At 39.0% G+C, this 106,182-nt stretch overlaps 2 protein-coding genes across 4 annotated transcripts; one reads left to right on the plus strand and one right to left on the minus strand.

Moving 5' to 3' along the window:
* Positions 1 to 4,556: 4,556 nt before the first annotated feature.
* On the plus strand, positions 4,557 to 11,874 carry LOC117297822 (zinc finger protein 665-like). Of its 2 annotated transcripts, none has more exons than XM_033780971.1 (3): positions 4,557 to 4,650; positions 7,602 to 9,261; positions 10,485 to 11,874. In XM_033780971.1, exon 2 carries the CDS (start codon positions 7,704 to 7,706, stop codon positions 9,237 to 9,239), a length of 1,536 nt encoding a protein of 511 aa, XP_033636862.1. In that variant the 5' UTR covers positions 4,557 to 4,650; positions 7,602 to 7,703; the 3' UTR covers positions 9,240 to 9,261; positions 10,485 to 11,874. The 2 variants fall into 2 exon arrangements, with proteins under 2 accessions (XP_033636862.1, XP_033636863.1); XM_033780972.1 differs by lacking the exon at positions 4,557 to 4,650 and adding an exon at positions 6,327 to 6,423.
* Positions 11,875 to 24,075: 12,201 nt separating this feature from the next.
* LOC117297309 (microtubule-associated serine/threonine-protein kinase 3-like) lies at positions 24,076 to 69,992 on the minus strand. Of its 2 annotated transcripts, none has more exons than XM_033780269.1 (21): positions 69,589 to 69,992; positions 63,726 to 64,031; positions 52,943 to 52,971; positions 50,781 to 50,854; positions 49,830 to 49,978; positions 48,736 to 48,905; positions 40,952 to 41,063; positions 40,158 to 40,334; positions 38,415 to 38,513; positions 37,103 to 37,330; positions 36,638 to 36,723; positions 35,087 to 35,261; positions 34,063 to 34,154; positions 33,144 to 33,224; positions 32,653 to 32,723; positions 31,865 to 32,092; positions 30,679 to 30,903; positions 29,767 to 30,055; positions 28,970 to 29,331; positions 28,378 to 28,601; positions 24,076 to 27,073 (listed from the first exon to the last, which is right to left on the minus strand). In XM_033780269.1, the coding sequence occupies exons 1-21, from the start codon at positions 69,646 to 69,648 to the stop codon at positions 25,742 to 25,744; spliced, it is 4,569 nt and encodes a 1,522-aa protein (XP_033636160.1). In that variant the 5' UTR covers positions 69,649 to 69,992; the 3' UTR covers positions 24,076 to 25,741. The 2 variants fall into 2 exon arrangements, with proteins under 2 accessions (XP_033636160.1, XP_033636161.1); XM_033780270.1 differs by having other exon boundaries at positions 25,742 to 27,073; positions 28,976 to 29,331.
* Positions 69,993 to 106,182: the final 36,190 nt, after the last annotated feature.

Genomic DNA, 106,182 nt, shown 5'->3' on the forward strand with positions numbered 1-106,182 from the left:
AACATCTTCTGCTTTGGAAAGCTCTAAGATGTCCCCAAAACTACTCTTTGTTAAATAGTTGTTTTTAAGTTGCTGCCCCGCCCTTCGATATCGTGCCTTAAAAAAACATAAGGCTTACCGCAATTTTGTTTGTAGGATTAATTTTCATTCTATAATTTGTTGTTTTCTTATTCTTTGTAGGGTTTAGAGAATACTTTTTTTTTTTCAAGTTTGTATAAAAAAGCAATGCAAGTCACTGCTGAAATTGGACAATGCAAAATAATGAACGAAAACTTATAAATACTTGTATATATAATATGAGAAGTGTTAAGTGGTCATTTTTGTGTTTTCACTCTCAAAAATTGCGTATAGGTGAATATGCAATATGTTCCTTCATGTAGGGTATATACTTTTGTAAATATTATAAAGATACAAAGAAATTAACCACTCTCCTTTGGTCTTAAAGACAAAATGTTGTGTTTCCAAACTGACCCAAAAAGCTGTCAAAAATCAAGAGTCCGGATATGTATGTTTTTTTCTTCTTCAGAATTCCATAAGGAATAAGTTGGAACACAAAATCAAGTTCGCTTCATATTTTAAAATATTGCATGTGCACATGTTCAGCATGCATGCATCAAACTAATTTTATAATATTAGCCAGAGGAAAATGTAAACCTTCTCACTGGAAACACAACTTTTACTTTACTTGGCCTTGGGGCTGTGTGGGAAAACACATGTTACTTTTATATAAAATCTTGGACAATCTCTTCCACTGACAATACTTCACCTTTTCCTACCAAGTCTATGTATGGTCCCGTGTTAATATGAAACTTAAATAGAAAAGATGAACAAATTCTAACCATAATCAGCTGAGCTATTGAATCTCTTTCAGACAGTCTATTATAAAAAGAAAAACTACACATTTTTACAACTGCTAAAAAAGCATTGAGGCATCTACTTGCTAAAATTTACTGTCAATCAGTTTTTGAAATCAATGGTTCAACTAAATCCCCAAAAATAGCCATCATATAGATTTTGATTGGTCAATGTAATGTGACGAACAGAAGGTTTACCATTGATTGGTCAAAAGACTGTTAACAATGCTTTTCAAACTTTTTATTGATCTGCCATATTATATTGATGCTATGAGATCTTGCACCTGATTGATCGATCTGTTACTATAATTTTTCTACTTTGATAAACTAACAGTCACAATAACTTTGATCAATTCAAACCATACCATTGTTTTTGTGCTTGAGAAGCACATGCATTTTGCATTTAAAGACACTGGACACAAGACCAGTCTTCTTACTTGGTGTATCTCAACATGTACATAAAATAACAAACCTGTGAAAATTTGAGCTCGATTGATCTTCAGAGTTGCGAGATAACTATGAAAGAAAAAAACACCATTGTCACACGAAGTTGTGTGCTTTCAGATGCTTGATTTTGAGACCTCAAATTCTAAATCTGAGGTCTCAAAATCAAATTCGTGGAAAATTACTTCTTTCTCAAAAACTTTGTCACTTCAGAGGGAGATGTTTCTCACAGTGTTTTATACTATCAACCTCTCCCCATTACTTGTTACCGAGTAAGGTTTTATGCTGATAATTATTTTGAGTAATTACCAAGTGTCCACTGCCTTTAATAAGTACAGAAATGAGTGTACTCTTTGAATCGTTCCAAAATTTCTCACCATTACTAAATACAAAGCTCTTAAGTCAAATCTTGATTAACCTGCTGATTAATAAATGTCCGTAATACATGTATGTCTGCTTTCATTGGTGCTGCAGTGGTTATAAGAATTGTAATGTTTTGGAGGCCTAACTTTCAGGGTGTTTGGTTATAAATAGTTAGCTATAAGTCTGTCGGTTTTTTTTTTAAATAACTTATCAGAATGCCTTTTCATAAATATATGGGTGTACAGTAATGCATATTATTACATTATCAATGTGGAATATACTATTACGCTGAAATGCCCTTACCATAAAAAAAAAATTGAACTGGAAACACTAAACAAATTTGGACAAAATAAAGTGTTGCTTTGAGAACACTGAAAGCATAGTGTTTTGTTAGGAAAACTGGAAGTGTTCCATACTTTGGGAACACTTTAAGGGTTTCTTAAGTGTTCCTTAAGTCACATTTGAACACTCCCCTGTGATGAACGAGACAGCATTCACTGAGATGTATGTCTTTGTTTCTCTAACAGAGAGTTGGTACTCCTAGTTGTAAAGATGTTCCCTTTTGTTCCGGCATTTTGCGACATTAACACCATGTAAACAGGTATTCATTCAGAACTTTAATTTATTCCCTTGGTTGAGAGTTTCTGTAAATGAGTAGGTTTGTTTATTCTCAAACCATTCATCTTTAACAAGTATGTTTTGTTTTAAACTCTTTATCTTCCCCTTCCCCCCCCCCCCCCCCCCCCCCCGAAATCTTGAGGCATATCCTCATTGCTCAATTGTGCCTTTTTTGTTTTTAAAATCATTTTATTATTTTGATTTGAATTCGCATTTTCTTTGCATAAATATACCTTGAATTTGGTTGTGAATAGTGTGAATTCTTAGTGTGAATTCCTGCGCTGATTTGGTTAACAGTGTGTTGGATTTGTTTGTTTTTTCATGTAGCTTTAAAGAATACAAATAATAACTATTTATTTGTTAATAACCAGACGTTGGTTAAAGGAGTTCGCCTTTTGCAAAACTCTTTTAAGTTTCTAAATCAGAGACCTTCTTCGTCTTCTGAATAATAGGCAGTCATTGTACATACATATATAATAAACTTATTAGTTAATGGCAATATTTTTCAACATTGTTTTCTTTTTTCCTTGTTTTTTTGTGTTAAAAGTGGAAGAGAAATCAGGTTATTGTAGAGTCATGTTGATGCTTAAGATTTCTAAACAAAGGCTATGCTTCTATATGCTTAATTGTGACCTCAATTGTGACCTCAAGGTCATTATAATCTCGTGGGGTCATCACCATGACCTCAGTTGCCAACATGACCTCAACATGAGAGCATCTTCATGGTTAATTCTTTCTATAGAAATTGTTCACATGATCTCGAGATTCATCAATATTCAAATTTATTCGCGACTTTCTGTCGAGAAGGTGCATCACTCAAAACTGAAATTTATAAATAACCAAGCTATCATTTAGCTATCAAGAATACAGAAATAGCATGATTATTTCTAGCTGACAACTTTTACAGTTGGACATTTTGTCGATTGGTTGTGACAGTGTGTAAAAAAAAAATGCATCTGCTGTAAAAAAATTACTTCATTTGTTCAAGAGCTTTTAGGCCCCTGCATAAATGCCCTATTTCATTTGCTGTTTGTTGTGGTCGTAAAATGAGAACATCTTTGAAGAAAATACACCCCAAAATTCTGCACCATCTCTTGTAAATATGCTTATAATTATAGGCCCTTTCAGCCCTAGATTCAGCTCAGGCTAGATTGTCGTGACTGTTTGGACATTTTTAGCATGCTTTGCACAAACGTGCTCAGGGCTTCAGACGGCCTGAAGCTGAATCCAAAGCTGTGGTTTCGAAAGGGGCCATAGACTTTTTCAAACTGGCGCCATCTTGGATCAGGTTCCTTGTGCACCATAGCAGTCATAGGTACTGTTTCTATGCACAAAACAGGGGCCAGACTGATTTATCTTTGAGCCTCAGTTTTGTCATTGGTCGTAACAAAGATGGTTTTACATTGATTTATGTCTGTTAAAAATAATTTTGATAGGGGGTGGGGGTTACCTCTTATCCAAGCCTATTTTGTAAATAATAAAACATTGAATCATATCATTTAAAATATTTGGAAATGGCTTGGATTGCACTTTGTTTTGTCCTTGTTGTCTGATGATACAGATTGTGATGTCTTTAAACAGTGTAATTTCTTTCAGCAATTTTCTAAAATAAAATCGTAGAGAGAATTGTTTATCGATTATAAATACTTGTTAACCGTAATGGTGGCATTTTTAAAATCTGTTTTGTTTTCTTTCTTTTTTAAAGATCGATTGTAGACAATTGGAAAGAACTTTGTAAACAAGTCATTCTTAGCAAATTAAACGGATTGATACTAGTATTCTGGACATTTTAATGAAGAATAAAAGTGTTTTGCCGTTGATAACAAAATTGTGTGCGTGTTAATAATTTAGTAACAGTTGTCATGTGTTTAATTGTTGCTCACAGTCATTTGATGTCGATAACAAACATTTAGACGTTTTTGATAGACTATAATAATATGACAGAAAAGTCAAATGTTAAAAAAATTGATTTTGTTTTGAAATTGTTGCTTTGAAGGTCCCGTACAAAAGTTTCCCAAAGAGTCGACTAAGATTTTCCAGAAGTGGCCTGTGCAAAATGAAAATGTCCTTTCCTTTCCCTCGGGTCCCCAAAATATGGGGAACTTTAACCCCCCCCCCCCCCGACTCACCCGGCCCCCCCCCCCCCCCAATCCCAAAAAAATGCAAGTTGCCCCCACCAAAAAGGACAGTAGTAACCCCACCCATCCCCGACTTACTAAACCTAAACAGAGGGGGCGGGTGGGGGAGGGGGTTTCAGAAGGAGTTTGTATTCGATGATGATGCACATGCTGCATGCTGCACGACGGCGGTTCAAAAGCAGTCTCCTATCAAATTTACATCTACCTAGAAATAGAATTGTACTGTAGGAAAGGTATGTTGTTGTTTTGCTTTTTTGGTGGACAAATGGACAAAATTAAGTGTGCATTTGTCACAGTAGTCGGTTTTAGGCAAGATTTGTCAAATGGCATTTCGTCTACGGTCTTCTTGTAAGTCAAAACAAGAATGGTCCTATCCTGATTCCTGGTGTCATGTTGTTTTCAGGGTTACAGTTACACACCTACTTACTTATCCTTATTTGGTTTCTATCAAATTTGTTTACAATTAAACTCTTTCACTTCATGGTGTGTTGAAATTTTTAAAGTTTTGGTTTTACGTTGCGAGAGACAGTCCGACAGTGCTTATAATTATATGCATGCACGACATTGGTTGGAGCAACGTCATATGTTTTCACACCTTTCATTCGTTGGTATTTTATTGAATATTCCAAAGCTAGTATGGCGTGCAAAATAAATCAAAAATATTATTCAATTACTACTTAACAAATTTAACTACTATATTAGAATCCAGAGATATCATAATCATAAGGCATGAAAGTAAAACACCCCAGCCCCCTTCTTGAAGCACACACACTTCATAACAATCCGTTTCCCCCATTTCAGACCAGTAATGTTTGGTTTCAGGAGATAAGAAACCAATCTATGATATTTTCTCTTTAATGTAGACTTAATTATACGCTTATCAGAATTTATTACAGTATGCAGTTAATAAAACAAAAATTTGTTGTCATTTTCACTAAAAATATTTTAATTTTTTGCCCACATTGGCACACCATAGAATCCCAAATAGTAACCACCTCACGTGAGTAAACTGCATAGCTTCTGTCACCGGTGCAGCTTGCACAATATCGCGGTAAACAGGAATCAAAGTTGGGGTTCGAAAACATATGAGGGTCGATAATGTATGACGCTACAATATATCATGGATGGAATACCTCCATTCTTTAAGTTATATTACTTACTTGTCTTACGATTGATATGAGAAATTGTTTAGGCTTATGCCTTAATTTGTAATCCTATCATTGATTCCGTCCAATATGCATCAAGCTCTTTCTTGAATGTTGACACTGTTTTGGCATTTACTACTTTGTCTTGTGTGGGAGACTTTTCCAAAAGAAGTTCCTTCTTGCTGACCCAATGTTTTTGTTGAGAGTCAGCTTGTATCCTCCTCTTACCAGTTTTCAAGGTATTATTCCTTTTTCTTTGAATTGGGAAAAAAATAATGACGCGATATATCAACCGATGCACTAATAATTATCTTCATTTGTTTATATTAAGTATGCAGACATAAATTATGGTTGAATTTTTCACACCACACACTGATAATTTTTATTGATAACGATTTATATGTAATAAAACAAAATTGTGTGGGGGTGACTCTGCCTACCCCTTTTGTGACGTCAATCGAGGCAGACTTTGCCTCGATCGAACATCGAACACACGTACTGTAACACTGAACACACGTACCGTACTGCAAGTACATTCAAGTCCTAGTCGTGAGTTTGTACGTTTCAAAAAAGTTTTTTTCTTGCATTTTTCTGGCAATGTCGACCAGGTGTATTGCTGCTGGATGCAGCAAAACCACTAAAGATGGGGTCAGTTTGCAAGTCTTTTCCAGCGCTGTGCAGCAAACACTTCGAGCCGTCCTACTTCTAGAATCCGGAATACACTACACATTTTGACACGATAAGAAAAGTTCTTTTCTAAAAGATGACGCCATCCCAACATTTTTTCAGGCTTGTGGGGAAGTCGAAGAAGGTATCTGAAAGACATCTAAAGGAGCGTTTACCTAACATGAAAAGAATCAGGTATTGTTTCAACTTTGAGGGCATGTTTTTAGCTTGTGCCAATGTCACTATGTTGTGTTGGCATTGCATGCGATTCATTTTCTCGATTGACATCACGAACAGCGCCCTCTCTGGTCGGGCTTATTTTCAAATTTGTAAATAACATGGAAACTTTTTTTGTAAAACCTTAGTTAATTGTTTATCGGACTGTTTACATTGCGCACAGAGAGGTAAAAGGTTTGCCACGATTTTAGGGACACCTATAAAACAGGACCTTGATACAATGAGAGTGGCCCCTTGTATTGGTGTTTCTAGCTGTACTAAAGAATTTCTTGCTACCGACTTTCTCCAATCCCTTGCGCAGCTTAAAGGAGATTCTTTTTTTCTCGAAATTTTGACATTATCGGTCAGACCGATAAATGTCAAAACTTCAAAAAGGAATCTAGCGCCCCAGTCACTGAGTCTATTATGGAGGTAGAAATGAGTATACTACATAGGGGTAGCGGTCACTTCGGCACCTTGCAAACTCGGCACCTGCAAACTCGGCACCTTGCAAACTCGGCACCTTTCAACCTCGGCACCTTGCAAACTCGGCACATGTGCAAATACAAACTCGGCACCCAGTTGAAAAAGTTAGATTTTCACACTGCGTGGTGCCTCATTTTTATGTTAAATTTATTTAAGACCCCAGTCCCATAAAAGGCTTGATCCTGTTATAATAAGTTATTATTAATAACATCACAAATAGCAGGACAGTTCTTTTCAGAACTGAGAAGTCTCCCGAACCCCATGACATCTGCTCCGCGGTAGTAGAATAAAGCAAGACAGTTCTCTAAAGAACAAACTCTACCTGGCAAATAGACACACACATGGTGTTACCGCAAACCAAATATACAATCACAAATATTGTTGCAATATAATTATTAGGCGAAATTTGTCAAAGAAATTTTTCACAGAGATCATTTTCTGAACTACCCAAAAATGTGGAATAAGTTTACTGTACAAATTAGAGAAATGCCAGCTCACTCACTTCATTTTAAAGGCCACCATTTCCAGCAGACTTACTAAACCATTGTCCCTCAGTACCTTACCAGCAAGTTTTGACACTACTATGTATCTAAACGACTTTTGATTGATTGATAGATTTTCAAAGCCTACTATTGTCATAGAAATAATGTTTTTTTCTTCTTTATCTGCAGATACATTTGTAAGTGATGTAACACTGATCTTCGAAGTCATCAACTACTATGAACTTCAGACACTGATGTAAATTTGATCATTCTCCACTCACACTTTTGAAAATGAATTGCAAGAAGAAGCGATTTGAATTTGTTGGTGACAATTGTAATCAGTCTTTCTCTAATAAACACAAACTGAGAAGGCATCAAAGAGTTCACACTGGAAAGAGACCACTTGTTTGTGACATTTGTGGGAAATCATTTTCTCAAAAAGGCAATCTAAGTACTTACTCCAGAGTTCACACTGGTAAGAAACCTATTGTTTGTGACATTTGTGGAGATTTTTTCGGGGAGAAAAATAATTTAACTCAACATCAGCGTGTCAACACTGGAGGGAAACCATTTGTTTGTGACATTTGTGGAAAAGCTTTTGCCCATAGTAAAATGCTATCCAACCATCATACAATCCACACTATGGAGAGACCTTTTGTTTGTGACATATGCGGAGATTCTTTCAGACGGAAAACTCATTTAAGTCAACATCAGCGTGTCCATACTGGAGAGAAACCATTTGTTTGTGACATTTGTGGAGATTCTTTCAGGCAAAAAATAAACTTAAATTGGCATCATAGAATCCACACTGGAGAGAAACCGTTTGTTTGTAACATTTGTGGAGATTGGTTCAGACACAAATCTAGTTTAACTCAACATCAGCGTGTCCACACTGGAGAGAAACCATTCATTTGTGACATTTGTGGAAAAGCTTTTGCCCACAGACAAACGCTATCCAACCATCATAGAATCCACATTGGAGAGACACCATTTGTTTGTAAAATATGTGGACAGGCATTCTCTCGAAAAGGAAGTCTAAGTCAACACTCGACAGTTCACTCTGGAGGAGAGAAACAATTCTTGTGTGACATTTGTGGAAAAGCTTTTGCCCTTAAAAAAACGCTATCCAACCATCATAGAATCCACACTGGAGAGAAACCATTTGTTTGTGACATTTGCGGAGATTCTTTTAGACAGAAAACTGCTTTAACTCAACATCAGCGTGTCCACTCTAGAGAGAAACTGTTTGTTTGTGACATTAGTGGAGATTCTTTCGGGCAGACAAATAATTTAACTCAACATCAGCGTGTCCACACTGGAGAGAAACCATTCATTTGTGACATTTGTGGACAGGCATTTTCTCAAAAAGGATATCTAAGTAAACACGCTACAGTTCACACTGGAAAGAAACCTTTTGTTTGTGACATTTGTGGAAAAGCTTTTGCCCATAAAAGGACCCTATCACTCCACCATAGAATCCACACTGGAGATAAAACATTCATTTGTGGTATTTGTGGACAGGCTTTTTCTCAAAAAGGAAATCTAAGTAAACACTCGACAGTTCACACTGGAGAGAAACCATTCGTTTGTGACATTTGTGGAAAACCTTTTGCCACAAAAAAATACCTATCCAGCCACCAGAGAATCCACACTGGAGAGAAACCATTCGTTTGTGACATTTGTGGAAAACCTTTTGCCACAAAAAAATACCTATCCAGCCACCAGAGAATCCACACTGGAGAGAAACCATTCGTTTGTGACATTTGTGGAAAACCTTTTGCCACAAAAAAATACCTATCCAGCCACCATAGAATCCACACTGGATAAACCATTCGTTTGTGACTTTGTGGTAAGCATACTTTGTTAAAAAGCATTTCACAACCATTAACTTAAATCTTAAACATAGGCTACTGTCCACTTTTGAGAAAATCTATTTATTTGTGCTTTTTCACTTGAAGCCACTTTTGCCAAACACAAGAAACCATTTGTTTGTGACATTTCAGGGAAAGCATTCTCATAATAGCATCACCTTGATGTTGGGTTCACATTGGAGAGAAACTTTATGTATTTAATTACCTGTTGTACTCAACTCATCCAGTCGAACCTCATACACGAGCTTACCGAACGCCAGCTTCCCCCAGCATTCACACACCAATGCATCTTGGGACACTTAACTATAATTGCTTCTCTCCACCCAGGGGTAAATGGGTACCTGCGAGGGCAGAGATGGTTCTTGTGATTGATTTAGCCGAGTAGCGCATATTAATGTTGCACAAGGCTGTATACTCCCCACTAGGGAGCTGAGATGGTTTAAGGAGTGATTTAAGGCCCAGTGACCAGGGGTAATAATGTGAAGCGCTTTGGGACGCCCTCCGGGTGTGAAAAGCGCTATATAAAAACGGGTTATTATTATTATTATTATTAGCTGACTTGGAACTGCTTTCATTGTGTTCACTACCCACAAAACTGTCCATTGATTCATTAAAAGATAATAATTCTCAAGATAATATATATATAAAATAAATATTCTCAAGATGGACTAAAACCATTCAACTGTCTCAGCATCTTGACAGCAAATGTTAAGTACTTTTAAAAGAACACATTGCCTTGGATCGGTCGAGTTGGTCTTTGAAAATCGTTCTGAAACCGTTTTTTGTAAAATGTATATGGTTAGAAAGATATTGTAAAAGTAGAATGCAATGATCTACACAAATATGCCTTGAAATTGCGTGGTTTTCTTTTTACCCTGTCGGCTAACATGGTCGGCCTTTTATGGCAGTCAAAATTTTGACTCCCATAAATGGCCGACCGTGATAGTTCGCAACGTAAAAGGATAACCGTGTAATTTCGAGTGATACTTGTGTGGATCATTATATTCTACTTTTAAAACATCTTTCTAACCATCTATGCATTTCATAATAAACGGTTTCAAACTCTTTTAATAGACCAACTTGTCCGATCCAAGGTAACGTGTTCCTTTAAATTACCTTTTTTCAATAAGTTTTGATTTTAAAATCATACTACATGTATTGTCATATTTTATTGATCATGTTTTTTCTTCTTAATGTGCAGTGACATAAGTGACCTTTGAAGTCATCATTCCTGTGTATTTAACATCTTGTGGAAAAGTCTTTTCACAATCTGTTAGCCTGACTACTAACCGTCAGCGTGCCATAATGGAGAGAAACCAAAATTTGTTTGTGATATCTTTGGAAAAGCATTTTTGTATAAATCGTCATTGACATGCCATCAGCGTACGTGCATACTGGAGATAATTCATCGTTTATGATTAACTGTGATTAACTTGTCACTGAAATGACATAAGTGTGTGTCCACATTGACAAATCACAAGGGTTTAGACTTGCATCTTTGTTGAAATTAGGCTAAAATCACAAAAAACAAAACAAACATACATGTAGCATTGTGTATAAATTGTTCCCTATACCTGTAATGTGCACAGGCCATGACTTTTCAAATGTTGCCATGTGTTTCTCACCAAATCTTGCTCTTAAGTGTGCCTGGTGTACTTGCAAAAATGTTTGCAAGTCTTTAGCCCTAGGTACTTGTCACAATTTGTCTGAAAATGTGTATTTATTGGGCAGCCTTGTGTACACATGTACTTCTCAAATTTTGATAATGTGTACATGGCTTTCTATATAGGCCCTCCTATAGCCTTGTGTACAATGTGTACAATAGCCTTGTACAGTTTGCCTGTAACTGTGAACCTGAAAATGTGTGCAAGTCTGTAGCCTTTGTCAAACTTTGCCTGAAAATGTGTAAAGGCTATAATAGCCTTGTGTACTTAAAATTAATGTATTTTGCCTGAAAATGTGTACATGAAAACATATGCAAGTCTATAGCTTTGTGTACAAGGCCATGTACTTGTCAAATTTTGCCTGCAAATGTGTGCGAGCTGATAGCCTTGGGTACTTGTCGAGTTTTGCCTGAAAATGTGTCAGGCTAACCGCCTTGTGTCAAATTTTGCTTGAAGTTGTGTGTACATGTATAATGCTATAGCCTTAATGTGTACTTTTCGAATTTTGCGAGAAAAAGGGGGCAAGTCTATAATCTTTGGTACTTTTCAAATTTTTTGTGTACTTGTTGAAATGTGCTTATGTATATATGGCTGTATAGCCTTGGGTACTTGTCAAATTTTGCTTGAAAATTTGTGCAAGTCTATAACCTTTGGTACTTTTACAATTTTGCCTGAAAATGTGTGCAATCTATAGTAAGCCTTGTGTATTTTTCGAATTGTGCTGGTAAAGTGCAAGTCTATTGCCTTGTGTACTAGTCAAATTTTGCCTGAAAATGTGTGCAAGTCTATATATAGCCTTTGGTACTTTCAAACTTTGATTGAAAATGTGTATAAGGCTATACGCCTTGTGTACTTGTTGAATTGTGCTTGTAAATGTGTGCAAGTCTATAGCCGTTGGTACTTGTCGAATTTTGCCTGAAAATATGTGTATGAGGCTATAGCCTTGTGTACTTGTCAAATTTTGCTTGAAATTGTGTGCAAGTCTATAGTTTTGCCTGAAAATGTGGGTAAGTGTCAAATTTTGCCAGAAAATATGTATATAGCCTTGTGTACTTGTACAAATTTTGATTGAAAATGTGTGCAAGTCTACAGCCTTAGTTACTTTTCAAGTTTTGCCTGAAAATGTGGATAAGGCTATATATAGCCTTGTGTACTTTTCAAATTTTGTTTGAAAATATGTGCTAGTCTAAAACCTTTGGTACTTGTCGAACTTTGCCTAAAAATTTGTATTATTAGGCTATGTGTGCAAGTGTATAGCCTTTTTGGCCTTGTGTACTTTTTGCCTGAAAATCTGTGCAAGTCTATAGCCTTTGATACTTGTCAAATTTTGATTGAAAATGTGTGCAAGTCTGTAGCCTTGGGTACTTGTCAAATTTTGCCTGAAAATGTGTGCAGATCTAAAGCCTTCATGGTACTTTTCAAATTTTGCCTTGAAATGTGGATAAGGCTATATATAGCCTTGTGTACTTTACAAATTTTGCTTGAAAATGTGTACATGTCTATAACGTTTGGTACTTTTCAAATTTTGCCTGAAAATGTGGATAAAGCTATATATAGCCTTGTGTACTATACAAATTTTGCTTGAAAATGTGTACATTGTCTATACTGTTTGGTACTTTTCAAACTTTGCTTGAAAATGTGTGTGCTTGTCAAATTTTGCCTGAAAATTTGTATAGGGCTATAGCCTTGGGTAAGTGTCAAATTGTGCTAGAAAATATGTATAAAAGGCTTGTGTACTTGTTGAATTTTGCTTGAAAATTTGTATAAGCCTTGTGTACTTTTCAAATTTTGATTGAAAATGTGTGCAAGTCTGCAGCCTTGGGTACTTTTCTTCGAAAATCTGTGCAAGTCTATAGCCTTTGATACTTGTCAAATTTTGATTGAAAATGTGTGCAAGTCTATAGCCTTTGGTACTTTTCAAATTTTGCCTGAAAATGTGGATAAGGCTATATATATAGCCTTGTGTGCTTTTCGAATTTTGCTTGAAAATGTGTGCAAGTCGCCTTGTGTACTTGTCAAATTTTGCATGAAAATGTGTATATAAAGCTATGGGCGAATAGTGAAATTTTGGTGTTCGGTTACCGCTGGCCATTGTTTCAACTCTTTACGGAGGTGAGCATAGTTAAATACTTAATTAAATTTATGCTGTTTTATGCTGTCTTAAAGCCATTATACCCTTTCGGTACAGGAAAAAAAAAAGTTCACAGATTTACAAATAATTTACAGGGTTTACAGAAGGTAATGGTGAAAGACTTCTCTTGAAATATTGTTCCATGAAATGCTTTACTTTTTGAGAAAACATTAAAACAATATAAATTCTCGTTAGCGAGAATTACGGATTTATTTTAAACACATGTCATGACACGGCAAATTTTGCCTGAAAATGTGTATTTAAGGCTATAATCCTTGTGTACTTGTCAATTTATTGTCTGAAATTTGTGCAAGTCTATAGCATTGGGTTCTTGTCAAATTTTTCTTGAAAATATGGATAAGGCTACATATAGCTTTGTGTACTTTTCGAATTTTGCGTGAAAAAACGCGCGGAAACAAGTATGGGTTTTCCCGTTATTTTCTCCCGACTCCAATGACCGATTGAACCTAAATTCTCACAGGTTTGTTATTTTATATATTAGTAAGTTGTGATACACGAAGTGTGGGACTTGGACATTACTGTTTACCGAAAGTGTATACTATTCATTGGTAATTGTCAAAGACTAGCCTCCACAGTTGGTGTATCTAAACATATGCATAAAATAACTATCCTGTGAAAATTTGAGCTCAATCAATCGAAGTTGCGACTTCTACTTCTACTTGTACTCGGCAGGGTCCATAAGACACGACGTAAAGCCGAGGTAATAATGAAAGAAAAAAACACCCTTGTCACACGTTCTGCTGAAGGAGTCTTACGATTAGGTCTTGGGCGTCGTCTTATTATTAGAGAATATCCGGTTACTTGGTTGTAATTACAGGACTATCTGGTTTATAAATAGGTATCCGGTTAAGAAAAAAAGGCATTCGCAGTTACGGATAGGAAAACCTATTCGCCATTAACCGGATATTCGAATAATTCGCCCAGGCCTATTAAATTATAAGAGTTAGCTGGTCTCTACTCTTTCAGCGGGAAACCAGCCAAGGATTGCAATACATGTTGAATGAGAGTTAGCTGGTCTCTAGTCTTACAGCGGGAAACCAGCCAAAGACTGCAATACATGTTAAATGAGAGTTAGCTGGTCTCTACTCTTACAGCGGGAAACCAGCCGAAGATAGCAATACATATTGAATGAGAATTAGCTGGTCTCTACTCTTACAGCGGGAAACCAGCCAAGGATTGCAACACATGTTGAATGAGAGTTAGCTGGTCTCTAGTCTTACAGGGGCAAACCAGCCAAAGACTGCAATACATGTTAAATGAGAGTTAGCTGGTCTCTACTCTTACAGCGGGAAACCATCCAAGGATTGCGATACATGCATGAATGAGAGTTAGCTGGTCTCTACTCTTACAGCGGGAAACCAGCCGAAGATAGCAATACATATTGAATGAGAGTTAGCTGGTCTCTACTCTTACAGCCGGAAACCATCCAAGGATGCGATACATGTTGAATGAGAGTTAGCTGGTCTCTACTCTTACAGCGGGAAACCAGCCGAAGATAGCAATACATATTGAATGAGAATTAGCTGGTCTCTACTCTTACAGCGGGAAACCAGCCAAGGATTGCAATACATATTGAATGAGAGTTAGTTTATCTCTACTCTTACAGCGGAAAACCAGCCGCGGATTGCAATACATATTGAATGAGAGTTAGTTTATCTCCAATATACTCTTACAGCTGGAAACCAGCCGCGGATTGCAATATTATTAAAGAATAAATAGGTATCCGGTTAAGAAAAAAAGGCATTCGCAGTTACGGATAGGAAAACCTATTCGCCATTAACCGGATATTCGAATAATTCGCCCAGGCCCTATTATATTATAAGAGTTAGCTGGTCTCTACTCTTACAGCGGGAAACCATCCAAGGATTGTGATACATGTTGAATGAGAGTTAGCTGGTCTCTACTCTTACAGCGGGAAACCAGCCGAAGATAGCAATACATATTGAATGAGAATTAGCTGGTCTCTACTCTTACAGCGGGACACCAGCCAAGGATTGCAATACATATTGAATGAGAGTTAGTTTATCCACAGCGGGAAACCAGCCGCGGATTGCAACACGGGGCAAATAGTGAAATTTTTGTATTCGGTTACCGCTGGCCAACTATCCGAAATTAACCGGATATTCGAATAATTCGCCCAGGCCTATTAAATTATAAGAGTTAGCTGTTCTCTTCTCTTTCAGCGGGAAACCAGCCAAGGATTGCAATACATGTTGAATGAGAGTTAGCTGGTCTCTAGGCTTACAGCGGGAAACCAGCCAAAGACTGCAATACATGTTAAATGAGAGTTAGCTGGTCTCTACTCTTACAGCGGGAAACCATCCAAGGATTGCGATACATGTTGAATGAGAGTTAGCTGGTCTCTACTCTTACAGCGGGAAACCAGCCAAAGACTGCAATACATGTTAAATGAGAGTTAGCTGGTCTCTACTCTTACAGCGGGAAACCATCCAAGGATTGCGATACATGCATGAATGAGAGTTAGCTGGTCTCTTCTCTTACAGCGGGAAACCAGCCGAAGATAGCAATACATATTGAATGAGAGTTAGCTGGTCTCTACTCTTACAGCCGGAAACCATCCAAGGATGCGATACATGTTGAATGAGAGTTAGCTGGTCTCTACTCTTACAGCGGGAAACCAGCCGAAGATAGCAATACATATTGAATGAGAATTAGCTGGTCTCTACTCTTACAGCGGGAAACCAGCCAAGGATTGCAATACATATTGAATGAGAGTTAGTTTATCTCTACTCTTACAGCGGAAAACCAGCCGCGGATTGCAATACATATTGAATGAGAGTTAGTTTATCTCCAATATACTCTTACAGCTGGAAACCAGCCGCGGATTGCAATATTATTAAAGAATAAATAGGTATCCGGTTAAGAAAAAAAGGCATTCGCAGTTACGATAGGAAAACCTATTCGCCATTAACCGGATATTCGAATAATTCGCCCAGGCCCTATTATATTATAAGAGTTAGCTGGTCTCTACTCTTACAGCGGGAAACCATCCAAGGATTGTGATACATGTTGAATGAGAGTTAGCTGGTCTCTACTCTTACAGCGGGAAACCAGCCGAAGATAGCAATACATATTGAATGAGAATTAGCTGGTCTCTACTCTTACAGCGGGAAACCAGCCAAGGATTGCAATACATATTGAATGAGAGTTAGTTTATCCACAGCGGGAAACCAGCCGCGGATTGCAACACGGGGCAAATAGTGAAATTTTTGTATTCGGTTACCGCTGGCCAACTATCCGAAATTAACCGGATATTCGAATAATTCGCCCAGGCCTATTAAATTATAAGAGTTAGCTGTTCTCTTCTCTTTCAGCGGGAAACCAGCCAAGGATTGCAATACATGTTGAATGAGAGTTAGCTGGTCTCTAGGCTTACAGCGGGAAACCAGCCAAAGACTGCAATACATGTTAAATGAGAGTTAGCTGGTCTCTACTCTTACAGCGGGAAACCATCCAAGGATTGCGATACATGTTGAATGAGAGTTAGCTGGTCTCTACTCTTACAGCGGGAAACCAGCCAAAGACTGCAATACATGTTAAATGAGAGTTAGCTGGTCTCTACTCTTACAGCGGGAAACCATCCAAGGATTGCGATACATGCATGAATGAGAGTTAGCTGGTCTCTACTCTTACAGCGGGAAACCAGCCGAAGATAGCAATACATATTGAATGAGAGTTAGCTGGTCTCTACTCTTACAGCCGGAAACCATCCAAGGATGCGATACATGTTGAATGAGAGTTAGCTGGTCTCTACTCTTACAGCGGGAAACCAGCCGAAGATAGCAATACATATTGAATGAGAATTAGCTGGTCTCTACTCTTACAGCGGGAAACCAGCCAAGGATTGCAATACATATTGAATGAGAGTTAGTTTATCTCTACTCTTACAGCGGAAAACCAGCCGCGGATTGCAATACATATTGAATGAGAGTTAGTTTATCTCCAATATACTCTTACAGCTGGAAACCAGCCGCGGATTGCAATATTATTAAAGAATAAATAGGTATCCGGTTAAGAAAAAAAGGCATTCGCAGTTACGGATAGGAAAACCTATTCGCCATTAACCGGATATTCGAATAATTCGCCCAGGCCCTATTATATTATAAGAGTTAGCTGGTCTCTACTCTTACAGCGGGAAACCATCCAAGGATTGTGATACATGTTGAATGAGAGTTAGCTGGTCTCTACTCTTACAGCGGGAAACCAGCCGAAGATAGCAATACATATTGAATGAGAATTAGCTGGTCTCTACTCTTACAGCGGGAAACCAGCCAAGGATTGCAATACATATTGAATGAGAGTTAGTTTATCCACAGCGGGAAACCAGCCGCGGATTGCAACACGGGGCAAATAGTGAAATTTTTGTATTCGGTTACCGCTGGCCAACTATCCGAAATTAACCGGATATTCGAATAATTCGCCCAGGCCTATTAAATTATAAGAGTTTAGCTGTTCTCTTCTCTTTCAGCGGGAAACCAGCCAAGGATTGCAATACATGTTGAATGAGAGTTAGCTGGTCTCTAGGCTTACAGCGGGAAACCAGCCAAAGACTGCAATACATGTTAAATGAGAGTTAGCTGGTCTCTACTCTTACAGCGGGAAACCATCCAAGGATTGCGATACATGTTGAATGAGAGTTAGCTGGTCTCTACTCTTACAGCGGGAAACCAGCCAAAGACTGCAATACATGTTAAATGAGAGTTAGCTGGTCTCTACTCTTACAGCGGGAAACCATCCAAGGATTGCGATACATGCATGAATGAGAGTTAGCTGGTCTCTACTCTTACAGCGGGAAACCAGCCGAAGATAGCAATACATATTGAATGAGAGTTAGCTGGTCTCTACTCTTACAGCCGGAAACCATCCAAGGATGCGATACATGTTGAATGAGAGTTAGCTGGTCTCTACTCTTACAGCGGGAAACCAGCCGAAGATAGCAATACATATTGAATGAGAATTAGCTGGTCTCTACTCTTACAGCGGGAAACCAGCCAAGGATTGCAATACATATTGAATGAGAGTTAGTTTATCTCTACTCTTACAGCGGAAAACCAGCCGCGGATTGCAATACATATTGAATGAGAGTTAGTTTATCTCCAATATACTCTTACAGCTGGAAACCAGCCGCGGATTGCAATATTATTAAAGAATAAATAGGTATCCGGTTAAGAAAAAAAGGCATTCGCAGTTACGGATAGGAAAACCTATTCGCCATTAACCGGATATTCGAATAATTCGCCCAGGCCCTATTATATTATAAGAGTTAGCTGGTCTGTACTCTTACAGCGGGAAACCATCCAAGGATTGTGATACATGTTGAATGAGAGTTAACTGGTCTCTACTCTTACAGCGGGAAACCAGCCGAAGATAGCAATACATATTGAATGAGAATTAGCTGGTCTCTACTCTTACAGCGGGAAACCAGCCAAGGATTGCAATACATATTGAATGAGAGTTAGTTTATCCACAGCGGGAAACCAGCCGCGGATTGCAACACGGGGCAAATAGTGAAATTTTTGTATTCGGTTACCGCTGGCCAACTATCCGAAATTAACCGGATATTCGAATAATTCGCCCAGGCCTATTAAATTATAAGAGTTTAGCTGTTCTCTTCTCTTTCAGCGGGAAACCAGCCAAGGATTGCAATACATGTTGAATGAGAGTTAGCTGGTCTCTAGGCTTACAGCGGGAAACCAGCCAAAGACTGCAATACATGTTAAATGAGAGTTAGCTGGTCTCTACTCTTACAGCGGGAAACCATCCAAGGATTGCGATACATGTTGAATGAGAGTTAGCTGGTATCTACTCTTACAGCGGGAAACCAGCCGAAGATAGCAATACATATTGAATGAGAATTAGCTGGTCTCTACTCTTACAGCGGGAAACCAGCCAAGGATTGCAATACATGCATGAATGAGAGTTAGTTTATCCACAACGGGAAACCAGCCGCGGATTGCAACACGGGGCAAATAGTGAAATTTTTATATTCGGTTACCGCTGGCCAACTATCCGAAATTAACCGGATATTCGAATAGTTTTTTTCGCCGATAAAATGTGGTTTTTTTTGCCGCTAGAGAGCGCTGTTTGTTTGTAATGAGGTCTTATGGGTGGATTGATTAGTTTTATACAGTGTCACTCGGTTCATTCCATTGATCTCCATTATACTTATAAATTGTGATAAAAATCAGGAAAAAAAAAACACACACACACAATGAAAGACTACCAAACAATACTAAACTTCGCCATAATAACAACATATGCTTTTATTATTATTATTTCACAGTTAAGTACAAAATACTTAACCTCCAGATTTGCACGCATCTCCTACTTAGCCCCCCCCCCCCCCACATTTCTCATTACCCCTTTAGTATTATTTACATTATTTTATTCACTTCATAAAAACCTCATTAGAGTAATTAACCTGCTGCTTAGTTTCCAGTAAACTGCAAGTAAGAATAAACACAAAAGCTGCAATGATTATTAATATTACTAAGTGCATCATTATATGTATCTAACACAGGGGTTAGGGCACCTTGAACCAATGGGGTTGGGGCACCTTCCATAAGGTAACCTCAAACCACAGGGGTTTGGGCACCTTCCAAAAAGTACCCTCAAACCACAGGGTTAGGGTACCTTGCAAAAGGTGCCCTTAAACCAATGGGGTTGGGGCACCTTCCACAAGGTAACCTCAGACCACAGGGTTGGTTGGGGCACCTTGCAAAAGGTGCCCTCAAACCACAGCACAGGGTTTAGGGCACCTTGCAAAAGGTGCCCTCAAACCACAGGGTTTGGGGCACCTTGCAAAAGGTGCCCTCAAATCACAGGGCTTGGGACACCTTCCAAAAGGCAATCACTCTACCTGAAATGATTATTGTGCACATCTGTTGCTTCCAAAAAACTTCCCAAACCTGATTACAAAATTCAGAATAAAAAAATATAAAATTAACAACTCGCAAACAATCAGAATAGTGCAGGTTATTTTTTTTCCCCATTATTTTGTTGTAGGGAAAGCTAACACGCAAAGAAGAAAGACACTCTACATTTGGCATCAAAGAATAATGATATTACTAAGGCCACCATTTTAGGGATTGTATACCTTTGGTAATTTGAACCCACAGTTTGTTTCAATACTATACATGTAGTATAAATATACATGTAGTATAAATATACCATATAACTAAGCTGTAAAAATGCCATTTAGAAGGTTTAGTAGTGTGTTTTTTATATTGGCAAAAACTGGAGTGATTATGTCCATGCAAAAAGAAAAATCAGCAGTTGGAATACATAATCTGAGAAACGTTACAGTCAGGACAGCTTCTCAGATTCAAATTTTGGGGGACAAAAAATGATATCTTTTTCCATAACTGCAGTACTTTGAAGTGAAACGCTTCTAATGCTTTATACCATGTAAGTTGTGTTCCATCTTATCAAGCAAGTTTTGATTGCCATTGTTTTGTCAGAGTTAAATACCAATTGTATACAGACCCTTAACCAAGTACAGCAACCAGAAGTCCTATGCATTAACAGTGAATGCAGTGCGATAAACCTGGTTCACATACATAAGTACGCTTAGCAGATGTAGGATACCAACCAAAATTGCTATAATGTTAACTGTTCCTATGACTGTTTGTGTGCTTTACATCCTTGCCAAGCGAATAAAACTATAGAGCACAATTTTCAGGGACTTAATAGGCGTTACCAGGGACCAGTAGTGCTGTGTGCGCCATTAAGTATCATGCAAACATTTTTACAAATTTACTGTTATACATTGGCAGAGGGGCAGTGAATATTATTCATAAATATGCATGTTTTATCAGCTGATTCTTGGCTCTGATTGGTAAACGAAAGAATTTATCATGCAGAATAACGCAACATGTATATGATTGCATATTCATATATACATAAATAAGATTATGAATATGCAAGTTATCTTCAAATCCTAAATCCGATTGGTTAGAGATTCATTATACAGAATAAAGTGCTTGTAGCATAAGGTCTGACTTATGACCCTGACTGATAACAATATAAATATGTTTGGTTCCATTGGTTCCAAGCAAGGTTAAAAGGTCACAGAGAAAAGTCTTAACCAAACACAAATGTACATAGATGTGTACGAATGGCAGGGCCAGATTAATAAAATGTTTACGCAAACCTTTGTCACCACCAATAACATGTACAAATCGCGGACATAATTTTAAGACATGCATTACACAGCAGCCATTTTGTCTAGTTCCTAAAAGGCCATGGTAAATACAACTATGATTTGCACCATCACATCATAAGCACCAGCCTTCTTTCAACGTAGACTTCAAAAAGGGTCAGCAGAAGTACAAATTATTATTTCTATTATAAGTAGACACCAAATAATCAAAAATTGTTTGTCCTTTCCTTTTTGCTAAATACCCCATATTTCATATTGTTTTGAAAAAGGAAACGTAAATCAAATTAGTACAAGTGACTACAAATTGTTTGTACTTTTTCAATTGTTTATACCACATCCACAAAAATTAGCCATTTCAGAAGTCTGAATATTATTTCACTGAATCGATCATCCTCTTTCAATATGATTAAGATATTTTATTAAGAAATATAACTTTTCTTCCTTTAAATTTTCAAATTATTCCTGTGTGACAAAAAATATTCCATGAAACCCAGGAATTTTCCCTTGAACTGCCTCGTACAACTACCAGGGCCCAATGCCATAAAGCATGTAAGCACAGAAATTTGCTTAGCACAGAAAAGAATTACTTATAACTCTCTGCTTAACAGCTTTCTGAAATTTTGCCCAGACTGTTGTGAAAAAAATTGTACTATAGACTTGCGAGTTGAATCCACAATAAGTAAAAAATGCAAACCAACAGGAACGTGTTGAAGGCATAGAAATAGAACATGAAGAATGCTGTGCGTCAAGTTATTGCGTATCTGCTTTGAAGACAATTCATGCGGCATGCAGCTACATGAGCAAGTTTAAGTGCGTTTCACGGTTATCGACTGGTGGACTATTTTACTCAAAACCCAGACTGGTCAACCATTGACCATAGTGTTTGTATGTAATCATATGTCATGTGTGTACATATGAACAGATGCGAGGTCAAAGGTCCATCAGGCAGGATCCTGCCAGGTACTCGAGGCTGGTGTCTGGCGTTACTCAGAAGCCTGGAAGTGTGAAATCAGAGTGTGAAATCCGCAAGGATAAAGACAGGTACCTGCTACCCAGATCAAGTGATTCCATTGGGTACAACGATGTCATTGGATAATTGTACACTGACGTCCGCCATAGAATTTGACGGTGTACGTATCTATAAGTGAAATGAATGTAGATTAAAACTGAATATACACGCCGGCTGGACGGCCGGTTTCTGGCTTTGGTCAGAAGCCTTGAAGTGTGACGTCAAATGTTCAGACTAATGTTCAGGCTACTTCACAGACCAAGGCTAACAATAGAGGGCGCATGCACAAGCAGATGCATATGACAACTAGGCGCAGCTTTATCCATGTTCTATTTCCATACTTAAATGACATTTTCTCCCAACTCAAATAAAATATCACTGCATGATCACCTCAAACCATTCACACCTTCCAAATAGTACATAAACATAACCACCTCAATGGGAGACTTTCTGGGACGATAGAGGGCAGCAGACTTACCGGGTAAATCCATTGTTCTCAGAATTATGCGTATGTTCAGAACTACGTAAACAATGGAAATTTACCCGGTATGTCTGCTGCCGCCTAGCGTTGGAAAGTCTCCTATTATTTTAGTTCAATATAAAAACTATCACATCTGAATCGTGCTTTCCTCAAACCATTTTAAATAATTAATGAAAATACTTTAAAGTTGTGCTGGTGATTCTTAAACAATAGACATCTTACTATAGTCAAGTACTTATTAAATATTTGAACTATGTACAATTTGTTTATACACAAACATCTATACCCTGGTAAATTGTCTAAAGTTTTTTTAATGAGCAAATGACCTACATAAAAATGTCAAAGATTTATGTCCCTTCTGGTTTTTCTTTCCACTTGTTTGGTTCTCACGAATGATCATAATTATCTAGTTTTCCATAGGAGTACAATGACATGAATTTCCTGATAATATCCACCAGAACCTAAGCACTGGACCAGATATATTTCAAAAGACACAAAGCATTTCTTTCGGTTTTTTAAAAATTAATTTGTTCAACTACTAGGAGGACGAGGTGTGCAAATCAAAAGTTGTATTCAATCTTCCAAAGAATGGCTTTTTGCAGATTGCGCCACATCACCTTGTAACAACCCTTACAAGGTGACATAGAAATGGGTCTCATAATTCAAACAAAGCTCTCCATACATGCGATAATAACAAAGTGGGCAATTTGGCACGCTTCTTTGAGGTGAACAAGCACTGTATTAAGAATCCTATTTACTGTTATTATTAGGGGAAAAAACAACTAAACAGCAGGCATGTTTTTATCTCTAATATCATAATTGATGTCACTTATTTTTGACTTCACTTTTTGTAAACTGAATATTTGTTGTCTTTGAACTTGTTGTTTGGTATTTTTAGTAAAACCAAAATGAAATGAAATAAAAAAAAAGAGACTTGTGCATTTGTTGGGTTTGCAGGTCCAATGTAACAATTACTAAGGTCTGGCTGGTGGCCCAGTGGGTATTTTAAGCTCAAAGTACAAGCTACAGAAAGAGAAAAATCATTCATCTTGGAAACTTACTTTTTAAACCCAACGACGAGAGCAAGAATGGGACTGATAGTAAAACCTCATGAGCACAACGGTGAGGTAGGGCCTGATGGAACCCAATTTCATACACCTGCTCAGGCAGGAAATAATTATATGTATTGCCTCACGATTAACTGCTTAGCAGAAATGAGCAGTATGTCACTCGCAATGTGAGAACGATAACGATCATGACGCAAAGAGAACGCGTTATATTGGTTGAATTGCTCCACGCACAATATGCACACGCTCATTCAACCAATAGAATGCATTCTCTTGGCGTCGTTATCGTTACCGCTGCAGTGGGACCGGGCCTCAAAGGCCGAGATTATAGTCCGTCGCGCGATGGTCGGGCGTCGGAAATCTCGACGCGTGATCATAAAAAGACACGGTTTTTAGGCCTCAGTCTTAGGATTGCGCGCAAGATTTCTGTCGCGCGACCATCGCGCGACCGACTATAAACCAGCCTTTAGACTGTAGCTATGCATTTTTGATATTTCTTAGGACTAGTCCTAATGTTTTTGATATTTCTTAGGACTAGTCCTAAGTTAGTTCTAAGTTAGGACTAGTCCTAACTCTTTGTGAAGTCGACCCATGGTATAGTAATTACATGTTTATTTCTTTGACTTGTTTATTTCATTTTTCATATCTTTTTAATCTTATCTGAGCGGGAAAATTTCATCAACACTAATTCACAAATTCTTTGGGTTTTCCTTGAAACCAAAACTGTCTTTTCAAATAAAGTTAATCTGAGGTCCATATTTTGAAGCAATTTTGTTTTTTTAGAGAAGAAGCGTTTACTGTTAAAATATTACACCTTGAATCTTAAAGCTCCAATAACTCATTTTAAAATTTCCATTTCTGGTTGACACAGTATGTACAGGCAGTGGACATGACGCTATTTACAATAACATTTAACAATAATAATACAGATAGGAATGTATTAATAGGATTAAATACTCTGAGAATAAATTGCCACTTGGTTTTCATTTCAATAAACTTGCTTAAAAGTTTCCCCCGAAAAAGAAACAGACACACACAAATGGTTTTTGACCCCGTAAATCAAGAACTTCCCTTTGTTCTTTTGACTTCCATTGTTAGGATTCAAAAGTGCAACACGAATGTTCTCGTACTATAAAACACCAGGGCTCGATTTCACAAAGCAATAAAACCCATCATAAGACAAATTGTCAGTATCACCATAGTGATTTGTATTGTGACATCACACTAAACTAAGAGCAACTTAGTTAACATTAATCTTAGCTCTTTGAGAAATCGACCCACAGGGCTCGATTTCACTTCACAAGCACTAAGATGCATCATTAGTTGTCAGTATCGCCATAGTGATTTGTATTGTGACATCACACTAAACTAAGAGCAACTTTGATTGATTTGCAGTTGAGATAAATCTTAGCTCTTTGTGAAATCGTCCCCTGAATCCCTTTTGTCAACCCTTTTGTCAACCCTTTTATAAAGACCATTCTTTTGTGTACAATCATCACAAAATTCCCGGACATTGGTAATATTCTTCATTTCTTCAATTCAATTTTGTCAGCTGCTTGTGGCAGCTATGGTCTCCAAAGGGTGAAAGTCCACAGTTTCAGACCAAAGCACAAATAAAATCTCTATTAGTGTAGTGTAGTGCCGATAACAACAACAGATTTATTTCATATACACAGGGCTTAAGTCTTTGAGACTAAAAAGAAAAGGAAAGCAATTTCTTGTTAAAACCCTTTTTACAGTTTCTTTGTGATCTCCAAAATGTTGTTTTAAAGGTAAATATATTTACAAAGCAAAACAATGGTGAAGGCTTCAAGTGAAAGTCACTCTAACAAAACTTTTTAGTGTGCGTAGATTTTCAAATGCGGCTTTTTAATTAATTCATTAGCTTTGAGTAACTTTCTATTTATTTCCCCTTAGAGAATAATTTGATAGAATCTTTACCTTTTTTGTCCTGTTTGGATTTTTCCGATTTGCTTTTTTCTGATTTGCTTTTTTCTTGTTTCCCTTTATCCGTCTTGGATCTCTCCCAGCTTCCGTCTTCCGTTTTGCTCCTTTCGGATTTGAACTTCTCTTGCTTTGATTTCGCCCTTTCTGAAGGAGGAACGTCGTCAGATTTAGTTTTCGATCTTTCCAGCTTTGATTTCTCCGTTTTGAACTTTTCAGGTTTTGACGTTTCCACAACTGGTGGCTCAGTGCTCTTGTTTTTGTCATGTTTCACAGTTTCCTCTGACTTGGGTTTATCTTCCACAATGTCTGGGATGGGGACACAGTCTGTTCCAGAGTCTGCTCGAGTACGGGGTTGGACAGCAAAGAAGTCGACAGTTGTTTTCTCATGTTCTGGCGACAGCGCTCGTCGCAGAAGCGGCGAAGGTGGAGTGTCAAGATTCCACGATCGCATGAACTTCTTCGTCTTGACTTTCATCGGAGCTGAGAGAGTTGGGCTGGCGAGGGCATGAGCTTGGTAGGTTTGGGTGGTATTGGAGCTGCCTGGTGAATGTCCCATGTTAGTGACGATTGTAAGAGGACTTGGACTTCGCACCGGAGACGTAGGTATAGGAGAGGAACTTGGGGTTCTTGCAAGAGGGGAAAGCGGTATGTGACCGACAGACTTCCGTCTATGCCCACTGCTTCGGAAGGCGCGGGGGAGCTTATGAGCTAGACCTGAAAGCGAGCTTGGTCGGGATGAAGAGTATGAGGCAGACATAGAGGCTGGGGAGTTGGGACAGCTTGATCCTGAGGAGCTACTCTGAGAAAGAGTTACCGGGGAACTCACCGAAGCCTCAAGGGGTGCATGGAATATAGGTGGAGATCGTGGTGACTTCAATATCGTTGGTGACCTTGGTGATGTCTCCGCAGAAGGTGGGGATCTATATGTCACCAAACTATTGCGGTTTCCTGATGTCACTAGGGGCGACACCTGATCCACAGAATTCCTCTTCAGACTCGGCCGTCGATAAACAGAGCTTCGTCTCTTCTTATCAATCGTGTCCCTTCTCTTTGTTTTCTTTCGCCGTCGGGCCATCTTGCTAGTCGCCAGGTTGTGTCGTCGGCTGCCTGCCTTAATGGTGGTATTCTCCAAGGGCACCACGCGGAGGATAACTTGATTCTCGTCACTCAGCATCAGCTCAATGATGTCACGATGAATCATTCCCTCTACAGGCATATTGTTGATGTGAGTGATAAGATCCATGGGTCTTAGCCCTGCCTCGTACGCCGGACTCTGTTTCTCAACATTCTGTGACAGCGAAAATGAAAATTGGAATGAATACTCTGTGCAGTTGTTTCATTTTGGATTTGATTGACTTGGTACCCAACTCAGTCTTAGCATGAGTCAAGACAACTGGGTGTTGACCTAAAATTGAGCATTCTTAACAAATTTTGGAAAGCTATTGATTGGAACAGAGTAAAAGAGGGTAACAGATTATAAGCAGAACTTTATTCCCTAAAAATATGTTATGCTTAGGTGCAGTTACTGTTTACTTTTTAACAATAGACCGATCTGCCCCATTGCGTGTTGACCAATCACAATGCAACGAAGGTCGACACTCAGGTCCGACATGCGCGCGCGTATGCTTTGCGCGCGCGGCACACTTGTGCAGAAAGGCATTGGAGAGCCCACGTGTTCTTGCTCACACGTGCGTCGTGGGAGGAGCCTACTGGATCGGTCTATTGGTGAATGCAAAACCAAAGACAGTATTTCTCTTTAGTTCTCTGAGCGAACTGTCAGTAACCCAAACCCTTCAAAATCCTCTTCATGAAGTTGTTTGATTGCAGAGGATTGAGGACTGTCGGGCCAAATAACAACGGCACTCCGGACTAACGACACCACTTTTGCTCAAAATACCTACATATCAGACAAACATTCAACCATTTGGCTTTCACGCTATCACCGCATCTACGCACCAGACCACAGTAGTACAGACAGTACGCACAAATAAACATATTGCTTGGCTTTGACGTGTACGCGTGCGTACAGAAGTGAATTTAGACATAATATCTGAAATCCGGGTACTCAGCTTCTATTTTTCACATTAGTGCATAGAATTACTTTCCACGTTGCTTGGCATACTAGTCACAAATCACTAATCAAGTCCAAACATGGTGTGAAATGACATAAGAGGTTCAGGGTTTATGGTAATTGGGCCTAATGAGAATGATGAATGACCTTTATGTCATTGTGTGTTGGGAAGAAGGGCTCAAGGCTCTATGCCCTTCTTCCAGGTGCACAAAGTAGCTTTCTCCAGTAACAAAAGACTGTTGCAATAAAATGGGGCAATAATGTAATGACTTTGTTGCTAGAATTACCCTAAAGACAACTGTTTCGATTCCCAAGGAATTTAATCTTCTGACAATGTCTTATGAATGGCAGAAAACTGATCAAACTTTCAGTCGATTTCTTGAAATGCAACTTTGCACATTACTTAATTACTCTTTCTCCGGTAACCTTTGTTATGTCCTTCTTCCACAAACACACTGTTTATAAATAAAATCGAAGCATGTTTCAAATTTGACAAATAAAAAACCTGACAAATCACTCACCGAGACCAAGTGGTGTATGGTGTACACATTGCTCTCTCCAAGATAAACCCTGATCGCTCGCATCTGAAAGCCATATCTACGCCGTCTTGGGAACTTCTTAATGACGATGGGGGGCTTGAGGGGACCAGTGGCTGGAGAGAAGTCTCTAGAGGGGGAACCATCTCTGGAGCTGGTGCTGGACTCACCCGGGGAGTTGAGAGGGGATGGTACATGGAGCTCATCGCCTGGATAGAAGACAAAGATAAATTTTCTTAATTTTTTAAATCTAAATAGCAACTTAAAGGCACTGAAACAAAATTTTAGGATAAAAACTTACTTGTAAATGAGCAAAGGAGAGCTTTTGGTACTACATTGTGAGAAACAGTTCCCTCTGAAGTAACATGGTTTTTGAGAAAGAGGTAATTTTCACTCAAATTACATAATACCAGTTTATTAGACACCCGAAAGCTCACAAATTCATGCAACAAGGGTTTGTTTTCTTTGAATTACGAGACCTACTCCTTTTACATAGCACCATGTAATGGTTTTACAAGGTGCTTTGCAAGGGGTCTTGTGAGCATAAGTGCTAAAGGATTAAGAGGGTGACACATACATGTACCTGTAGGGATAATGAGAGACAATGTCCCCGACGATGCAGACTTGATAACTGGTCGAGATTGCGCCTGGTCAACACTCGTCAAACTCCCCTGGCTCCCTGAGCTACTGTTACCATCTTTAGACAACCCCGGCGAGGTCTGCGGATCGCTTAACTGCTGGTCGTTGGAGGACGACACACCAGATGATGGACTGTCCTCTTCTAGCGAGATGGAGAACCGAGGGAGGACGTCTTTCAGGCCTGGTTTACGGGAGAGGCGCCGACGTGTACGAGGCGAGTAGTCTGGTGTCAGCTCGTTAGCTGTGTGTGCGTGTAAGGAGTCCATGATGATTGGGTCACCACACCGATGGCTGTGCCGCCTGTTAGAAAAGCAAGTTATACTCAGAAAATTACAAATTCATTCTTCTATTGAATAGTAATTTTACAATTTCTCAACTGATGTCTGCATGATAACATAAGGTCAGCATGCAGCAAAATTTTAGGCAGAGAGGTGTCTGGGTGTCTTATGGAGACCCTGATTTACTGTAATCATTTACATGTACATGTATTGTAAGTGAACAATTTGGGCATCCAGATTTTAAACAAAAGCCTTTCACCAAATCTTTGCTAAAACCTCGGCATTTAGTCAGTGCCATTCATTCAACATCCACAAATCATAAAACAGCACTAATAAGTAGTTTCTGATATAGCTCTTTTCAAATCTCAAAGCGTCTCAAAGCACTCATTATTTTTCACTACAGGTACACACAAGGGAAAAGTTTTAGTAATGTCATCTGAAGTCTTTTTTGCCTCACCTTACAACAGTTGCATGATCAGAGGATTTCTCACTCTTGCTGCGGATCTTAACCGTTGGCTGCCCGCCGTCTTTATCCTGGAGTTGATTAGGCGTCGCCCCAAAGTTCGGAATGGGCATCGGGGCGCTTAGAGACCTCTCTCTCCGTTCAGAATCATCAGAGGATTGTGAGACACTGCTGCAGGATCGATTGTAGCGTGGGGAGAAAGTCGTGAAGTTACCAATCTCAAGGATGTCTTCATCGTCATCATCGTCTGAATCTAGCTCGTGGTTGTAGCGATCGGAGCGAGCTGGAGATGAGAAATGGGATGATTAGTAAAAAAAAATTATTTAGATAGTTTAAACTTCATTTCAAGGAGTTGTTTGTCTTTTAGATTAGAAATGGTTGAATTGTGGTTTGGAATCTTGATAAAAAAGACTTGAATCTAATATCAGATCTCAAAAGACAGCCAAGCTCTTCAAACTTGACAGTGTGCCAGGCCAATTTTATGCTGTTTACAATAAAGTTTCTGAAGTCGGCTGCTGACTTTGCTAACTTGATTTTTAAAGCTGCTTTGAACTTGTGTATGCCTTGACTGTAGTCATGGTTTCAATAAATTGTTTTGACTGCAAGGGGTTACAATCAACCGACAGGTCACACTTTTCTTCATCTGGTGATACATTCTTGTTTGGTTAGAGAGAAAAATTTGTTAATTTTTTATACAGAATTTAGAAAAATCTAAAGAGGCTGTTAATTTTAGGTTCAAAACGCAAACAAATATTGGTCACTGATGAGCGAGTTAATTATCTAATGACTCAGACGTCACAAACATCCAAGTCAGAGCCCCGATGGCCGAGTCATTGACCACTGTCACTCAATCTGAGTAATACAACACTCACTGCTGATAAGAGATGGGATTGATCATCAACTTACTGTCAAAGTAGCTAGTGTCATCCTCCCCATCTAGCTGTGGGATAAACTCCGCCTTCTGTCTTAACATGGAACCCCAGTCTAAACCAGCAAAGAAGATGTGCTCTTTGACCTCCTGGCTGCCTCCAGTACCAAGGCGGAAGTAAGGGTTCTGCTGAAGGAGTCTAACGATTAGGTCTTGGGCGTCGTCTGGGAGGGCATCGTCCCCATCAGGCCACTCTATGTCAACTGTAGGAGGAAGAGAGATAAAATAGCAATCAAATTTTAAGACTCTAAAAACATTCGCAAGAAGACTCCACAAAGAAAACACTGCTTAAAACAAACTCGGTGGTCTAGTTGCATGGTACGACATCTGCTCTGGAATTGCAAAAGTCGTTGGTTTGAATTCCACCTGAGTAACATGTCAGTTATTTGTTTTTTTCACAGAACACAGGAAAAAGTCCTCAGTATACAATGCTTACACATATTGGCGTAAGGGTAGAACCAAAAGTGTACTTCATCCTCGATGCAAATTTAACATCCATTAAATGTATCTCAACTCACCCAAAGTAACAACATAAATAAATAAAAATAATTTGATTTTTACCCTTGCACTGACGTGAATTAAGCACTGTACCGAGTTCTGTGAAAAAATAAAATCTACAGGCAAATTACTCGGGTGCGATTTGAACCCATGACCTTTGCGTTGCTAGAGCAGATGTCATACCACCAGACTTAAAGACACTAGACACTATTAGTAATTGTCAAAGACCAGTCTTCTCACTTGGTGTACCTCAACATATGCATAAAATAGTGAAAATTTGAGCTCAATTGTTCAGCGAAGCTGCGAGATAATAATGAAAGAAAAAACAACCTTGTCACACGAAGTTATGTAAGAAAAAATGAAAGAAAAAACACCCTTGTCACACGAAACTATGTACGTTAAGATGCTTGATTTCGAGATGCTTGATTTTGAGACCCCAAATTCTAATTTTGAGGTCTCGAAATCAAATTCGTGGAAAATTACTTCTTTCTCGAAAACTAAGTTACTTCCGAGGGAGCAGTTTCTCAGAATGTTTAATACTATCAACAGCTGCCCATTACTCGTTAACAAGTACGATTTTAAGCTAACAATTATTTTGAGTAATTACCAATAGTGTCCGCTGCCTTTAAATAAACCACCTAAAAATATCTTCTAAGGGTGTCTTACCATTAATGGCTTGCGTAAACAACTCTTCTGGCGTGTCTCCTAAGAATGGTGAGCAGCCCACTAAGAACTCATACAAGACGACACCCATGGACCACCAGTCCACCGGTTTCCCGTAGCCCTGGCGTAGGATGACCTCCGGCGCAATGTACTGCGGGGTACCACACACCTGCTGATCAACGAAGAGTTTGGTGTCGTGATCAACACTGCCCTCGTACAGGTTTGTGGTCACTGAACAAAAAAGAGAAAGTGTTTTTATTTTATTATAATGATGAGCTTGATTCTGAATGAAAGAACGGTGTTATCCTAAACTTTACTCATTTCGGAAAATTGCAAAATCTGAAACAAACATTACTTGTTCCCTATTTCTAGCCTTAAAAGAAGACAGGTCGAACTACTGACGCACTTATGCAAGTGTTAGTAATGGAATTGTTACTGGCGCCTTTATTTGGTGATGTGGGGTTTGCTGGACACAGTAGAGCTGGCTCAGAATGTCTGCCATGGAACAATGGCAAAGTTTGATACAATAAACTGATGGCCGGAATGGTTTTACGTTCAATCAGAGGGTTGGATCTGTGTGGGTAATGTGGATCTGGAAAATATTGTTGTGTAGGAGGGTTTCCCTCCAACATCTAAAACTGATCATATCTTTATCATCTTCTTCACACAGGTGTATTCAAACCTATGGGTAAAAAAGCAAGACCCTTTTGAAGATTCTTTTGATTCATTACCAGAAAGATATGGTAGTATTAAACATGTTTAAAAGCATAAGTTTCTTGGTTCAAACTTACAACTCATGAGTCCAATCTTTGAGAGGCCAAAGTCTGTCAGTTTTATGTGACCAGTTGAGGTGATCAGCAAACTACAGTAAAAGGAAAAAAAGAAAACATTCAAATCGTCAAGAAACAGTTATGGTACTTTGCTGCTAAAAATACGAGAACACTCCATGGTCTAGCAATAGACCTTATGCACACCAATGTATATTAGCATTGTACACTCTGTACTTTCCTGATTACTCGGGTTGGATTCGTACCCACAACCTTTGCAATTCTAGAGCAGTGCAGTACCAACTTAACCACCAAGACTGCCTGGTAGCTAGAGGCAATTATAATCCTAGGATTATAGTCTCACTGATAATAATAATAATTATAATAATAATTTATTGAACTTATATTGCGCTCTCTCCAGGACCAGCCTGTTCGACAGCTCATAACAAAAACACAATTCCAGTAAGAAACTTTAAATTATGAAAATTACTGATCCATCATTCTTAGTTACTCACTTGTCTGGTTTGATATCTCTATGTACGATGCCGTAACTATGGAGATATTCCACAGCAAGAACAGCCTCACCAAAATATAACCTGATGAATATAATTTATAGAAAATATTCTTCACAAATACTGTCAGAGAGGTGGTGAAAATAATAGAAGTTATAGTTTTGTCAGACATTGGAACAGAGAGAGCATTAGCACCCCAAAGACAGAGCTTTTGAGTTTGGTTTGCCCCACATGCACAAATAGCACTCCCTGAGAATATCTTGTGTAGTTATCTACTTTAAGGTAATTTGTGTGAGCTGCCATTTTAGTTGTGTAGTGAGGTTCAGCTTCCCTAGTGTTTAATCTGCATAACTTTGCCACACAGGCATGTCATATGGTATTGATACTATATTTCAACGGCTGACGTAGAGGGGGTGCACAACAGACACAGCTGACAAAAGAGCTCAAAATGTTGTCTGGGCCGACCACCATTCTCTGCTTACAGAGCAAGCACCAACTGCTAGCTGTGTAAGAGAAGAATGCCTAGTAATGTGGACTGCGCCTGCACACAAGCAGAAATTCCCTGATTACCTGTAAAATTGTAAGCATGGAATTCTCTGCTTCCGTAAGCGACAATTCTTTGCTTATGGTGCAGAGCCATGAAATTGGGACCTGTTTTGAAAGCCATGTATATTTTTAAGTTGGGTGTGGTTTAGCTTGTGGTGGGTCTGCAGCCAGTTGGGTATGGTTCAAATTCTCCTGTATGCCAACAATGGCTTCTGGTGTGTGACTGGGTTTGAGTCTACACCTGGGCTAGTTCTATAGTTGGGTATGGTTGAATGCTGATGGGATCTAAAGTTAGGTATGGTACGGTATTGCACATAATCTGCAGTTAGACATCATATCTTCAATTGGGTGCTGAGTGAAATGCTTGTTTTCTTACCTTGCCATCTCATAGGGTAACAGTCCAATGTTTTTTAGCAGTGTGGCAACATCACCCCCTTCAACGTACTCCATTACCATACAAAGATGTTTCTACAAAACAAACAATGATTCACCCATTTAGTTCATTATTCACCATTTTGGCATGTTGTGGCAGAGTGGTCTAGCCCAGAGCTCAAGTTCTGGGGGCAAAGTCATCGCTCTTTGGGTCTCGAGTCTCCAGATATGGACACAACACTATGACACTATTAGGTTTGGGTAAATGTTGTTGTATAAACCCAAACCAAATGGTGTACTTAAGCCTTGAACTTAAGCCTTGAAGGGGAACAGCAATGTCCCTTTGTTATAGGGCACTTCTACGAGAAAAGTGCACATTTGTACAGGAATCTTGCAGTGCACCACAGCAAACACACAGGGCACCAAGGCAATAGACCCTTCCCATGAAATATGTAAATTGCTCAAAGCGCGTGCGCACTAACGTTTTGGTTGGCAAAATGAGGGAACATCACGCTGTTTTGTACACGGCTAATGGGTGCGTGACGCAGACGCGATTGCGCGTCTGCTTAGTGCAAAACTCTATGGCGTTTGCCAACCAACAGGGTCTGTACGCATGCGTGAAGGTAATTAACATATTTCATGGGAAGGGTCCATTGCAGTGGGTGCCACGGGATATTTTGAGGACTGGTGTACTCCTCAAGTGTCCACCATATCTCAAAAAGGCTAATTGAAGTACCTGAGAAGAGGACCTATGAGGCATCCGCAAAAAGTGGAAATATAATAAAATTAATAATAATATTATAATATCAAAGTCTTATATAGCGCACGTATCTACAAAACAAGGTACTCAAGGCGCTGAGTATATACAAACTTTCAGAAAGATAGGTTATTGCAGTGATGTATTCTGAGACCCAATTATTTAGCATCTTCTAAGGGTTTACAATGTGCTACGGCGCATACATCAGCCACAGCCAGGAACACCGGGGCGAACCCCTTCTCTTAAAAGAAATCATGGCTTTGTCACAAACCTTTGTTTCAAAGCTGCAGAACATACTGACGACGAATGGATTCTCAGCAAATGATAGAATATCCCTCTCGGCAAAGACTTGATCCACCTGGTTCCTCAATGCTAGATTATGCTTCCATAGCTTCTTCATTGCAAACCGCTGGCCGTTGTGTTTGTATCTCACCAAGTAGACAGCACTAAGTAAAAACAAAAAAAAGAATACGAATTCAATGAAGGTCTGATGCAATGGGACACTTTGGAATGCTAGGGGTAAGTTCAAGCAGCGACCATTTGTCAGAGTTCCATGGTTACTTATGCATGCAATACATCCTGGGTACCGAGCAAAATCCCCCAATGGTCGACAACAGTCAATTTCAGTTCCTCACTCAAACTTGCTTTAGGTGGCAGCAGACTTACCAGATAAATTTCTGGCAGCTCTGAGCATGAGCACATTACTGAGGACAGTGAATTTACTTGGTGAGTGTGCTGCCACTTAATGTCCCAAAAGTTCCCCATTATGGGTGCGTTCGTTTAGCTTCCCTGGGTCGACCCCGCAGTGCTCACTCGGGTGAGCCCCTGACAAGAGCTATTCGAACGATCACACTTGGCCTCTCGTGGTGACGGCATGCACCTCAGGTCACCCCAAGTGACCCACTCCACAAGCAGCCCTGCTTGAGGGCTGACCCGGATGAGCCCCTTCAAAGCTATTCCCACGTACCGGGGCAGACCGGGGTCGACTCAGGGAAGCTAAACGAACTATGTCTTATTCACTTTAAATGTTGCATGGTGGGAGTATAATCAGGTGAGGTTCGCAGTAGCACCATGTGGTAGCACCGTGTGGTAGCACCGTGTGGTAGCACCGTGTGGTAGCACCGTGTGGTAGCACCGTGTGGTAGCACCATGTGGTAGCACCATGTGATAGCACCGTGTGGTAGCACCGTGTGGTAGCACCATGTGGTAGCACCGTATGGTAGCACCGTGTGGTAGCACCGTGTGGTACCACCGTATGGTAGCACCGTGTGGTAGCACCGTGTGGTAGCACCATGTGGTAGGAACGTGTGGTAGCACCATGGCTTTGTTTTCATCAAAAAGGTAACTCTGTCGACTTAATTTTGGAAAGATTCTCAGCACCAACACTCCCCTCAAAAGAGATTTACACAGAATTGTACCTGATTGTACCGGATTGTGCCGGATTGTACCAGATTGTACCAGGCAACCTCGGTAGTCTAGTTGGTAAGACACTGCTCTAGAATTGCAAGGGTCGTGGATTCGATCCCCACCGAGTAACATGCCTGTGATATTTGTTCACAGGACTCGGGGAGAGTATACAGTGCTAACACACATCGGCGTATGGGTAAAAACCAAATTTAATACTCCTTACTCCCGATGCAAATTTAACATCTCTTATGAGATTGTACCTGTAAGTTTACTAGTAAAAGTCAGCTTTTGTTTTGACCACAAAGGTAACTCTCTAGACTTCAAAGTGGAAAGATTGAGTCACAATAGTTTTGAACAGGTGTCGTTGGGCGATGTGGGTGAGACTGGGATTATTTATGTATTATGAATGGCTTACCCGTAGGCACCGTTGCTGATTATCTTGATATTCTCAAAGTCACTCTCATCGGGGTCCTTAAAGCTACTCCTTCTTTCTCTGTCTCCCTGTTGATGTCAAAATCAGAAATTGTTTAATCATTGACTCAGAAAAACTTGTGGATTTTTAAGACTTTTTTCATCTTACACATATTTTCCACTTTAAACAACCTTATGATTATGATCAAATTCTGTTTAAAATCCATTTTAGTTAGTTTTTCTTTGTCAACCCCTGAATTATTTTATTTATTAAACTCTTTAACTGAGCAAAAATTAACGACAAAAAATCCACATTATTAGCCATGTCTTAGATAAAGTATCACATTGGTTTCATTCCATCTCGTCAATGCAAGTCAAACACCACTAACCACTGCTAATTCTTATTAGTTATCTAACTAGGTTTCAAAGTGAGCAGTTAACCTCTTCAACCCGGTTAAGATCTACTAACCCCTTCATCCGTTTCCGATTCCTCCAATCCTGTTATTGTTGGTTGCTGCTGGTTAGTCTGCTGGTCATCATAAACCCCCATGTCCATGTAGTCAGCCAGGGGATCCCTGGTCAAGCCAAGCTGACCGATGATGTACTTAGGGAGCTCGCTCCTGAGTGACCCCCCGATGTTTTTAGCCTCACCCTCAGCAGCCTCCAGGATTTGGTAAAACTCTTCCGGATCGAACTCCTAAAGTCAACGCAGAGTAAAAGTCAAGATTAACATCTCTTACATGTTCACAGCAAGTCAGTAATAATCTCCTTCTATTTCCATCATGTACAGAAATACCTAGTACTTTTTTGCAGTTTTTGTATACTTGACTAGTTAAGGTACTCATTTTGATTCTTTACTTACAAACAACTTTACTTTGGTTCCCAGATAGATTTGATATAACATGGTTTAAGACCTGTGATTCAACACAGGGAACCACGAACTGTGGCTTTGCACACATGCATTTAACACAGTGCGTGAAAAGCCAGCAGCAATTTTGTTCAGTTTAATGCTTTTTTTTCCTTGCTTTTTTTTCTCTCTGTATGCGGAAGGAAGGCTTCTTCGCAAATCCTCCCAAAGTTTTGATCCTGTGCCAACTGCTGTTAGTCTTTTGGTCAATGCAGTCTCTCGTTTCATCTTTCTATGAGTTCTCTGCATGATCCAAGTCAAGCGACCTTACTTTCATTTGAATTTGCTTTTTGGACACTGGCCGACAACCAGAAGGCTCTTCCAGACCACTCAAGGTGAGGGGGTTAAAGTGAAGGGGGCGGGGCATGGAATAAGGAAAAGGGATTTTTAGACATGCATCTTGGGTTTAAGGGCCTTGTCACTAAAGGCAACTTTTACTGGTAACTTGGAGGCAACCAACTGCAGTTCAATGCCACAGGACCACCTTGGTAGCACATGAGTCATTTGTCAAACAATGTCTTACGATCCCCAAGAACGATATGTGAACATTCAAATGTGAACAGATTCTCGTCTTAGAGATTGGTTTCCTGTAAATTGCCTTGTGTGAACCTAAAGCCGGGTTCACACTTCAAGTAAATGCGAATGCTATAACAAAAATTAACGTCACAAATTTGCCACAAATGATTCGCAATAGTCGGAACTGCGTTCAACTTCTGCGAAACATTTGCTGCAAAAACAGCCATGTGATGTAAAATTTTGCTTCACATTAATTGCAGGAAGTTTGAACCTGGCTTTAGACTGCATTGAGGAGGAGGGCTAACTACTGCAACATCAATGTTCATTATGGAAGGGATAGGGGAATTTATATATTTACCAAGCACTCTAAGAGCCTGCCTGGTCTAGCAATGATCATCAGGAGCTCCCGTTCCACTCTGGCGAAAGCTTGCGCTGAAGCGTCTGATCGTTTCTCAGCCTGGAACACAAAACACAAAAACAAAATCCATTAAAGCAATATCAGCATCAAAAGTTTTCTTCATTTGTGGAGAATTACTGGGTGTTTTCTTCACTAAGTAAACACAGCAAGGGTTATACATAGAACTTTAATGATTTCATCAGACGTTTAGAAAATGTCATATTCAAGTAATTACAAAAGAAACCAAACAGACGGGCACCGACTCAAAAAGAACATGGCATTCCACGAACATGTGGAGAACAGTTGTTTCTCTTTGACAACCCCAAATAAAAACCCTCCTACACATCAGCTATTTTCTATCAATTGCATAGCAATCCAGCGGAACTTTATTCTGTAAGTTCACCAAGAAAACTGTTGTTTAGTCACTGCTAAGAGTAACAGCTTCAACACCCAGGGTCACCCCAAACACCTCCTCAGAGAGGGGTAAAATAAGTCTGCGTGATATTTTGTTCTCAAGCAAGACCAAGGTCAGGGTAAGCCTCCCCAGGGACTGTAGGACAGCGACTGACATTGGACAGATTCTAAGAACATCAAGGTCTAAAATGATACATAGAAAATATGTCAGAAGCAGGTAGCCATTTTGTCATGACTCTGGACAGCTGGAGTTATAGGGGAAGTGCCATGATTTCAAACGTAATTTCCTCTGCTTAAAGGCAGTGGACACTATTGGTAATTACTCCAAATAATTACCATTATAATACCTTTCTTGATTACGAGTAATGGGGAGAGGCTGATGGTATAAAACATTGTGAGAAATAGCTCCCGTCTGAAGTGACGTAGTGTTCGAGAAAGAAGTAATTTTCCACAAATTTGATTTTGAGACCTCAGGTTTAGAATTTGAGGTCTCGAAATCACACATCAGAAAGCACACAACTTCGTGTGACAAGCGTGTTTTTTCTTTCATTATTATCTCGCAAATTCGACGACCGATTGAGCTCAAATTTTCACAGGTTTGTTATTTTATGCATATGTTGAGATACACTAACTGTGAAGACTAGTCTTTGACATTTACCAATAGTGCTCACTGTCTTTAAACCAGGCATGATATTCAGGGGGAAAAAAAAAAAAAAATTTGAACATTTTATTGAACAAAATGTACTTTATCTTCATATGCAGTCACATGGTATAGACTTAAATAGAATTTTCAGCCTATTTAATCACAATTTTTCCAAAGGGCAAACCAAAATCCGAAATCTACCTAAAGTAGGAAGAATGTCATACATGTAACCTGTTAATTCCACAACACTTAGATAAACAACTGCTCAAGAGTAGTACCACGATTTGACACAGCCTTTGGCTATACATGTAAGCGTTTTTCCCCCAAGAATCATTGCCAAATTTCATAAATGCATTTAGCAGAAAATGATGCCTAACAGTTCTTTTTCCGTTTAGCACAAATAAGCAGAGAACCGCTCACAAACAGTACATTTTACACAGTATTTTGGCTGGTACATGTAACCCTTTATTGCTAAGCAAAATTTTTCCGTGTTTAACAGCTTTTTTAGTTGGGACTGGGGGGGGGGGGGTCCACATCCCTTCCTTAGAGGGGAGTGATTGATTACTCAAGCACAGTCCCAGGACAATCCAAGCGGCTTGTTCCTGATTTTGACTGAGCGGATTCGGAACGATGATAAATCTACTCACATCCTCCGAGAGAACCTTGAGTTTGTTGGCCATATCAGAGAGGTAGATGTGGGAGAGTAGGTCGGCCTGTGACTTCACCAGGCAGTCACGGGCCAGCTCGATGGCGTGATGGATCAGGAACATGTAGATGGCGTCGCTCGCCTCCGCTGAGTCTGAGGAATGCTTGGTGATGAAGTCCTGTGGGTGGAGAGACAAAGTGCATCCTGACATTAATTACGAGTTAATAAAACAAATTTGTTGCTGATAAACGATACTACAATTTAAGGCATGTTTGATAGGAGAAGGTTTGGAGGGAAAAATAGTTATAACATTGGCCTGATATTAATTCTCCCTTCAGAACCTGAAAGTATTCTTCTGCGACATACAATGTTATTACAAAATCAAGATTATAAAGCACCAAAATACAAAATTTTGGAAAAATCAAAATGAGATGTTTTTGGCAAAATGGAGCTCAAAGTTTTTTTGCACAACTGAGATGCAACATTTTTGCAGATAAAATCATTTAAACATTTTTGCAAACTCAAGATGTGCATTTCTGCAAAATCGAGATCAATGTTTTTGCAACCCGAGATACTTTTTTCGCAAAATCAAAACACAACGTTTTTGCAAACAGAGATTCAACACTTTTGCAAAATGGAGATAACGGTTCTGGAAAAAGGAGATGCAACGTTTTTGAAAATTGCAACAGTTTTGCAAAATCGAGTTTTTGCAAGCTGAGATATAAAGGTTTTGCAAACCCAGATAAAAAGTTTTCGCAAAAAGATGTTTTGTACCGCCATAACAACATCACTCACCTTCAGTTTCTTTTCCATCTGTTCCTTGGCCTTTGGGAAGCGTTCTTTGTACATGCTATTCATCATTAGGAGCTCGCTGTCTGTGTTCCCCATAAGAGGGCTGCTTGCCCCGCTGCATACAAACACAAATCAACACACATTAAAGAGAAAGTCTGACTTAATAAAAAAAGGGCCAAGAGAAATTGCTTATACACTGTTATAAGTGAATGGCGCATGACTTAAGAATGACTAAAGTGGCGTTCCATGGGCTTATTCACTTAAAAACATGCTTAAAACCAGTATCTGCACTTTGTATGACCCAGCAAATACATGAAATGAAAAACTTGTGAAAGTTTAAGCTCAAGCAGTTATTGGAGTAATGGAAAACCAGTGACAAATCCCCTTTACATATTTTCAAACGTCAGGTTTTTGGATCACAACATCAAAACCAATTGCTTTACTCATTCCTTAAACGCTCTAAGTTTTCAAGGAAACATATTTCAAGGGAAGTTTTCCCAACGTAACCATCTTGATATCATGAAAGTTATGTGGAAGTTTTTACATGACAATGAACTGCATGGTAATGTTACTGCAGCAGCTTAACTACAATATACATAAAACCAAATGATTTGCGATACCCTATGCTGATTATAACGATTTAATCCACGGAGAAAAAAGATGTTCCGCCAGCGGTTAAGACCACTGGCTGATTTCATGCTACTGCTTTATCACAGAATTCTGCATTATCCGTACATCAGGGTAGTGCAAGCACTGAGTTTCAGTAAGCAATGCCATGATATTATGTTCGCTCTAGAATGCACAGCTAGTGGGTTCGAATCCAGCCTGAGTAAAAAGGTGTGTGGATCAGGGTTCTGCAAGCACAGAGTTACAAAGTATGCATTGCCATGATATTGGCATCTGCTCTAGAACGCGCAGCTCATGGGTTTGAATCCCACGTGAGTAGTATAGTATGCCTTTTAATACCCCCCTCCCACCACGCAAGATTGATGGTCATGATGTTTCTTATAAAACTTTAACATTACATCAAATGTTTACTTGAAAAAACATACAACTAAAAACCAATGACACCATTTTATGATATAAGATACTTAAATGGACAAATATTACATAAAAACAACAAACATAAATAGATGATATAATAAGGAAACAGTCAGATTTAATCAATGACAAAAAAATTGATTTGTGGACATGCTCTGGTTGGTACCCTGTACATAAGTTATTCTATCTTCTATCCCACGCCTGCACATCTGCTGTTACCAGCTCACGCTACAAAGCTGCCATATGTTCAAGTGAAATTTTACCCCCAAAAATCATTCATTTCATTGATAAAAGGCTTTTACTTATGACAGGAGCTGATCATTCTGTCTAGGCCTTAAATCTTGTAAAGCCATTTTGTAAATTAGATTTGAACATTGACTTCTTAAGTCACAAGATACTGCCTAAATTTGAATTTCTCCGACTAAAAAAACAGTTGCTACATGGTATGACACGGGGCAAAGAAGAAGACAAAATCCACTGAATTTCTTTTAATGAAAATCCTGAGCAACAGTTCCTCCAAAAAAAAGCTAGCTTGCGCATGGGAATAACCATATCAAGTTGTATATTTATTTGCAAAAATTCCAGCAAATTTTCTGTTTCAAATCTTTAGTTCAGTGTATATATATGTAAAGCATATCCAGAATAAGAGTGTATTTTCTGCTGTATTCTCACATAGGCTAATAAACAAGACAGACTTAATTTTTTTTTTTTATATAAAATTTACCCTAACGGACAATCTGCGCATAATGTAGAAGCAAAAGAAGAATCTAATAACAGAACCATGACAAATGTTATTAAAACAGACTCAATCTGTCATCACATGATTTGTAATATCATTAGCTAAAGCAGAACCGCAACTTTAATTTCCTGGATGAATAAATGAAAATACACATCCAGCTTACGGCTAAAAGAAAATCGAAAAAATTTAACTGTGAGCAGCAGAACAAGAAAGAAGCCTTCATGACAAATTGGATTTATTGCCTTAGGTTTCAATGGGTGATTTTTGTTATGTTGTTTCTTTCCGTGTAATGCTTTGTGTTATATAAACCAGGCTTGATATTTGGTCCTTGGGAAAAAGTAGGAATAATATCCCTACAATGTACATGTAGGTCAGCCCTTGTATCTAAGAAAATATTATTTTCTTGAGCACAAATATTATTTTCTTGAGTACAGGCCGACATACATGTATGTACACATGGTGTAGACCTATAATAGAAATTTTAGGCTATTTAATCACAATGTTTCTGATTTTTTCAAAGGGGAAAAATTTAGAAATCAGACTTAATGGCAGTGGACACTATTGGTAATTACTCAAAATATTTATTAGCATAAAACCTTACTTGGTGACGAGTAATGGGGGAGAGATTGATGGTATAAAACATTGTGAGAAACGGCTCCCTCTGAAGTGCCATAGATTTCGTCAAAGAAGTAGTTTTCCATGAATTTGATTTCGAGACCTCAGGTTTAGAACTTGAGGTCTCGAAATCAACCATCTAAACGCACACAACTTCGTGTGACAAGGGTTTTTTTTCTTTCATTATCTCGCAAGTTAGACGACCAATTGAGCTCAAATTTTCACAGGTTTGTTATTTTTGCATATGTTAAGATACACCAACTGTGAAGGCTAGTCTTTGACAATTGCCAATAGTGTCCATTGCCTTTAATATCACGCCTGGAAATTGATTTACTTATATTCTTTGAATGTAATCACTATTTCTAATCACTATGTAAATCTTGGATTGATTTGGTGTAAAGATACACATATAGAACATAAGAAACTTACTTTCAATATGGTCCAACCATGGAGGAAGAAAACCATGGTACAACCATAAAGCAAGCTGTTCCTTGCTCTATGGTACAACCAACATGTCTGACGGTCAAATGAATTGGGTAAGTCATTTTACCTTACACATATAGCAGGCATGTGGATTTTTTCCCCAGCACAGAGATTGCGGATTTCTGCACAGTACGGCACATAAAAAGATGTGCTTTATAGGGTGCTCTGAGAGAACAGAGTTCTGTATTAGGCAGCGCCGAGATATTGCGTCCTAAGGATGTCGGGGCCATGGGGTTCGGAATTCCAACCAAGTAGTACGACTGTATTTTACCAAATAATAGGCCTTTGGATTTTTTCCCAGCAGGGTTTGGAAAAGCAGAGTATACAGTGCTTGTCACACATCATTTTAGGGTAAAATAAAACAAAAATAAAATCTAATCATACTAAAAAATTAAAATCTACGACAGAGCTGGACGATGAAAAAATAATGAGATTGATAGAGAGCCCTCATGAAAAGAAGGTGTGCATCTTCAGACGGCAAGCATTGAGGCACGTTTCATTTCAATCTCAGAATGACATGTCGGCGCTCATCACAAGCCGCTGAAAGTCATTCTAGGAGACATAACACTGTCTTCATTTCCTTTAAAGTCTTCTCGGTTCCGGCTTCATGGGCCCCAATTTCTTAGAGCAGACAGTTTTTATGTAAGAAACTCCAGCTTTGCAGAAATAAGCAGGGCACCAGTCGGAATTGCTACATGTGACATGGTATTTTGGCTGGTAACCTTATAACTCTAATAAGCATGATTTTGTTGTGCTTAGTTTATTTTTGTGCTTGAGCAGCTCTGTAAGCTATTCATACCAATCATTATAGCCATTAGCCTTTTCAGTTTCTCAGTGAAATTATATTATTTGCCTACTATTTTGCAACAGACCCATTACTATAAATAAAAATAAATAAAAAAACTGACGAGAACCCACCCATGATGATACATGTCAGTGTGAGCGTAAAACCAAATCATACTGATATTTCTTCTTTTGAAAGTTAAATGAAATAGGGACACCGCCAACATAGGGCTAGATAGCTCAGTTGGTAGAGCGCCGGCACGTTAATCCGGTGGTCATTGCTTCGAATCCCACTCTAGTCAATTCTTTGTTCAACCCCAAAAATCATTTCAAAATTTACCCACTCAGTTTCCCTTGTGGTTTATATTGATAAAAGTTGAATGTCTGAAATATTTATATTCGAGAATGATCAGAGATGGGATGACTAAAGAAATATCTGTTTAGGCTGCACAGTGCTGCTTACTCTTTTAGCCAAATGCGTGATGCTTGGGGTTTTAGTGTTAATACAAACATGCAAATTGACATTTTAAACTGTTTCAGCAACTACTGTATTATTTCTAGCACACATCAAACATGTTTAAGCAACTATTCTATTTGTTCTAGCACACATCAAAATGCAAACACAATGTCAGATGGGGTGTTAAGTTGTGTAAAAAGTGGACAGTAGATTATGTGCAATAATATGTATTATTTAACGCACACATTTTTGATCTCTCCTTCCTACATTTTTTCCCGGAATGTTAGCAAGAATATTGCAGATTAAAATTTGAGCATTGAAATCAGACGTGAAGGTCAATTGGGACGGGTTAAGTTGGGTTGGAAAGGGTTGGGATAATCTTGGGGTAAGTTAATAGGGATGGCTTGGAGTTGGTGTTGGGATGGATTGGGGTTGGTGTTCGGGGTAAGGGTTGGGTTGAGCTTGGGTAAGTGAGAGGGGCCTGTCGGGTTCGAGTTGGGATGGCTTGGGGTTAGGTTAGGTTGGATTGAGCTTGGGGTAAATTAGTAGGAATAGCTTTTGGTTGGAGTTAGGACAGCTTTGGGTAGGTTGGGATGAGGTTGGGGTAAGTTATTAAGGATGGCCTTGGTTGGACTTGGGATGGGTTTGGGTCAGGTTGGGATGAGGTTGGGGTAAGTTAGTAAGGATAGCCTTGGTTGGAGTTGGGATGGATTGGGGTTAGGTTGGGTTGAGTTGGGTTAAGTTAGTAGGGGTGGCCTTGGTTGGAGTTGGGATGGATTGGGGTTAGGTTGGGTTGAGTTGGGTTAAGTTAGTAGGGGTGGCCTTGGTTGGAGTTGGGATGGATTGGGGTTAGGTTGGGTTGAGTTAGGTTAAGTTAGTAGGGGTGGCCTTGGTTGGAGTTGGGATGGATTGGGGTTAGGTTGGGTTGAGTTGGGCTGGGTTAAGTTACTAGGGGTAGCCTTGGTTGGAGTTGGGATGGATTGGGGTTAGGTTGGGTTGAGTTGGGTTAAGTTAGTAGGGGTGGCCTTGGTTGGAGTTGGGATGGATTGGGGTTAGGTTGGGTTGAGTTGGGTTAAGTTAGTAGGGGTGGCCTGGGTTGGAGTTGGGATGGATTGGGGTCAGGTTGGGCTGAGCTTTGGGGAAGTTAGTTGGAATGGCTTTGAGTTAGGATTACTTGGGATTGGGGTGAGGTTGCGTTTAGTTTAACTGGGTTGGGTCAGCTTGGGGTAGAGTTTACAGATCTGTTTTTTTTTTTGTGAGAGGTGGAATATGTTTGCTTGGTCCAATTCAGTTAGCAAGCTTCATGAATAACAACAAATATGACTACAGCGGCACAACTACAAATGACGCAATCGTTACAGTGATTAGATCAAGCATTCCTTCATTTTACAAAAATACACAAGTTGAAAAACAAAATGAATAAAACTCAAGATTTTCACAGTGGTAGCTTACTGCATGGTTTTTACTGCCATCTCGCCAATGTTAGGCAGGCACAGCCAGGACAAACTGCTCACGTTTACATGCAAGTTTTAAGGAGGAAAAAAAAACACACACTGAAGAAAGCTAAGTGCAAGCTGAACCTACATGTAATGATTTAGAATTTTTAATTCATTGGTTTTTTTTTCTTCCATACATGTTGGGGAAATTGTTGCTAATTTTCTCTTTAATCATTGCTTTAAAGTCAAAGTATGCCTGTGTGTTTTTTTTTTGTATACGTTTGATTGTTTTAATCCTATAAATAAATGGAGATCTTTATACAATAAAACTAATTTGTGTCGCATAGGTTAGACAAGAATGTGGTAATGAGCCAAATCAGACAGGAAAAAAAGAAAGAAATTAAGTGTGGGGGAAAAAAGCCCAGCTAGCAAACTTGTCCAAACAGTGTACTTAGTACCGAAACCACAGGCTGGATGGGGGCAATTATTTATTGACTGGATTCCCTTCTCGGATTTCAAGTTTATTACCGGTGCTCCATTCTATCGTAGTTGTCTTAACGATTCTTGAGGATGAAAATTGAACCATGATGATTCGAGCTCATGGTGTCACACTTGATTCGGCTCAAGTGAAAGGTTACCAAGGTTTCTTAACTCTCCGACCGTTTGGATCGGTGGATATGAAACATTCTAGCTGTGATCTCTCTCTTTTTCTGGCGTTTTCAGATAAGGGTATTTTTCCTTAACTCCCAGGAGGTTTAACTTTTGACATTTCCTTTAAAGGTAAGTTTTGAGCATTTGGGTAAATTTTAAACCATAATGTGAAAGAAATTCTGAGCGTGCGTACAAAAAGGATGTGTCCGAAATGATGGCTTCAACAATAGCCATGACCTGAGAGCCCAATTTCATAGAGCTGCTAAAGCATGAAAATGAGCTAAGCACAACTAAATTATGCTTACCAGAAAATAGTTACGAGCTAAAACACTATTTCATACATGTAGCATCTGTGACTAGTATTCTGCTTATTGTTGCTTAGCAGAATATTTGTAAGCAGTTTTATTCTGTCTGAGGCAGCTCTATGAAATTTGGCCATTAGGTTGCTGAAAAGGCCAATTCCCCAACTTAGCCATTGCAGCAAAAAGCCATTGCCAGAGCAGAAGTCATTTGATTTGGACGGCGGCTAACAACTGGATGCCAGGCACAAAGTATCACCTAGCATCTTAAAGGCAGTGGATCTGACACTATTAGTAATTACTCCAAATAATTATTTGCATAAAACCTGACTTTGTAACAAGTAATAGGGAGAGGTTGATAGTATAAAACATTGTGAGAAACGGCTCCCTTTGAAGTGCCATAGTTTTCCAGAAAGAAGTAATTTTGCACAGATTTGATTTCTAGACCTCAGATTTAGAATTTGAGGTCTCGAAATCAACCATCTAAACGCACACAACTTCATGTAACAAGGGTGTTTTTTCTTTCATTATTTTCTTGCAACTACGACGACTGATTGAGCTCGAATTTTCACAGGTTTGTTATTTGATGTATGTTGACATACACCAAGTGAGAAGACTGGTCTTTAAGAGATACCAATAGTGTCCAGTGTCTTTAAATAATCCCAACTACTGTAAGCTGGTATTTCATCTCAGGAATCCCAACACCAACCTCCGCAAAAATTCCTTCCCTTTAAAATATCCGTCCGCTGGCCCATCGCCAGTTATTAAAACAGCTGCAGACTAGTCACTAAGTAGTCTGGAAAGCTTGTCAAAATATGCCACAAAAAAAATTTCAAAATGAAAGACATCTCTCTAATTGAGCACTCTATGTTCATATGACTAACAAGCCAAGTCACATGAAAATTAGTCACTAGCAAAACATTGAAGTACAAAATTTGGAAGCGAATTTAACGTTATTAAGTCTCGTTTTAAGATTTGAATTTTGAATAATATGTCAGCATTTGTGTAGATTATGAATCATTCAATACACATTATTCAGTTACAGCATCAAAATATCTGAAAAAAGAGTGAACAAAAAGTAGGGTTTCTTAATGAGGGAAAAGCAAAAGCTTGTAATTTAACACTTGTACATCAAATCTGATTGATGGGTAATTTCATTTTATTAAGTTGTAAAAGACATCTCCATTTGCGTTTTGATGTTTTGCTTTTTATGGAAGGGCTATCCATAAAACACACAACTTTTTATCAGGATCTTAAAACAGATTTTTTAGCAGACATCTTACCTCAAGCTCCGGGAGCGAGGTCTGAAGTTGGGCGACCGTCTCCCGCTTTCTTCCACATCCAGGAGAACGTTTCCCTCACTACCGCTGAGATGCTGCGTAAGGAGATGCAGGTCCTCCACAGTGGGCTGGTAGGGTAACTGATGAAGACGCTCCTGACTGGAGCAAGATGACTGAAGTAAAGACGGAAAAATGGTTTTCAATCTTAAGGTTTTTGATAAGTGAATAAGGATTTTGACAATAACCAAATACGTCCAAAGTAGGATTTGAAAATTTTGCATGGTTGGAGTATACGTAGGTGAGGTTTGTGCCAGCACCATGAACCGCAAACAACATACAACACATACTTGAAGACGCACAGAGTAATACTGTTTGAAACATTGAGACTACACCGGCTCTTTTCAGAGCCATTACTCCCACAAAAGAAATTTACACAAGGTTGTACCCGCAAGTTTTCTATCTAAAAGTAAGTTTACTTTTCTTATACTTCTTAATATTCACACCATGCAATTATTCAAACATCAATGAACAAATACTTCTTAGGAAAAAAGTTATCTTCAGAGCTGAATCTTTCATTTAACAGTTGTAAGGCATACTACATGTACAAAATGTATGTCACCATTTTGGAAGTGTCGTGGCTGAGCGGTTAAGAGCACCAAATTCAAACTCTGGTGTTTCTGATCAGCAGAGTGTGGGTTCGAATCCCCAGCCGTGACACTTGTGTCCTTAAGCAAGACACTAAACCATTGCTTGTCCTTCCAATGGGACATTAAGCTGTTGGTCCCATGTGTCATTTGACGCATGTAAAAGAACCCAGTGCACTTATCGAAAAGAGAAGGGGTTCGCCCCGGTGTTCCTGGCCCGATCAGCAGCAAATTGCACCACAGCATCTTGCAAAGCATTACATGTTGCTATCAGAATTAGGTCTCATAATTCAAAAGTAGTCCCACATCTGGCAGGAAGTATTGTATGTTACAGCGCCAGGAGCGTCACTGAGTGACGGACATGTGCGCTATATAAGCAGCCACAATTATTATTATTATTAATGCCAAATTTCAAAAAGGTTGCTTAGCAGAAATAAGTACAGTGTTTCTTACTGAGACATTTGAGCTTGGCGTATTGGTTCCATATCCAGAGGACGGCAGCGAAGCCAGTGACCACCGTCTACCATCAGCTTGTCTCACCGATGCAAAGGGGAAGTGAGCAGCGCCGTGAGGAGGTACCCGGGGGCTGTCCAGAGGGCTGACTGTTGGCATGACAATAAAAATGGTGGTTTTTAAATGGTGGCCCTTACATGTAGATTCAAACTTGTTCACCTAGATTCAAGCTTTAAAGACACTGGAGACTATTGGTAATTGTCAAAGACCAGTCTTTTCACTTGGCGTATCTCAATATATGCATAAAATAACAAACTAGTGAAAATTTGAGCTCAATTGGTCGTCGAAGTTGCAAGATAATAATGAAAGAAAAAAACACCCATGTCACACAAAGTTGTGTGCTTTCAGATGCTTGATTTTGAGACCTCAAATTCTAAATGTGAGGTCTCGAAATAAAATACTTGAAAAATTAATTTTTTCTCGAAAACTACGTTACTTCAGAGGGAGCCGTTTCTCACATTGTTTTATACTACCAACCTCTCCCCATTACTCGTTACCAAGTAAGTTTTTAAAAATTTATGTTGAGTAATTACCAATAGTGTCCACTGCCTTTAATGAGAGCTTGCAACTCCTGTATAGTGTTTAGTGTGTAGAGTGTTTGCGCTGTGGCACAAACACTTAACAATACTGAAGTTTCTTACCCCTCACATATACTACAAATTGTTTAAGAATATGAACGCCTTTCTTTTTAGTTGTAATTCCCTAACAAACACAAGAAGAGTGGCCAACTTGTACAAAGATTCCTCTGCCCTTCTCAGATGACAAATGACAGGAACAAGAACTTTTGGGGTACCCCAAAAAAGGGAGCAGAAAAAAGTAAAAGGGCTACAGATTAAAGCAGAAAAATATCATGTCTGAAATTCACACCTAAAAACAAGAATCCAAAATTACCTTGCGAAGCTGGTGAGACGGATCTCTTCTTCTGTGGGGAGCGGTCCTTCCTGCTTCGTGAACGACTGCAGTAACTGTTACAAAGACAAAGTAAATTAAAGCCATGAGCTCTCACAGGACCCGTCAGACACTCCTGATTAGTATAGGGGCAGATGAAGCGTAGCGGTAGGCAGTCAGAGAGTTGAATCGACAACAGTGGTTTCTTCATTATTGTGTTTTGGGATGCTTGTTGCCAATCTGTGGTTACTGACGGGGGAGGGCTATCCAATGGAGCTCGCATACAACCAAACCACCGTGATCATTTTGAGTTTCTGATTTAGAAGCGGTCAGATTTCTTGATTGTTCTTTTTTTACCACCACGCCTCGTACCGGCAGGTGTGTGTCAAGGCAAATCACCAACGTGGCACCGCTCTAATTCCCACTGCCAAGAATTTCCAGCCACAGTTTACCGATGACCAATGGGAGAACAACCCCCTTCTGCCTCCGATATCAAACATGTGGGAAGTACTTAGTTCACAAATTCAGCCCCCCACAACTCGACGACCCTCAATATTTGTCCACAGCCGTCAAGATCCGAGTAATCCTTAAAAAGTGTGTCCATGACCACCAGGACTTCAGAACTCCCAAGAAATGTCCGATAAACGGAGCCTTGAGAATGATTCTTATACTTTGACGAAAGGATATCTTAGTCATAAACTGTTCATGACACGGAGTGGTAGAGTCGCCTTTCAAGGGACTACCAACTGACCCCCCCCCCTCCACTCCCCTGAGCTATAACATCAGCTGTTTTAAAAATCAATTAAGAGATTAGCTACTAGTTGAAATCCGGTAGATTTTAAATTTCCTGCGGAAATCAAACTAACATCCTGGCATAAATCATCTTAGAGATCTTGAACTGAATTCCCACCAAGTGGCTGATTGAGGGTTCTGATGAGTAATTCAGAATGACTGGCTGTCAAACGACAAAGGAAAAAACGACCATCTTGTTACTATCGTATTAAACTTACACAGTTTCTGTGTTCACTTAATCCCAACAAATCAAAAGTAATAACATGTCTTGTATCATCAGGGACCTAAACCTCTCTCGAGAAAGGTTCTTTCAAAACCCCAAAAGAAATTAAACTAATATCATATTCTTTTAAATATTGTACCAGACTAAATAAAGATTCTCCTTAGTCACTGGAAAAAATTTCTGACACGCAAGGCCGATTCAAACAGGAAACCTCATTAAATTTTCATGACAATATTTAGAGAAAAGTGTCAGGGTTTTTCCACAAATGGTGATCTTGAATGGAAAAAGGAAATCCAAGTTTGAAACTTTGTTATTTAATCTGTGTTAATGAATTAGTGTTAATTAGGAGGTATTTAGGTGGGTGGCATTTGTTGCAAAGAACTGCTCAGTGCATAAGGCTACTGAATTATATAAGGTCATTTTATCTGATACTCCTTTAAAGGACTTGGGTACTTTTTCAAAATGTCCACAGATTTACATTAAACTTACAGGGTTTGAAGATAATGATAGTGGAAAGCTTCCCTTCAAATATTACTTACTGAGGTGCTGTAGTTTTTGAAAAACGAGTAAAACAATGTAATGATAATTGTAAATGCTTAAATGCTCATGAGACGAAAATTATTTTCATGACATTGTTTTACTCATTACCCACAAACTACAGCACCTCAGCACGTAATATTTTCAGGGAAGCTTTTTACTATCATTATCTTCAACCTGTGTAAGTTTAGTGTAAATCTGTGGACATTGTGTTTTTTTGTCCTTCAAAAAGTACAAAAACCCTTTAAAGCAAAATTTGAAAAGTGACATCATCCGACATTCAAAATAAATGGGTCTGTACAGTAGGCCTACAAGGAAAAGTTCTTTTTTTTGCGCCAGTCAAAAGGTCAAAACCAATGCTGGTTTATTTGAACAACATCAACATTCAGGAGTGAATTAAACCCTCTTAAAAAAAACTTTCCAACTTAATTGCAAAAAAAAGAAGGAAAATGTCATACACCATGAATATTTGCTCTATATATGAATAACAAAATATGATAAGCCTGAAAGTTCAAAATCCATTCAGAAACTTTTTTATTAACAGCCTATTTTTATCTGACATAAACCAACAAATTTTTAAAGATCAAATTTATGTTGAAATTGTTTTCCTTACCTTCCCCTTCTTGAGAGACTAAGGTCTTTCTGTAAAATAAAAAGAAAGATGTTTGCCGGGTAAGTGTCTGTCAGCTATAAAGTACATTGTAGATCTAAATAGGCAGTATTCCACAGTTTTACTCATGTTACTTCGACCACAGTAACTTACACTATACTGGTCATGAGACAATAGAGATAAACAGAAAGAGCTAATATACAAATATTGACTGCTTCGAGTGCTATGGTTAAAACTATGACTCCCGAGGTGATCCCCGGAGCGTTCTATTTTCCCGAGGCGAGGCCTCGCCTCGGGAAAATAGAACGCTCCGGGAATCACCTCGGGAGTCATAGTTTTTAACCATTGCACGAGTAAAAGCAGTCAACATTTGTTTTATAACACCCCAAACATTTCTGAATACTGTACTATTATTATTAAGTTACGGACGACGCGAATACAGATTGCAAACACTTTTACTGTGCTGCATGTAGTGTCGTGCAATCCGAAATGGTTACAGACTATTAATTTATCATCCTCGTACACGCAATGGACGTCTGGCAAACCGACGCACTATCACACGGCCGTCGTCTAGCAAAACTAAGACATGTCATGTGACGCGCTCTAAACCAATGAGCAGGCAGAATACTTGCAAGGGGTGTTATAATCAAAAATAGGGCTGGTCAGATAAAAGTGTAAATAAACACTACAAAATGTAACAAAAATAAATCTAACCCTAATAAATCATGGATAGTTTACAATCAATCACAAAGTATATGATCATGGAGTCACCACATACCAGGGGTCGATTTCACAAAGATTAAGGACTCGTCTTATCTCGAGTTAGGAAGAGTAACTTGTCCTAAGTTAGGATAATCTTAGGTCTGCATGCTACAGTGCAGGGTTGGGACTCGTCTTAAGTCCTAAGATTAGTCTTAAGTTAGGAAGAGTTTTGTGAAATCAACGGCAGGACTTATAATTCCAACCCCATTCACCTAATCTTTAAACTTGGAAAATAATCCTAAACAAATACAAAACCATACAACATTTTAGGGGGATGGGGACAGGGGAGGGTATGTTTACTGCCAGGTAGCCCAAATTATTTTCGCTGGGATTGTGGGGTTTTGGAACAATATATGCTGCTGCACATTTGGGAGGAAAAGTGGGCAAATTTAGGGCCATCTTTAAAAGCAGGAAAAAACTTTGTAGTAAAACCACTTTAAACCCCTTTGTGTCATTGTACATACATGTCGTGGAGATAACTTCAATGCTCAAGCCACACTGGGCAATTTACAGGCAACTACTTCTTAATCCTATTTTAACAACTTAAAAACAGAGGCAAGCAAATATAATTCCTGAGCAAAGTCGTGCAAATTTTCTCCTCGGGAAAACCTGATGCTATTAGCACAATCTTGGTCTCCACATAGCACAGAATCAGATTGTGAAAATTGGTACAGAGTTGGCAAGACAACAACAAAGACGGCAAACAGTACAGGACAGTGCACTGTTATCTTAAAAATGACAAACACGTACATGTTGGTGTACCAAGTGGTTTGGAAAGGGCAAAGGGGGGGGGGGTGGCATGTGGGAAAGCATTATTGTACGTGTTTTGCAGGTTATTGACCCCCATTACCAAGAAGGTTCAAGCGATGAATGGGTTTCTTATTTTAGCAGGCATTCATTCTGATTTATGAGTACTGTGACATTTTAGGTTTCATGAAAACATGTTTGTGGCGTGTTGAGGTCATGCGGTCTAGTTCACAGGATCCAAGATCAGCTGTCGATTTCACAAAACGCTAAAATTAATCTTCCCAGTTAGGACGAGTAACTCATCCAAACTTAGGATTAATCTTAAGGTCTCCATGCTACAGTGCAGGGCTAGGACTCGTCCTATGTCTTAAGATTAATCCCAAGTTAGGAAGAGTTTTGCGAAATCGATGGCTGGTGTTGTTAGCAGATTGGGGGTTCGAATCCCAATCATGACACTTAAGCCCTTGAGCAAGAAGGCAGTTAACCATAATTGCTTCATAAAAAGTTTGGAAGGTAGGGCACTCTGCTCTACCAGTCACGCTGATACCCATGCCTATTGTGTAGGGGGCAACTGGCCCCTGGTAATGGCAGTTGATTTGTCTTGTTCCAAATTCCTCATCAGGGTGTCCTTTACCCAAGAAAAAAATGCCTTTGTGCCCTTGCCCTTTCCAAAATGAAGCATACAGGCCTGCAACTCATTTTCCTGCCTGATTTGCAAATCATCTCTAGAAAGGCAATTGAACACAAGAACATCAAATGTTTCTATCAATTCACAGACAGTTTGAGGGAGCAAGTAGGGAGCACCAAGGCCGATTTACAAGCAACAACTACAATGGCCTCCATGCAGGCCTGACACTTCACAGAGCTCCCAGGTCAAAATTCCAGTTGAACCTAGTTAACTGGGGTCAACTGGTTCAACTGGAAAGTGACCAATCTCGTCCATTTTCCATATTAACCAACTGGTTTGGACTAGGTTTAACTGTGTTCAACTAGGTTGAAATTATAAACCAGTTGGTTTCTGTCCATTTTCCATATTAAACCAACTGGTTTTAACTGTGTTTAACTAGTTTATCAACTGGTTTCAACTAGTTCCAGTTAAACCCAGTTTAACTAGGTTCAACTGGAATTTCGACCTGGGAGGCATCAAAGGCAATCGACCCTTCCCATGAAATATTTAAATTGCACTTGGCGCGTGCGCACTCACATTTAGGTTGGCAAAACTGAGGGAATATCGCGCTGTTTTGTACACGGCTAATGGCTGCGTGACGCAGACCCGATTGAGCGTCTGCTTAGTGCACAACTCTATGGCGTTTGCCAACCAACAGGGTCTGTACGCATGCGTGAAGGTAATTAGCATATTTCATGGGAAGGGTCCATTGCCCCATCCCCCTCGGTCATTGCCTTGGTGCCTTTGAAATGCTCCTCTAGAAATTTACAACTTCCTCTCGGGGTGCCCTTTACCCATAAGAAATACCCTTGGTGCCCTTGCCTTTTCAAAAACGAAGAATACAGGCCTGTCCGTGACATTCCAGGCCTGCTATAACAAAACAAAAAATCCACTAGATGATTGCAGATGAAGTGTCTCTGTAAATAATCCACCCAAATCCATCCAATCTTGTGGAGATTATTAACTCCAACTGTTTCATTCGCAGAAGCTTGAAGAAACAAATCCCCCGCCCCGATCTCCTTATAAAATCCGATCACAGAGAGTAACTACTGAGGCACGGAGACAGTGAGAGGTAATTTGTTATTTGATCCCATCTAGAAACGTACAAAAGGTTGCCTTTCAACAGATCTGGGACTCGTCCAGGTTTTTAATAAGCAAGCTTGATCTCATTCCTTTTGACTTTTCCTTTTTCCCCCATTTTGTTCTTCTTTTTCTTTGTGTCTTTCTCTTCTCCCTGGATCTACATGTAGGCCAAGCTTTGACTTGTGAAACAAGATCCCGGTTTTCTGATTCTCCGAGATGTTTTCACCCCTCACACCTTCAGCGAGAAAAGTATCACATTCAGCAAGTTCATCAGCACTTTCGTTTTCTCTCCCCAACCCCCCCCCACCTTTTTTTTTCCCTTTGACAGCCTAGCATTCTCTTGTCTGTGAGTTCCAGGGGAGTTTGACGATTCAATTTCGGTAGCGTCCTGGGAGTTTGGAATCCAAGTCTGGGCTAGAGTGAGATTGCATCGGCACAATTTGCCCAGGCTTTAATTAAAGTTTCCCAGATGAATTAACTTCCATCTTCCCTAAAAGGAACCATCGATCATAATATTTACCGATTAGGCGTCAGGCCGAATAACATGTTGACTCAGTGGTACTACATTACAGGTGTTTTTTAAGTAACTCCTCTTCACTAAAAAAAAAAAAATAGGCAATTCGAAGTGGAGTAACAATTTTGGCTTCTTCTGTTAGAAAAGGGTGTTAATATTTTCTCTATTTTCACCCACCCAATAAAAATTGCCGTGTCAAATTGCTGTGCCAAAGCTCAAATCAGTTCGAAGAAGAAAGAAATTTGTGCATGTATGTAAAACAATTTCAAAACTTGCTTCACAAGAGAAGTTTACTTTTCTAATTACTATATATAAGGGTTGAAAATCATCAAAAGAGCTGGATCTGCAACAACGTTCAAAACACCGACATTGAATGTCAGCTCTATGTTTTGTGTTTGAGCAGCTTTTTGAAAATGAACCCTGGCTCCTTATGACATCACAAGCTTCAAACAGCGCCTTCCCTGAGGTCAAAGTAAGACCTGCCATTGGCTGAGAACAGAGAGTTGTGCATTTCAAATCCTTAACCTCATCGACGCCAGCAGCAATTTTCGTACCTTTCCCTTCAAAAGATCAGCACTGATCTACAATACCCCCTCACCCCAACCCACATCTCTTTCCCTCTCTCGTTACAAAACGAAGATAATCAACTGACTTCAGAACGGGCCCATCCTTTAATTTAATTAATTAAGTCACATCACATTTAGATTACGACCAACGGCAAGTTGCGGAGGTCACCTCCTAGGTTGATAATGACTGCATGAGTTTTATTGATTAAACAGCTGCTCGTCACGTCAGGTAATTCCCAACAATTGAAGAGACTGGACGACGCCTTTGGTTACATTATTGTGAAAATAGCTCTCAATTTCTTAAGTAAAACTCTACTGTTGCTCTGTAAAAATGGTAGACTTGATAGACAAATACAAGTTTCTAGATTTACTAGCATCAAATGGAATAGTTTTTTTTTTTTTTTTTTTTTTTTAATAATATAAATAGCTCCCAATTCCTAAATTAGGACTCTAATAAACCTTTTCTGTCAAAAGACTAGAGATAATAGATTTAAAAAAAACATTTAATGCGAATATTCTTTACAAATATAGACATAGTAAATAACTTCCTAATAAAAATTACCCCAAGATAATCTGTTTGGATCAACAAGTATCAAAACTAAATAGTTTTTAATTGTCTGTGAAAATAGCTCTCAATTCCTAAATTAGGACTCTATAGTCAACTGTTTGTCAGTCAAAAGGTCGACTACAAAAAAAGGAGGAACAAAATTACATGCAGGTATCCATTACCAATATGGGCAATGCAAATAACCTAAAAATAATCTGTTTAAATTTACAAGTACATCAAATGAAATGGTGTTTAACTTTTTGTGAAAATAGCTCGCAATTCTTAAGTTAGAACTAATCTTCTGTTTTTCTGTCAAAAAGGAAGACTATATGAAAAATAGAAAACAAGATATTTAAGCAAGTATCTTTTACAAACAAACATGGACATTGCAAATAACCCCAAAATAATCTGTTTGGATCTACAACTACTAGTATCAAAAGCCATGGTTTTTTTAATTTGTTTTTGTAAAAATAGCTGTCAATTCCTAAACTAAAACTGTTTCTCTGTCAAAAGGTAGACTATAAAACAGAAAACACAGCGTTAAATGCGTGACCGTGTATCATTTACAAACAAAGACATTGCAAACAAAGACAGTTGCAAATAACCTCAAAATAATCTGTTTGGATCCTACAAGTATAAGTACCAAAAGCCATGGTTTGTCATTTATTTTTAAAGCTTTCAATTCCTAAATTAGGACTCCAATCATCTGTTTCTCTTGTCATCTTTTTCTCTTTCAAAAGGAAGACTAAAATAGTAGAACAACTTTGACATAACATGGCCATTGCAAACAACCTCAAAGTAATCTTATTGGACAAACTACAAGTATCAAATGCCACATGAATATTCCATACACAAGGTCTTTCCACACCTGCATCCTCGCTCCAGATATAAATGTGGTGTAATTGCCACATGCATCAAACATGCTACAACGAGCACTACACTTTATCAACGCGTCTGCTGCACATGTGGCGCACATATGTAAATTGATATTAAAGTGCAGTTCTATGTTCTGCGTGTGGAAATGCAAAATTCTTGCTCATTTAAATGAAGCAATGGAATTCGGTAAACTGTACAAAAACCAAATTTGAGCAAGGAAAAGCACCCTACCTACACTTCAACATGTCTGCTGCACAGTTTGAACACAAAATTGATATTTAAAAAAAAAAAGTTCTACGTTCTGCGTTTGGAGTTGTGAATTCTTGCTTATTTAAATGGAGCACCACAGTTTGGTAAACTGTACAAAACTTTTGATTTCATAACACAAAGAAAATATTTTTAGGGTGCTGATTATGTCAAAATGGCCACACAGGAAGCGGGGGATTTAAACAAAATTGATTGGTCAACAGAGACATGTATGAGAGATTGTCACTATTAAATTTTACGGGGGGGGGGGGGGGGGGGGGGGGGGTGGAGTACCTCAATGTGGGCTACATCTATAATGTTACACATTAGCAACACGCCATTTTGTTTTTCCTGTCAGAACCTACATTTTTTAAAGAGCGCATCTCCAGCCTTCGCTTGAAAAAAAGATGGTGGTAAGCATGTCTGAAATGCCCAGACAATTAGAAATCAGTAAAAAGTAGTCAAAAAATACTAAGAGAAAACTTGCAAGTTGAGTTCAAGTTGTTATTGTCCTATATATAACTTTGAACTTTGAAGTACACATGGCCTATAGAGCTGTTTTAAGACTATCAATATCAGTACGGGGGAGGGGTGTTAAGTTACTAACCACCGTGTTAAAAATAATTTAAGGAAATTAAGTCTGCATCCTCTAGAGAATACTGATTTAAAACTTAGCTAATTTAACAGAATAAACACAAAAAATGTCCTGAAAAAAAGGAAGGGGTGTTAGTTCTTTGATTAAATTATGTCATAATGCATCTGTAGTCTAAGCATAGCAAGAAACGTAACTTGCTCTGAAATATTCTCAAGGTTTTGGGAAATCTAATTTTCAGGACAAACTTTCTAGGTGAAGGTCAACAGGGAAAGGGTCCTTACAGAAACGCCTCTGACTTGGTCTTTCCTAAAAATTTAAGTCTTAAAATGTAATTAGGCTTATGTACTTTCGGAAGTATTTAGTCAAAGTTGACATTTTGTTAACAGATTGGCACTCTTTCAAATTTTAGTACCCTACGTTTGAGGACATTGGGAAGCTAGCATAATTGGTACTACGCATACACCAATAAGTGATAAACACTGTATTGACAATTCACCTGACGTCATCATCAAAATATCTTGGATGCGCCATACTGGTGGGCAATGTCATTTGTGCGTTATTCAGTGAAAGGCAAATTTTAGGCGACGCAGCGTTTACACATAAACCTATTGACCACCAAAATGGTGAGCGTGGCAAAGTCGCTGCATGTGACGCGCGTGCGAGGGGTCAATACTCCATACTTTCCCGTGATTCTATTTTTTCCACAAATAGAAGAATTCCGTTCTCTGAACTTGAATTACATTTAAAAACAGTTTTCCTTTTGGAGTCGACCTACGTACATGTAGCTTAGTACGCCATCTCAGAAGCAAAAATCGAAGAAGGTTTTTTTTTGAGAAAGAAAGAAAAAAAGGCCCAAAAAGTATTATGTTGGATCACACTGTCTAATCAAGTGAGTAATAGCGGAAAAAATACATCCGATGCCTTAATGGCAGGCGGTTTGCACAAAGCTGAGTGGAAAAGCCGCAGGGTACGACAAAATATCAAGGCTGCTTACAAACAGTACTATATGGACATCCGGAATGTATAATGGGTCCTGGGTTTACCGGCCAAAGACAAATCCTCTTGTCGAAAAGTGTAAGAGAACCGCTCACATAATCAGGCATGATATTTGGTCATTGGAAAAAAAAAGTAGGGAATTCCAACTGAGGGTAGATTTTTTTTTTCACCTAGTAGGCTGATCTACATGTACATGTACATTGTATGGGTCAGCTTAAGAAGACATGGTATTTAACCACAATTTTACTGAATTTTCCCAAGGGCAAACAAAAAGGAATTAAATAGAAAGATCAATTTCATGATGCAGATTAATGCAGAGTGATGCAGTGTGTTTGTGTGTGCGCAACATCATACCTTAACATCATACCTACACGTGCTATGGTACAGTCTTTCCCATTGGATGATTTACTGTCCTGTAAAATGGCAAGTGGCTACAATTAACCAATCATCATTCTTGTTACACCAATGGAAAGCTAAAAGCTGGGTGTCATGAATGAGATTCAAACCAACATCCTGATGACTGAATTGCCAGATTTTAAGTCTCAGGTGCAGTGCACCACTGGGCTGATTGGCATGCTGCCCCTGCCTCGTGACGTAATGGTTGTTTATGTTTGTTCGTTTTCCGTGGTTTGCATGCAGATGAAGCAGTAAGGTTTCTCTGCTCTGTTTTACGGCATAAGAGCTTGTTTTAAAGAGTAAGGCCAATCATTGATTTCACATGTCAGACATGTCAAGGTCCTAAATAGCCTTTGCAGTGCTGGGTTGCGAGTGTGACGTCTCCAGTCTTGGCTTTCACATTGATTATCGATTAACGAATATTGATATTGACGAGGCACAAAAAATGTACCATGGTAGCCCTTCAAAAAAAAAAAGGGGGTAATAATAATTACTACTATTGTTTTAATTTATTTTTTGTTGGGGGGGGGAGGGGGAGGGTGTCTTAAATGTAGTACTTCCTGTGCAAGCTCCTAGAACTGATTTTTTGTTTTTAACATGTTGCCAAAAGCCCAAAAGAAACCCTTCAGTCTAAACCGTAGGCGTCTTTAAAAGAATCGCAATCTTATGTCAGATACGCTTCCGATCGCTATATTAAAACGTCACTTCTGTTCTCACATTGTGGTAATTCTTAATGGCATGTCGTTTTAAAATGGCCAGCTGGTTTCCTTGTACGTCAATGAAATACATTTACTTGAAGAACACTCCCCCCCCCCACATCCTTCGGTATAATGTAATTTAGGTGCCTATCTCAATACTTATTATGTCTCAGTCCTGCGTTAAGTCAATTTTTCTTGTGGTTCAACTTTTCATTTCTCATGATGCTTTGCTTCCATAAATCAAGTTATCACCCCCCAAAAATTGAATTACATGTTAGAGTTACTCTCCACACATGAAATATCACACACTACAAGTTTTGAATTTCTCTCTCGTGACAAAAGAATTACTCAGGATTCTTCTGGGCAAATTCTGAAAAGACTGCAACACGTCACAGCTTCGTATAAATCAAAGTTGTGATGAAATCAAATTATATTTGTTGAATGTGTGACACATCAGTGGTTGATTCTGCGGTTTTGCACATGTAGTTTGATTTGCTTCTGGCGTGAGGCCAAAGCAGGTTTCATGCATGATAATGGCGATTTGGGATCGGATGCGTGTGTGAGGTGGGGAAGTTGTATAAAACACAAATAAAATACTAGTAGAAGTTACAGCCATTCGTTTGTTGATTTGCTTAGATGATCTTCCTGCCAAGGGAACTCAGCAAACTCGTATAAACAGCCAATCTCTAGAAATACAAACATTGGTTTAAAGGCAGTGGACACTATTGGTAATTGTCAAAGACTAGCCTTCACAATTGGTGTATCTCAACATGTGCATAAAATAACAAACCTGTGAAAATTTGAGCTCAATCAGTCATCGAACTTGGGAGATATGAATGAAAGAAAAAACACCTTTGTCACTCGAAGGTGTGTGCATTTAGATGGTTGATTTCGAGACCTCAAGTTCTAAATCTGAGGTCTCGAAATCAAATTTGTGGAAAATTTCTTCTTTCTCGAAAACTATGGCACTTCAGAGGGTGCCGTTTCTCACAATGTTTTATACCATCAACCTCTCCCTACTACTCGTCACCAAGAAAGGTTTTATGCTAATAATTATTTTTAGTAATTACCAATATTGTCCACTGCCTTTAACGTCTATGATAATGAATTGCGTATTAATCAAGAGATTGTGATTCGGGCAACTACATGTAGACGACAAAATTTATTCTAGAGTCATTGTTAAATCAGTGGTTAGCTTGGCTTCGAACTCACAACCTTGTGTCCTGCCTCAATTGAAGCAGATATTTTAGACAATGAATTGACAATGGCCTTTCCTTAAGTCCAGAATGAAATTTTTGTAGTTGAAACAGAAGAGGAAATTCATGCCATTTCCCATTCGGATGCGGAGGTCATCAAAACAAAATTGATAGACTCGACAGATGATCTGAAAGAGTGTAAAATTTTTATTTTTTTATTTCCTATTGTTTTGAAAGAGTGGCTCAAAGGTCAAATTCAAGTTAGTAATGCTCTTGTTTTCCATATAGGTAGAGTCCTCATGGAAGTTGTGAAAAGATAACCAGTCTTTAAATCTCTGTCAATCAAAAACAAATGGGTCTGAATTTATAGAGTTTTTGAGAAAGAGGTGGTTTCTCTCACTAAAATGTTAAAAGACTTCAGGCCTGAAGCATCTCATCAGGCATCAGAAAGCACACGTGCAACAAGGGTGTTTTTTTCTTTCATTATTCTCTTGCAACTTACATAGATGACCAAAGGAGTCCAAATTTTCACAGATTTGCTATTTCATGCATGTTGGGATACACCAACTGAGAATACTGGTCTTTGATAATTACAAAAGGTGTCCAGGGGTCCATTTCACAAAAGAGTTATGACTAGTCTTAGAATATATTAAAAACAATAATGCTAGTCAAGTTCGGACGAGCAACAAGTCCTAACTCGAGGTAAGACTAGTCTTAACTTTTTGGGAACCAAGGGGTGGATTTCACACAGAGTTAAAACTTAGGACTAGCACAGAAAGTTGTTAATATCTAACAGGACTAGTTCTAAGTTTATTTGTGAAATTGACCCCTGTGCCTTTAAGCATCCACCTTGGGTGTATCACGGAGTATCCACCAAAAATTAGTGAAGTTACTTACAAGATTTGCAGAGAGTGATGGGGCAGATTGACCAAGTAAATGTCTGACTCTCTGTAGATTAGATGACTCCCCTAGGGTCAAGGCGTTTGTTGTGCTTGTATGGTAACCAGTATTCCCTGCTCCTGCCGGGAACTGCGCGGTGGTGAGGAGACCCGCGCCAAGGCTTCCTCTCCGTGCGATGCGACTCTCGTCTATTGAAAGAGGGCGCCCTAACCGGAAGCCCCGGGGGAAGGAGTTGGCGAATCCGGCACTGGCTGGCTTGGTGCTGCTATACTCTGCTGGACCTCTCTCTTCATCATAGTCAGACTGGAATGAAAAAAAATAATCAATATAAGATTTACAACTCACTGTTTTGCGATAGAGAATAATTTGCTCAACACCAATATCAGGGTGCCAGACTAGTCTGCCTATTGAGTTGTGCTACATTTGGATCGCAAATTACGTCCAGCGACCACGTGACCAAAGAAAACTTGTCCCTCCGTGTGACAACTCTCCCAATACACAGCTATGTAACACCCCTGGGCTCCATTTCACAACGCACTAAGATTCATCTTATAAGATGAGTTGTACAATATCACCATAGGGATTTGAGTTGTGACATCACACTTTGCTTAGCAATTAAGATTGATACACTGTTAAATTAATCTTAGCTCTTTGTGAAATCGGCACCTGTTGACTTGAGCGGGCGGCTCTTAAAAAGTTGTTTTCTCATCCTTGACAGTAAATTTAGACATCTCTCCAGAGGATTGGTATTGGTATGAACTTTATAATCAGTGCGCTTTCAGATGAAAACTAATTCTCTGGAGGATTGGTACTGGTATGAACTTTGTTTTATAATCAGGGAGCTTTCAGATAGAGATATTTCTCTGGAGGATTGGCACTGGTATGACCTTTAGACTTTTATAAGCACAGAGCTTCATTGCTTGAAACTTAGGCTGAATCCAAATTTATAGGCGGCTACGACTAGACAGTTACTAAGCGTCTCCTATACTTCAACACGTGTTGAACCAGCCATAGCCGTAGCCCCAGTTCAAACTCAGCCAAACCACACAAAATCCTGCACCAATCCTTTAAAGAACAATTTAATTTTGGGAAGAAAATTACATAAACAGTCATCCTGTAGTGTAAATAAAGATTATCAAAAATGATCTCTTGTATAAAACTAAAACAATAATTGAACTCCCCCCACCCCACCTGTCTGCCTCACTAGGCTTCACGAGAAAAACAGCGAGCACCTTCAATTAAAAAATCCCATACAAGAGTATCAAAAATCTGTCCGCATCTTAAAATTCATCAACAACTCCTTAAATGTCTCTGAACTCTTTGACAGCGACGAAACCTTATCTTAAGGCAGCGGATGCTCTCTCAAAGGACGGCAGACAATGCTCGTGGGAAGCGAACACCGTAGTCCTTACACATACATGAATAAAAATATCTCCATCGACTGCCGATCGCAAAACGGCTACTCTTCTAAGGGCAACCGAATTCACCTTATAAGGTACAAGAAGAGCAGGGAACAATTCACTCGTCATGTTCTTGAAGATAAAGGGGCCTAGACCCTTTTGGTATTGGTTACAGCGAGAGACTTTGGTCTGACGGAAGTCGGCCCACGTTCCCGTTCATTGACGTAAATTGACTTCAAGAAACAGGTTATCTATTAGTTGTTAGTTTAAGGGGAGAATAAAAGATCTGTGCTAGAATGAAAGGCTTCTTTTTTGCCCCTAAGTAAGTGGCTGGACTTTTATGCCTATGTGGAATCTGAGAAATTTACTTGAAGCTCAACAATTTGATGACAGGAATTTGGTCATCTGATTTGGGATGAAGGGGATTGCATAAACTGTCTACTTTATGTCCAAATTATCTCTTAATTTAATTACAACCTTAACAAAAGGAAATTTAAAACAAATCTGTAATGATTTGTACAAGTCACGCTAGAAATTGTATTAAAAGGTCTCACAGAATTAACTCCCTTTTTTCCAAAATGTGGATTGTGTAAAAACAAAGCCTAAACACGTGAACAGCTAGCGCATTATTGCCAAGACACTTGTAAAGTACTTGCAGGTGACTCTGATATTATGAACATTAGACTTCTTATAGACTGTGAAAGAAAATTACAAACACTTTTCAAAGTTCAGATGTACATGTTCGTCACCAAGCATCACCGTGTGAATGATTAAACAGCCACAAAAGTGAAAATCTGAAACGATTCCTTAACATGTGCTCTAACACTTATTTCAACAGGAGACGGGTCTCCGTCAGTCGCCCCCGTCTATCCCCGCGTGCTTGGCATCCAGCCAAGCTTCAAATCCAGTCTTTGCCAGTGCCACTGCTTGAGAGACAAGTCACCCGAGAATGTGTAGTCTTGAACCAAAAGACACTTTAGACCTGTCATTACCAGGCGCTATAAAAGGTGACCAAGTCTACATGAAGTTAGTCTTTAACACAAGACGCTTAATCAACCTGTCATTGCTAAATGCTGAAGATTCTTGACTAAGTGTTACAAGATAGCTAGAGGTTGCTGTTGAAATTTGATCTAAAAACAAATTCCTTTGGTTAGTGATGCTCATTCGTAATAGTCAAAGCAGTTTTGCCAAAGTTTGAAAAGGGCTTGGTACAAGTGAAAGTGCACATGCCCTCTCTTTCCCACCCCCCACAAAAATACTCATGTAACATGTAGAAGTGTAACCCAATCCAGCCAAGCTAATGCTTTCAATACTTTTTTTTATTTTAAATGTCATTATTTTGCCGCAGGGCTTCTCCGGATAACAAATTTTGGTTGTCATCTCAGGCTTCATATCTTTCACTCAATCAAGCAGACCGAAATTTACCACGGGGCTTTGGTTTTCTCCATCATCATTCGTCAACGACGAAGCTGTGTACAGTATGTGTGCGTTGGAGGGGGGGGGGCTGGCTTTTGTAAGGCTGCAAATGAGCAACTGAAAGTAATTTGAATACGCCACTGCCAGTTTATATTAAGAACAAATCAATGGACAGCAGACGTATTTTATGTGTCGTCAGACTTCACTGAGTCTGCGTACTTGATGTGTTTTTAAATTATCCGGTTCGTAAAATGTACTCTGGGGATTGCCAAAAACAGAGTTCACTATAGTCTGGTGTACAAGTACAAGAAACAGATTGCCTAATGTGCAATAACAAAAGCATCGGACCCACAGGGAGTATGGATTTTGTATGGACAATGTACGGTTTAAGTGGTGAGAAAGAGTCTCTTTAATAAACATGATAAACAAACCAATGTCATACATTACATGTGCCTTTTTTACGATCATCAAACTCCAACTTCAAACTAAGCCATTTTTAATCGATGCAATACTTTTTTTTTTTTTACCGCTAAACTGATGTAGTTTGGTACACAAAATCCCAGGCAAATCAAGTGGCATTTGAACCCATAACCCCTTGCATTCTTGAGCAGATGTTTTACCCACAAGCTCAGGCTGTTTCTTGTACCTTACTAGAGAACTGTGTCAAGGATTTTCCTTCCTCCAAGATAAAGTGATGTCTTCATAAAGCAAGGACTTTACCCTAAAGGCCGAGTCACACTGCAGCGATAACCGAAATGATAACGATCACGACACAAAGAGAACGCATTGGTTGAAATGCTCTACGTAGAATACGCACACGCTCATTCAACCAATAGAATGTGTTCTCTTTGCGTCGTTATCGTTCTCGTTATCGCTGCAGTGGGGCCGGGCCTTTAGGTGTGCCAACTGAAGCCTGTAAGCCGAAAGGTTTTAAATGAATGTAAGTGCTGACTGTAACCCACATTTTTTTTTCACTAGTTAAGTGTACTTCACAGGTTAGAAAATAGTTAATGCTTATGGCATGCATATTTCACGCTACCAAGCATTCTTCATGTACGGCTAGTCCAGAAATTTGGTGCTGACGCTGTAACCGGAAATTGTGACCATACATGTAAGCACAGAATTCCGCAAGAACCATTCATTCATTCATTCAGTCGATGCGGAGCATCGGATGATGGCCCTCCAAACACGTTGGTCCTCCATTGCTGTACGTAGCTCTTCCCGACGCAGTCCAGAGTCCCGGCACAAGGTGTCCACATAGGTGGTTTGCGGTCTACCTCGGGAACAGTGACCTTGAGTAGGGGCCCAAAGCACAAGCTTGCTCGCTGCCAGCTCATCATGTCTGAGACAGTGACCTGCTAGTCTCAGCCTTCTTGCCCTAATCTTGGTGCTAACTCTCGGCAGCCCACCGTAGAGCCATGATATTATGCCCAGATGGTTTCCACTTCAGAGAACCTTGAAAATGTTCATTAAAAGCCATTGGACACTTTCGGTACAGAAAACAAATTAAAAGTTCACAGATTTACAAATAACCTACAGGGTTTACAGAAGGTAATGGTGAAAGACTTCTCTTGAAATATTATTCCATGAAATATTTTAAACACATGTCATGACACGGCGAAACATGCGAAAACAAGGGTGGGTTTCCCCATTATTTTCTTTAGTTTAATGACAGAGCTATAAACAAAAAGTTGCATGGTTTAATAATGTATTGCAGTCACTTCCTGTTGCAGCCGTTGTCTAGTTCAGAGTTTGACCAATTCCCACCTGTACCGCATGCCATTATCAACAGTCTGATTTATCATCACTTCTATTTGCAGACTTAACACTAACTCCATCCACGGGTCTAATAAAGTTCAATTTATAAATGAACGATTTAGGGGTCGTCCAAAGTTCTAGACATTTTCAAAACACAGGTAGAGTGTAACCCCTTCCCTTTTCCATGTACATGGGGTATGTATAAACATCACTGAGACCATCCCCCCCCCCTCGCCCCATCATCCCCCTTTCCATCTTCAAAATCTACAAGTATTACAAGAACATTCAACTCCTAATGCCTAAGAAAACAGTATGTGAACTACACATGTATTGAGTGTAGCATCAGAAATAGTAAAGTAGCTTCTTCATCCCTCAAATTTATGTAACCATAATGATGCTGGATGGCATTCTGGGAAAGAAATATGGGAAAATGGCGCAGCGTGACCGTACACCTGGGAATGAGGTTGATGTGACTGCAACACGTAACAGGAAAAAAAGGACAACCATATTAAAACAGAGGAGTAATGGGAGACCTTTGAGACGTTGGCGGCGACAGACATAACGGTCCTTTTTTGCAGCTCTGAGCATGCCCGCACATACTCAGTACTGCGCACATAGGTCACGAGCACGAGGAATACTAGCAAGGACTGGAAAAATAAGAAACGTCCAAAAGTCTCCCATTGATGAAAAAGTAGTAAGGTGGCACCTGAGAAAACGCAATGGGGGAGGGGGGTGGCGACACTATTCAAAGATTTAATGACTGGGGAAAATGTCAATTCAACCTTATTTTGTCTGAGAGTGAGTAATTCAGTAGTAATGGCTCGGCTCACCTGTCAGTGATCCATTTTAGTTCCGACAAACATTAAACCCATTTCATGAAAATGTCAACATGTCAAGTGGAATAATGGTCTGTGGCTGTTCTACTCTCACCTTAATGATCCGCTCAAGCATAAAGCATTATAATCTGCAAGTTGGCATGTACCGCAAATAGAAACTGAGTGTGTTATAACAATAATGGGGTTAGATAGTTCTGTTGGTAGAGCGCTGGCATATTACATGCACTCCAGAGGTCGTTGGTTCGAGTCCCAATAATTTGTACTATCAAAAAGTAGTTTAAAAAAATCAACAGTAAGCCTTGGTTCTTGTTATACACGTATGCACATGTATTGGGTTTAGCCATAGGCGATGATTGTAAATAAACCAAAACTATATACTCTAGTCGTAAGGGGCTAAAGCACAAAGTTTTACTAAAAAGAACAAGATTATTTTGGATCAACTTCTCTTACCACTATCTGGATGTGGCACGGTGCCTTTGCATTAGGACGGCGCTGTCCCAACGACTTCATAACGGAAGAAGGTGAAAAACACACGCAAACGTCTTAAGAATGTACAGCCCAACTCGGGAATGAAGAAAGGCTCATAAATCCACTCCACAACTCAAGATAGGAAAATATCTTAACCGTCACAGAACTGTTTTAGAAGCCAGAGGAAAATTCTTCATATTGGAAGGTTTGTCGCAAACGACACGACTTGCTGGAGATTTGTAAGTCCACAAGCATGCTGTTATAACTCCTCCATGACAATGACTATATGCAAGGTGCATCATCATCAGCTTCACATCTCAAGTCTTACACTCCATCCGTGAACACGTTCACAAAATTTCTTCAGGGGGGTGTAAGAGATCTACATTTGACATATCTGCAAGGCCCACTAAACACGCTAGAATCAAGCATGTACACAGTGTGCATGCTGCTGACAGAGTGGAACAGTCCATTCTTGGAGAGAGACAGAAGGGTCCTGATACTTCAAATGTCAAAGTCAGTGTCAATCATAATGCAGCTTTGCTCCCCCACATCACTCGTCACACACCCCCTTTCTTGAAATGGTCGATCCCAATTAAATATATCTGGTATAAAGGCGAAGTTGTTCACAATGTGCATTGCTATCAATTTGATACGAATGCCATTTAGCCTTTGACTTCCATGTAAATCATCTGGGAGTGGATAAGTCTGCAAAATGGGAATACAGTTGCACCGTCATGTGTTTCTGGGATTCATTATTAAGGCAATCAAGGTTTGCATAATTCATACAGGAATTCAGTCTAGTAGCTCAGTATACATTGACTTGGTCCATAGCTTGGTCCAACACAAGGACCAAATTTAAAGGGCTGGCTCACAGACATGCTTGGCAGACATTCGGTCACAACCATATAAAAAAGAAATCCCATACCATCTACAGCATGAAGCCATAGAGAAAGGACCAATATTTACAGTGTTTGTTATGTTGAATGAAGGCTCTCACAGTTTTTTTTTAAAGGGGCAATGGCGTCATGATCATACTCTAATTATGGATACATAAACTCTCACTGAGTCCCTATGCGTGCGCGCAAAATGCCACATCACAACACAGGGTTGAAAGGGCGCCTTCATTATCATCACGCACGCATGTCCAGTAACTTAGTGACAATTCAGAATTTAAAAGGCAGTGGACACTATTGGTAATTACTCAAAACAATTATTAGCATAAAACCTTACTTCGTAACGAGTAATAGGGAGAGGTTGATAGTAAAAAACATTGTGAGAAACGTCTCCCTCTGAAGTGATGTAGTTTTCGAGAAAGAAGTAATTTTCCACGAATTTGATTTTGAGACCTCAGATTAAGAATTTGAGGTCTCGAAATCAAGAATTTGAAAGCACACAACTTCGTGTGACAAGGGTGTTTTTTCTTCATTATTATGTCGCAACTTCGACGACCGATTGAGCTCAAATTTTCACAGGCTTGTTATTTCATGCATATGTTGAGATACACCAGGTGAGAAGACTGGTCTTTGACAATTACCAATAGTGTCCACTATCTTTAATGTCTGGCCACAGACTCTCTGTGATCAAGACTGCGACAGTACAGCCCCTTTAAATTCAAAACAATGTGTGATGGCTTCTTGGGTTGTGTTTCTCTGTAGACTGATGTTCGTTTTGAATAATGCGAACCTTGATTGGCTGACAATGAATCTTAGAAACACATTTAGTTTGATCCTTGCTCTTTGTATAGTAACTGTATGCTCATTTTGCATGTTCAGCTCACAGATGATTTACATGCGAGTCAAAACATGTCTAATGGCAGGGGATGAAACTACCCCAAGCCTGCAGCCTGGGTCCAATTTCATAAAGCTTGTAACCACCAAAAACTAGCTAAGCACATCTTGTTCATCAGTAAAAGTTTACCAGCCAAAATTACAGTAAGTGTGCATTGGGTGACTGATCCCTCACTTACTATTTTGCTTAGCAAAGACATTTTTCAAGCAGTAACTCCTGCTAAACAGCTTTATGAAATTGAAGCCAGGTAAGCAAATTTTTGTGCTAACTATAGCAGAAAATACTGCGGACAAGATTGAAACTGAAACTGAGGTGAGGCGGGCAGCTTGCAGGTTCACCATGGATTTGCATTGTAATGTAACATCATTCCTTTTCATACAGTAAGCAACAAACGGTTAAAACGTGTGTTTTTGGGTGCTTACGGTTAACAGCGCTATTAAATAGAAACTCACGTAATGAGCAAAACATCGGCATTTAAGCAGCTCAATGAAATTTGGCCCAGCTGGTTTACATTAAACCTACAAAATTGTACTTATTGAGTCAGGTTTTGTGGGCACAGCACACAGCATTAAATGGTGACAAAGTCTTCCGCCAAGCCTCTAGGAATAATTAATTGTCACTCAAAGTCTTGAAGGTCATGGCTTTTAGAGACTGTTGACAATTGGTCCAATTATTGTGTCCCTGGATTGCTAAATTCAAACCTGAGGCAATGTGGGTCTACTAGGCCTCAAAAATAGATTGTATTTGCTCCCAAGGGTGGGCGCATTTTACCATGAGTCTGTCCTGTTCACTCATTCGGTTTTTAAAGTTTGGTTTGCCAGTAGCTCAAAAATCAAAGGAGATGGGGGTTAAATTTCCTCTTTGCCCTTTAAACATCTCTTTGAATTTTTTTTTTACTTTTGATACATTCATCACATTCAGTATAACAATGAAAAAGAGGGAGGATATAAAAATACCACAAGTGGCATTGGCATTCAGAATGCCTGCTTAACACCCGACACATAAGAAACAATCAAACACAAAAGCCATTTGTTCAAAAACAATAGACTTTTAACATTGAATCCCAAAAAAAGAAAAGGATTATAAATATCAGGTGTCATGGTGGAGTTCCAAGGCAAATTGCAGACATTTTTTACACATTGCCATCAGCGAACAGTTGCTATTAAAGCAAGAGACGCTAAAACAGGAGCGGTTTTGTGTCAAAATTACTCTGTATTTTTGTGCTGCCAACACAAGTAGCATAATCAATAACACCTAACCACATGACATGTTCAATCGTAGATTATCAATTATTAATTTTGGTTTAAAAACATAACTCCAGGGCCCAATTATTATTAGTAGTATTATTATTTTAACGTGTTTCAATAAATTGTTGAAAAACACTCTGGGAGTACAATCAAAACCAAAACAGAAACAAGCGATGTTACAAATTAACTTTCAATGGGTCTGTATTATTCCATGATAAAGTTGCTATATAATATAGTAAATTTTTGCGTCTGGGATAAAGAAAGTTTGTTTTTCACCCTCACAACGATGTATAACAAATTTGACAAAGTGATGAAGTTGATGCAGCACAAAAAATTCGATACAAAAAAACCCCCAAGAAATGCTGCTTACGTTGAATTTTATAACATTTCTTTTGTATGTATCAAGGCATGTTTTTAAAGTATATTAGAGCTCAACAGTTAAGAATGCGCAATATGCACACACTGAATGCTCCTGTGGTTGTTCTTTCCTACAATCTACGTACATGCTCATGCAATCCCACTTGGGAGTTGGTTCCAACTTGGAATCGACAGTTATCATTCATATTTGGACATGTTCCGATTATACCCTGCCTGCTACTCCCTCCTTCAATCCCCTCGCTGCTCTCTCCAGTGCCCTTCTTAGCGTCATTCCCTTGCCCCCGTCCTTAACATCACTCCACAGCCTGCCGTCCCCGCATCAGCCTTCCTCCCCGTGTCCTGCATCGTCATTCTCCCGCTGCCTCTCCACATCATTTATCATTTTCCCATCCCTCAAGATCCTCCCACAAGTCCAACTCCCCTTCCCCGGACCTTCTTGCATCACAATCCCAAACCAATCTCTGTACAACCATTCCCCTACCCCCTTAAACATACCTTCAACCCCCCTGCCAACCCTAGCACCTTTAAAAATAAACTACACTGGGAACTAGAGCTGCTCAGCTGAGGGTACCCAGCGTGGGTTGATAGTGTCATCCCAAGTTTCCACCAAGTCCTTTCCCCCAAGTCTTCCAGAATAAGATGAACTACATAACAGCCAGGAACGCTATGCAGGAACGACACTTCACAAACACTGTATGAAGAGATTCTACAGCATGTGCATGTCTATCCCCTCACCAGCTGACGCCTCGTTGATTAACTTGCCAAGAACAGGTGAGGGGGGCAAGCAAGATTGCGTTTCTTCAACATGTCTCTTGAACGCTTTTCAAACGGCTGTTAAATAAAGATGGGTCAAACAGGAGTTGATCTTAGTGAGCTGGCTGTTTGGGACGTCACCAAATAAAAAATCGACAGAGGTGAAATCAACAAAAAACGAATCTTGCCCGCAATCCATCACACAGCCCAACAACAGGTTTTCCTTCCATGGATACTCAATGTACATTGCATTGCACAGTGACAGTCAAATCATTGCTCTATGTAACTCGCATCCTAGAACTGCTTAAGTAAAAATACTGACTTGACAATTATCTGCTGAGCAAAAATGATCTGAAACCAGTCACAGACATTACACATGGAAAATTATTTTAGCTGCTAAATTTAATCGCTCAAACAAAATTGTTTGTGGTAAAGATACTTTTAGTAATTTGTTTAGTGTGATAAAAAGGCCCCTCCCCCTACCCCACCCTGAAATAAACTAAACATAGTATCTAAGTGACATCACTGTTGCAAACTCTCTCAGGCTCCTAATCCAGCTTGAATTTTTTTTACACTGGGTCGTAGACCAGAGGCCAGTATTCATTACACCAGTAGTTTTAGTGTTACTAAACTCATGGCCAGACAAGTCCGGTAGTCCTGTGTATTTTTAATTGAATACTAACGAAGAATAATACTGCATTCTGTAATGTCTTAATCATGTTCAAATATTGACTCTGATCTAATGAAATACCATTCAATAATGGTCTTGTAAATTTTCCCTCCAAATTCAAGCTCTTCTAATCAAAGGTTTAGATCAAATGACATTTTTCTGGATTGACAGGGATAAATTCATACCCTATTAAAAGCTGAACACAGAGAAATAATCACAGGTTTATTTCTTAATTAACGCCAGGGTGTCATGTAAGTAGGGAGATGTCACGGACAGGGTACTGCTTTGTACACATGTATGCATCCAGGCAGACGAGGAATTCATTTTTAATATGACCGATGACGGCGTGAGAATTCTATCGATCAATAACATTCACTTAGTTCCGATGAGTCATATGCCAACATTTGGTCGTGTTAAACAAAACAAAGCATTCGAGGTCTCCGCCTGACAATCAAAAATAGCTAATCTGCATCATAAAAACATTCCAAACGAACAATGAAAAACCTGGAATTCTCCCCTTGAAACTAAATAAACTAGAAATGATGAAAGGAAATCGGTTACAATTAGGTCTGATACTTATTGATGTAAGGGCAAGGCAGGTTTTCCTTATTAAAGGGCACCTTTACGAGGAAAATTCAAATTTCAACTGGAACCTTTCAAGGGACACCAAGGCAAGGGAAAATGAACGAGGAATTTACGACAATTGTCTTTGTGTCTTTCTTCGTATGGGTGGGGAGGGGGAGGACCTCATTAACACAAACAGTTCAAGAAGAGAACAAGTTCCAGCAATTTTTTGTTATCGATAAGATCAACCTGCGTGTCGTTCAGTAATTGATATTTCCTTGCAAACTGAACTACATGTGTTGGACAGTGTTGATGCCCATTAGCTACTTCCTGCTTCTCAACGGTCAGCAGTGCATCAAAATCTTGCTCAGCAGAAACAGGTTACCAGCCACAATACATTGTAATGCATGCTTGTTTGTGACTGGTTCCCGGCTAGTTTTTGCTTAGAAGAAAAAAGAAACTGCTAAGCACCATTTTCAAGCCCGATACTACAGAAGGAAACATGCCTGGATGCCCCTTGAAATGTGCCAGTAGGTAGAATTTTTTTCTTTCTCTTGGACAGGTACCCTTATTAACTGCCCCTTACAAGAATTAAATATCACAACCAAATTCAATAAGCCTGTAAGCACAAAATCTTGTTTTAAAAGCTTAGACAACTTGACAACTTTCCATAAAGTTTCCATTAGTGAACCTGGGCCCCACTCAACTTTATGCTAATCAAAGAAACCTGCTATTTTCTTAATATAGTGCTCAGTTTAATGATATTATTGGGTCCTGGCTTGTGCAATATTTGAAAAAAGGGTTAAGTTTTCATCATGGATGGACTCGCCAGAAAAATTGCCCCTGTCACCAGTTTCTGTTAAGCAAAATTTAGTTGTGCTTAGCTATTTTTTCGTGCTTACGCAGCTCTATGCAAATGGGCCCAGGCGGCCAGGCCTTCACTGTGCCTTCAGATCATGTACCAATCCACTGGGACGCCATCTTGCATCTAGCATGAAACACACTCTCTTAGTCAGCATTCTACGATAACTCGCAGGTCTACACCCTAACCGCACTGACATCCTATACATTCAGATGTTAATCACTAGAGAGCAATTCTGCATTAATGTAGGCCAGTTCATGCAAATATTGGCTAAACTATTGATCTACAGTGTATGTGTTATGACAGGGGGGGGGGCTGGCCAGGGGGCCTACGGCAGGTGACGTGTGATGAACGAAACCAAAGATGAATTCAAAGTGAACTTAATCACTGAAACTAGGAGGCCCGAGGAAACCTGTCAGACAAGGTCCTATGCAATGAGCCGAAACCATGTAAGGAAACAATAATCACGTTGAATTAAAACAAGGTATAGTGAATTGTCTTAAAAGCCTATTGCATGGAAACATTGCTCTTAAGGCAGAGCCCTCCAGGCACTAGGATCAACTCCTGAATCTCTTGCAGGAAACTATAAAACAAAAATAAGAAAATAAATTGAATCTGAGCATTAATTTTCTAAACATTTATATACATGTAGCTACCGGGCAACCTCGGTAGTCTAGTTGGTAAGACACTGCTCTAGAATTGCAAGGGTCGTGGGTTTGAATCCCACCCGAGTAACATGCCTGTGATATTTTTTCACAGGATTCGGGGAAGTACTGAGTATACAGTGCTAACACACATCGGTGTACATGTATGGGTAAAAACCAAAATTAATGTATATCCAACAAGTGGGCAAACCATTGAGGTACACAAACTAGGGCTTCCTGGACTCTAAGGTGATAATCCATCTTCTTTAACGTGTCATAATTTTACAAAGCTGTAGAGTCATCTACTCGGTTGACAAGATTCGACAAAGTCATGTTGCAAATTGAAGCAGACGCTGGAAACTGGGTGGTTTAATGGTTGCCGTGACCCTCATTGGCACTTGGGTTGCAAGGAACGCTTTCATCCAGCACTCTTGTATAGCCGAATATTTTGACTGAACAAATTTTGTGCACACAGAATGGTAATATTATTGAGTAGCAAATGATGACTTTTGAGAAGCAACTGAGACATTTTGCATAGCATTTTGCTCTGCTAAATACAAGGGAAATCGTTCATTGGGTTGGCACCAGGCTTTTTGCCAAATTGTATTCTGTTTTGCATCAGCCTTAACCTCAAGGTAGTGGGAACTAGATCGTATGGCATGTCGAAACAGGAGAGTAGAGGGGCAAAGAAGTGTGCCTCGGAATTTGGACTAGGACTTTTGAATTATTAATACAACTTTGTATTTCTTTACATTCATAATAATAATTAAAAAAATAAAGACATTTGTAAAGTGCCTACTTCAAAGTAGTGGTACCCCCTATTGTGCCTTCATTGTGTTGTTGGAATCAATCTCACTAATTCTATAAACAATTTTAGGTCGGTCAGGGGTACTGTACAAGAGGAAAGAAGTACTCCCGGCCAATTTCCTACGATCCGCCCAGGTAATTTTTAATAAGCTCTTTTCAGAACTAAGCAGTCTCCTTGATTTCAAAATCTACTCCAGTAGAACAAATAGCAAAGCAAGTTTTCAAAGAACAATCTACATAGCAAAGTAGATGTGCTACCGCAAATGGAATGTACAGGACAATAGTGAATATTAATGGATTCCCAGTATCCTCTGCCCACATATTAATGGGAATAACTTAAGGTACCAGACTACATACCATAATTTGTACCTTCAGTAGCATGCCTACTTAAATTTGAACATGTCTACTTAAATTTGACATAATGTGTGTTCGTGCAGTGTTGTACTTTAACTGATCTTGTCTCGCTTTGCTCGCAAGCCTGACATTAATGGGAATAACTTAAGGTACAGTACCAGACTACACGTACATACCATTATTTGTACTATCAGTAACATGCCTACTTGAATTTGAACATGTTTGACATAATGTGTGTTTATGCTGTGCACTGTTGTACTTTAACTGATCTTGTCTCCCATTACGCTTGGCTCACGTGCCTGACATTATCATTGATTAAGTCGCAGTCCAACATGTATACATACAAGATGTTAACCTACACCCATGTGTTGTGAACTCATGCATGGACTGTCGGCTTCAATTAAGAAAGAGGAATAAAACCATATGCCAAACGAGAAAATTGTCTACATGCACACGGAGAAAAAATGTCTGGCTCAATTTTAGCGTGGTATATTATGCAACAGATTTTCAGGAAGCCCAGCGGGAAGAATTTATCAAAAGGTGTAACCTACATTATTAAATGAAGCAACTTTTAGGATATGTAAAAGGAATAATGCAAAATAATGTTCATTCTATTAAGCATATCATGGCTATACTTATTATTTATTTTCTGCAACAAATAATGGGAGACTTTTGAACGATCCTTTTTCACAGTTTTCGCCAGTGGTGCATGTGGATCGAGGGGGAGTATGAAGCTAATAAAGACCTACGCGCCCAAATACTGGGCATGTGTATGAACGCAGAGCCCCTGCCCCCCAAAATTGAATAATATGTCTGCTGCCGCCAGCGTCTTAAAGGTCTCCCAGCGAAAGAGTCTACTCTTAACAGCTTTATAAAGGACCTGGGCAAAGACAAAGTTTATGCAAAAACCAAAACGCTCTGAGATCAAATGACTTTCCTGAGTGAAAGCCCTCCAACACTGATCCACCATGGTACGAAAATATCTTCTGGCATCAAACTTAATTTGCATGCAACTCCCGGCAACAGAGGGTGAATAACAAAAGTGTTGACCTAAATAATTTACAAGTAAAATTAGTTTGAAATAATCGTTTTCACAGCCACCTGACAGGGTTCAGTGACAGCTGCTAGTATTCCAAGGTGAAGGATTGATTGGCTGATCTGAATGCAGCTTGGTAAAGGTTTAGCCAGTCAGAGTGAAGTAAATGGACACAGCTGGACCAATCCGAATGAAGTAGATTCAAACTTCCCACCAATCAAAATAAGGCATGGTATGCAAAGTTTGAAATAATCAGAGCAAGACCAGGACCCAATTTCATGGCTCTTTTGTGCTTACGGCAAGCGTATTTCACGGGTTAGCGGCGAATTTGGGCTTCTGCGCGTGCGTACTTCACTTTACTAGGCGTTCTACGCTTACGAGGCTAGCGTAGAAATTCGGCGCTTGCACGTAAGCGGAGAATCGCATTCGTAAGCAGAGCCATGAAATTGGGCCAAGGTCTATATGCAAAGTTTGAAATAATCAGAACAAGACCAAACAGAATTCAGAAATATAAGTTTTGGCCGATCAAAAAGCAGCAATAATCAACTATGAGCAAACTCTTGATGCCTCTTTTGGGGGCTACCATGCTTGAGGGGTGCGTAGAGTGGATCAGCCAAAGACCTTATTAAAATGTGACAGATGCCAAGAGAAATTTTACATAAATGGTGTCACTACAAGCCTTGCTAGTTTGCGAAGTAAGGTACCTTGTTACACAATGACAAGACAATGATAATTCTTCACCCCATCTCCAGCCTCAAAGTTTGACACGAAAGAGCACCCCAAAAAAATGGGCCAAGAAATAAAAAGCGTACAATGTACAATCCCTTTTAAGAATCCGAATTTCAGAGGCCTTCGTATTCCTGCCACACAAAGAAAGTCAAGAGCTTTTTTTTTCTTTTCTGGTTGAACAGCTGGCCCAATCCAGTTACAGAGATGAAAACTGATTGAGTCACAAGGATTTGTGCCCCCCCCCCCCTCCTCAAACCAACGGAAGGAAATTGCAGCAGGAAATTGGATAGAAATGCGGCATTTATCCCGTGGGATTATCACTTCAGGTGATGGCAGGGAAAGAATTAAAGCTTAGAGGGACGGGTTGGTTTGTGTTCGAAGAAGAAAACATGTTTATGTTTAGTGCAAGAATTTTATGTTTTGATGAAAAAATTTTGGAAATTACTTATGCAGCGACTTGAAAATTAATGGGTAGCGGGACCAAAAGAGGTTTAATATTGCCTCTACATGAAGATTGAATGAAATACTTTTACTTTCGTCTGCAAACAATCACAATAAATGACCTGAATCTTTGATGGGGGTAATTGTTAATATTTCATATCCATTTTTACTTTAATTGGGACAAGATTTGTAACATGTAGTAATGTCAAAACTTGATTCATTAGGCAGCGATCACAACCAGATAATTGGTTACATTCTCGCGCCCAAAGAAAATCTGATAAATTTATTTGCATTATACACATCTTGAATGTGTTTTCTTTCTTTAAATAGATCTATATTGGGTACATTTTTTAGTAGCCCACAGGGCAAGTTGCGAAGGGGTGCTCACTAGTTCACCACTTTTTTTAGGAGACAATGTACGCTGGGGTAGTGGTTGAGGTAAGTCTTGAAACCCATAAACAAACAAACAAACAAACAAACAAACAAACAAACAAACAAACAAACAAACAAACAAACAAACAAACAAACAAACAATGTTTAAATAAGGAAAGGTAGAATAGGGTATGTTCAGACAGCGTAGTAAGTTAGACCCGAACCGGTTTAACTTTTACGAGCAGCGAGGGGGTGGTCGTAAAATCAAATTCCCCTTGCGTTCAAACAGCAATGGTCGACGGTCTAACTTTTGTGGGTTGAACCCGATTCAATCTAACTTGTGAACCTTTCAGACACACAGAGTTGGGGTTTAAACCATGAGTTAAACCCACTTTAGTACTGTGTCGAAACGACCTCATAGTGTGAAAAGGAAGGGTAAGGGTTCCTTACTCTATAAACTTCGAAATGCCAAGATTGCAAAAATTTGGGTCGAACAGAAGTTCAGTTCAGCAAATTTTAGTGAATTTTGGACTCTGACGGTGTGTCGTAAATTCTGTATTTGTTCCTGTACCTGGAAGTTACTCACTACCTGGGGGAGGGCGGCAGCGAGAGGCGCTCTCATATTTCAAGCAGAGGGGAAGAGGAAAATGGACAACTCGTGGGGGAAGGGGGCACACAAGGGAAAGAAATCACATATTGTGAGGTTGGTGTCTTCAATACGTATGGCCCGTTTTATCCTTGCTGATAGATGCAGGCCTGGAGTTTCATCTTTGAAAGGGCAAGGACATTTTCATTTTGAAAAATTTCTTGACTTTAACGAGCACCAAAATGCAAACCAAGAAAACCACTTTATACATGTAAAAGATGGCCAGACTGATTGGAATTAAAACATAGTGATAATAAATCATATTAATCATCAAGTCAAACATGGACGAAACTCTAATTACAGACTCCAAGCTTACATGTAAGTGACAGGCGATCTGATCGTGTCACAAGACAGTCACCCATCCCACTCCAGCTCAACATCTTGTTGAAGAAAACTGGCGGCAAATCAATGGGAAAATAATCAAAGAGTGGTCAGGCCTGTATGGAGAAAATTACTAGCCAGCCGGAGACGGCCATCTGCGCACGGGCGCCGAAATAAAATCCTCTCCTCATAAGATGATCAAGATGAGGAAGCTTGCTTGCTTGCAATGTTAACGAGCGTGACAGCGGGCTGGTGATTATTGGAATGTTTGAAAACCAAACTAGAGAGCTTTAACAAGTTCAAGCGACGTAGCTGATGTTCTGACCATGACGTAGCGGGATCCAAAAGGTACATCTTTTTGCCTTTTTTCGCCATTACCAGTAAATGTGTCCGTGAAACTGTTTGCACTTTGATGGGTAAGTCAAACATATTACATGAAATCAAAGACTATAGCCTTCATGCAGTTGTGATACTTTTAACATTTACAATTGTACACTTAAATTGTTTACTTGTGCCAATTTGTTCAGCCACCAGTTGTGTTAATTATCTGACAAATTTGATTGCCATCTTTCAATTTATTTGGAAACAAGTCGGCGCTCTACAAACAGAGCTACATTATGTAGAAAGCCGCCGTCCCAGGTGATCCCCTGGCTGCCGCTTCCCAGGTTGTATCGAAACTTGGGTGTGATCCCTAGCTATGATAGTTAGCAGTTGGCTATGACAGTTAGCTATTATATGGCTGCCAACATAGGGCTGGATAGCTCAGTTGGTGGAGCATCTGCAAATTAATCCAGAGGTCGTTGGTTCAAATCCCGCTCCGCTTTAGTAAAATTTTTCTTTTTTCAACCCAAAGTCAATTAAAATGTACCCACTCACAAATGTTACACAGGCATAGCTACAATCTGCCCATGGACTACCAAGTTGGTCAGCAGTCCAATTACATGATGTCAAGATACAGTGCAGGTCAAACTATGTGTGCATCGCCTACCAAAGATTGAAAGTGGTTGATGACATCAGTGAACTAGGTCAAGCGTGTTTTGTAAGTGCAGCGTAATTCCACTGTTAGTCACACACGCTTCACACAAACAGTCTTAAACAATTACGTACCAGAAGCCAAAAGTGTCTTGGCCAAGTGTTTAGAGTGGAATTCAATTTATGATGGTTGTAGACATGGGGTGTGGGTTGGAATCCTGATCATGACACTTGTGTCCTTCTTGAGCAAGTTGCTTTACTATAACTGCTTCTCTTCACTCAGTAGGGATACAAATGGGTGCATGCGAGGGTAGATGTTGATTTTGTTTTTGAAAAAGCCTTTGAAGCACCACGTCAGCTCAGGAGCTGAGAAAGGTTAAATGACGGTTATTGACCAACAGGGCACTAATGTAAAACGCATTGATACTTTGTAATATGCCCTATTATAAGAAGTTCCCAATTATTGTACATTTGGTTTGCGGTAACACCATGTGTGTAGCTACTTGCCAGGTAGAGTTGTTCTTAGGGAACTGTCTTGCTTTATTAAAAAGGAATTACAAAAATAATAAAAATTAAAAATTAAAAATTAAAATTAAAATTAATAAATTAAAAAAAAAATTAAAATTAATAAATTAAAAATTATAATTATAAATTCCTTTTATTATTAAAATGAATTGCACTGAGCTAGTTTCAGTATGAAGATTTACGTAAGAAAGGTTTATTTATTTGACCAGGACTCAAACCCACACTCTTGAAACACCAGACCCTGAGTCCAATAAGCTTCACCACTTGGCCATGACACGCCAAAAATAAAGACTAGAAAATAATCATCAAACATTTTGCTACTCTTTCTGAAGGAAAAATATTTTTAGAAATTACGAAAAGTTTTGTACGTACACGTTTAAGAATCGTCCATAAATCGATCAGTGCAGGACCGTCATGAAAATACAAAGTCAGACTACATACTGTTGCACTGTCCGTAATCCCTGCAAACATGATGTCCCTTCAAGTAGACATTTCAACCCACTAAACTCAAGAGACCCACTCGCCGCAGGTCAGAAAGTAAAATATTCCACGAATTATACGTCTGTCAAACTTAATAGTAAACTTATGAGAGTCACTGATGACTAACGGAATTTAACTGAAGTTAACTTGGAGTTAAATTTATGACTTGAATCGGACTAACAGAGATTGGTTTAATAAGCATGCCTTAGGCTTAGCACGCTTGAAGGTATAATTAAGAACAGCAGCTAAATGGGTATAAATGGGTACCTGCGACGGTAGAAGTTCACATTGTGTTTGTAAAGCCTTTGGAGCACCATGGCAGCCCGGGGCTGTATACTTCCCAGGGAGCTGAGAAAGATTACAGGAATTTCATTGGCCCAATGACCAGGGAATATTGTAAAACGCATTGAGACGTTACTTTAAAATGGGCCAAGAACTCGTTATTATTCATTTTATTATTAAAGGCAGTGGACACTATTGGTAATTACTCAAAATAATGATTAGCATAAAACCTTTCTTGGTGACAAGTAATGGGGAGAGGTTGATGGTATAAAACATTGTGTCAAACGGCTCCCTCTGAAGTGCCATAGTTTTCGAGAAATAAGTATCTTCGAGACCTCAGATTTAGAACTTGAGGTCTCGAAATCAACCATCTAAACGCACACAACTTCGTGTGACAAGGGTGTTTTTTTCTTTCATTATTATCTCGCAACTTCAATGACCGATTGAGCTCAAATTTTCACAGGTTTGTTATTTTATGCATATGTTGAGATACACCAACTGTGAAGGCTAGTCTTTGACAATTACCAATAGTGTCCACTGCCTTTAAATGCTTTATATAAAACAGCCTGCCCCAGAGTTGGTTTTTTTCTAAGCTGGAATACGCTTGGAAAGATTCTCTGTTTACCAGCCAAACTTAAATTATAACAACAGGGTCTTTGCCAGGAGTCTGTAATTTCTCATTTTGTCCTTACCGTATACTTAAGCTATGTCGGATTCAAGCAATTTCCTCTACAGCTACGGATGTTGGTTAACAGAGATACATGTAGGACACTGCTGCGTTCTGGCAACACAGCCACCGCAAACAGTCTGTAACTTTCTTACATCGTCCTTACTGATAATAAAAGGTAGGGTCACAGATTTGTTTTTTCTCAACGTAATGCCGATTGAAAGGCAAAATTATCAAGAAAGATACATAAAAGTTACATGATAAAGTTTTAGCTGAACACAGTGCCTTCTTGATGAGAAAGCAGTGAAAACTCTTACTGGATTTTCATAAAGAACCTCAACATTTAGCAATGTGACACGGGTACAATGTGACACGGGTACCAACGGCATCTCCGGCTGTAGAGTTTACAAATGGACACTATGGATATTTGAATCTTGTTTTGAGGTAAGTTGAGGAGACTCAAATCTAGTTTTACGTTTTGTGCACAATGTTTCCAAAACTCTTTCAAAATTACGATCATACTCGGACAAAACATGTTTCCACAGTGCTGTTGAAGTCATTTAAATATGTCTTGTGGTTGACACTTTTACCACTCCCCCCCCCCCAAAAAAAAAAGAAGCAATATCTTGCATTGGCGTTGTTATTCTTTGTGTGGGCAACAATTTCAAAATGGTACAGTTTTCAGTCTTACACAATTATGATAAAGTGAAGTTGTTATCCCTATTTGTTGAATCAAAAACCCCCAGGGAGTACCCGCCAACCATTTATCACAAGTATGTCCCACATGTCAACTTGATCAAGAAAGTATGTGGGGAAGCAAGAAGAAGGGTGACAAAAAAAGAGAGAGGGGGGCAGGATATTTTGTCAGGCACGCGTCATATCCTTAGCGCAGACACTAAGAACACTTTATCACTGGGAGTGACCATGATGAGGAACACCTGCGTCACTATTTTGCCAAATTGCCTGCACGCAACCTCTTGTGTCTGTGTGTGGGGGAGAGGTGGGTGGGTTGAGAGGGGAGGGGACGCAGGGTGGGTGGGTTGAGAGGGGAGGGGACGCAGGGTGGGTTGAGTAGGGGTATAGTGGGGGAGCAGGGGACCGCGGTTTGGAGTGCCACTAGGCTTTGAGATGCTTGCATTATCAGTGCGAAAATTTGTGTACACAGGTACTTGAAATGGAATTGAATATAGTGTACAGTGCATTGTAATTAGAAAGTCATACTGTACAATTAAAGGCTATTAACCATGGACTCAGTGGTTAATAGCTCTGTATGGCTTTCTAATTAGATGTGTACATTTAATTATAAATTCAAGTACTTTTATTTTAATGTTGTCCTTGGTAAAGCATACCGTAGCAGGTTATACAGGGCCAGCAAAAATGGCAGCCAAGTTTTTTTAACATGAGAAAGGTACCACAGCTAGTCCTTTACTTTCTTTGTTTTATCTAGGTGCATGTGTACAGTAAAAAAGTACTACAAATTCAAACATGTTTATGTGCATGACGAAAGCATTTTTTGTTGACTGAAAATACTCTCAGTATCCCTGCATAAAAGTAAAATACCCCCTCTGTTGGCCGAAAGTATCCAGTCAACAAACAAACTCTGTCCTTATGGATAGCAAAGATTATAGAGCGCCGAAGGCGCAAGATGCGGAACTGAAGCTTTATCTATTGCTGAAACGTGAAATACGCATGGGCGCCATTTCAGCAAGTGAATTTTTTGTTTTCCATTGATAGAAATGGTCATTGTCTGCACTAATCTGCACTGATCTACTGTTGTATCAAAAGAGTTACTTGTCGAAATGGCGTCTAGTGGGATTTCACATTTCAGCCCGAGTTCCGCATCTTGCGCCTACGGCGCTTTATAATCTTTGATGGATAGCTATGTACAAGTACATGATTTACCCATCAAAATAGCTGCAGTGTTTTGTCAGCAATAAAATCAGGTCCACCTTTAATTATTTCACTCCCTCTGTTAAAAGTCACTGTCCCTGACGGTTAGCAATGAATACATGATCCCCCTCGGAAATAAAAACGACTCTGGGCGAAGAGAGTATGCAATTCGACAGGAACTTGCTTAGAGATCCTCTCACTTTGACTGGATCACTTTTGAATCATAGATTTAAGTCTTTTGCTTTAATGTATTTGAGTTTTCATAATGTTTACATAGCACCTCCACCTCCTTCTCAGGATACTTGAGGTGAGGAACCATTTGAACCTGGTTGGCCAATAAACAGTAAAGACCTCTATGGACAAAAACCTCAGTTCCTTGTTTATATGGGCTTCCTTGAAATTGTCTTTATTGATCAGAATTTTTCTTACAATTATTACATTTTCATTGAAAAAAAAATTCATAACCTCCTTGATGCTCTATTAAGGAAAAAAAATAATAAAACATATTTTTCTTAAATAAATAAATAAATAAATAAATAAATAAATAAATAAATAAATAAATAAATAAATAAATAAATAAATAAATAATAAATATATGAAAATATATACTCTGTGTTAGAAACAAATCTTGCTGATTGGTGTTGCGATGCGTTGGTATTATTTCTTGAGTGATAATGCCCTCTCATGATAACATGCATATTATGGGTATGACACTTTTTGAGGACAGAAAAAAGACGATAATGGCGCTTGTGTAATGCATGAAATGGATTATGCAAGTGTACAGCCTTGGTACTTGAAGAGTTCAGAGCCTTAACCCTAAGTGATGGTGCTTATGTATGTAAAATCCAATTCCGGTAGTAATAAATTAATATCTTTCTCAGTTCATCATCAAACATGGGAAAGACTTGTACCATTGTCCTTGCCTCTATATCTACTGCTTGTATGTTTACATGTAAGTGCAGATACTACGCATGTATACATAATCAAAAGAAATGCATACATCCCAGGTCATACACCCCTATGTACATGTTACACAAACAAAATTTCATGAACCACGTCAATAGAGGGGGCCAGCACAGTTTGCTCAACGGCTGAGTGACATGGCCATGTAATTATTTTCCTGAAACTACCAACAGAGGGCAGCAAATAGTGCCACTGTACACAGTATGGGTGCAGTACATGCTCAGCATCTCAACCACTCCAACTAGCTGCGCAATAATAATAATAATAATAACCCGTTTTTATATAGCGCTTTTCACACCCGGAGGGCGTCCCAAAGCGCTTCACATTATTACCCCTAGTCAATGAATTCATAACGTGCGAATGAATATATTTTCAGAAACAGAATATAGACTGTACTGTACCAAGTTATAATTGCAAGTCTGCAAACCTGCATTAATTTGACTTGACAATTTAATGTGAATCGTCTTGCACAGACATTCATGAGCAAAACCCAACCAAAACAGATCTGCTTCTGTCAACGGGCACATGACTTAATTAAATTACTTTCAAAATAACGTTTGAATGAATATATTTTCAGAAACAGAATTTATACTGTACTACTGTACGAAGTTTAGTTGCAGGTCGCATGCAAACCTGCATAATTTGACTTGACAATTTTATGTGAACAGCTTTACACAGACATTCATGAGCAAAACCCAACCCAAAAGGATTCTGACATTCCGTCAGCATTATTTAGTTTGATAAAAAGGCTCAAATTACAAAGATTTTCCAAAAATTTACTTTCAAAATAAATACATTTTCCAGATTTTGTATTGAGGGATTAGAAAGACGATGCATAACCATGGGGCCGTCGTCATACATACAAAGCAGAGTTGCCAACATTTGCATCTTGCAACCCGAGAGATTTTGTACAACAATCAGGGAGATATTTAGAATTCAACCAGGCATGATATTGGGTCCTTAGAAAAAAAGTAGGACCATTTTATTGAGAACAAGGAATTACCTCCATAATGTACATGTTCATATAAGAAGCTCCAATACATTTTAGGCTACTTAATCACAATTTTTCAGATTTGTCCAAGGGCAAAGAAGTCGGAAAACATACTAAAGTATAACAAATAATCATGCCTGATAAATAGGGAATAGGGAAAAAAGTGTCTTTGATCGTGGAGATTTTGAATTTATATATATCAGAACATGGTAATATCATTGGCATAAATATGTAGGGTCAAAGGTCAAATTATTCAGTGGAAGTATTTCTGTGTTTATTTCGATTTAGAGAGCGCATTTCATGACTACATGTTTCTCCTGTGAACTGATGAAAAAACAGAAAAGTAATTGGATTCTTTCTCTGGGTCCCACTGGAAATAACATCTTCAAAGACTGTAGCAGCGCAATCTCGTCCCAACTTCAGCTATCAAAAAAATTCATCAACACACATTTTTTTTCCGGTGTTTCAGTCAGCATCTGTTTGCTCAGCAAATTTCTTTGTTAATAAGATCTTGGGTTCAGTATTGCAGCCAGGGCCGCTAGAGCGTAGATTTAAAATTACTCTAGCAACTCGAGCGTACTATGCCGCAAGGGCCAAGGGAAAAAGCCTTCTGTTTTATATGAGGAGATAATATCATTCCAACTGTTAAGAAGGTCCGATGTGTTTATTTGTGCTTGGTTATTTTTTATATGGTTGTCACTATTTTTCAGAGTCATGGATGACAGTAATGATCAGTACGAAAATATTTTAGATGGAGAAAATACTTATTTAACAATTTCAAACATTGTTATATCTCCAAAGATTAAAAGACGTTAATAAGTCAACAATCTCCCTAAGTCTGTAATAACTAAAATAATGATATTTTCTAAATATTTGTAATGTATAGTATGCTTTTCTTAAACTTTCTTTTTTCAGAGTGCTTCAGAATATGCTTGGTCATAGATAGAAGGTGCTTTACAAATTTTGTATTATTATAATTGCTATTTAAACAAATTCGGGTGCACAAGAGCAAGCCTCCTGAAGGGCTGAAAAAAGAAAAACGTGACGGATGAACTCTAAAAGTCGTGCAGCACCTACATGCGCTGATCACGATGCTTGCCTGCACACTGACCAGCAATTGATTTCTCGTTATTGAATTCTTTCTCATATGTTGGGATTGCGCTTCAAGTACTACACAACAGATCAACTTGGGCTAATCAAGCGTAAATATATAGAATAGCGACTTATAGTGAACTGTGTTACAGATTATGAGTTGACCTAAAATTGTTCACATGAGTGGAAGCACTCAGCTTGAGTTTTTGGGGAAAAGTTCACTCGTGTAGAGTATTTCGATTTGCTGTAAAGAAAATTATAACAGTAGTAGAAGTGTCTTTTATATTGTATTTGTATGTTTCATGGGCTCAACTCTAACTGCCTTTCACCTCTGTGGACCCTGGTTCGAATGCCGCCTCAGACCAGAGCCTTGCATTGCATGAGGGTTCGAATTTTAGTACCGACTTCAGTGCATTTTGTAGGTTTCCCTTAGTAGGGGTTTTTAGGGCTGGAAATTTACAATGGACTGCAAGCTCAAAGCCAGCGGTTTTAGCATCTGACTAGTAAACTATACTAGAGACAAGTCCGACAGTCTGTTTTTTTTTTTTGTTTTTTTTTTTAATTGTTAACTTCCACTCTAATAAATATCTTTCAATTCCAATGAGTTTAGAAGTATACAAATGTAGCCTACTTCCCCTTAGTTCTTGTGTAAGTGAAATAAATCGCCGAATAAACCAAAACAAATCTGGAACATGTGCGCCAAAGGTTTTTTCAAGTTTTACAAAAAACATTCTGGTCAAAAATTTGAGCCCTAGTTTTCCACCCACATCTTAAATTTTTGTTTTCATCATCCTAATGCATCATGTTATTCAACTTGCATTGTTAGATGTTAACAAATAAATGAATGTTTGTTTTTATACATGTACGCGCTCACAACTTTCCGACAGCAAGAACATTGTCCCATATAAAACAGGGTTATCAAAAGACACGTCCAGAAAGACTCCAGACAAACCCCCTGAGGCTAAAATCATGTACAGCATACATAAACAATGTGAGCGTATAAATTGATATTATGCGAAACAGCTTGAGTTTGGGTACAGCTGGAGCTTGAGTACAATGTACATGCTATAATCAACATTTAATCAGTATTTTTCCCACTTTGTCATGTAGGCCTAAACCAAGACTGTCAAAAGCAATCGACCATGTGAGCTACATTAACATACAGACAGTTCATGTTTTTCATACTAGGCAGACACTTTATCAGAAATGAGTGTACATTCAATTGTACGTGCTGTGCGAAGAGAGATTTTGTACATAATGTATTGTTCCCATGGAGAAGTTTGTGAATTTGATTGGTCGATAACTCATCATGTGATGTGCCTAAAATACGCATGTACATGGCTCAGGGGAACCTGAGCAATGTACCCCACAGGGTCCATTACCATGATTGTTCCCGCCATTGCTAATTTCTACCACCTTGCACATACAGTCCAATACAGCCATGTACATATATTTACATGACATATTTTGTACATTTCACTGCAGCAAATGTGAAAGTATGTTTTGTTTTGTTTTAATTTCAAAACAGCTTAATGTTAAAATTTGTTCAACAAAATGTGTGGTAGCACTAAAAAATGTATTATGGTGGAAATTGGCCATGCAGCTTCAAAGCACATCCATTATATTGATTCAAATTACTCAAAGTTTTAAGTGCACTTTATGGCATCAGTTTTGCAAACCAGCATCGATATATTGTTGTAAATGTACACCTGTATGGATCTATGTGCATGAACCGTACATTTCTAAGGCCATGCTTTTCTGATTGGCAATTTAATGGAGGTCGTTCACCACTTCATCCGCCAGCCACCCTTGACTATCCTAAACCTGAAAACGGGTCTCTCCCAAATAATGAGCCAAACAACCTTCCAGTAAGGTGACAGGGACAACTGACAACACAAAACTCATCAGCAGAAAAAACCTCCTTTCTTTCTTTGTTTTTTTAAAACCACTTCCTAATGCCGTCTGCGATTAGACAACCTTGAACAGTTGCACTCATCCACTGCAGACACAAAAAGGCTTACTAGGGATGCTGGAAACTACTGAAGACCATTACACCACAAACCACTTCAGAGTGTGAGGTGTTTGAACGGATATTCAACAACTTTTATTTAAACAAAAATATGGAAAACATATCAGGAAGCATGGGGAGTGTTCGTAATTTCTGTTTTTAAAAAAACCCATCATGTCCTACTGCATGCTGTGTAGGCCCATCTTAACTTTTATATAAGCTTGGGCGATATCGATTTATTTTATTCACGATATATCGCCGACAATATATCGGGATAATCGATATAATCGCGATTAATTAAATTTGACATCATCAGTCTTAAAACTCCAAGTGAAAGTTGTAGAAGAGACAGTCCTAGCATAAGAGAGGTGTTCTAATGACCTATTCTTCTGGTTTTACTCCAAACCTATGGGGTGCAAGATGTCTCAGCTAGCAAATACATCGCGATATTTAATCGATATGTCGTGATATATCGATAACCAAATCCATCCGATATCGAAATCGTGTCCAAATTAATATCGCGATATTCGATAATATCGTGATATCGCCCAAGCTTACTTTTATATTCAATAATAATAATACTAGGCATTTGTAACGTATTTTTATATTCAATAATAATAACAATAGGCATTTGTAATGTATATTTTTTGTATATAAATAATAACACTAGGCATTTGTAACGTATTTTTATATTCAATAATAATAACAATAGGCATTTGTAATGTAGTTGTATATTAGTAATAACAATAGGCATTTGTCACATATCTGTATATATTCAATAATAATAACAATAGGCATTTGTAATGTCCGATCTGTATATTTAATAATAATGACAATGGGCATTTGTCATGTGCCAAATTTGATTTAGAGAAATATGTAATGCGCAGAGAACTGTTTATCATGTTTGGTTTTACCACAGGGTAAACTCAAAGTCCAACAACAATCCTGAGCCTTGATGCAATTATGGCATCGAACAGTGAAGGAATTCCCTGATAAACAACACAATCATCAGTTCCTTACTCAAACTCCATTGTTTGCAATTCCAAATCCATTCTTTGCTTCTCAATATTAGAATTCCGTACGCACAAAAACACGTTTTGCAAATTTATTCCAGCTGCATCTTTGCATTAAATTTCTTTACAAACAGTACGCTATAGTTGAATAAGTACATGTTGGTACTGTGGTTGTAGTGTGCTGTGTGTTTTGTACAATAATAAGCAGTTTGAGAAACTGACAGACAAACCAATACATCAGTTAAACTTGGCAGGTCTTGGCATACTGATGATGCGTTATGCATAGACTTAAGCGGGTTTAAACTTTCCCAGGAAAGGGAATTCCATATGAATTTCCAAACGGTGAATTCATGATTGCTAAACACGAATAATTGTCTAGGTATGAGCAAATCCAAGTCGTCGCAAAAAATATGGTATAATTTTGACAAGCAGTTTTTGGGAGCTATGTTTGAAGGCCTTTTTGATACCATGGCTGTTTTGACAATTGCGCGTGCTTTGCGTACGTGCTCAGGGCATGAGACGAGCTAACGGAGCCCAAAGCCAAATCCAAGGCCGAGGTTTTGAAAAAGGCCGTATAGTTGATAGTGTTTGCTCCTACCTGCTTTTCTTTTTGCTATTTTAAAACACTTCTGTCACCAGTTTATCCATATTGTAAAGTGCGCCCTCAAGTGGTGCTGCACACTCCTAAGGAGTTGAGGTGATGGCAAGAATTCTTAAAGACACTGGACACTATTGGTAATTGTCAAAGACCAGTCTTCTCACTTTGTGTATCATAACATATGCATAAAATAACACACCTGTGAATATTTGAGCTTGATTGGTCGTCGAAGTTGTGAGATAACTTTGAAAGAAAAAACACCCCTGTCACACGAAGTTGTGTGCTTTCAGATGCTTGATTTCGAGACCTCAAATTCTAAATCTGAGGTCTCGAAATCATATTCTAGGAAAATTACTTCCTTCTCGAAAACTACGTCACTTCAGAGGGAGCCGTTTCTCAGAATGTTTTATACTATCAACCTCTCCCCATTACTCGTTACCAAGTGAGGTGTTATGCTAATAATTATTTTGAGTAATTACCAATAGTGTCCACTGCCTTTAAGGTCAAATGAACAGGGGTAGTAGTGTGTGATGATTGGCCAGGATCTGATGGTGCCTACTATTTTCATCAATACTTTTTTTTTTTTTTTTTTTTTCTGACATAGATCTCTCTTAATTTCCTTGCAATCTCCATATTGGAGATATGAGATATTTAGTGTGGAATAGTCTACTGTACCACATCATCATTCAACATATTACAAAAATTCTTCTTGTATCCGGAATGAGCGCCATGAGGGCCTTTTGGGCGGATACTGGCACTTTACAAGTATTATTATTACATGTATAGCAAAACCGAAGTGCTCAGTATGAATAGGGGACCAGACTAACTAATTTTATCACAACCTCACTTTCGATGGTACTGCCCTGTGAAATGGAATATAAATTAAACCTTTAAGTGTGAAATTGCTACAAGGAAAAGTGCACTGAATTATTTACTGTCGTTTGATGCAAGAATGATTGCAGAATTGCTCCAAGGTCCTAAACGCGATTATGCGATAATACAAAAATGTGATTATATAAAAAAAATCATTTTCAAGGTCTCTCTAAAAGTATTGTCCACCTGAATGTCTGCCACACACCACAATAAAGTGTTATGGTACAAATATCGATAAAATATCACTATATTTTGCAGCATGAATAGTAGCATCCATTCATGCATTCATACATGGCGCAATGTAAACTAAAACCAATATTTTTCTAAGTAAGAAATTGATCTTGCCAGCTTCATTTAGGCCGAATGTGTTTTTCAGAAATGAAAAGCTTCATAGTCTTAATTTATGTGTAAAATATACAAGTAGTAGATTATGATGACAATACAAATTAAAAGGTAAAAAACAACAACAAAAAACAAAGAAGTAGAAAGAGCATTACAAAAAATTAAATGAGGACTTCATTCAATAACAAAAATATCTGTCAAAGTCATAAAAATAAGATGTGAAGTGAACCCTTTAAAAACTACCGTTAATGTATCAGCATTGATGCATGGCGCAATGATAACTTATAAGTTGTAAGGTAAACTAAAACCAATATTTTTTTCCAAATAAGAAATTGATCGTGTCTGCTTCATTTTGGCTGATTATACTTTTTAGAAATGGGTGCATAATGTTCATTCCATGCTTAACAATGTCTAATGGTATCAACTGATAACACCTTGTGTGAAATGTACAGTGTACATTGTTTTTTTTTCGCAATTATTTATTCAGTCTCACCATTGACATTACAGGCAGTCACTGTGCACAATTTGTTCACACATACACACACAGTATCATTTTATCAAGCGCAGATAAAAATCAGTCTGATTGCCTCTTCGGCCCAGAGGACCTTTATTGCCACCAACTACCAGTTTACAAATGCAAGATATCCTTGCAATGGGCAGCCATAACCGGTTGAATACAAAATCCTGCTGAGTTTTTGTGTTGAACTCTCCTCAGGTTGTCCAGCTGATGTCCTTGATATGAAGTCATCAGTAGTTGATTATGAATCAAATCAAAGTGGACATTGTGTAACTCGTATTTGAGCTAAAGGGGTTTTAAGCCAGGCCATGCAAAAATATAAACATGTTTCATGGGCCTGATACTACATTTAATTAAGGTTTGATTACTACATGTATCAAAAAAATAATAATAACTGAGCCCACCAGCCAAAAAAATAAAAAAATAAATAATATTTGAATTATTAATGGATGAAAGCCTATGCACCTTTAACCAAATGGATTCCCAAATTCATATGAAAAATGTTATGATAATTACCCTGACAAACAAAATCTTCAACTGGCTTGTTGTCCCCACTTTTAAATCTTGCACTGTGTATACATGTAGTATTTGCCACCCCCCAAAAAGAAAAGCATCATCAAATATTTAATCATTTTTTGGAAGATAAATTTTTCATCAGGTCTAGCCACGATCCCTGTTCAATCAGCACATGTAATTTTAATAAACTACACCCAAAAAAGTGTATCAATCGTCAATTTAAAATCCGCTTAGGAAAAAAAAGAGAAAAAAAAACTTAATAATAAATCGATACAAACCAAGTGACCACGACACAAAATCCTAATATTGACTTCTGAAATGTCAGAATAAGAATGTAGAAGATGAAGTTACAGAAAATGGAGAAGGAATACGACCACAAAAATCCACATAATCTTCCTCTTCAAAACAAGTCGTGTTTAAGGAGGTTGTTTCAGCGGCACTCACAGAGCAGAATCAGGGTGATATGATTACTCCTGGGGATTCCAAGTTGCTTTGTCTGTTAGCATTTCATAAACCATCAATCTTAGCCATGTTTTCAAACCAGGGACGATCTCCCTAGGCGCCTCAGCTGCAGTAAATAAGGCAGGCAGGTGTGTTAACAAGTATTCTAGTTTTTCGAAAAGCAGACTCCGACGATTTATCTTGCATTGAGTTGACAGTTTCACTGACTTCCCGTAAGGTAACTACTTAAAGATTAACCTAAGAGTTGAGACGATTTGTCTAGGTAGTTAATTGGAAATTGGTTATCAATCAGCACGAATCTTGTTCAAGGGAAATTAATTAGTACGTGAAAGTTAAACCCTTTTTTTTTGGGGGGGACTTTTTAAGAGTGTACAATATATTACACATGCTATACTTACTGTGTACATGTTCATGAAACAAGTGTATAAAAACTCATTAGTTTATGGAAAAGTTACCTCATTGCCAACCAACTTGTGATAATTTCATAACATATGGTGTATTTTGTAGTGAAAACAGTCCATATTTTGTTGCAGGTTTTTGTTCAGTATAATACTAACTCTAATTTTGCTTGCGCCAATCCAAAAAGGGCTGGAATTACACAGAGTCCGTTGCCTTGGTGCCATCTCAAAAGTTTCCCCATGGACTTGGATATTTTTATAAAAAATATCCAAGTCCCCACTAAACCCACAGCAATTGTCATGGTGCCCTGTGCTTTTGCCATGGTGCCCTGTGCTTTTGCTGTGGTGCCCTGTGCTTTTGCTGTGGTGCCCTGTGCTTTTGCCGTGGTGCCCTGTGCTTTTGCTGTGGTGCCCTCTGAAGGTCCTAATTCAAATTTACGTTTTCTTCATAGAAGTGTCACGTATCAGAGGAAAGGGACCCTTTCCATGAAATATGTAAATTGCACATAGCGCGCGCACTTACATTTTGATTGGCAAAAATGAGGGAACATCGCGCTTTTTGTACACGGCTAATGGTTGCGTGACGCAGATGCGATTTGCACCTCTGCTTATAGTGCACAACTCTATGGCGTTTGCCAACCAATAGAGTCTGTACGCATATGTGTGAATGTAATTAGCATATTTCATGAAAAGGGTCCATTGAAATTCCTCTTCTAGAACAAAGCTAAAGGCCCTGCCCTTTGCAAAATGAAAATGGCCTTGTCCTCTTTAAAAAAATGAAATTCCAGATCTGCACCACCCTCTAGTTTCAATAAACAAACCATCCGACAAATTTGTGACAAATTGATCTCAGTTGGTGGTCATGTTTTAGGAAGGCAGTTTAGGTACCTGTCAGGGATTTTGCAATGTGTATATCATTCTTATTTTGATTGCACAAATCAAAACAAGCTGTGGTAATCAGGGCTTGATTTGGGGGGGGGGGGCGGGATTCCAAAAGGGCAAAGGGCTTGTTGCTCAAAATGTTTACTGGCCCAGAATTGTTCAAACAATTTTACCAGAATAGTTTAACATACATACGTACTGTAATACATGCTGTCATTTATACCGAATAGAATTGAAAGATGTTTATCAGACTCTAAGTCAACTGGACATAACATGTTTTTGTTTCAAATATACATGCATTAAACAGTGATGTTCTAATTTTCAATTAGAAGACACAAGACTACTGGACTTGTCCAGTCATGAGTCTACAGGCCTGACACTAAAACTACTGACCTCGGACAAGTGGTCCAGTAAACAATCGAATGCAATTTCCTCTTCTTGGACACTATTTCAGACGGTAACATTTCCCCGGGGATCAGTAAGAAACGACATTCATGTAACCCTACAGCTTACTCTATTGATGAGGTGGGTTGGCCTTGCTTACTCCAATCCAGACATTATTGATCTCAGGTCTTAGACATAATTTATCACACTGGCATTCATCTTGGATGAGTTCCCTGTATTCAGTCAATGACCCTGTCTTGCTCTACAAAGAAAAGAAGCCAGACTAGTCTTCATTCCAGCCTCACCCAGGTCAAAATTCCAGTTGAACCTAGTTAACTGGGGTCAACTGGTTCAACTGGATAGTGATCAAACTCGTCCATTTTCCATATTAACCAACTGGTTTGGACTAGGTTTAACTGTGTTCAACTAGGTTGAAATTATAAACCAGTTGGTTTCTGTCCATTTTCCATATTAACCCAACTGGTTTTAACTGTCTCAGTCGAAGGGGAAAAACAAAATGGCTGCCAAGGTTTCTTGGTTTTGGTTATTCATTTACAATAAAAATCATTATTTTAGTCCCTAAGCATGATCATGAATTCAACAATAATACAAATTGACAACTTTGTACGGTCTGACCTGGGTCTTCAACTGTGCTGATATTTCTGCCAGTGTTTGACAACAAACGGGGTGCATTTTTTGGCGCTTGTAGTATTTCCTTCCTCAATTCTGTGGCCACTACCTCCATGCTGTAACCAATACATGTAACTGTTTCGGTCATTGTCCTGTGATTATCCAAAGGGCAATTCAACCAAAACAGTTTTGAGTTTTTCAACCACCGAAACCACCCCTGGGGTGGATTTCACAAAGGTAGTCCTAGGCAATGCTAAGAGATAGGTCCAGTCCTAAGTTAGGATGAGTTACTGGTCCTAACTTAGGACCAGTCCTATCTCTAAGCATTGCCTAAGACTAGTCCTAAGTTAAGACTACCTTTGTGAAATCCACCCCTGGATAGTTGTCCCCTGGTTGTTCCATGCTGGCCATACACCATAAGTGACCAGCAGTAAATTGGAAAAAGCAGGGGGTGTCAAAAGGTTAGCAAAGATTTATTGGTGTAAGGCCAAAAAAACTAAAATGTTTAGGAGAAAGGAAGGAGGAGGGCCTTTTTATTTATTTTTTAATTTTTTTTATCTCTAAAAATGGCCGGCCGAGAAATTTGTAAATAAAATCAGTTGGGCTATTTTTCAAAATTATTTGTTTTGCCTTCCCCTTCAATATTGGACAGTCCATCCAGTAAATGTAGCCTAGGTCGAGTAAGCTATAACATTCATCTATTTCTCCTTGAATTTTAATTTATCCCTTTTCTTTCACTTTTTTTAATTGGGAAGGGCAGGGGGGGGGGGGCAAAGATGCAACACTAAGGTCACTTGAAATCTTATACATGTACTGCCCTCTTTATGTAAAATACCTTAATATCTTCAGGCTTCTTTCACACAGAAACCTTGCCTCCAGCTGTAAATCATTACTCACAATTACCAGCACACCACACAGAGCCAATACGGTCATCAATCTTTGCAAAATGCTGAAATATAATATGCAAGCTCTGGTGACAATCCCTCTAACACGCCACAAGGAAATCTACACTGTCTCCGTAAATGTTCCTTGCTCTACGATTTCATGAAGATTTTCTTCTCTTTCTACTTCTTCTTCTGATTGAATTGTTTAAGATGTGGGTTAAAATTCTGTGAGTGCATCCAAAGCTTGCAAGGCTTGCAAAACTAAACCATTCTTATGATCAGAAAACTCACGGTCTACTACATGTACATGCTCCCTTTAAGGCACTGGACACTATTGGTAATTACTCAAAATAACTGTTAGCATAAAAACTTACTTGGTAACGAGCAATGGAGAGCTGTTGATAGTATAAAACATTGTTAGAAACGGCTTCCTCTGAAGTAAACTAGTTTTTGAGAAAGAAGTAATTGATTTTGAGACCTCATGCGCAGGGTTTCGAAATGCAAGCATGAAATCACACAACTTCGTGTGACAAGGGTGTTTTTCCTGCCATTATTATCTCGCAACTCCAACAACAAATTGAGTTCAAATTTTCATAGGTTTGTTATTGTGTGAATATGTTGAGATACACAAAGTGAGAAGACTGGTCTTTGACAATTACCAAAGGTGTCCAGTGTCTTTAAGCCCTGCGAAACAAATCCTCAGGCATGTTACTCAGGTGGGATTCGAACCCACATTTTTTGCCAACCTTGAGCAGACATCGCATTACTAGGAAACCTACATCACAATACCCAAAAAGTAGTGAGTTTGACAGTATACAGTGCTTAACACAATTTTGTGTATGGGCAAAATACAAATTATATTCACTATCCTCAATGCAAATGACAAAACATTTTCTTCAGTTATCTTCAGGCATACCGGGTAACCTTTCAACAATCCTCAGTACAATTTGTTGATTAGGCCTACCCCGGCCCTCGACCCGATCAATGTTGACTCTCTTTGCGCTGTCTTTGCCTCAGCTTGGGTGCTTACTATTATTTACTATAATACGAAACTCATTATTACGATTTATTTGGCCAAGATTTCAACGACTGACATGCAACAATACAAAAAAGTAATATTTTTTACTGTACCGTTACTAATGATGTAATGGAACAGTGACAGAATAGAGCTAGTAGAGACAGATAACAAGACAAACTCATTCTAAAATGACCAGGATTAATTATTTTCCACACCACAGGGAATCAAAAGCCTATGAATCCAATCTTAAAATGGGTATAGAATCCTAAACAAATAAAATTAAGAAACCAACATTAGGCGGGGGAGCGGGAGATGGGGAAGGTAATTCAGAGCTTTCTCTAACATTGCACCTACATGTAGTCTACTTCACTTCCGCTCGACCTCAGAACACAGAACAATCCTTCAATCTTCAAACGACAGCTCAAACGAACAGTCTCTTTAAATGGGCGTTTCAAATCCTGGACTTTTGACTTTGGGAACCAACGCCCTTAAATTGCATTTTTATTGTCAGACACTGTGTGCGTTACAAGTGCTGTTTATTATTAATGCTGATTGTCAGGTGTGATGTAATTTTGTTTTAATAGTGGGCAGCGAAAGTTGTGCGTTTCGGTTGTGTTTCTTCGTCAAGCTCATGATGTGGGTAAAACAAACTGTCCGGCACATTAGTGACGTCCGTGCCCAACCACAACAATTGCATTTCTACTGGTTCAAGCATTTAAGCCAAGATGTAGTCACTTTTGTTGATTTGGTTTTGGGCCTTTCATAAAAAAAACACCAACATTGATCGAGAGTTAGAGGTTACTTGTACTTCGTCCATTTATCTACTTTTGTATTAATGTGGAAAACTGTTTAAAATGAATGTGTTCAAATGTTTTGCAGCAAGTTGCCATGTCGTAATAGATCGATGGTCGATTCAAATTAATCATTCTGCCAGGCTAATCCATTTTAATTGTAGTTTCGCTTTTCCGTTTAGAGGAAGATACCAAATTGGTCACCGCGTAATTTCTGCACTACTGAATCTTGGTAAATTCTTTCTGAAGCTCAGTTTGAGCGAGAAAGAAGAATTTAATGAATATGTTGTTAATGCATGCCTGCAGTTTCATCTGTGTAAGGATGAGATCACTTTCAATACAAACACAGAGCTGCCAACATTTGCATCTTGCAATCAGGGAGATTTTGTACAACAATCAGCGAGAAATTTAAAAAAAACGCTAAACAAAATAGAGAAAAAGTTTCCATAATCGGGAGCCTTTCACATTTTTTCACCAGAACTTGGAAAGATTGGTTAATGTTTAAGTACCAAACCGGTAAATAAGTTTTACGTGCTTATATTGTTTTTGTCTCACCGAGACAATTTTTTTTTTTTTAAATTGTTTAACTCATTTCTCAAAAACTACTTCACCTCAGCAATTAATATTTTAAGGGGAAAATTTTACCATCATTATCTGTGTTTTGTGTTGTACAAAAAGTACCCAAACCTTTTAGAAGTAAACCACATCAGAATTAGTCCTTACCGCTGATCTGGACCGAATCACTTGCCGATGCATTTGTCGGAGAACTATCTCCGGAGAGTTGGTGTATTCCTCTTCCTCCAAGACGAAATCTTCCCGATGCCTATTCCGGATAGATTTCAATCCCTCTCGGGACCCGACTGACCACGACCGCTGCGAGTGACACATGGCTGCCTCCAGATATGTTTTGCCTCCCGGTCTCGATGACTAAACCGTGTTTACGAGTTACTTGTGGCTAACCATTGTTGACGAGGGATTTTTTTGTTTTCTGTGTGCCCCAGACGAAAAAACTGCATCACTATAATTCCTGGAAGTTGCTTCGACGAACAAAATATATTATTTCCGATGCTGCTGATGATAACATAATCTCAGCTCTCAAAAAAATAAATAATTATATCTGCGCTGAAGAGACGACAATTTCTGTTCACCCAGAGGAAAACATCATCACTCTCTGCAATCTCAACTTTCAAACCTGCCTCTCCGTAGCACGGCAATGAATTTCCATCCTCAAAGAAAAAAACACCCTTGTTGACAAAATTCAGTAAAGATGTCTTCTGTTGTCACTTTAGAGAGCAAGAAGGGTGGGACATGGTCAAAAGGAACCACACTGTCTAAGACCTCATTTCAAAGCACCCTGCTGTGTTTAAAGATTTCTTTTCACCACCGCTGAACACAATATCATCATTCAACCAGCATTCACGCTGCAGCGGACTATTTCCCTTCCCAATGAGAAAACAGCTTATTGTCAGTGCCCCAGATTCCTCAAAGTTGTGTATCAATTTTAATTTTTTTCTCAAAATTCTTCATCAACAATTCCTTGGAAAAGTCCAACAATAAACTGCTCTCCTTTTGACATCCCAACAGCGACATTCACAAAGACTGTACTGACAAGTGTCTCGATCAAGATTTTCGTGTCACCGAGACGTTTCGTCTCTGGTTAATTTTTTTCTGTCCCCTCCCGTCAGTTATTATTCATGCGGTTTATCTCTGAACAGAGACTGTATGATGGGTGTTGGATTTTCCAAAGTCGATGCCACGCATGGGGGTTTACAATCAAGTCCGGGACTCACCAAAGCTACCCACTTATAATAAACTAACCTCTTTTTTATCTGAATGTTGGTGTGTAAAACAAAGTGCCTTAGCAAACACTTTTAAAGTTGCACACTCTTCTAGAAGATTGGAAATCTTTCATGTGGTGAGAACACGGTTTAAAACAAAGCACAGTTCGTAGTTTGGTTAGAATGCAAGTTGTGTACACTGGAGAGCATCTTCATTCACAACAGACCGGTTCTCCAAGGGTTGTTTTTCCCCCCCAAGTATCTCAAACCATAACAAATGCAGCAAGCACATTTCCTAACTCACACAGAATTTCAAGTACAACGGCAAACACAGCATGCACTGTTCTTAAAAAGCCTGTAGGCAAGTCTGACCCCCTTCGTGATTAACCATTTCCGTAGAGAAGTTTACCGATGTTTCATGTACATTACATGCATGCCCCGTCCGAGGCAATTGGGAGAAGGACATCGGAGCGCCGTTTGTTTCATCTTCAAGCTCTGTGATTTCTCAAGACGGCTGAAGTCACTGATTAAACCGAATGTCCCTCTTGCTCGTCGTTAACTCACAAGGGTCCATGTGCATGTTTTAATCTCACTCCACCCTTGAAACTCTGAAGAAACAGCTTGACAAATACTTATCCTTTAAAAATCCAAAGACATAATATTCCACAAGTTGAGCTGATGCACAGACAAGTGGTTACTCTGAAGGTGAGTAAAGAGCTGAGGTCCGTTAGCGACTGTTGGCGATATCTTTGCTTTTTTTTCCGTTCAAATAACCTTCAGGAGATATGCGAACCGTCGACGAATCCGAGCGGGACAGAAACTCTACACTGACCAAAAAATGGAGAGATGGCAAGAGAGAGAAAGAGAAAAGCACTTGACTCTCGGGAGGCTAGTTTCCAGGGGTCCCTCATTGGCTAAGGGACATCAAGATTCCATCGGAAAATGCTGCGACATTTGCATGTCATTACAGTCAGCTCATTGATTGGTTAACACCTTAGGCATTCCGGGTGAACTGCCTCAAGGAACAAATTCATATTCCGAAAAGAATTCACACTGAATGTGTCTCACTCCTAACTGCGCTCAAATTAATCTGTTTAAATCACCATTGTGTTCCGAATCTTCCCTCCGGTCCCAGTTGCCGGGAAGATGTAGAAAGAAAGACGAGACAATCAACTTTTGTGTGGAGTTTGTTAAAAGTAAAGAGACAGACTGTGGCAGGCCATCGTTATCATTATGGCAACGTTGAATTGGAGTTTGTGCTGGCTTGCTTTTGTTACCCAGCGGGGTCGTTTATTTAAGAACACACACACACAATGCATGACTGAGTGAGCTGAATGATAATGACAATGCTAACTCAAATCATCAGATCTTTAGATAAATATTAAACGAAAACTTTGACAGTACAAGCATAACTCGCTATTTATTATTAAAGGTACATCATTGGTGTCTGTGAGGGTGAGGCCATTTCTGAACTGGCGGCAACAGCTATGGCTACGACTGTTGCCAAGGACACTCAATCCTTATTTCTTGCTTTTTTATATAAATGTTTTTCCGTTAATAAAATAATGATGTCCATCAGACCATTTTCATTTTGCAAAGGGGCACTTCCATAGGTAAAAACCTTTGAAGGGGCACCAAGGCCAAGAGCAGGGGCAACAGAGGGCAGGCTTGCCTGTAATTCCAGGCCTGGTAGATATGAAGTGTGATAACACAGTCAAGCTGTAGCCAGAGTCAGATTTATGGTCGTAGCCGCCAATTTGAAAATGGCCTAATATTCAATCACTCCTCCAGTTTTCAATGAAAGTCTTATCCAACCATGGAGGTACAGTAGAAATAATTCTCCCTACAAGATCTAACCGACCTGAAAATCTTGCGACAAACCAGGCCATGGATAAAAAACCGCAGTTGATCTTTCAGAGTTTTTTTTTCAAAAAGAAAAGGATGAAGGTTTTTCAACTTTTCATTTGTTTATCTCTTGAAAAGATTCTTTTCAAGGAAAGAACCTGGGAGTACAAATTTGCATCTCAATAGACCGTATTGAATAACCCATTTTAGCTATGAAAGTCGCCATCTTGCAGGGCGAACCGTATGCGCGTCCAAACGCATACATCATCGAAGCACGCAGCACGCAACATTCCCAGTTTGATTTCTACGGCACATGCATGCACACAAACACGCACACGCACAGACGCCATCTTGTAGGTCAGATATTTGAGCCGTGTGACGTAATTATTCAATACGGTATATATGGGTAAATTCCATCAATCATAGACAGATTAAGCGAAAACACATTACAAATTTAGTCTTTTTGGTGGGGGGGAAAAAAGTGGATTAAAAAATGATGAGGGCTGGGAAGATCAATCTTTTTCTTAAACTTGGCCTTGCTATTATAGTTGGGGTTGAATAAAGACAAATTTACAAGAGCAGGATTTGAACCAACAACCAAGTAAGCCATCTCTCCCTATTTTGTCAATATCTTTGCTCAGGGATGTACATGTGCGATACAACCGTGAAGCGGCAGCCAGTATCAGCTTTTAAAAGTAGATGCAACTTTTTATTTCAGATATCAGATCAAAACCTTTAAAGACAGTGAACACTATTGGTAGTTACTCAAAATAATTACTAGCATAAAACCTGACTTGGTAATGAGTAATGTGGAAAGGTTGAGAGTAAAACATTGTGAGAAACAGCTCCCTCTGAAGTGACGCAGTAATTTTCCACAAATTTGATTTAGAGACCTCAATTTTAGAATTTGAGGTCTTGAAATCAAGCATCTGAAAGCACACAACTTCGTGTGACCAGGGTGTTTTTTCGCAACTTCGATAACCAATTGAGCTCAAAATTTTCACAGGTTTGTTATTTTATGCATATGTTGAGATACACCAACTGTGAAGACTTGTCTTGGACAATTACCAGTAGTGTCCAGTGCCTTTATGGGATACTGACTTGGTAAATTTTAAATGATTTGGGGTTGAACTAAGACAAATTTACTAGAGCAGGATTTGAACAAACGACCTCCAGATTAATGCTACTAAGCTACTGTACCTAGCCGTATATGTATTACTTTCTCCCTATACACAATTATTTTCTAAAAAGATCAGCATCAACATCAGAATCTAGCAATTTCATTCAACTTAGTGACAGCAAAAAAGTACAGCTTCTCCATTAAGAGTTTTGTTTTTCTTTCGCACAGACGTAGCAAAGAAAATGCATTGTAAATCAATCCACTATGACAGCCCTATGATAAAAATATTCCATATTGGCCGGGTCTTTTTTTTTGCACAGCTGCGTTATATTGAAGTGTGTTTCATGAATAATAGTACAAATGTGGAATTCTGCATAACAATATGAGAGCTGTCAAATAAAATTTGGACGCAGCTACTCAAGAGACTGTGGGACATTTGTGTGACATAATTTAATCCATAGGGTATAGGCATGTGATAAAGAACAGGGGCCAATAAAACCAGAGAATATGACCAGGATACCAGGTGTGGTAGTTTGGATGGTAACCTTGTCCAGGTATAAGCGAAATTTCGTTATACATGTAGGTCCTACTTATCTAGTTTTTGTGCTTTTAAGCAGCTCTATGAAATTGGGCCCTGGTAATATTCGGAATAGACATGGAAGCCTGTTATTTTGATCTGAAATATTGCTTTTCATTGGCTTAGAAATATTTCTGTATAAATTACAGGCACGTGACTTGTGTCAGAAATATATCTCTCAAAACTCATAGTGTATTTTGATGCAATTTACAAGCACAAAAATTCTGCTCTGGGCCCAATTTCATAGAGCTGCTTAAAGGCACAAAATTTTGCTCGAGCAAAAAAATCCTTGCTTAGTAAAATCAGATTATCGGCCAAGACTCCACTCAATTTTTATGCTAAGTAAACAACGGCTAAATACCAGTCACATCCCAAGCAATGTATATGGCATGAAATTTTGGTCAGTAACATACATGTATAAAATAAGCGAGCTATTTTCCTGCTTTAAAGCAATTTTGTTTGCTTT

The sequence above is a fragment of the Asterias rubens genome, chromosome 12 (assembly GCF_902459465.1).
Source record: "Asterias rubens chromosome 12, eAstRub1.3, whole genome shotgun sequence".
NCBI lineage: Eukaryota > Metazoa > Echinodermata > Asteroidea > Forcipulatida > Asteriidae > Asterias > Asterias rubens.

What these genes read in the sequence shown, in the direction of transcription:
- LOC117297822 (XM_033780971.1), top strand. Translation starts at nt 7,704, where the DNA reads ATGAATTGCAAGAAGAAGCGATTTGAATTTGTTGGTGACAATTGTAAT.
- LOC117297309 (XM_033780269.1), bottom strand. Translation starts at nt 69,648, where the DNA reads ATGAAGTCGTTGGGACAGCGCCGTCCTAATGCAAAGGCACCGTGCCAC. An exon ending in AGATGGAAAAGAAACTGAAG is followed by an intron (nt 40,335 to 40,951) that starts GTGAGTGATGTT and finishes CTCCACCCACAG; the next exon opens with GACTTCATCACCAAGCATTC. An exon ending in GTTTACGCAAGCCATTAATG is followed by an intron (nt 30,904 to 31,864) that starts GTAAGACACCCT and finishes TTCCTCCTACAG; the next exon opens with TTGACATAGAGTGGCCTGAT.